This window comes from Acinonyx jubatus, chromosome A1 (assembly GCF_027475565.1).
Source record: "Acinonyx jubatus isolate Ajub_Pintada_27869175 chromosome A1, VMU_Ajub_asm_v1.0, whole genome shotgun sequence".
NCBI lineage: Eukaryota > Metazoa > Chordata > Mammalia > Carnivora > Felidae > Acinonyx > Acinonyx jubatus.
In genome coordinates, this window is record NC_069380.1 from 58,052,845 (window position 1) to 58,197,023 (window position 144,179).

A 144,179-nucleotide genomic window follows, 5' to 3' on the forward strand; every position below is an offset into this window, starting at 1 on the left:
TGTCCTCTCTCTGTTCATAAAAGTACCTCCCTTCCTGTGCCTTCTAGCTCCCCAAGTTCACTTTTCCATGTCGCATACCTGCTGAATTCTGTGGTTCAGGTTGTGCAGATTGTTGTGTTATTCCTCCAGTCAGTTTTCTAGGTGTGTAGGATGGTTTTGTGTTGGTCTGGCTGTATTTCATGGACGCGAGACACACAAAAAGCTTCCATGCTGTTCCGCCATCTTGGCTCCTCCCAGATCTAAGCTAAATACATTGTAAGGAACTAATGTACAGCATGGTGACAATAATTTGTAACAGTTTATTGTACACTTGAAATTTGCTAAGAGAGTAGAAATTAAGCATCATAAATGGTATTAACTTGCATTGTTTACCTGAAACATGCTTAATAAATTAAACAACAAACTATACATATATTCATTCTTTAAAGCACCTCTGTTGGTTTCAAATGTCCTAGAATATGGGCTAAATTCTTGTGCCCTTCCCCCCAATTTTTATATTTAAGTCCTAATCCCTAATGTGATGGTATTTGGAAATAAGGCTTTGGGGAAGTAATTAAGGCAAGATGAGGTTAAGAAGGTAGGGCTGTCTTAATGGGATTAGGACCTTATAAAAAGATCCAAACATCTTTCTTCCTCTTTCTTTCTCTGCCATGTTAGGACACAGCCAGATGGAAACATTTATAAACCAGGAAGCGGGTTCTTACCAGGCACTGACCATGCTGGTCCCCTTATCTCAGACTTTCAGCTTTCAGAATTGTGAGGAAATAAATTTCTGTTGTTTAAACTATGCAGTCTGTGGTATTTTATTTTGGAAGCCAGGGAAGAATGATGCATCCTGTATGGTCAGGAGTAGAGTAGTCATGGTTACCTTGGAAAGAGTTGTGTAGCCTTTGTATTCATACAATTACATGTATATGTATGGAAAAATGTATTCCAAGATTACTTAGTAAAATCTGCTTCTAAAACAATCTAAACCTTGTCCTTTTTGGAAGAGAAGATATTTTGATACATTTTCAATTTTCTTCCTGTTTCTTGGTTTTTGTCATCTATCACTTATGGAATGTAAATTGAATATTTACTTTTCCTTGAGAACTATTAACTTAAAGTTATTAAATAATTTATATAAAACTTTTTCAATTCTATCATGTATTTTTTCTAATTTGTTTAAATTGTTTTTATTTCAGTAACCATGTTTTTAATCGCCAAGAAATTTTTTGATGCCTTTTTAATAGATATACTATTTGCTTGAAATTCTGATGATTAGGTAATGCTTATTTGAAAGATTTCCTTTTTCTTCTACTTGTTCTGATAAATTTCCTTATGTATGCTTTCCTTAAATATATAATAATCTTTGATTCTATGTGGTAAACTTTCTGATCAACTTTGGTGGTCATGATTAGGCAGCACGCTCTTTCTTTCAGGACCTTTTTTTGCCGGAGATGTGTAAGATTCTTCTACATTGGTAGATGCAAGCTGGCTATGGAGGGAATTCTTGCTTCTTCAGGTCTCTTCTGCAAGGTTATTCTCAGTTCTCTCTGGTGTTTTACACTTGCTTGGGAACAGCCACCCACAGCTTTTTGACACAGGATCATAGCTATTGTCAGAGGAAGACAGCACAGCCTGGTGCTGTCATCACTTTCTCCCTAGTCTCAGATCCCCCTCAACTTAATGTACCTCTGCCTCCAAGCACAGAGTATCTCAGTGAGGTTCCGTCTATACCACGGTTTCCTTCTTCAATATGGCCTCATTTGTTTTTCATTTATTTATTTATTTATTGTTTTAAATTCCTGTCCAACCTGCAAAACTAATTTAAACATCACTTCTTTTGTATGAATTTGTTATTGATAAATTTAGCTAGTACTATTCATTTTTTGTCCTCTTTTGCTCTCTCATAAAAAAAAATGTGTGGCCTCTACAAAACCCTTTTTAAAGACACTTGATTAAATCTTGCAAGAATACCATGTGATCTAATTGTGTATAACATAAGGCATACTGAGTGGATTAGTCTGTGGTGTTATTTCCAGAACCCTGAAACAAATAATTTCATTGTACTGATGAAGGAATTAAGCTCAGAGAATTTAAGTGAATCATCCATTTTACATATTCTATCAATGATTGGACTACAACCTTACTCAGTAGTTTCATAATTGCATATGCTATACTTTTTATTCTTGAAGAATAAAGTGACCTATTTCTATATCTGTCACTAGGAAAGTCATCCAAATACAGCTCAATTCTTTAAGTGGATAATGGATCATTGATGTTTTTATATCTCTTCTAGTCCCGGTAGTCTGTCCCATTAGCCAAAGCACCTCCTTCTACTTATCTGTTCATATCAAATCACATACACACACACACATTTCGTTGTTCTTTCGATTACCAAATAAAATAACATTGAGTAACATAAAAATAAATTCTAATTTTAGAAACAAAAAAATACTTCACTTTAGCTACAAGCCAGGCATTTTTTGCTACCATTTACATCAACCAAGTTCTGGTTATTCTGCACAGAGTATATTAAATGAACAGCAAATCTCTGTTGACAATAACCCACAAAGAGCTAACATTATTCATGAATCCTCAAACATGGATGGGGTAACTACAATTAATGGGTCAATTCTATGGGACTTCTATAAAAATAATATTTTACATGAGATTAGTACAGTGTATTGTATATATTAGGTCAACTAAATAGTAATAGTGCTGACTTTATGGTTATTTCAATGTCTGCATATATTCACATGCATGTTAGATACAGAATATGTTTTATCTGTTAACAGATATTAACAGATTATGTCATAACTATTTATTCCCTAAGAGTTTGCTCTTGTTTTTAAACTGATTAATTTTATTAAATATATGGAACATTAAATGTTTAGTTATAAAAACATAAAGTTATTAACATAATATAATTTGGTACATTCAAATGGCCTATATGGGGGATAGAACTTAAATGTAAAACAGTACAGTTTAATCTACAACAAATTTTACACCATGATCTTCTTTGTGCATTCTTGGTTCTTTCTTGCTACTGGTCAAAAATTAAAATGGGCTAATTATGGAACCTGCTGCTACTCATAGGACTGTGATTTTTCATATATAATAAAAGAAAGGTAAAAAAGAAGGTATCTTAAGACTCCACCTCCTCTCTTCTTGACACTGAGAATTACAAGAGACAAATGGCAATGAAAGTTCATGTCTCTATGCAGTGTCACTAACTGATAATTTTTTAATGTACTGCTGAGCTATCTTCTTTATCCATCCTGACATTTGCCATGTTGTAATTAATTTGAAATAGGTTGTCATCAAAATCTATAAGTGATTGGTCAGGTCTACCCATGAAGTTCAAGATATTGTCTCAAACTCTGGTAAAGAGTTTCTGAAAAGTGCCTTTGCTTGTATGCCAGTTTTAAAATCTTACCCCCTCATATAGCAAAATTCTTTGTATTTAATACTTTAGATTTCACTTATTTTATACATAAACATTTGCTTAAAAGACCAGACTCATTGTACAATAAGTATAGAAAATAGCTACTGCCGCAGGATGTAGACAGGTCCTTTTCATGGGAATGAATTTTAAGATAGTGGAAAGAAACATTTTCTAATTTATTTTTAAACTCTTCAGTAGCATTGCCTCTCAATATAATGTATGCATTTTGCTTTATGGTGAATATAGAAATGTTTTAGGAAATTAGCAATTCTCTGGATCAATCTATTTATCAAAATCATAATCATGATCTAACATTAATCTTCCTTATTTAAAAGAGCACACTCATGTTTCTGTAGCTATTCATTCTCATTGCCAAAATAAGCAATCTTAATTGCAATATCTTAAAAACTATATTTACAAAATCCCCATATTCTTTGATACTTTTTTCTAATTATTGTAATTTTATAAAAATGTGAATTAGTCTATCAAAACTTTTTCTCCTAATGAATTATAATTCCTGAAATAGAGTGGAGCTGTTAGAAATGAATATTAAATGAATAAAACTTTAAATGTTGGATCTGTAAATATTAGACATGTATTTGACTTTAGAAATATTGTATTACCTCCTTTATTTACTTATTTTTTACTTCTTTTATTTTTAGAAGGGAGGTATCTGAGATTCAGAAAGTTCATAGAAGCTAAAACTGAGAGGCAAATTTTGTATAATGCATTATTTTTACTATATTTGCTTTTATTTTGCCTGATAACATCATTTTAAAGCATTATTGAAAAATTCCTATCTGCCTTGTCTTTTAGTTCAAATCATTAAAATCTAAATCAAAAGAAACTGAATTGGGGCACCTGGGTGGCACAGTCATTGAGCATCCGTCTTCAGCTCAGGTCATGATCTCGCAGTTTGTGGGTTCGAGCCCCACGTCGAGCTCTGTGCTGACCGGTTGCTCAGAGCCTGGAGCCTGCTTTGGATTCTGTGTCTCCTTCTCTCTCTGTCCCTCCCCCACTGTGCTCTGTCTCACTCTGTCTCTGAAAAATAAATAAATGCAAAAAAAAAAAAAAAACAAAAGAAACTGAATTAAAAAATAAAAGAATAATTTATACAGAAATATAATTTTTCCCTAAAAACATATATTTCAATTACAAGTTAATGACTCAATAAATCATATTTTTTTCTCTCAGTATTTGTGTAATAGTTTGTCCCTAATTAAAACAATTTCTGTTAAGTTGACACAAATTATGGCCTGCCTAGCTAGCTCAGTGAATATAAATGGCAAGTTCTATGATGTGATTCTCAACTGAGGGACACAAAACAATTTAGATAATTACCTCTTTTTCATGGGAAACATTGTGGAGAGTGGAAAATTATATAAAAATGTAATAAGATAAGTAGCTTTTGCTAGTATGAAATATAGGCAAAACTTGGAAATAATTTGAGAAATTGCTGAAGATTAGATGATATATATAGTCTAGATTCTCTGCAAAACTGAATTATAACACACTCAAACCGTGACTATGTCTGTCTTAAAATTTTATTTTTGATGTCATGTCAGTTTTGATTTAATTATTATATGTAGGATACGTCAAAAAGTACTTTTCAAGGTACTCTGGAAAAGTAGGATAACTTGGATGAGTGAAGTGACAGCAAAAATTTACTTCATGATGGAATAGACAAGTGAGTAAAACTACAGAGAATGTAAGATTCATGATGTTCCCAAAAAGGCACACACAATGGAACTGGATTTATAAAAGAAGCAAAATGATGAGGCCAATTGATTAGAATTTGTAGAAAATTCTTGTCTATTTCATGTCTACATTCCACATCAGGTACTTCTTTATAATTTTATGAGAATAATGGTTTCTTACATGAAGCATAACACTATTGTAATATGTGATATGTACTTATTAAAATAAACATATTTTTGAATATATAGGACATAATTAGCTTACACTGTATTCTGCATTTATTTATATGTTTACATATATATTTAAATCAAAAATATGTTTTATTATATGAGCATCCTATGTCCAGGAGCAATTAGATGCGTTCTCAGAGTGTAGAAAGTAAGACAGTATTTATATGGTGGTTAGAAGGGGAGGCTAGAGTGGTTCCAGGTTCAGTGGGTCCCCCACTGTGGAAAAGAGAACGTTGGCAGGAGGACATCTTTGGGATTGTGTATTGGTTTCAAAATGGAAAACATTTTAGTTTTGGGTCAAGATGGAACCTACCTTATGGAGCTGTAGCCACCGAGATGAACATGCATCCTAGAGAATCTGCTGGTCAAAGCTGAATCACCATAACACTGAATTTGGAATGTTTTTATGGTCTGGAAAATCCACTCCCAAATCATTGACCTTAACATTAACATTATTGTGTCATTTAGATTATGGATTTAATTTGGGGGGTTCATCTTTTAAGGTATTACAGCAATCTTTCCTGGAGGAAATTCCCTCAAGAATATTAACAGTGCAAATTAGACAGGATGTGTCATTTGACTTCTGTTTACTTGTGTATGGACTAATATCATCTTAATAATTGTACTTTGCTTATGGATAACTTTTAATAAGAGTAAGATACAGAGGAGGTGAATTAATTTAATTTTTTGATGTGCAAAAATCTGGTATATGTTGTTAAGTGATAAAGATGTAAAGATGGATAAAGTCTCTGACTTTAAAGAAATCATGTTACAACATGAGATACAGACATCTCCTAAATAATCACAATCTGAAAGATCAATTGTGCCCAATGGTGACAATATCTATGAAAGAATGAAACAAAGAGATCTTACCTAGACAAAGGGCGTTACCATTTATTGTAACAGCGAATACCCTCTCCATTCAAAATTCTTCAGTCACCCAGAGGCACCTGGGTGGCTCAGTCAGTTCAGCATCTGACTTCACCTCAGGTCATAGTCTAGTGGTTTGTGGGTTCGAGCCTCAAGTCAGGCCCTGTGCTGACAACTCAGAGCCTGGAGCCTGCTTCAGATTCTGTGCCTCTGTCTCTCTCTCTCTCTCAAAAATGAATAAACAACTAAAAAACAAATCCTTTGCCAATAAGTGTACACATATCTACCATGATTTTCAAAAATAAAAATTACAAAATCTGAAAAAAAACCTTATTTGGGGACAATACTATTTTGATCAGGCTCTTCAGTTCCAAGAAAGCACATCTACATCACATTTGTGTTATATATCTGTAAATAAGGTGTTTCTTCACATCATTAAATTGCTCTAATTAAAATCAATTTCTGGACATTGATAGCAAGAGAATTCATCACTATATTGCAAGAAGACTAAGAACAAAGCAAGTGTGTGTTTATTTATTTATTGTGTGTGTATGTGTATGTGTGTGTGTGTGAGAGAGAGAGAGCAAGAGCGCCAGTGCCAGCGTGAGCTGTGGAAGAGCAGAGACAGAGGGAGTGAGAAAATCCCAAGCAGGATCTGTGCTATCAACACAGACCCCGACATGGAACTTGATCTCAACCCATGAGATCATGACCTGGGGCAAAATCAGGAGTCAGATGCTTACTGACTGAGCCATCCAGGTGCCCCCAGAACAAAAATCTATCTAGTGTTTTCCCTGAAAGCATGTTTCAGTTTGCCTCAAATATTTCTTGGGAACTGGTATAAAAAGTTAGTTAGAAATATTGCAGAATATAAATAAAGGTGTTAATTTATCCCTGAATTCTATAATTTACAGCAGTGATGATTCAAATTCTGCTAACTTAATCATGCTATCACAAGAAAAAATGACGTATATCTTGAGGGAATAAAGAAAATGTCAAAAATCAATTATGTTGCCCAACTTCTCAAAATCCCATTCTTCACATAGTACATACCCATGTAGATGAATATCTTAGTTCTAGATTGATTCAAGTTATAATGATGAAATATTATGAAAACTCTGATTCAAATCGTGTTTTCTTCTGGGCTCCATGTGTAGATTTCACGTGTGTCACCCACAAACAGAATGTATGTTACAACAGTCCCACTTCATGTCCAGAGACATTTTTTTCTTGGAGCTTTATTTTTTCCACTATTTTTTTCCCAAAAGAAAAAAAAAAAAGATGTGAATTGGCTTCCCTAATCTTGGGAAACAAGAGTCCGTTAAAAGTATGAAGTAGGGGAGCCTGGATGACTCAGGCAGTTAAGCATCCAAGTCTTGATCTCAGTTCAAATCATGATTTCATGATTCATGAGATGGAGCCCTGCATTGAGCTCTGTGCTGCTGATTCTCTTCCTCCCTTCTTCTCTCTCTCTCTGCCCTTCCCCAACACATGCTTTCTCTCTCTCTCTCTCTCTCTGAAAATAAATAAATCAACATGAAAAAATTATTTTTTAAGTTTATTTATTTATTATTAAGAGAGAGAGAGAGAGCACAAGCTGGGGAGAGGCAGAGAGAGAGGGAGACACAGATTCTGAAACAGGCTCCAGGCTCTGAGCTGTCAGCACAGAGCCTGACATGGGGCTGGACTCACTGACCCACAGACCGTGAGATCATGACCTGAGCCGAAGTCATACACTCAATCGAGTCACTCAAGTGCCCCCATAATATTAACTTTTTATGTACTTGGTAAATACTCTTATATTGTTGAAAAGTTCAAGAAGTGAACGCACTCATCTATTTTAATGGAACTCATATTGCCAGTTTTTAATAGTGTGTAAGTTTAAAGAATCATTTGATCTATTTCTACATAGTTTTTAGTGGCTCATGTTTCCTGATACCTTCTGATTACTATTAGAAAGATATATATAAAATAAGTGTGAAAATTAGGAAAAACATTCCATTGTGCCATTGCCAAGTATTGTCACTGAACTGTAACAGATTGCAAAATATCTCCTACATAGACCTCTCGAATGTCAATAAAACAGATTTCTTGTAAGTGATTTATGGCTCATGAGAAATGATTACCCATACAGCAAAGGATATTTAAAATCTAAAATTGTGTTAAGCTGATGGTTCAAAGAATAACTATTACACAGAATCTCTCTATTCTCTCATGTATCTTTTTGTCCACTCTTCCAAACTTAGTGTCTCATTTGAATAATGATGACACTAAATTTCTAATTTGATATTTAAACCAAAAGAATACAAACATAACAAATCATAATATTACATTATTGATTTTATTATCAACGTATAGCTTTCACACCTCTTGAAATTTACAAAGTAATTTTAGAAAACTGTAGAGACTAATAATTCTTTGAAATAAATAGTGATTTCTCTAAAACCTAAGTCAGTATGAATACATGAGGAATTCGTTAACTAAAATATTTTTAAGTCTCTATCATATAATATAGTCTCTCTCTATATATAGATATATAGATAGATAGATATGCAGTAAATCCCAAATAATTGAGGATAGTCCTTACAGGTGTGGGTAATAAGGTACAAGGATATGAGGCAGAGATCTGATATAAAATTAGACAATAAACTGGAATAGACAGAGAGAGAGAGAAATAGATAAGAAACAGGCACTCAATGCATATGTGCTGAAAAAAATGATTAATTCAGAGAATGAAGAAATGTTATCACATATATATTACATTTATATACACATATATATTACATATATATACACATATATATTATATACATATATTTTAATTTATATATATTATATATACATATATTTTATATAATATAATATAATATATATACATATACATACATATAATATATATACATATAATATATATATATATTTTGACTGCCTCTGACGTATGTTTTCCATACAGAAGATTTTGGTCAAAGGTAATGATGGACACACTTAGAAGTTGACTACCAGAGTAGATCCACTCTAAATGGAATAGTATACACATAGTTTTTCAATCATCCTCTATAAGCACTGGAAAATACAGTTAACTGAGAGAACTGCAAAAATTTCCGCATTTACCTTCACTTTTAAAATATTTCCAATATCAAGGTTTGCTTTTAAAATAATTAAAATTCCAGGTTTGAATATAATAAACACTATAATTTACATCTAGTTAGTAATTTAGATTATACAAATAATTTCAATAGAAAACTTAAAAATCTATTTCAAATATATATTCAATAAATTAGTCTTGCTTACTGTTCAATATTAATCTAATTTAGTCTTGTTATTACTTACTACTAAAGTTAACTAGGTTTGTTTTTATTACTCTTTTTAAAGTTCTTATTTAACTTCCAGTTAATTAACATACACTGTAATATTAGTTTCAGGTGTACAATAGAGTGATTCAGCCCTTCCATACAACCCCTGGTGCTCACCACAAGTGCACTCCTTAATCTCCATTACCCATTTAACCCATGCCTGCACCCACCTCCCCTATGGTAACCATCAGTTTGTTCTCTATAATTAAGAGTATATCTTGGTTTGTCTCTCTCTGTCTTTATCCATTCATTCATTGATTGACACTTGCGTCACTTCCATATTTTGGCTATTGTAAATAATGCTGCATTAAACATAGGGGTTCATATGTCTTTTTAGCTAAGTGTTTTCACATTCTTTGGGTAAATACCCAAAAATCACGGGATCACAGGATAGTTCTATTTAATTTTTTGAGGAAACTCCATACTGTCTTTTACAGTAGCTGCACCAGTGTGCATTCCCACCAACAGTGCAGGAGGGTTCCCTTTCTCCACAAACTCGCCAACACATGTTGTTTCTTGTGTTTTTAATTAGAACCATTCTGGGAAGCGTGAGGTGATACCTCATTGTGGTTTTGATTTGCATTCCTTGTTGATGAGTGATATTGGACATCTTTTCATGTGTCTGTTGACCATCTATATGACTTCTTTGGAAAACTGCCTATTCATGTCTTCTGCCCATTTTTAAATTGGATTATTTGTTTTTGAGTATTGAGTTATATAAATTCTTTATATATTTTGGTATTAACCCTTCATTGGATATGTCATTTGAAAATATCTTTTGATATGGGTTAACCCTAACCGAACTATCTTTTGATGATGGGTTAACCCTAACCCAACTCTAACTTCATAGGTAATCTTTCAGTTTTATTGGTTGTTTCCTTTGCTGTGCAAAGTCTTTTTATTTTGATATAGTCCCAAAAGTTTATTTTTGCTTTTCTTTCCCTTGCCTCAGGAGACAAATCTAGAAATATATTACTACAGCTGATATGAAAGAGGTTGAAGTCTAGAATTAGACTCCAACTCTAGTTTTGTTCTTTTTCAGGATTGTTTTGGCTATTCAGGATCTTTTGTGTTTCCATGGAAATTTTAGGATTGTTTGTTCTAGTTCTGTGAAAAATATTATTGGTATTTTGATAAAGATTTCATTAAATGTGTTGATTGCTTTGGACAGTATAGACATTTTAAAAATATTTGTTCTTTCAATCCCTGAGCATGGAATATCTTCCCATTTGTTTGTGTCATGTTCAACTTCTTTCATCAATGTTTTGTAGAATACATATTATTTTTAAGAGTCTACAAAGCATTTTGAAAAATTATCCAATTACTGGCAATAGAGCAAGATCAAAATGCAAAGAATTGGAAGTTTATAGATTGCAGTCCAACTTGAAATAATAAAAAATAGAAACATTTTGAACTATATAAATGAAAATAAAGCACCTAAAATGTGTGGGATATGGGATGCAATTAAAGTCGTCTTGCTTTAATCTGTAGCTTTAATTGAATTTATTATAATTTAAAGTAATTAAAATCAGTAAGCATCCATATCAAGAATTGTGGGGAAAAACAAATTAAACACAAATATGTTAGGAAGAAGATAGAGAATAAAATTAGTAAAAAAAATGAATTTAGTATAGAGGAATAAAAAATTAATTTGTTATTTGAAAAGTATGAAAATTGACACTCACCCAGGATTCTTAAGTAAAAATGAAGGCATGAATTACAGGCACGAAAATATGGTAAACTCTAAAGATGCTAAAGAATGTTGTGATATTTAATAAGTTTATGAAGAAAAACTGTCTTAACAAAATAATGTTTTATATAGCAATTTAGAGTATCAAAACTAGAACATTTCATAATTTGAAGTGTCAGCATTGACATTTAATCATCAGATATCTTATGATTAATGGTTGGGATAAAATTGACACAATTTCTTAGAGAAACAAATCGTCTTGAACTTAATCTTGCACATGTGCTAGGATATCTCTAAAGACATTTGTTAGACATTTTTATTTTTGATAAAAAAATAAAATAAAAAGAAAACTGGAATATATATTAATAGGACAGGAATATGTGATGACACTATATATTAACTAAATAAAAAATTATGCAGAGAGAACAGTGAATGAACACCAGAATCATGTATTTATCAAGATGAGTTTTTAAAAGTCATTATTATTATATGGAGTGACAGTGGTGACACATTTTTATGTATGCTGAAGGGTAGAATTATAAGTTATAATTAAAACAAAGAAAATAAAATAATTTAAAAAAGTAAGTGTAGGGTGTGTGTGTGTGTGTGTGTGTGTGTGTGTGTGTGTGTGTGTGTTGTGTATGTCTTGCTGGGAGAAAGAGAACTAATTAGAAAGAGATTCAAAGCTGGTAAAGTTTTATTTCTTAACTTGGGCAATGAGTGTGTAGACATTTGTACTCTGTTTTCCTGACATATCACAAGTTTTTATGTATATTTCATATTAAACCTAGAGTGAACCTCATGAAAAATGGCTGGTTCTTCAGTTGTAGTCTGTGAGGTGCTGTGGCCTGCACCAGTTACACCCTATCTTGGGGTGGTCTCCATTCCATCTTCTATTGGGCACTGAGTCAGTTTGCCCCTTCTGTCCCTTCTAAGGAGAGATGAGCTTTCTCCTTAGCAGTGATCATTTAAAACATCCAAACAAAGAAGAAAATCTCTGAATTGCTTCTTCACTACAAACTCAAAAAAATGCAGAAGGAGCACTAGGAAGTGGGAATCTGATACAAGCTGTTGTGTTGGGGAAGAGAGGGGTTCCCAGCAAATGGATCACAGTTAAGTCTTGGATTTCTTCAATTAGAGTATTACAGAATTCTGTCTTGAAACTCTTCCAAAACGTGAATGTCCTTTGGCAGACAATAATATTCAAAGACAATCAAATGTTCTGCTCTAGAGTGTATTGACTGTTTGTCAACTTTGGTTCATCAGCTTGATGATTAAATTTATTTTCAATCTAATATTGGTGTACAGTTTCCCACAAATTTTGCATCTGTGGTAAGAACTATTCTAAAGTATCTTCTCAAGGTTTTTAACCCATATTTATCTGTGGTGCAACTGCAGGAGGAGACTCTGCTCAACTCTTTCTTTAAGAATTTTTTTTTCTTTGTGATTGGCATGGTTGACACCTCTTCAAGGAATTGTAATGAGAAGCTTGGATGAAAAGACAGATAAACACTTCTTCTAGAACACAGCTACACTCTTGTTTCACTTACTGCTAGACCTTTCTTATTGCTATCTGTTATAGAATAGTGGCATTACCTTTGAGAAAACAGGATAAAAAGATACACAATGTCTGTGTCTACTGCTAAAATGGTTCCAAAGGTAAGCTTCAGAGTAAGAAACTAAGAATACACCCAATTTGTGTAACCCTTCCCCCTCTTGAAATTACTCTTGATTTTAATATGTGAGGACTAATCTGTAGTTTACTGGTTGTTTTTTTTTCTTTTGCTGAAGAAAAATATCTTTTCAGGTAGTGTTAAGGAATATTAAAAATTACCACAAATTATTAATGTTTCTAAAAAATTTTCCAAAAAAATATGTCTTATTTCATTTTTGTTTTATGAATAAAAGTATTTTCAAATTTCTATAACATTTAGAACATTTGTATCACCTTGAATAAACCTTTTTTTTCAAGTTCATTTGCCAGTGTTTTATTTTTGCCAGTGTTTTATATTTATTTATTTTTAAAGGTTATTTATTTATTTTGAGAGAGAGAGGGAGAGAGGAAGGGGCAGAGAGAGAGAGAAGATCAAGAAGGCTTTGGGCAGTCAGCATGGAGCCTAACACAGGGCTCAATCCCACAAACCTCAATATCATAATCTGAGCTGAAATTGAGTTGGAGACTGAACCAACTGAGCCACCCAGGCACCCCTGCCAATGTTTTATAAATTAAAAAAAATAAATGTATATATTTTTACATCTACGACTTTTATTCAAATCATCATGCAGCATTTTTTTATGGAAGCAACTGATATTTTTTTCTAAAATGTCCTTTAAAAATTTTAAACTTTATTTGGGATTTTATTAAATACATTGATATAAATTATCTAAATTGTGTATGGATCAGAAATAATTTTGTAAGGTTTTTATGGATGATTTTGTAGGTTTTTATTTTTAAATGAAAAAAATAATGTTTATTTATTTTTGAGAGAGAGAAAGAGAGAGATCATGAGCGGGGTAGGGGCAGAGAGAGAGGGAGACACAATATGAAGCAGGCTCCAGGACTGAGCTATCAGCACAGAGCCCAACGTAAGGCTCGAACCCACAAACTGTGAGATCACGACCTGAGCAAAAGTCGGTTGCTCAACTGCCTGAGCTACCCAGGTGTCCCTTGTAGATTTTTATTTTTAAAAGCTTTATCTATTCATGTTAACACATGTAGTTTCTGGTTAAGGAAAAAAATTCTCCCCCCAAGTTATGAAAAACTAGGTCTCAAAACCACCTTTTTATATATTGGGCTTTTTGTTTTTTTAGATGTTTTGAAGGTTTGTATTGGGAATAAAGTTCTTAGTATTTTAATTAATTTGTACAGTTTATTTAAAACATTACTTCTATATTAGTTTTTTATTATGACTTGAGTGTTAGCAAAGAGTACTGTTAAAATGGATGAGCTTTATCTAAATAAATATAACTAAAGTAAACTTGAGGACACAATGAAGACCATGAAAGTGAGCAAAATTTAAAACAAACAATACTAGATATAAAAATAAAATAAATGTGTATTAATCATCAGTATATATGTCTGCTTATTAGCAAATATTTTTATTGCTCATTTTAAACATTCTAATATTAAAAGAGTAAATCTATGCATATTGGACACAAAATAAAATTAATTAAATCTGTATTGCATAGAATTTCAAAGTCATATGAGCTATATTTAAAACATATTGGTAGGTTTTCACATATATCTGATAGTGGTGAAATGAAATTGTTTACCTTTTTCAGTGTAATCTTCAGATTCCTGAATTTAATAAAAATTCCTGAAGAGGGAGATATTTACTCTCAAATGAAAATATGTTTTAATGTGAATGAATTGAATTCCATAAACCAAAGAAAAAAGCTTTATATATCATCTGCAACATATGGGAATTTAGATGGTAAATCTCTATTGTGGTTAAAATTTTATCTTACTCTATGACATATCACAGATACTTTTCCATATGTAAATTTTTATACCAATTGATTTTCCATAATTGAAATAAGTTCCCTAAAACCTTATCCTATAGTAATTTTAAATTAATCATCCATGATTTCTAAGTATACACCTATAAATAGAAATACATCAGCTTTTATTTTCTAATACATAAAACTTTCTAAAAATATATTTTAATAGTTTTGAAAATAATAATTCATAATAAGTTAAGGCAATAAATAATATTCCATTATCTTTTCTGATGTGAGGCAAGGAATGACAATAGATATAACACTACGTATTGCTATATTTAATTATAAAAATATTATCATAGCAAAGCACATTTGTCATTTACCCAGCTAACTAGCCCATGAGGCTCATTATTGGATCTTGCAGGGAGAACACAGATAAACAAAACCCTATGTTTGGTTTTTCCTTCAGTTATCTTGACATGAAATCTCTACTTCTGCATGCCCAGATTCAATTTCTTGTCTACTAGTAAGTACAAAGTATTTGAAAAGCCAGTGCTAATTTACATATCATTTGCATCAATGTATTCTTCTGCCAAATCTTTTTGCTTTCCTGAAGCAATATGGACATGTGCCCTATCTTGCACCAGCTCTATTTCAATTTCTAGAAATTACTATAAGGAGTAAGTGGGTGCCTAGTTACCAGTGATTTTTACATTGTTTGCATCAACTTTTCCCTCAGCTTCCTATTTACATAACTTCAGAACTGCAGGAAAATTATGGGCTGAAATATCAAAGTCAGAACTGTTGAAAAACAGATAAAAATATTTTTGGAGAAATAGCAAAACTAAGCTGATGGTAAACTTAACCTTTCCCTTAAAAAAAGTGTTTTAAGCACTGTAAATTATTGTCAGCAGCTGGGAAAGTGACATCTGCACCAAATTAAGTGCTAATTGTTTTCTAGAATTTAATGCTTTTGTAAAAAAAGTTTTTTAACGTTTATTTTTGAGAGAGAGAGGGAGAGAGAGAGAGAGCAGAGGAGGGGTGGAGAGAGAGGGGGACAGAGGATCCAAAGTAGGCTCTGTGCTGACAGCAGAGAGCTCAATGCAGGGCTGGAATTCATGAACCCTGAGATCATGACCTGAGCCCAGGTTAGACATTTAACCTACTGAACCACTCAGGTGCCCCTAGAAAATTTATTGTTCAGTATACAGTACTGATTTATATATGTCCCCCAAATGGATTGTCTTTGAAGAAAGTTTATGCACAGGGTAAAAAGGAATCATATGAATAAAGTTGCCAATAGGCTTATCTTAATAGTTAACTTTTGAATTGGATTGACTCAAGTCTACCTAATGACTCTGGTCTAGTGAAAATTGTGAAAAAATAGCAATTCTAAATGTTTGCCTCCATCTTCTTTTTGTGTCATTTTTTTTTTTACATTTTTATTTCACAATCTACAGAACAATGTCTTATCTTTATCCGAAATCATCTTAAATATTCTTCAGTGCTTCCTTTGTGTATTTTATTTTCTCTAATTAGTTGTTACTTTTCCAAAAAAGGTTAAGATCCCTCCTTACTACTCACTTTGTACTCAGTGTTTTCAGATGTAATCAAAGAGTAGTTTTACAGTTCCAATTTGGTATCTACATCTATTAGAGAATATGCATTAAAGAAGTATGAGGAAATAATTCTTAGAATGGAAATTCAAAAGAAGAAAGAGTTAATTGTCTTTAAAGTGAAAATATCACTCCTCTCATTAAAAAAATCATTTTAGGGCTCTCAAGTATATTCAAATTAAGTTAAAACACTTTAGAATAACAGTAAATAATTTCATCACCTTGTCACTAGCTCTTAATCTTTACTGAGTATTTCATTACTTTGACATCCATAATACTTGAAGATCCAGTTTTGCCTTATCAGTGCCTTCATGTTTCACACTCTGTCTGGCATATCACTCTGCCTTTGCAGTTGTGTTTATTGCCTGGAATTGACTGACACCAGGGATTTTTTTCTTTTTGAGGAAACATTTATTCATCATATAAAACTTCTATCTTGGGTCTTAAACTCCTGGAAGCTTTCCTTTTCTTTCTCACTCTGTCTAAATTCCCATATGGTGTTTGCAGTGCATTTTACTTATTATTATCAGAGAACTACAATGTATTTATTATATTAAGACATGTTTTCCACTAGGTTGTCAGTACATAGGGCCACTGCCTCTTTGTAGTTATTGTATTTTAAAATCTGCACATAGTGTTCACCCAATAAGTAGTTATTTATTATCTGAGCTTATGCTAAATTCCTTTGCCTCTCATGTTCTTCCAAATTAAAATAGGTACACATATGATACTTTATCATTTATATTTATTTATTCTTCAAGTGCATATTCACATTTCCCTTCATCACTGAACACTTCAAGGCACTATTCCAGTCTTCCTTGACGTTTCTCTACTATATTCTTAGATGTATCTATTTCAAACATTCTAATGCTTAGAATTTATATATTGTCTTGTGCTGCTTCGTGACTCACATTGTCCTTATTATTAGATTTAAGTTCTTTAAATCAGGGACAAAGTATTATGCTTTTTATGAGTCTCTAATGGTTTCTAGGTCAAGACTAGACTCAAAATATGTGCTCAATAAATATTGATGGCTTTATTAAAATGGTCAGAGAGAATGAATAGATGATAATACATGAATACATGCCAAGTCTTTTTTTTAGGTGCTTTTATACACTTGGGAACAAAATTTCAGCTCTTTTTTAAAAGTTGCAAATGTTGGGAGACAAAAATAGTGCCCTTGAGCATAAATGATAGACAGCTGGCTGATAATGTGATGATGAATCATTTGACATTCTTTTTAGTTTCTTTCTTCAGAACTCTTAATAAGAACGTGTACCATTAATCAGCAGCAAGGAGTCCTGCATAGTTTGTGGGTGGATCTCAGAAGAAGTAGCCAAAAAAATGTTTTCTGATTATTCAAATAATAATATTGCCAATCTACCAAAGTTTCCTGTAGAGAGTTAAGATTTTTGATACAGAGATGCAATTAAGAACAATATACTATAGTTTTCTATGTTCTCTCTATAAAATGTAATTGTATGACAGGAAGATATTTCCTACCCATTGCTTGGAATCATTTCTCCCAATGCTTCCTCACAAAATAGGCTTCTGTTTGCCTGCGGGATTTAAGCTTCAAGACCACTACATGTGTTTTCCCAGCAGTAGCTTTTCATTGCAAGCAGAGCCATCAGGTGTGAGCTGAGCTAACAACCCCATGCTGAAAGGCTTCTTCATTGCTGGGACAGCTCTCAGGATATGGATTTTTTGAAGGTTGTCAAAACAGGGTGAACTCTGAAGATATTTCTACAATACAAGAATGGGCCTGCTTACCAAAATAGAAATGCTTATATTTGTCAACTCACATTATCATTTTTATGCAAAAATATTTCATGAGGAGTATAATCTCCTGAATTCTACCCTTTGGAAATGAAAGCAGGTTTCATATAACATGCTGACTTACATAACATATTTATTCCCTATTGTAGCATGCTTATAAACTTTGTTTAAATACTAAATTAATAACTCACCCCTTTTTAACCACCCCTTTGAGCCTCTGCTTCCTTATTCAAATTTGTGAATTTATTTTTTTAATTATGATCTTTTACACTATATTATCCTAATGTAACTATATTTCATTTCATATTTCAAGTTTAGAGAATATTTTATATTTCATAATGTCTAAGAATTAAAAGCTTTTCCTGATACAAAATTCCATATAAGACATGCACATTTTGAGTTATAGATAGCAAACTTAGAAATATAACAACTGACTGAAGTATTTAGAGTGGTATATCTCTACTTTGAAATGGAGGGACATCTGTTAGGATGGGTCTCTGTCAGGATTTGTACTGTTATATGTATAGGACACCCCAGACAAAATCTCTCTGATCATAAGCAGAGCTATAATACTTACTCCAAGTGGTGCAGATATTAAATAATGTTCAGGAGTCCTGCCTAAAAATGAAGATATTTTATACAAATGGAATTAAGTGTTTGATGCAAATTAGACTGCTATGAAAATAGAACACAAAGTTCATGTTTGTAAAATTAAACTGTGATATAATTTTTACATTTTTTTGCTCTAATTAAGATAGTATATTCTGTGAATGATTTTACGTTTTTAAGAAATATTCTTAATATATGTTATTATTATGTCTTTAATTTTTTTAAGTTTATTTACTTATTTTGAGAGAGACAAAGAGCGTGCAAGAGGGGAGGGTCAGAAAAAAGGGGGAATCTCAATCCGACTCCGCGCTGTCAGTGTAGAGCCCAAACAGAGTTTGAATTTCCCAGACTGTGAGATGACCTGAGCCTAAATTAAGAGTTGGATGCTTAACCAACTGAGTCACCCAGATGCCCCTATTATTTCCTTTTTTTTAAACATGGTATGATTAATAAGCAGCAATTACATCATTGTCAAATTCCTGATTTGAAAGGAGTATAATAAGAAAATAGATTACCTTGGAATCCATTCTTTGAGTTCACTTACTATGAGTTTGTATGTCTATGTTTCAATGTCATATTAATAGATAGCTATCAAATATCTATTATAGTAGTAAAAAAATACATTAACTTTATCAGTGCAATTAAAACATTTGGAAGACTATTGAGGTAGCTCACAGTTAGGAGCAACAGTATGACTTTTTCACTAATCCAATTGAAAGATGATTGCTCTTGAATCATGAATAATAGAGATGAGTAAAATGGGCAAATGGGCATTTAAAATTAAAACTAAAGAGATGTCATAATTGATAGAGTGTAAATAATGAGAAGTAGAGTCATACACACAGAAGATTGAGCAACTGGGTAGAAGTAAATTCATTCACAGTCCTATGATACGTGCTTTGGAAGAGCAAATTTCATATCTAAGATTTGGACATCAACAGTGGAACTATTTTATGTAAACCACATTGATATAAACCATCAAGATATAAACCACAATTTATCTTAGGGGAGATAGTTGACAAGAAACTAATTAATATATGCTTTTAAAATCTTCTTGCATCTATTGTAGTAGAGATATCATCTTGACAACTTGTTAGCATAAAGATTGTAAATAAAGCCATGGGAATTAAGAAGATTGAAGGTGAGTGTATAGAAGAAAAGGAAGCTTAGGAAAAACATTAAGATTTCTAAGAGGACAGAAGAAGAGAAACTAAATGCAGAATAAAGTAATTGAAACTTCCAGATGAATGCAATGAATATATTTACACAGAAATTTGGTAGAAAATATTTCAGAAGAGGGAGATCAATGTAACACTCTCCTACAGAACAGATACGAAGACTTAAAATTATGTTTGCTAGATTTTACTGCCAAAAGTTCATTGAAATTTGAGTGGGGGGGTGTACATATGGAAGGTTGAATAGTAAATAAAAGGCACAGAATCGGGGCTTATGTGTACAGGCATTTCTTTCTGAAAGTTTGTGAAAGGGAAATATCAGAAATAACAGATGCTATAGGGAGATTAAAGTCAAAATAAGATGTTATGTAAATTGCTTAGAAGATTATGTCATTTAGATTAAATTATGGTTGTGAAAGAGATTGACTTAGGATATTCATTAGAAAGGGGAGAATAAATAAAGAACAGATCCTGAAGGGATGAAATGAGAAGTGATACCAAGCCTAGGAGAAGAGACTAAGCATAAAACTAAGAAACACCTATGTTGTTATAGAAAGGAGGAAGGAAGGGGTGGGTATCCATAGAAACTGAGATGTGTTTGATTGTAGAGACAATTAGAAGTTTAATTCTAGTGTGTATTTAGTTCCACATGAAGTAAAAGACACTGCTATCTCTTGAGAATTATTGGGTTCCTGACAAAAATCTTAGTTTTGAATATAATGAGGAATATTTGAAATAATAGTTGTATATAAATAGAAAAAAAAATTGACTGTAAGAATTATACAAGTGGAGCTATAACTTTGACAAATATCTGCTGATGCCCTGCATACTAAGTGCTACATAAGTGCCCAAAGTGATACAGTGATACACAACATAGGTGGAAAAGTCTCTGAACTTCATAACTACATAATTTGAGTCCAAAGAGGAACTTGAATGGAGAACAGGCACTGTGATCCAAGAATTTAAAAATCATTTGGTTGGAAAGAAGAAAATGGATCACTGAGTACATTGGAAAGTCTGTAACTTTGAGTGGTAGAAGATATAGGATATTTAACTAGGGGATTCTGGAAAGACAGATTGAGAGAGAGAGAGAAAGGAAGGAAGGAAGGAAGGAAGGAAGGAAGGAAGGAAGGAAGGAAGGAAGGAAGGAAAGAAGGAAGGAAGGAAGGAAAGAAGGAAGGAAGGAAGGAAGGAAAAAAAGAAAGAACAAAGAAAAGAAAGAAAGAAAAAGAAAGAAAAAGAAAAAAAGAAAAAAGAAATAAGGAAAAAGGAAGGAAGGAAGAAAAGAAATAAAGAGAGGGTGGAAGGGAGAGAGAAAGAAAGAAAGAAGACAAGGGAAGGGAAGGGAAGAGGAAAAAAGGAAAGGGAGAAAAAAAGTGTGTGAATTACTAGAGGTAAGAATAAAAGCCTGATGTCAGAATAAAAACAGAGGGAAGACAGGAGGAAACAAAACTATATGCGTATGTGCATGTGTTGGGAGACACTGTTAAGACTTACAGCTGAAGATGTAAATAAATAAATGTATTTGCAAATTGTTTTAACAGTTTGGAACAACATAAAATCAATAAGAAACCAGAATTATGGGATAATGTAGTAAGGGAAGTTATTAAATTTGATTAAATTCATCAGACTTACTTGGATGAAATGATTAAAGTACAAGGAACTAAAAGGTAAAAAGACAGATTGGCACTTTGTAGTACTCCAGGTGACAGATGATGGGAGCCTAAATTTGGGAAATGTACACATGGAAAAAATAGATTTTTGAGGTGTTTTTTAAAATGTTTTATTTATTTATTTTGAGAGAGAGAGAGAGAGAGAGAGAGAGAGAGAGAGAGAGCAGCAGAAGGGCAGAGAGAATCTCAAACAGGCTCTGCTCTGTGAACACAGAGCCTGACATGGGGGGTCAGTCCCATGAACCATGAGATCATGACCTGCGTGGAGATCAAGAGTCTGGTGCTCAAGCGGCTGAGCCATCCAGGTGCCCCACAAATTTGAGGTGGACTTGGTGATGTATTGACTGGGGAGTACATAGTAAGGTGGCACTAAGGATGAATTTAATGACTTTTTGGAAACTGAGCTAAAGCTGGGACTTCTCACTAAATCAGATAGAACATGTTTTGGAAGGACACTATGAGTCAAGTTTTGGACACATGGATATTGATGTTCCAAATGGCCCTACAAAGTTATGCTACGTGATTGGGAGTTGGAATTATTATTTTCTTTTGGTGGAATTTTTTATTATTGTATTCTTTTTTAGTTTCTTTAAATTCTTCCCAGGTTTACCTTCCTTAGGTTTTATCTTTGTTGTGGTTGTTATTCAAAATTATTGTATAGTCTATCTTTCCAATTCTGCCTATTGAGTTCAGATGACATATTGTTATTATTTTTCTATTCAAGAACATCCTTTAGTTTTATATCAATTTTTGTTCTTTTGGGCAGAAACTATTTACCTATGTGTCATCTATCATTTGTATTGTTATGTTTTATAAATTATGTTTTTAACTGGGTACAAAATCCCACATTACACTATTTTTTCTTTAGAATTTTAAATATATTATTCTATTGTATGATAAAAAGTTACCTGTCAGTCACATTAAATGGAAAGTATCTTCAGGTTAGTATGTGTTTGCCCCAGGTATTTAATTTTTGTTTTTTATTTGAGAATCTGTGATATCACTATTATAGTCAAGTTTTTTCTTTTTCATGATACTCCTTTACTCTTTCTGAAAATTTTCAATCCATTGATTTATGTATTTTTTATTTTTATTTTTTTAATTTATAAAGATGTACGTATTAAAAATCTCTAAAATACTCTTAAAAGAATTTCAAATAATGCTTCTCTGATATTTTATGCTGTTTTTCTGGAATTCTTACAAGGTATATTTTGAAATTTATCATTCTAATTTCAATATTTTATAATTTCTTTTTTTAATGTTTGTTTACTTATTTTGAGAGAGAGAGAGAGAGAGAGAGAGCACATGTATGTACAAGCAGAGGAGAGACAGGGTGAGGGAGATTGAGAATCCCAAGTAGGCTCCATTCTGGCAGCACAGAACCTGACACAGGGCTGCATCCCACAAACTTTGAGATCATGACCTGAGCCAAAATCAAGAGTCAGACACTTAAGCGACTGAGCCATCCAGGTGCCCTAATATTTTATAATTTCTTAATCACATTCCTTACCCCTTTACTTCACTGTTGCTATTCCTAGTTCTCTCTGCTGTTTGGTCTACTTAGAGTTTCATTTTTCTACTGATATCTTTATTTCAATATCACAATTATGTTTATTTACATATTTCTATTTTTCCTAGCCTCTAACAGAGTACTTTTATTGTTTTTTTTTATATTTTATTTTTAAGTTATCTCTATACCCAACATGGGGCTCGAACTTACAGTCCCAAGAACAAGAGTTGTATGTTCTATCGACTGAGCCAACCAGGCACCCCTACTCTACTATTTCTAATAATGATTTGATTGTACTTACCTTTTTAGTTTGCATACAACTTTGTTAACATTTCTTTGATCATCTTTTTTTATTATCACAATCATTTTCTCATGTATGTGAATGTATTTTCTCATGTATGATGAAATACTTTGAATTTTATAGACAGACACAAGTAGATGTGCTATGTGATTCTATTTGCTTTTGAAAACTATATGGGTTTTCTTTTTTCCACCTGTAATAGTTCTTTCAAATGTAACAAAATGGTATTTCCTCATTTTTTCCCCCTTTAGGTCACTCACTCATTTTGTAAAGAAAAAAAAAAAAAAAGAAAAGAAAATAGATACCTCCTGATCAGCCTCTTGCCTGATAACATCTTTTACCATCTAACGTATTGCTATAGATTTCTACTGTGACGTCTTGGTGTAGAGGGCTCATTAAATTATACAGACTTTGCTGATATCTAATATTATTATAAATAATGCATATAATATTCCAAATTTCAGACTATCTCATCTACACAATATCAGAAGATGGTGAACTTGCTACTTGGTGATTTTGAATTCAGAATACAACATTCAGTCCCATCCATTCACTCCATATCAAAATTGTACCTCTTGAAAGTATAATTTTAGAATGGATATACAAAAGGATATCAGTGGTAACATCTTGGATAAATTAGAAAAGTAATCAAACTTATCCATAATAGTGAAAACTTCACCCATATTTAGTTGGATATTCATAGTGGTGGGTGGATGGGCATATTATATTTTCTTCTATTATGGCTGAACTTCTTACCCAACATTTTTATGTGCATTTTATCACTTTATTATTATCAGTTTTATTATTGCTCAGATTACTGAGCAAAACCCCTTATTTCAAAAGTTGTTAAATATTGTGTTACTGTCTTTATTTTCTAAATATTTAGGTGTTGGCAGATGAACCCTGATTTGGTTTTCTAGTAATATAATTTCAAAATCATATATCATATAGTTTCTTTTGATTATGCTTGTGCCATATATAAGTTTGTTGTAATATTGTTATATATTTTTAATAGGAATCTCATTTGTAACAATAATTCCTTCTTAAAGCCCATATTGCTTATTGCCTTTCCTAGGCTGTACTATGGGAGCTGCAAAAGTGTTCTTCAGAAAATGAGATTTTGATATATCTGCAAATTACATTAGATTCATTCCTTGTAAAGGACAGCCACGAATACCTGAATAGATTATTACTTGGTTCATTTGTGTCTTCTAAACACACACACGAAAAGTTTTAATGTTCCCATTGAAGATAGATTATTTTCTCCAAAGTACCATCTTTACAATTACTATGACTTTTAGTTCTTAAACCAGGAAATTGAAGTTACCTAGCTGAACAAAATTAAGGCATTTTCTTTATAATTGTTATGCCTTACATTGTTTCAAATAGAAAAATAAAATTTAAATACAAATATTATTTAAATATACAACTAAAGAAAACATGTAATTCTACTAAATCTCTCTTTGTAGTTATTTTTAACAAACTTTATGTTATTTCACTTAAACTACAATTCCTATGGATATCCCTCAGAACATAGTGATTAGAGAAGAGATCATAGAAACATCAAGAGAACGATGCAGGTATAGAGTGAAAGATTTAGTTACAGAAGCTTTTGTGACAATCCACTAAATCTTTGTTCAAAGACTTGAGCTTCTGCTCAAGAGTTATTTTCTATTTAAAGGCTATAGTCACCAAGGGAACCCAAAATCTGGCACTAAAAGAAAGTTGTTCTATGATGTGTTTACAGCCAGACTGTTGTTAGCAGACACTTTGTCTACTAGAATAAATAGTTTCTTTCAGCTCTAAAACAGTTCCTTCCATAAGCTATATCTAATTTGTTGTTTTCTTTATCTTTTTCTTTTTTGGTAGACATACATATTTAGTACACTTTTTCTCTGTACTTCTTACTGGGATCTCCCTTCTTTATTCCAGCATCCATGCACATCAATGTGCCCAATACCCTCTTAGCACATGTTAACTAAGATTACTTTTGTTCATTCTCTTCATTTTGATTTGGTCTACTCTTATATATGGAACTGCTTGTCATCATTAGCCTTATTAATTGCCTTATTAACTTGCACAGTTCTGGTGCACATTTTTCTGAATTGATCACTCAAATCTAGGTTTAATTTTTAATTAAATTGATTACAGTCCAACTTGTTTTCAATAGTTTTATAAATACATTAACCAATGCATAGTTAGTTGCATTGTTTTATAATGTTTAATAATGTTGCATTGTTTTATAATGTATAATAGTTGCAATAGTTTTATAAATACATTAACCAATGCATAGTTAGTTAGTTAGTTAGTTAGTTAGTTAGTTAGTTAGTTGCTATTGCAAAGTATGTGGCAGTAAACATCTTTGAACTTCTTATGCACAAGTGCATTTTTTACTCTAAGGAATGGATTCATAGAAATAGAATTGTTGGAACAGAGTATAAGTATATTTTTAATTTTTGTAAAGGTTGCCAGATGGCTTTCTAAGATTTTTTTTTAACAATTTGTATTTCTACCAGCAATGTAGGAGAGTACTTTTTTGCCTTCATTCTAGCCAACAATAGATATTATCACTCATTTTAATCTTGTCAGTCCGATTTTTGTACTATGATATCTCATGTTTACTTTAACTTGCCTTTTGTCTACTAGCAATACATTTCAGCATCTTTTTGTAAGGATGCTGGTCATTTGAATTTGCTGTAACGTGACTTGTATTTTCACACTCCTGCTTATATTTCTAGTAGGGATTCTGTCCTGCTCTTGTGACACACTGTTTTTGTATTGCATATGTTTTTCTTACATTATACTTTCTGCTAATTTTATTTATTTTAGTTATTATCGTGATTTTTTCTTTAACAAAAGTAAAAGTATGCATTTTAATTTATGTCAATTATATTTTATCAGTTAAGACTGTATTTCCTCCTCCCTTAAGATTGTACAGGCATGCTCAGGATTTTTTTTTTTTTTTGCAGGCTTTTCATTGTTTTGTTTTTTAAATACCTGTAGTTTGCTTTTGTGTTCTGATAGATGTCCACGTATATATCATCAATTTTTAAAAAAAATGGCTTCACTCTCCTTGCACTGCTTGCAATTGGTATTACTTCTTCAACATTTGGTAGAATCCTTTTTTCTGAAGATAATATTTTGTGCGATATTTTTAATCACAAATTTAGTTTCCCTAATAGTTATAGGGCTTTTCCAAATAGACATTTCATACTGAGAGACTTGCAGTATTTACTTATCTTAGAACTGATGCCTTTTAACTTAATTGTCAAATTTATTATGTATATAGAATTGTTTGTAGCATTGGCTTTTTATCCTTTTCATGTCTATACAGTCTATAATGATATCCCCCATTTTATTCTTCACATGAGTAGTTTTTCTCTTTTCTTTGTTAGTTTTCTTAGATGTTTGTCAACTTTGTTGACTTTTTCAGAGGACCAACTTTCTGTTTCATTCCTTCTGGGTTTTTTTTTTTTTTTCTGTTACCAATTTCATCTATTCTTTTGTCTTTATTACATTCTTCATTCTATTTGCCTTACATCTACTTTGTTCTTTTTTCCCCTTTTCCTCAGTGGGAATTTATACTGTTGATTTAAATTTTTTCCTAATGTAAGCATTTCATGATAAAAATTTCCCTCTCAACACTGCTTTAGCTATAACCCATAGCCTTGGATATTTTTATATTTATTTCCATTCAGCTCAGTATCTTCTTTAATTTCATTTAAACTTATTCTTTGACCAATAGATTATTAAGACGTTTGCATTTTTTTTCTATTACTGATTTCTACTTGGCAGTTATAAATGAGTGCTAAAAACATTCTTGTTGAGGTTGTATACACATAAATTTTCAACTCATTTGTGTAAATACCCAGGAACATGATTTCTGGATCATATTGTGTGACTTATGCTCAGCTTTGTAAGAAAATTTCAAACTCTCTTCCAAAGTGCCTATACATTTTTTCATTCCCACCAGACATCTATCAGAGTCTTTATTGTTTTATACCCTCATCAATATTTGATGTCGCTAGTGTTTTGAAATACAGCCATTTTGATAGGTGTATACTGGTGTCTCATTTCACTTTGCAAGTCCTTAATGACATACAATATTGAACATCTTTTTCATGGGCTTATCTGGAATCTATTTATCTTTCTTGTTGTGTCATTCAGATATTTTGCCCACTTTTAAATTGGGTTGTTTCTTTTCTTACTGTAAGTTGTAAGAGTTCTTTATGTCTTTTTGAGCACCAGTATTTTATTAGACATGAGATTTCAAGTATCTTCCACCAGGCTATGTGTTTTGTTTTGTTTTGTTTTCTGGACTATGTCTGTTGGAAATAAAAATATTTTTATTTTAATGAGGTTCAACTTACTAATTTTTTCTTTCATAGATCATGTCTTTTGTGTTTTATCTAGACTCATCATCATATCTAAGGTCATCTAGATTTTCTCTGACGTTATACTCTACTGTTTTTATAGTTTTGTGCTTTTAAAATTAGTTGCAAATTTTATAAAACATACAAACTTTGCATCAGTTTTAATTTTTGCCTTTGCCCAATTGTTCCAGTACCATTTGATGAAAAGCCTGTTTTTTTTTTTTTTTCCTCCATTAGGCTGCCTTTACTCCTTTCTCAGAGATCAGTTTATTATATTTCCAATTGTCTATTTCTGACTGCCTTTTCTGTTCTATTCATCTATTTGGCTGTTTCTCTGCCCAGACTACACTGCCTACATCACTGCAGCTTGAAGTGGTGTCAGTCTTCCAATTTTGATTTTTTTTCCAGTTATCTTGCCTTTCATATGTTAAAATAAGTGTATTGTTATCTACAAAGTAACTTGCTCACATTTGGCTTACGTCTCCAGTGTCCATCCTGAGAACCTGGTATGGCACTTGGAGGTAAAACTCACAAAGCCCACCTCTGAATTTTTATCTTTCAAACTAATCTACACTGAATTTGACACCTCATCAAGTCCAGCTTCAAGTGTACCTGGAGCACCAGCACTACCTTCTGCTCCACGTAAACTGTGATTCCCTGTATCTGCCTGTCTCTCCAGTTTTTAGGGCAGCACTACCCTGTGATTTTAACTATCTGATGGATTTAAGAACAGTTGTTTATTTCCACTTTTGTGAAATTTCTTTCTTGTATTTTTTCTTGTTGTTGTAAGGATGGGACCGATGGCTTCCAAGCTCCTTACCTGTCAGAATGGAAATTGGAAGTCCCATATGACTATGTTTAGTTTATTTTATATTAAAAAGTCCTCCTATTTCATAATATATATTTTAAAATTATAGTTTGTAAATTAAATTAGTTTATGGTATAAAATACTTTATTTTTAATTTAATACCGCTCCTCAGTTCATTTTTTCTTCATTATTTTCAATATAGTTTTATTCTCTTGGAAAATGCTCAGTCACACAAATAAGTTTATGTCTTTAATCACGTATTTATTAATTTGTTTTGTAGTCCATTCCTAAATTATTGTAAAATGCTTAACGGAAACATCCTTAGTATTGCATGTCTCTAAAAGATGCATTATAAATAATTTTTAAAATGTAACCATTAGCTGTATAAAAATGTAATATATGGTATCATCTGAATCAGGAGTTTACAAGCTATAGCCCATGAAAATCAAACCTGGCCCACCTCCTGTTTCTATAAATCAAATGGTATTGAAATACAGCCACTTCATTTATTCATATATTATCTCTGGCTGCTTCCACATCATGGCATTACAGTTGAATGTTGTGACAAAGCTATATGTCCCAAAAAGCTTAAATTATTTGCTATTGTTCCTTTATAGATAAAGTTTGCTGACCCCTGATATAAATCATAATAATCACTGATCATGGAAAGTTTTCAAAAAATGAATTTGGAAAAAAAGCACATTGTTTTAAACTGAAATGTCATTTCAGATTTTGTTAGAACAACATTTCTCAAGTAGTTTTCAGTCTCCTTTAGAATGCTATTCTTGTGCACATTTGAAAAATACTATGTTAGAGCAAACTAGATACTGAAATCTCAAAGTATTACTAGTTTAAAACTAAATATTTGTGTTGCTTATTTTATTGAGATATAATTGGCATATATTATGCTTCATGTATACAACATAATGATTTAATGTTTTTATATATTGTGAAATGAACACCACATTAGAGTTAGCATCTATCACAATAAAAAGTTAGAAACATTTTTTTCTTGTGATAAGGATTTTTACACTTACTGTCTTAGTAACTTTCAAATATATAATAAAGTATTATTAACTATAATCACCATACTGTATATGATATCCCTATGACTTAATTATTGTATAACTAGAAGTTTCTACCTTTTACCAACCATAAAATAAATTTTATATAACATGAAAAAATTTATAAATATTGTTGAAATTCTCAAAATATAAATATTTTATGTAATTGTCAACTATAGTTTCTTCACTCACTTACATCTGCCAGATTGCTAAAATGACTAATCTGATGGCTTATAGTTTATATCACAGATGCTGTAATTTATTTTTTCTATGATGGCTATTTTCCCAGCTTTTTGGCACAATTGTGTTTGCAAAAGTAACTGGATTTTAGTGTGACAAATTTGCTAAGAGCATACATTTCAAGTGTTACCACACACACAATGGTAACCACCTGAAGTGGTGGACAAGTAATTAGTTTGATTGTGGTAAGAATTTCATAATGTATAGGTGTATTAAAACAAGTACACCTTGTGTACACAAGCTCACAATGCCTATGTCATTCAGCTCACTTCATCTCATCATGTATTTTATTATTTCACATCATGAAAAGAAGAACAGTGAGTATAGTACAATAAGATATTTGGAGAAAGAGAGACCATATTCATATGTGTATTACAGTGTATTGTTATAATTGTATTTTATTATTAGTTATTGTTAATCTCTTATTGTGTATAATTTATAAATTAAACATTATCATATGTATAGGAAAAAAGAATATATATGGTTTTACACTATCTGCAATATCAGGCATCCACTGGGGTCTTGGAAAGCATTCTCTGTGAATAAAAGGAGGAATACTCTATTTTCAAAACACCAAACAATTCAGTTGCTGGTTAAGATTACAGGGACCATAAAATGAGTTGGAGATGAGTCACATATAAAATTTACAGGTATGTAACCTATTACAAAATAAGAGCTGAATATACTACCAATATATGTCTTAAGCACCTGTAGATAAGAGAGTAAAATCTGCTACCAGAGATTTTAAACAGGGATAATTATTCTGATATAAAAAAATGAAGAAACTGATCGCAAAAGTGTTACTAAATTACTGGTGTTTTTAAAAGCCATTTTACTGAGGTATGATGAAATACAAAAAATACATAATTAATATAAAATACAAATATAAACATAAATGTATAAATACAAAAAACCAATATTAATATACACAACTTAATGAGTTTGGACATAACTATAAAGCCATGACACTATCACCTCAATCTAGACCTTAAACATATCACCTCCAAAAGTTTCCTCAAACCATCCTATTTTTCATTATTTTTTGTGATAACATTTTTTAAATTTATTTATTTTTTAATTTACATCCAAGTTAGATAGCATATAAGAAAGGTTGCTGGATTTTGCCTCCAGAGACATGTTGAGTGATTTCAGGAGTAGATTCCTTAATGCCCTTACCCATTTAGACCAGCCCCCCTCCCTCAACCCCCCCAAAAACCTGTTTATTCTCTATATTTAAGAGTGTCTTATGTATGTCCCCCTCCCTGTTTTTATATTACTTTTGCCTCCCTTCCCTTATGTTCATCTGTTCTGTTCTTAAAGTTCTCATATAAGTGAAGTCATATGATATTTCTCCTTCTCTGAATGACTGATTTCGCTTAGCATAATACCCTTTAGTTCCATCCACATAGTTACAAATGGCAAGTTTTCATTCTTTTTGATTGCTGAGTAACACCCCATTGTATATATATATACCACATCTTCTTTATCCATTCATCCATCGATGGACGTTTGGGCTCTTTCCATACTTTGGCTATTGTTGATAATGCTGCTTTTGAACAGCATACTTGTATGCCTTGAATGAATACCTAGTAGTAGTGCAATTGCTGGGTCATAGGGTAGTTCTGTTTTTAATTTTTTGAAGAACCTCCATACTGTCTTCCAGAGTGGCTACACCAGTTTGCACTCCCACCAACAATGCAAAAGAGATCCTCTTTCTCTGCATCCTCAGCAACATCTGTTGTTGCCTGAGTTGTTAATGTTAGCCATTCTGACAGGTGTAAGGTGGTATTTCATTGTGGTCTTGATTTCTATTTCCCTGATGATGAGTGATGTGGAGCATTTTTTCATGTGTCAGTTGGCCATCTGGATGTCTTCTTTGGAGAAGAGTCTATTCATGTTTTTTCCCCATTTCTTCACTGGATTATTTGTTTTTTGGGTGTTGAGGTTGACAAGTTCTTTATAGATTTGGGATACTAACCCTTTACCTGATATGTCATTTGCAAATATCTTCTCCCATTCCATCAGTTTCCTTTTAGTTTGGTTGATTGTTTCCTTTGCAGTGCAGAAGCTTTTTATCTTGATGAGGTCCAAATAGTTCATTTTTGCTTTTAATTCCCTTGTCTCCAGAGACGTGTTGAGTAAGAAGTTGCTGTGGCCAAGGTCAAAGACGTTTTTGCCTGCTTTCTCCTTGAGGCTTTTGATGGCTTCCTGTCTTACGTTTAGGTCTTTCATCCATTTTGAGCTTATTTTTGTGTATGGTGTAAGAAAGTGGTCCAGGTTCATTCTTCTGCATGTCGCTGTCCAGTTTTCCCAGCACCACTTGCTGAAGAGACTGTCTTTATTCCATTGGATATTCTTTCCTGCTTTGTCAAAGATTAGTTGGCCATATGTTTGTGGGTCCATTTCTGGGTTCTCTATTCTGTTCCATTGATCTGAGTGTCTGTTGTTGTGCCAGTACCATACTGTCTTGATGATTACAGCTTTGTAGTATAGCTTGAAGTCCGGGATTGTGAGGCCTCCTGCTTTGGTTTTCTTTTTCAAGATTGCTTCGGCTATTCAGGGTCTTTTCTGGTGCCGTACAAATTTTAGGATTATTTGTTCTAGCTCTGTGAAGAATGCTGGTGTTGTTTTGAATATGTAGATTGCTTTGGGTAGTATCGACATTTGAACAATATTTGTTCTTCTTATCCAGGAGCATGGAATCTTTTTCCATTGTTTTGTGTCTTTGTCAATTTCTTTCATAAGCTTTCTATAGTTTTCAGGGTATAGATTTTTCACCTCTTTGGTTTATTTATTTCTAGGTATTTTATGGGTTTTGGTGCAATTGTAAATGGGATCGATTCCTTGATTTCTCTTTTTGTCACTTCATTGTTGGCATACAGGAATGCAACCGATTTTTGTGCATTGATTTTATATCCTGCAACTTTGCTGAATTCATGAATCAGTTCTAGCAGTTTTCTGGTGGAATCTTTAGGGTTTTCCATATAGAGTATCATGTCATCTGCAAACAGTGAGAGTTTGACCTCCTCCTGGCCGATTTGGATGCCTTTTATTTCTTTGTGTTGTCTGATTGCAGAGGCTAAGACTTCTAATACTATGTTGAATAACCGTGGTGAGAGTGGACATCCCTGTCTTGTTCTTGACCTTAGGGGGAATGCTCTCAGTTTCTCCCAATTAAGGATGACATTAGTGTTGGGTCATTTATATATGGCTTTTATGACCTCGAGGAATGCTCCTTCTATCCCTATTTTCTTGAGGGTTTTTATCAAGAAAGGATGCTGTATTTTGTCAAATGCTTTCTCTACATGTATTGAGAAGATCATATGGTTCTTCTCCTTTCTTTTATTGTTTTGATGAATCACGTTAATTGTTTTGCGGATATGGAACCAGCCCTGCACCCCAGGGATAAATCCCACTTGGTCATGGTGAATACTTTTTTTAATGTATTGTTGGATCCGGTTGGCTAATATCTTGTTGAGGATTTTTGCATCCATGTTCATCAGAAATATTGGTCTATAGTTCTCCTTTTTATGGGATCTCTGTCTGGTTTGGAATCAAGGTAATTCTGGCTTCATAGACAGAGTTTGGAAGTTTTCCTTCCATTTCTATTTTGGAACACCTTCAAGAGAATAGGTGTTAACTCTTCCTTAAATGTTTGGTAGAATTCCCCTGGAAAGCCATCTGGCCCTGGACTCTGGTTTTTTGGCAGATTTTTGATTATTATTTCAATTTCCTTACTGGTTATGGGTCTGTTCAAATTTTCTATTTCTTCCTGTTTCAGTTTTGGTAGTGTATATGTTTCTAGGAAGTTGTCCATTTCTTCCAGATTGCCCATTTTATTGGCATATAATTAGTCGTAATATTCTTTTGTTATTGTTTATATTTCTGCTGTGTTGGTTGTCATCTCTCCTCTTTCATTCTTGATTTTATTTATTTGGGTCCTTTCCTTTTTCTTTTTGATAAAACTTGTTAGTGGTTTATCAATTTAGTTAATTCTTTCAAAGAACCAGCTTCTGGTTTCACATGTTCGATCTCTTTGCTGTTCTATATTTCATTTTGAATTATTTCTTCAAATCTATCTTCTATTTCACTAATTTTATCTTAAATCCCATTATTTCTGTAATTTTGTTCATTCCTCAAGTTGTAATGATTATTAAGTCACATATAAAACTTTCATTAGACCTTTTCACATTCTACTTGTTCTTTTTAAATAATATATTTTCCTAATTTGGCTATCCATTATTTTATATTTCATATAATTTGTATAGTTGACAACTCCCTCAACAGAATACTCAGGCTTCTACTTCTGGTGTGTGTGTGTGTGTGTTTAATTTATCATGACTCCATTTGTAAAACATATTTATGTAAGTTGAGCAATGTAAGATTGTGACCTCTTTAATACCAGGGTTTATTTTTGCATTTTCTAGACAACAACACACGTACTAATATGTGACTACTATGACTTCAGTTCTAAATTTCAGATAATACAGATTTTTTTTTAATTTTTTTTATATAAATTCCAGTCAGGCAACATACAGTATAATATTAGTTTCAAATGTATAATTTATGATTCATCGCTTCCATAAAACACCTGGTGGCCATCACAAGTGCATTCCTTAATCCCCATCACCTATTTAACCTAGCCCCCACCCACCCTCTCTTTGAGATAATACAGATTTTATAAACTGGGTGATGATAACTATGGAATAATAGGAGAAAATGCTGTTTCTATAATTTTGGAGGGAAATATTCTTCACTAACCAAATCTCAGGTGAGGTAAATTTCTTTTCTTCCTCTCCTGTATTCCTTTCTCTCCTTTTCTCTCTATCTTTGTGTCTCTCTGGCTGTATGTATGTACATATGTATGTATACGTACGTATGTATATATGTATATATGTATGTATTTCTTCTACATCAATCTTTTGTTAGAAGTGAAACTATCCCTCTTGTTTGGATCCAGATTTGCATCCTATTTCTCTCTTGCCATCTTCAAACCTTGTCCCAAAACTGACCATTTTCCAGGGCAGCTATAATTTCAGTTCAAGTTTCCATCATCTTCTTCCAATTCTAGATTCCATCATCTTCCTGGTCACTTGCCTACACTCATTACTACAGAAATATTAGAGGATGTTTGCTATATTTAATTCAATGTTTTAGGTGCTTTGATTGGAGAAGAGTTTTCATTTTATCCAGTAAAAGGAAATTTCCATATTTGCAAAGAAAATACACTTCTAATGTTATAATTTCAGGCATCTGAATTGTTATCAAGGGAGGTATTTTTATGCAAAACCACATTTAATGTGAAAATCTTCTATAAAGTTGAAGACTAGCAGTGCAGATTTTTTTTCATAGTTTTCTATGATAAGGAAAGAAAAATTATTTCTAACCCATTTTTTGTGCTCTGATTGGCATTATATTGCATTCTTACTCCTCTATGGAAGCCAGCTAATGTTGGTGAGACATTATTCATATGTAAAATAGCATTTCTTCCTTGTTGGCAAAGATGAATTAGATATATTACCCCTTTAAATTCTCTAGCACTTGCTTTTTAGCATTGTATAGACTGAGAAATCTGGCTAGGTTAAGTAGCTTCCACAGACTTTAAACGCAAGCATTTTAAAACCGCTGACAAGATTTCCATCACATTGTACACTCTGTCCCTTAGTTTCTTCTTCATTGGAAATTTAAAATTTATTCCACCATTTCTGCATAATAGTGGCACCTGCACCTTATAAATTAAGAAATAGAGTCAAAAAGAAGTTAATTGCCTTGCTCAGGGACACACAGTAAATCAATGGTAGAATCAGTAATAAATGGATTCCTTGGTCACAAATAACCACTCTTTCCTACAAGAACATAAAGCTAATGTAAATTAAACTTTAGTCAGTCTAAATAATAAAAAAGCTCTCAAATGCAATGTGTTTTAAAACAGCTGAGCCAAGTAGAAGAGGCTATTGCAACAAAAATATATTCTCTCTTTTATATTTTATTCCAGGAATATCTACAGCATTATTTCTTTTGAAAGCACTCCATTTCATTGTAGGAAATAGAAGGCAAGAAGCACACATATTTTACCTATTTACCAGGCCTAAAAATTAACTGGTTTTAATAATGTCTAAATAGTTTTAAAAATGTATCTTAATTTAAAAAATCCCCCCCAATCCTTCCCTCCGATTTCAAACATATGTGTGTATATATATATATATATATATATATATATATATACACATGTGTATATATACATATATATACACATTTAATTTTACACTATGATATTTAAAATAAATTTTATGTAATTACTATATAGGTATTTGTTTACCCTGGAATTATTTAAAATTTTATTATTGTGTTTCCAATAGAAATGGATGGAAAAAGTACTACAACTCCAAACTGGGGGCAGAAATACTGGGTAGATTTATGAAGTTTTTCAACAAATTACTTATTAGGGCTCCATTTTAAAAAGTCTATATGAAGTCTATTTATCTCTTTCACGGCCAATATTTGATTTTAAAACTATGTAAACAGCCTTTGTGGGTGGCATGGGTTAAGCCTTAGTGTAATTGCAATGACTCCATTTATTTCATTGAAGTAAGAACTTCATTAGGGATTTGCCAATTAATTATTTTATAAAGGGTGTATGCAGTAAGGATGATTCTCTCTGAAGTCAAAGGAGAGGTCCACCTACTTGGCAGGTGAGTTATTACCTACAGTGACCTACAGAAGTTAAGAGGGCATAGTCATTTCCAAGAAGAGAAGTCCAAACCAAACCCTTCACAGGAAAAACTTCCTCCGCATGCTGTGCTTAACTACTGTAATCTCGTTCTGGGAAGGTTTACGAATATCTGTACTATACCAAAAGATGGGTGTCAGGGGTACAGATTTCTTCTCAGCTGTTCAGACGGCTCTTAGTGGGTAGATGTCATCCCAATAAATTTTCTATAAACGTTCTATACCTAGATGGGAAGACAAAGCTGGGTTTCCAAGCAAAGCTGGAGATTTCCATGTGCCATAAGAAACAGTGGAAATGTAGCTGTCCATTTATCTCATTCGTTAATTGGTCTTTATTGTGAATAATTCATTTTCATCTTTATTCTTTTTTAAAAATATGTGGATCTTGAGAAACTTAACAGAAGACCATGGGGGAAGAGAAGCAGGAAAATATTTACACACAGAGAGGGAGGGAGGCACACCATAAGAGACTCTTAAATACAGAGAACAATCTGAGGGTTGATGGGGGGTGGGCAGAGGGGAAAATGGGTAATGGGCATTGAGGAGGACACTTCTTGGATGAGCACCAGATGTTGTATGTAAGCAATGAACCATGGGAAATCTATTCCAAAAACCAAGAGCACATTTTACACAATGTATGTTAGCCAATTTGGCAATAAATTATATTCAAATAAAAATAAAAAAAGAAATAAAGGGGTTCTTGGGTGGCTCAGTCAGTTAAGAAAAAAATTAAAAAAAAAAAAAAATATATATATATATATATATATATATATATATATATATATATATAGCTGGCTTATGCAGATGTATTACAACCATTTAGGGACGCCTGAAAATTCAGCCTTCAAAACTGGCACAAAGTTTTTAGTTAATTATTGCTACATCTCAGATTTGGGAGAAATTTAACAATTCCCTTAGATATAACATCCTGGATAAGTTATTGTATTCCTGGATCTTTCTACCTTAAACTTCATGTCAAATTCTCCATAAAGGGTCTTCTATATCACATTCTTTTAACTATCAGTATTAAGCCAGGTATTTAAAAAATCAGAACTCTAGGGGCGCCTGGGTGGCGCATTCGGTTAAGCATCCGACTTCAGCCAGGTCAGGATCTCGCGGTCCGTGAGTTCGAGCCCCGCGTCAGGCTCTGGGCTGATGGCTCAGAGCCTGGAGCCTGTTTCCGATTCTGTGTCTCCCTCTCTCTCTGCCCCTCCCCTATTCATGCTCTGTCTGTCTCTGTCCCAAAAAATAAATTAACGTTCAAATAAAGAAAATTAAAAAAAAAATCAGAACTCTAATGTTTTAGATATCTTAAGCATAATTATCTCATCTCTACACTTTTCTATTTTTCAAAAGTATTACAATAATAAGAATGATTTTCCTGACGTAGTATTTTGATTCTGTGAAGACATTTGCTTCTCTGAACTCTCTCATGGTCTTTAATTGCTCTTACATGAAATCACAACTTTTTTGTAAGGTTTTTATTTTATTTTTATTTTTGAGAGAGAGCGAGAAAGAGTACAAGCAGGGGAGGGTCAGAGAGAGAGGGAGACAGAGGATCCCAAGTGAGCCCTGCACTGAATGAGGAGAGCCCAATGGCAAAGTTGCAGGATATAAAATCAATGCACAAAAATCGGTTGCATTCCTGTATGCCAACAATGAAGTGACAAAAAGAGAAATCAAGGAATCGATCCCATTTACAATTGCACCAAAACCCATAAAATACCTAGAAATAAATAAACCAAAGAGGTGAAAAATCTATACCCTGAAAACTATAGAAAGCTTATGAAAGAAATTGACAAAGACACAAAACAATGGAAAAAGATTCCATGCTCCTGGATAAGAAGAACAAATATTGTTCAAATGTCGATACTACCCAAAGCAATCTACATATTCAATGCAATCCCTATCAAAACAACACCAGCATTCTTCACAGAGCTAGAACAAATAATCCTAAAATTTGTACGGCACCAGAAAAGACCCTGAATAGCCAAAGCAATCTTGAAAAAGAAAACCAAAGCAGGAGGCATCACAATCCCGGACTTCAAGCTATACTACAAAGCTGTAATCATCAAGACAGTATGGTACTGGCACAACAACAGACACTCAGATCAATGGAACAGAATAGAGAACCCAGAAATGGACCCACAAACATATGGCCAACTAATCTTTGACAAAGCAGGAAAGAATATCCAATGGAATAAAGACAGTCTCTTCAGCAAGTGGTGCTGGGAAAACTGGACAGCGACATGCAGAAGAATGAACCTGGACCACTTTCTTACACCATACACAAAAATAAGCTCAAAATGGATGAAAGACCTAAACGTAAGACAGGAAGCCATCAAAATCCTCGAGGAGAAAGCAGGCAAAAACGTCTTTGACCTTGGCCACAGCAACTTCTTACTCAACACGTCTCTGGAGACAAGGGAATTAAAAGCAAAAATGAACTATTTGGACCTCATCAAGATAAAAAGCTTCTGCACTGCAAAGGAAACAATCAACCAAACTAAAAGGAAACTGATGGAATGGGAGAAGATATTTGCAAATGACATATCAGGTAAAGGGTTAGTATCCCAAATCTATAAAGAACTTGTCAACCTCAACACCCAAAAAACAAATAATCCAGTGAAGAAATGGGGAAAAAACATGAATAGACTCTTCTCCAAAGAAGACATCCAGATGGCCAACTGACACATGAAAAAATGCTCCACATCACTCATCATCAGGGAAATAGAAATCAAGACCACAATGAAATACCACCTTACACCTGTCAGAATGGCTAACATTAACAACTCAGGCAACAACAGATGTTGCTGAGGATGCAGAGAAAGAGGATCTCTTTTGCATTGTTGGTGGGAGTGCAAACTGGTGTAGCCACTCTGGAAAATAGTATGGAGGTTCCTCAAAAAACTAAAAATAGAACTACTCTACAGCCCAGTAATTGCACTCCCAGGCATTTATCTACAGGATACGGGTGTGCTGTTTCAAAGGAACACATGCACCCCCATGTTTATAACAGCACTATCAACAATAGCCGAATATGGAAAGAGCCCAAACGTCCATCGATGGATGAATGGATAAAGAAAATGTGGTATATATATGCAATGGAGTATGACTCAGCAATCAAAAAGAATGAAAACTTGCCATTTGCAACTACGTGAAGTGACATTAGTCAGTCAGAGAAAGACAAAAATCATATGACTTCGCTCATATGAGGACTAAGAGACAAAACAGGTGGACATAAAGGAAGGGAAACAAAAAATATATATAAACAGGGAGGGGGACAAAACAGCAGAGACTCATAAATATGGAGAACAAACTGAGGGTTATGGGAAGGGTTGCGGGAGGGGGGATGGGCTAAATGGGTAAGGGGCACTAAGGAATCTACTCCTGAAATCATTGTTGCACTATATGCTAACTAATTTGGATGTAAATTTAAAAATTAAATAAATAAATAAAATTAAGTAGTAAAAAAAAATGAGATGGAACATGTGAATCAAAGAGCAAGATGATGGATTGTATAATATATGACTAAATGGAGCTTCAAAATTCAGAAAGAGTTTTATATTATATTATATTATATTATATTATATTATATTATATTATATTACATTATATTATATATAAAGGTCTGCAATAATCCAAAAGATTACCAAGAAAAGTATATAGATTAAAAAAAACTAAATATAGTCAAATTGTTGCAAAATACAGAATATCAAATATGAATCCATTATTTTTTTAAAAAGTGAAAAAAGAAAACTTTTCTGGAAGGAATCATTAAAATATTTGGATAATTAGTGATCAAAAAACCACAAAACAGTGAGATAAAATTTTTTAAAGGCTGAGAAAAAAATGTTTTTTCCAGACACCTACCTACCTAATGAGTGTGTGGAATGCAAACAGTTTGGTGTCCTAATTTCCATAATGAAAGAGTGCAGTGTTCACTCAGATTCAAAAGTGGCCAAAGTGAGAATAAAATGTGGACATAGAGAAGGGACTTAGTAAATAAAGTATTTGAAAGATACATTTTGGCTGGTTTAGAAATATTTCTTCTTTTGGGATGCCTGGGTGGCTCAGTCAGTTAAGCGTCCGGCTCTTGGTTTCAGCTCAGGTCATAATCTCACAGTTTGTGGGTTGGAGCCCTGTGTTGGGCTCTGTGCTGACAGCTAGGAGCCTGCTTGGGATTCTCTCCTTTCTCTCTCTGCCTTTCCACGGCAGTCTCTCTTTCCCTCTCAAAATAAATAAATAAACTTAAAAAAAAAAGGAAACATTTCTTCTTTCTAAAATAATCACTCATAATCATCATGCTGCTTGCAACACCAGAGCAGCACTGGATTGTATTTTGGTGTCTCTGAGTTGCTTTTGCTTTGTTCGTCTTGTAAGGGCTGCACGCAGGCTGCCCCAAGATGGGCCACTTTGACATAAATATTATTCTGAGCTGAAGGCAATCAAGACCATAGGGGTTCAAGAGAAACTTTTGCCCCTTCTTTAACTACATAGAAGACTCTAAATTGGGAGTTTTCCCCAGAATAAGAGTTATTCGCAAACATAAATTTTATCTGAGTACCCGTCTGTATGGTTGGGTAAATATCTAATTACCAAGCATCTTCTTATTGCCCTGATTGTACTCCTTTCCTCTAAAATCTTAACCCCTAGTTCAGGAAAACATATACGTATATACTTCATTTTGCTTATCTTCAGAATTTCCATGTCTGTGGATTCCCTATACGTACACTATCAAATTTGATTTTTTCTTGCTAATCTGTCCCATGTCAATTTGATTCCTTGTCTAACTAGAAGGACCATTGAGAGGGATAGGAATTCTTGTTCCCCAACAGTCTCAAATATTATGGTTTTATTTTCTGTTTATTGGTTTATCCCAAGTAAATAAGACAGCTTGCCTTTAAAAAAGTATGTGTTTTGTCAACTGAGAATATTGTCAGCTACTTGGATATAAAAATCATCTGAATTGTTAATTTTTGTAAAAGCTATTAAAATTATTTAAGAAACGTTCTCATCATTAGTCTGTGAAAAAAATCCATAATATGAATTTTGCCATCAGAGTTTCTTTCTTTATGAGAGAGTGAATTTAGCCAGAATATCTTAAGAAAAACTAAGGATAATATTTTCATTTGTAGATCTGAGATTTTGAAACAATGTTTTTGTTGTTGTTGTTGTTGTTGTTGTTGTTTGTTTTGGTTCTATTTGACTGTTTTTTTTTGTTTTTGTTTTTGTTTTTTTTTTTGAGAGAGAGAGGAAGCAGGGAAGGGGCAGAGAGAGATCTAAAGTAGGCTCTGCGCTGACAGCAGAGAGAGCCTGATGCAGGGCTAGAAATCACAAACTGTGAGATTATGACCTGAGCCTAAGTCAGATGTTTAACTGACTAAGTCACCCAGGCACCCAAAGCAGTTGTTTTTTAATTTAAAAACTGGGCTTTGAGTTCCAAGATTCCCTATCATTTGAAATTGCAGGATACAGGTAGAAACTCTGTGCTATTATTTTCATATATATGTTTGAAAACCAGTTGTTTATTATCTGAGGTTATCTCTGATAAAACTTATTTAAAAAAGTGAAAAATTCAACCTGTGATGAAGTTCAGAATTTCCAAAGCCTTGCTTATATGGCAATATTTTTCAATCCTGGCTATAGAGATTCTTTAGAATTTCTCTTTGGTGGAGCATAGACACTGGCATTCTTATTTTATTTACACAATTGATTATCATGCACATCCATGGTTGATACCCAATGCTTTAGAGCTCTGTGCTCAGCATTCTCAGTCAAAAATTATATAAATATTCTCTTGGGAAAAAAAATACAAAACAAAACAAAACACATCAGTTTTCCAATCTCATAGGTATGTGACATTACATCTACATTTGGTCTAGCCAAAAGGCCGAAAAGCAATGTGATATCACATCTCTGTCTTTGGTAGTATCTGCCTGATTTTGCTACAACAGTGCTCTACTTCTAGGTACCAAACTTTGTATGATCTATCTAAACTGAGGAAATAAGAAGAATCTAAAATAAAAGTCCTAAACAAATATTGTATTGAACATTTAGTACAGTGGACCTGCCATTATCAGTATATGACTTTCATTCTTAGGGACACTTTGTCTCAAGAAGAGTGAGAGAGAAGAGTCTATGCATATCTAACAAGAGTTTCACCTGTAAATGACAGACAGAAACATGTTTATAACCCCAATTAGCCAGAATTCAGATTCAGGCCCATAGGCTGCTACAAGGGAGCCTGGAAATAGTCACTAGCTAAAAGCCAGTGACTAAGTAAACAAATTGTTTCTATTAAAAGGATAATAAAAGAATGGATATTCATAATATGCCTAATTGTCTAAAATAAAAATTAGAGAATATACTGTTTTATGTAGAGGGATACTTTCATTTTAACTTTGTATATGGTAGAAAATATAATATTTTAAAAGTTATAATATCTACTAAAAATACATCGTTCTTTAAAAGAAGTACTTGAATTTGCAAGGATAATAAAAGCAATGGTGTAGAATTCCATGCAAATTAATATTATATATAATCTTACCTGATTTATGACAAATGTTCTACAATAATTCTATGGGGAAATTAATATAATATGGAACTGAAACAACTAGATATCTTTATGGCATAAGTAATTCCTAGTCTCTATATCAAGTGTACACAATTAATTTGACATAAATGATAGATGTGATAATAAGGTAAAATTATTATCTAGAAAAACGCTTAAGGAAATAACATGTAAACTTAGGGTAGGCAAAGATTTCTTAAACAGAATACAAACCACAAACTCTACTGATAAATGGTACTTCCATAAAATAAAGAACTATTCTTATGAAAGAAGTTAGATGGCAAAATGATAAGCTAGAGTTTGGGAAAAAATATACTTGCTTTTTAAATACAGATAAGACACTTATATCCAGTATATAAAATGATTTTTAAGTCAATATTTAAAAAAAAGAAAAACAAAAACAAAAAACAAAAGATGGACATTTAAGAAAGAAGATATCTAGATTATCAGTATTATTATCAGATAAATACAGTTAAAGTAATAAATTATTTATCTGAGTGACTAAAATTAAAGAAACAGAAAATAGCAGGTGTTGGCAAGGATTTGGAGGAATTATAACTCTTATACTTTGATAGTGGGAATGTGCATTGTGTTATCTATTTTGGATAATTGTCAGTTTCTACTAAAGCTAATATATGCTAATCTATTAATGTGTCCTCTGGCAACATATCCAAAAGAAACTAATGCTTATGTATATCTAAAACACATGCCAAAATGTTTATAGTGGATTACTCTCAATTGTACAAATACTGGACATTACCTAGTGCTCATTAACAGAAAAATGCAAAAATAAATGCTGATATATGTCAACAATTGAATACTATGAAGCAACAAAACTATTTTGAATACTAATACAAACAGTGGTATAAATGAATCTCAAAGTCTTTACCATAAGGAAAAGACAATAACAATATAAAACCATATTTTGTTTCCATTTATATGAAATTCAAAAACATTAAAACTGATATAGACTGATAGAGTTTTTAGTTTTCTTTACATCTTTGGGAAGGGTTTGAGTGGGAGAGAACCTGAGTATGGTGCTAAATATTCTATACCTTGACTGGTTTTGTGTCCACATGTGTACAATAATTTATTGAGTGTGTACTTAAGATTTGTACAGTTAACTTCATGTAAACAATACATCAACTAAATTATATCTTTTCATGCTTTCCAATTAATTGCCTTGTACATTTGCAAAGTTTCGATACATAGCAAATAAGTATAATTTACCTGATTCACTATTTTGTGGGATCTTACTCTAATACTGACTTTGTTTACAATGTGTTTATATGTTAAAAAATGCAAGTCTTTAAGACCATCACACAACTTATTAATTTAGAGCAACATTTTTTCTACATTTCTTCCTCTGAGTGCAATATACTAAATATGCGCTACTATGTAACTATAACTAACTTGATTCTTCTATCTATGACCAAGAAATGTATCTAAAGCAACTATTCAGTATTGTTCAGTTGATTCAGTATTGTAGTTGATAAAAATGTGTATATTTTTAATGAAATTTATACAGATTATTACAGAATGGTAGTAGTTTTTTTGTTACCCTGTGATCCCTTGAACCAATGACTCATATGCAAAGTTTCTGGTAAAGTACATTAACTAATACATACCAGAAGACAAAAAGTCACTGATATCAGGGACATCTGTCTTAACTACCTCCAATTGTTACAGAAAATAGAATCTCTTTATATTTCATCCTCAGGATCCAAATAGTACCTGGCATGTAATGTATGAAAAATAAATATGTATTAAAACCAGAAACACAGATTATTATTAAATTCATGATCAGACTTGTCAAATATATTTACACATTTTACCTAACTTACTTAGCTAACAGAATATAGTTATAGAATAACTATTAACTAATAACTATGTGTAGTTGTGTGGAATTAAAATTTTAATCAACTCTCAGTTATTTATTTATTTATTTATTTATTTATTTATTTATTATGTAAATATCTATTTACATATTTAAACACATTTTATACTATTTTATCTTATCTTTATACCACTATGAAGGGTGTCTATTCACTAATTAATTTCAATATATATTCAAAATATAATGTGGTAGATACTGCTTTATATAGGTAAGAAAAAATACAAGGTAATTATTCTGATGGTTTATTATGTAGTAAACAACACATTATAAACAAGTTAAATGTAAATATTAATACACATATTAATGATATTTCTAACACCATTAAAATTTTATGACTACATAAAGAATAAGAAAAAGAAATAAAGCTTAGAATATTTTATATATTTTCTTATTCTATCTTCTTCCAAAAATATATTTGCAATAAAAATGTATATTTATGAGTTAAAACATTTGAATGATTCTTAGTCTGCTGGTATCCTTGAGTACAATTTTGTGGAGTATACATTTAAGAAACCTTGGCATTTTTTTTTTGGTGCAATATTGATTTGGTTAATTAAATAAGTCACTTTTGACATTTGAAATCAGAATATTAACCTTTCATTTCTCCATTATTCCTCAACTTATGGGATCAAGAGAGCAAACTGAAATGGAACCTTATGGTTCTAGTGTCCTTTGAACATGCATTCACTAAATTCAAATGCACTGTACTTTTGATTTCCTTTAAGATAATTCTATTCCTCAAAATTAAATTTATAATAGATGTTCCCTTAAATTTGTCTTTGCAATCTGCAATTACCCCTTAATAGTTTAAAGATACTTTAAGAAAATAACCTATGGAGATAGAAGACCAGTGTAGACTATAAGAGAATCTGTTTGAAAGGTTATCATTTTCAAGATAACTTGCTGGTGGATAAAATATTTTGTATTATTAAAACATAAATACGTGAATTTTCCAACATTTTTTATTCAAAATATGCGAAATATTTTACGGGAAAATCTGCTAATATTAAAGCCATGTTGAGTGAGTACTGTTGATGTAGGAATCATATTTTCTTTTCTAAATTATGAAATTGAAAATGAAAACACAAATACCTGAAAAAATTACAAAAATAAATACAGTATTTAAACCAACAATCCATAGTCTTCAAGATGAAACATACCCATACTAGACAATACTTAATTTTATTTTATAGTTTATTTTGTTTTAATGTTTATGTATTTTTGAGAGAAAGAGAGAGAGAGAGAGAGAGAGAGTGCATGGGGAGAGGGTCAGAGAGGGGGGACAGAGGTTCTGAAATGAGTTCTGTGCTGAGAGGAGATAGCCCCACCCGGGGCTCAAACTCGAGAACCATAAGATCTTGACCTAAGCTTAAGTGAAATCAGACACTTAACTGACTGAGCCACCCTGGCTCCAGAAACAATATTTTAAATTTTGGCAATCTAAAACTCATTTTGGAAGATGTATTTTATTATTTATTATAATTAGTATCAATTAATGTGATCAGAAACATTAATTCCTCAATCTTTTGTGGGTTATCTTCTTACAAATAATACTAGTGTGTTCCAATCATATATTCAGTACTTGCTTGTCATTAACTTACACAATTAGAAGAAAACACTGAACTTCAAAGCTACTTAAAATATTAATTTAACCAGATAAAACCATAAAAACTTGATAAAACCTTAAATTTATTATTTGTTACTAAAATGAATGGTGGTATGATAGAATGTTTTACCAATACCACACCCTAGTGTTCTGTACAGAAAAGACTACATGGGTGACTACTACATTTACAAATATAAATCAGGGTGTTTTGATTACTTTAAAGGAAAAGACAAAGACACTCATATCAAGATAAATAAGGGTTGGCCTAATGAGATGATGCCAAAGTAAAGTAGTCCTCTCAGGTTATTTAGTAGTGAAATCAATAAAAAAAATATCTCCCAGGTCAGATGGAGGTGCAAATTAGTAAACACAAATTAAATTCCAGCAACAGCTAAATGTTATTTTCCAACGGGCTTGTACTGCAATTATCTGTAGATAAGGCCAGTTATACAATACATTTATAAATGTTTTTGGGTCTCCACATCTGCCATGTAGAGAGTGTATCTGTTGAATAGTCAGAAGACTTTTGACACTCGTATCTGGAAGGCTTAGTATAAGTGATTGACCCCTACAAGGAATAGCTTATAGATCTGAACTTTTGTAACATGTTCCATAGTTTATTTAATTTTCAAAACACAGATCAGTGGCAGTTATTTGGAATTCTCTCAAAAAGTGAAGTAACGTCCCAACAGTTTTAAAAGAAAATAATATAGTCCATCTGCAAATCAGGGTGCATTGTATTTACAGCTATATCTGCTGCCATGTAACCATGACATCTAAAAGCCTCTCCCTTTGCCATTAAGAGTCTCCACATATCTCTGCCAGTCTCAAAAATAAAAGGATGCATTTTAAACAATTTCCTTTTTTTTTTTCAGCCACAGATATTTGTCCAGAAGTCGTCAATCTGAATTATGAAGTCATCTTTGTTCTGCAAAAAGGTTTGGAATCTTTAGTAACTTCTAAGGATTTGATATGCATAAGTAAGTGTTTGCAATCCTGATAATAGTTTATCCTTGTTTAATTAGACAGACTGTCTCATTATGAGACCTAATAAGAAGATTTAAATGATGAACTCATTTGAGACAGGTTTGAGAGTTTCCTCCACTCATGGCTCAGTTCTGATTTCTTCAGGGACAGACATTCAGGCAGGTAACAGAAACTGCAGCAAAACAGAGGTTGCCATCCCACCCTCAGGACCAAGAGAGGATTTCATTTTGTAACACTGCTTACACCTCAAAACACTTCTAGCATACTCTATAGAATAATATATAAAATTCTTGTCAGAGCCGAGTCTAGATTTAAAAAAAAAAAAAGAGAAGCAAAACATTATAAAGACTACAAAAGATAAATGGGAATAGAAATACTGAGGATGAGACATCAGAATAATTATACTTGAAATTATTTGATAATTGACTTTTCCTTGCATGGGACTTTTCTAATTATAATTATTATTAAAATGATGATTTGACCTAGATAAAATAGTTTATCTCTGTGAGTCACTGGAAGCACAGTCTTCATTTCATTTTCTATCTATTCATATTACTTACAACATAAAAGAGCAAAATCGTGCACCTCATTCCAATTTTGAAACAGAAATAATAAAAATAATAGACTCCTTATCAATGACAAGAATTTGAAGAATACAGAGTGTTTATACCATTGTTTTATTATTTTTTCTTTAGGTGCAGTTATACTTATAGTGAGTCTGGATTAGCTGTAAGGCTGAGAATATCTTCCTTACTTTTTTACTCTGTCTCAAATCTAAAATGTTGGCACACATTGCATTATGTAAGACAATTGTTATCTTTTCAAGTGAGCACAGACCCCTTGCTCTGGCTTTAGGATTCATATTTCACCCCCATACAGAGAAAAGTCTGTTCCAGAGTCTGGGTGATACTATGGTTCCATCATTCAAATTCTATCAGTTCCACACAATATTTCATTGATGTATTGCACAAAATTTCACCCCATAAGGATGGAAATGTATTTTTATTAATTTTTAGTTTATTTATATTTATTTTTGTAATAGGTAAGTCATTATGCAAATAATCAAATAAGAAATGTCCTACACCAGATTTTAAAATTCATCAATCATCTTCAAAAAACAGTAAACTTGTATATGCACATATGTGTGTGCATCTGTGTGTGAAAAATAAATTGTGGCGAATCTTAATAAATTTACTACAGATTAGTTAAGTGAAGAAAAATAAGTTATTATATTGGAAATTAGTTCATGTTAAGATTTAGAAATGGCCTATGTAATTTTTTAATTTAGATGAAATGAAATCTGTGAATGTTAACACTTATAAGGATGCTGAAGATGATGATGACTATGCTAGTGATTAATATGATTGATGGATGGATTGATTGATTATAGATAGCAGATCGTCTTTGGAGTCCTTTGCCTATTATCAATTGTTTGAGCTTTAAATTGAGTGGTATTTTTGTTAAAATTTATTAGTCTTAGGAGAACTTAAGGAAGAGAGATGTGGGGCGGTTTTCCTAAAATGGTACAGCTTGTGAGTGATTCAGCTAATTCCTCAGCACAAAATGCATTAGAGTAAAAGTCGTGATTTGTAGTATTAAGCTAATGACTTACTAAAAAAGTTATGACATATCTTAAATATATTTTAACAGTATGATTTTCTCTAATAGTGATAATATGATAAAATTATGAAATGTATCATATTAAAATGTTAAGCAACCAATATATATCTATTGAAATGACAGAAAGTGACTGAATAGAACGAAAAAAATGAGGTCTAGTACTTACATTAGTTTTTATGCCATGATGTCCTATCAAATTTTTAAACTGTAATAAATGTGTTTTGTTTTATGTAACTCATATACCCTTTTGTTTGAGCAAAATATTTAGGTTGAAAAGATTGTTTCTTAGAGTCAAGGACTCAGAATTATTCTGCTAATTGTATAGGTGCCCTCCAAATGAAAACAAATATATTTTTTAAGAGAATGAAAAACATTAATGAGTCAAGTATGATTTTGTTTAGTTAAACATGTCATTCCTTAACTGAGAGGAAATAAGGCAGTAAGCCCGGCTCTTGTCCAGATATTAATTTTGGGGGGAAAATACTAAGATGATGTACTAGTTTGCTATCATTGACATAACAAAATACCACAGGCTGTGTGGGTTGAAAAACAGAAACTTATTTTCTCACAATTCTGAAGGCAAGTAGTCCAACCTCAAGTTGTTAGCAAGGTTGGGTTCTTTTTAGTCTCTCTCTGTTGCTTGGACATGGCCATCTGCCTCTTGTGTCTTCACATGATCTTCCCTTTTTCTGTGTCTGTGTAAGAGTTTCCTCTTCTCATAAGGACACCTGCCATATAGGAATTGGGGTCACCACAATGACCTCATTTAAACTTAATTATCTCTTTAAAGTCACATTCTGAAGTAGTGAAATTTAAGATTCAACATATGAATTTGGGGGGGACCACAAATTCAGCCCATAGCAGGTGGTATAGATACATTTGGAATGATTTTATGCTGTCTGAAGTCAGGAAACAAAAATTAGGCTTCTGAGGCCTGTCCTTTTTCTTTATGAATATACATAGAAGGCATATTAAATATATAAAAGTGGGATAGGTATATTATTAGCCTAATTAACAGAGTACACATATTTCTGACACTTGGAATCTGGGGGAAAAGCTAAATACAGGATTGTCTTTGAATGAGAGCTAAAATGAAAGACAACAGAAACGGGTTAACTTCTAACTAGACAGCAGGTATTTTTCGTCCCTTTCTGTGTTTGGTGCAGACACAGTTGAGTTGCAGTAGGCAATCAGGGATGTGGCTAAGATGCAGTAGCCAGAATAATAATCCCTTTAAGAAATTTATGGCCTGAGGGGCGCCTGGGTGGCTCAGTCAGTTAAGCACCCGACTTCGGCTCAGGTCATGATCTCACGGTTCATGAGTTCGAGCCCTGTGTCGGGCTCTGTGCTGACAGTGCAGAGTCTGGAGCCTGCTTCGGATTCTGTGTCTCCCTCTCTCTGCTCCTCCCCCACTCATGCTCTCTCAGTCTCTCAAAAATAAATAAAATTAAAAAAAAAAGAAATTCATGACCTTTTCTCTGGAACCTGCAAATACCTGTTGTTTACCTGGCAAAAAAGAATTAAAATTACAAATCAGCTGACTGTAAGTAGTTGCTCTGGATTACAAGAACAAGCTCACTATCTAACAAGCATTCTTAAAAGATGGAAGAGACAGTATAAGAGTGATGCAGCATGAGAAAGACTTGACTGACTTCTAATGCTGGCTTTGAAGATAGAAAGAGGCCACTGGCCAAGGAATCCAGATATATTCTACAAACTGGAAAAATTATTGAAATTGATTCTATTTAGAGCCTTCAATAGAATGCATCTCTGTCAACATTCTGGTTTTTCTAATTTTTATAGTAGCAATAAGAATACATAGGAGAACATCAAGATAAATTCAGTAAAACAAATCTGTCCCTGAGAGATGGGAAAAAAAGAATGCATGTTTATAAGAGAGATAAATCCAAATGAAGAACAGTCCCAAAGAAATGGATGTATCTTGCTAAAGAAAGACTGAGACTGAGCAAATTTCTAGGTCCTGTTCACCTTGAAACACCAAAAGACTTTGATATAATTGAGACTAAAAAGCCCTAGTAGGATTTAGAGGTAAAACAAACAACCACACAAACACAAGAACTTGTGTTTATAGTTACTTTCCTTAGTGAATAAAACTGCTAATCAGAAATTCAAAATACAAACGTCTATCCATAGTACCATGATTAGCCAATCCTCAGCCAGACTTCAAGTAAAAAAAAAAATCAGTTATTGGTGCACAGGAGCAAGAAAGCCACTCTTTTTTTTAACCTCTAGATTTTGCCTAAAAATTGCATATCATACTAAAGGATTTAAGTCAAAATGGTACCCCCTAAAAAGTGCCTTTGTTTTTTGTTCTCTTTGGGTAGTGTGCATTTGTCATAAATCAAAATAGGATGGGATGGTCCATAAGACAACTGAAGAGAAATCTGCCTGGAGGCTACTGGAAAAGCTTCTTAATAGGTTGGTTCTTACAATTATCCCAGCAGACTACATTAGTAAATTTTCCAGGCAGTTCCATAGGGAAAAAGAAAGAGACAGAGCTCAGAAGTTTCTCTGAATTGAGGGCATGGGGATGGGAAGCCAGGGAGAGCAACAAGGACTCTATTTAGAATCCACAAGGCACAATACCAGAGAGAAAACTGCAGAGAGACAGAGATCTCTGGAGATTTGCAGATAACCCCATGAGAGTCTTAAACTGATTTCCAACAAGGATATGTATATGAAGAAATTCTTCATGCTGAGAAAGGAGCCACACAAAAGAACTAGAGCAACCCCAGGAGCACATACAAGGATGGCAATATTTCTGCCCTCATCAGCAACAGTCATAGGACATCAGATATAAAAAGGTATAGGGTTTGTCTCAGTCTTTGATTGAAATATATAGTAAACATTGTTCTAGTTAAACATAGCAAATCTTAAAACCAAGAACTAAAAAGACCAATTGTTTTTAAGCAACTTAATATTATAACAGAAGAAAGCGCAAGAATATTTGTAAAAATATGAAATACACATCATCCAACAAAGTAAAATTTGTAATGTCTAGAATCAGAAAAAAAATTACCAGATATGTAAAGCAGCAGGAAAATATGCCCATAAGGGAAAGAAATAACTATATAGATAAATATATTTTCTCTTATTTGCATATTTTTAAAAGATAATTATTTGTTAAAAATTAATAACAATTTTTGTGTGGTTATAATATTTTAGTAGTAAAATATATGACAAAACTAGTACAAAGGCTGTTCAGGAAGAAATGGAAGCATCCTGCCTTAAGGTTCTTATGCTACATGCAACATAGTATAAAATCACTTAAAAGTAGATTCTAACAAGTTAAAAACATATATTGTGGAGGCTAAAGCAAGGTTTCTCTAAGTTGGCACTGTTGGTGTTTTTGGACAGATGACTCTGTTGTGGAAGGCTATCTTCTGCATTGTAGAATGTTTAGTAGTATCTCCTGCCTCCACCTGCTAGTCACATCCTTCAATGTGTCTTGATGTATCGTCAAAAGACCTCTAGGAAGAAAAACTTCCCAACCTAAACAACTGGAGGCCTAAACCAACTAATACCATATTATAATAAAGAGTAATTCCTCATAAGTCAACAAAAGAGATAAAATAGAATTATAAAAATATTAAATTAATTTAGAAGTGGACAGATGCAAGAAAGATACAGCATAAACAGAAAATAAATAACATGATGGTGTATTTAAACTCAATTATATCAATGATCACAAAATATAATTGACTCAAGTAAAAGGCAGGGGTTCTCAGATTTGAATTAAAAGACAAGGCCTGGGGTGTCTGGGTGGCTCTGTTGGTTAGGCATCCAACTCTTGATTTCAGTTCAGGTCATGATCTCAGGGTTCATGGGATCGAGACTTGCACTGGGCTCTATGCTGATAGTGTGGAGCCTGCCTGAGATTGTCTCTCTCCCTCTTTCTGCTCCTATCTTGCTCAAGCGCAAGTGCACGCATGCACTCTCTTCCTAGCTCTCTCTCTCAAATAAATAAAATTTTTAAAATTTGAAAAAAACAAGGCCCAATTGTATGCTTCCTACAAGTTGTGCATTTTAAACATAAAGATGCAAATACTTAAAATTTCAAAGAATGGATATATTTTATCATGCTAACACTAACAAGGAGAAAGGTGGGGTGGCTATATTTAAATTAGACAAATAAGATTATAGAGCAAAGCATATAACCAAGGGTAAACAAGGTCATTTTATTATCATAAAGAGAAAAATTCATCAAAAGAACACAAAAAATCTATTTATGCATCTATCTAATAAGAGTTTTTCAAAGTACATGAAGCAAAAACAGAACAATTGGGATAAAGAGACAAATCTGCAATTATAAATGGAGATTCCATCACTTTTTCATTAATTTTAATAAAAAGAAAAAGAAAATCAGTAAGAATGTAGAATATTTGAATTACACTTTTGAAAATGTGACCTAATTGACATTCACAGAATTTGCCATCCAACAACAGAACACGTTGTTTTCCACGAAAGAAGAAGCAAGACTGTGATTGATCGCATAGTGGAGTTTATGCCAGGACTTGGAAATGGTGACACCCACCTCTATCCACCTATTTATCAGAACTCCAGACTCATAAGGTTATCTGCAAATTATTCAACTTACCCTCAGAGAAGATGATTGGGATGATAAGGAGAATAGGTAACAAAACCTTGTAGAATTAGTTAATAGTTATATAGTAAAGTGAGTTCTATCACTGGATAGATAAATTAGAAAATTCCAGGTAGGATTTTTTTTCTTCATACCATGTACACTGTGGCTTTTCAACAGAAGAATGTTTCTATTTATCCCTAAAATACAAATACTACCTGAGGTATTCCGACTATCTACCCAGTAATAAGGGGAACTCCTTTTTCTGGCCTGTTATTCATGAATTTAATCATGTTTTGGTTTTAGATTTGGAAGAAGAATGAAGCTACAGTAAATTTCTAGTACATAGCTATTCAAGTGAAAGCAATTAATTTTGACTATGTTTAGTAACTGGGGCACTAAAGAAAGCTCACTGTAAAGCTGTTACACTAAAAATGTCTTCAGAGTTACCCAAGCTGATTTTTGTTAGACATTGTTGTGGAGCAGTTGCTAATTCCTTACAGAATTTGGACACATTTATATCCTTCATTATTAGATTTTGAGAAGGTAAAATAGATGAATTACAGGGCCTGGTAAAAGAACTATTAATTCTTTTTTTTCTCTCAAATTGGCTATAATTGGCCTAAGATCAGTATTAAGAAAATATTGAGGAAATTTGATAAACAGTTTTGATATAACAATCTGGACTCTGTGCTCCAAATTTTCTAATTATGTACAAGGAATCTTTTGCTCATAGATTCTTAGATGACAGCTAATTTTTATTATTTATTAAATTATTTTTCAGGTAGGAATATTAATGCACAGGTCAGTTGTAATTTTATTATGCATGTAGAAGAGTTTTATGACATATGTGAACCTAGAGTTTATGTAATTTTGTATTTCTACTTGAAAATACTATTTCTCCCTATTTGATTTTTAGAGAATGTGCCACAAAGAATAAAGGAATACTCTAATGATAATGGTGCCAATGCAACAGTTAAGAGTTTGGGGAATGGGAAAGGACTTACCAATTGTTAGAAATTTCCACTACTACGTCTTTTAGTACTCCAAGGGGTCTCTTGTTATATGCTGGAGGGACAGATGATAGTAATAGAAAGCTGTTTTGTTATTCATTTAAATCTATAGAAAATGACCCTTGGGAGGAGTACAAGTTATCAGGGAGTATTATTAGCTCTTCTTACAGCAGCATAGTTTGATTTATTTTTAGTACTGGTCCTCTTGTTTCTTAGCCAATATGAGCTGGTTATTCTTCTAATGGAGATTTTGCTTCAATGTTATAAAGATCCCTTTTAACAAGTTCACAATTCATTGATAAGAGAGAACCTCTCTGTATTCTGTTATATGGGCACCAATTATTTTATCTGGTGAGCCACAAAATTATGTCCAGCTTGTTTAATTTCTACTGCTCTTGAAAAATACTCAGCCATATATTGATTTTCAGCCATATGTTTGGAATGTCAAATTCCCAATTCCTTTCCTTTTCCTTGCAAAATACCTATTTCAAATTGAGATACTAGGCAAAATGGGGAGAAACTTCCAATAAGCTTCCCATTAGCTTATTTCCTCAGAATATTTTGGAAATTTTTCTCTAAATTTTTAAAACTGTTTATTGATTCATCTTCATTTCATTTGTAATTTGGAATCTCTGCTCAGTCTACTCTTAATGGAAAGGTTTCTGAAATAGTGTTATGTGGTACATATCACACTTTCAAACACATTTATTTGAATTATGAACAGCTCTGCTATTTAAATTTTGTGCCAGCTTTTTGTACTCCGCTGCTTTTAACATTTCCCTCTAACATGTTAACAATTAAGTGAACTGTTGGATTAAATAAGTATCAACAAAATCCTTAATTCAGATGCAAATTCTACCTGTCTTCCTGATTTAAGAAAATCTCTAGTTATTGACCTTGTCTTGGCTGTAGATCAGGGTTTAAATGCAACTTGTATAGATCCAACATTTGGTCCAGAAATCTGGATTGCTCTTCCTCTTAGAACAAAAAGTAATGGAAGAGTCACTAATTTACAGAAACCAGAAGCAGCAGGAAAAAGAAGAATTTTAAGTGGATGGTAGAATAAAAATATGTATATATAGAGAGGCAGGTTTTAAGAAGTGTTAAGTTTAAATTATTTGTGAATTATTTTCCTTCACTTTTGTTAGTTTTTAAAATAGGATAGCACTAAAGAGTACTGAAGAGGGGCGCCTGGATGGCTCAGTCGGTTGAGCGTCCGACTTCAGCTCAGGTGAGGGTCTCGCGGTCCGTGAGTTCGAGCCCCGCGTCGGGCCTGGGCTGATGGCTCAGAGCCTGGAGCCTGCTTCCGATTCTGTGTCTCCCTCTCTCTCTCTGCCCCTCCCCCGTTCATGCTCTGTCTCTCTCTGTCTCAAAAATAAATAAACGTTAAAAAAAATTAAAAAAAAGAGTACTGAAGAGAGGATATCTTTAATTTTGAGGCCTCATGATGCAAATCAAAGAAAGTAAAGTATTGATTTGGTTTTCTCCCTCTTGTAGAAATTTTAATGATTTTTTTTTAAATATGGCAAATTTGTTATTCTATATATCTTTTTTTAGAAGGGACTTTTTTTAGTTCCAGTATAGTTAATATACAGTATTATATTAGTTTAAGGTGTACAATATAGTGATTCAACAATTTTATACATTACTCATTGCTCATCATGATAAGTGCACTCTTTAATCCCTTTCACCTATTTCAGCCATCCCCCCACCCACCTCCCCTCTGGTAACCATTAGTTTGGTTTCTATAGTGAAGAGTCTGTTTCTTGATCAGTCTCTCTCTCTCTCTCTCTCTCTCTCTTCCCCTGTCTGTCTCTCTCTCTCATTTTTCCTTTGCTTGATTTTTTTTGTTTCTGAAATTCCACATATGAGTGAAATCGTATGATATTTATCTTTCTTTGATTGACTTATTTCACTTAGCATTACATTCTGTAGCTCCATCCATGTCACTGCAGATAGCAAGATTTCCTTCTTTTTAATGGCTGAATAATATTCTACTTATTTTAATTAAGTTTTGCCATTTATATTAAGGTAAATAAAGAAGTTAGGCTTTTATTGAGAGTATATTTAGCAAAACATTTTTCCCCCAGGAGAAGACTGCAACTTTCTTGTAGAATCATATAAGAATGAAGCCACTACAATTCTAACATGTATACTTCTAAAAAGAGGTACTACTTCCCAACTAGGCAGAGGCAAAAACTGATATTAGAATTTATGTCTCTACTACTGATCTCAGAAACAGACTGTGCAAAATGACCCTGTTTTGTACTTTTTCATGTTAGAAAATGTTCCAAAGTTTCTACTGAGTGGTGCAAGGCAAAGTTTGAGCAATTGTCTTTGTATGAATTAGCCATCAGATGAATGCAGTTAAAATATTATTCTTTTGTGACAGCTCAGATTTGAGACTTGTTAGAACTATGCCTTCATCCGTTCCTTATGGCACACTCCCTCACAAACTCAACAGAGACAGAACAATCAAATGAGATGAGATTTTGTACTAGACAAACAAAAACCAAGCACCAACTGTCACAGCCACAAATGGCCTAAGATTACATAGGGACTATATTTCAGATGGGATCTTAGAACAGAAGATTAGTATTAGGTAAAAACCAAGGACATTTGAGTAAATTATGGACTTAGTTAATAATAATAACATGTCATTATAGGTGACAAATGTGCAATACTAAATTGAAGATGGGAAAATTAAATGTGGAGTATATGGAAACTCTCCATCCTATCTTTGCATTTTTCTGTGAATCTAAAACTATTATAAAATTCATTTTAAAAAAGGAAGAATAGGAAATCACTAAAAGAATAAGATTAATGTCAAGAAAATATGCAAATAGTGTTTCTTCCGAGTCAAAGATCTAATTAATTTAAACAAAGACCTAATTGCTTACAAATTCTGGGATAACTAAGTAAATTAAGAAAATCTCAGTGAAACAAATTGGAGTTCAGACTGTTGAAAGACTCATCAGACAGCAAATCTGAAGGACTATCAAGACACAAAGACACTAATGGGCACCTTTTTTCCCCTGAGAGGAAAATCACAAAAAGATAGTCTTCAAAACAAAAAACAAACAAAATATCATTGAAGGCTTCAGTTGTCAGTGCTATAGCCTCTGAAACAAAAGTAAAATGCATGTCTTGTTTATGAAGTTTGCTTGTAAGTCACAGCCTCTTTGAGCAGAGCAAAAGGTGTTGATCTTATATAGGATTTGAAGAAGTATGAATGAAGTTCGGGAATTGGCAGACTTTCAGAAATGGGAGTGTTTAGCAATGTTTGACCTTTATCTGTAGAAGTATATTTAATGGATTGTTGCTGTTGCTTATTGGCTGACTTCCAGAAGCATTCACTGAAGTGAATTGTCATTGATTTATGAAATGAATATAAACAAGTTCTAATGGTTATGCTTTATCTTGGCTAGGAAAAAAAACGAGGAATTTTTATTATCACATCAAATAGGCTATAGTATATTGTTGTTCAACATTTTTTATTTGATAACAAATTCACTAGTTTCTATAATGATATCTGACAAATGTTACATCTTGTATACTATCTGTGGGGACCAAAGCAATTTCAGTGTTATAGACCCAATGAGAGGATGTAGGAAGAACTGTATAATAATTGTGCTTCCTTCTCATTTTTATTGGGTTTTCTTCTATTTCAAGAAAAGAGATCTACCAAGAGTGTCTTAGATAATCATGATTCACAAGTGAAATAAATTTGCATTTACTACCATTCTATTATAACTTTAGGTTTTGACAAAGCAATTAGTGGAGTTTGCAAACTTCTGCCTTTGATAAATGCTCCTCATTACATTTAAAGGCACTATGGTGTGATAGTAAGATTATACAATTTTATTTATAGTGGTCATATTTTGAGTTTATGTTTCAAGTTATATAGTCACTTTACTACATCACAATTGATCATTACAATAATCCCATGAGATAATAGAAAATGTAATAATATAACTGGCAAATCCTACCTTTAAAAGTCCTATTGAATTGGAAATATGATTCTTATTTAAGAGTTTTAATTAACATGAAATTGTGAGACAAATAATTTTTACTTAAATGCTCTTAATATTTAATTTTTTAATTGAAATGTAGTTGACATACAATATTATATTAGTTTCGGTATACAACATAGTCATTCAGCATTTGTATACATTATGAAATGCTCACCACAATTAGTCGTTATCATTGGTTACCATAGGAAGTTATTACAATACTATTAAGAATATTCCCTATGCTATACTTTACATCCCATGACATTTTGGTATAACTTGAAATATGTACCTGTTAATCTCCTTCACCTATTTTGCCTATTCACTCCTCCTCCTCTCCCTGGCAATCCCGTTTATTCTCTGTATTTATAAATCTTTTTCTGTTTTGTTTGTTCATTTGTTTTGTTTTGTGTATTCCACCTATAATTGAAATCATATGGTATTTGTCTTTCTCTGACTTTTTTTTTTTACTTATCATAATACACTCAGCCCATCCATGTTGTCACAAATGGCAAGATTTCACTCTTTTTTTATGGCTGAATAATACTGCATTTTAAATATGGTAAGCATTTATTCTTTTTAAATGTTTATTTATGTATTTGAGAGAGAAAGAGAGCAAGGGAGGGGCAGAGAGAATATCCCCAGCAGGCTCCATGTTTCCAGACACAGCTGGATGTGGGGTTGATCTCAAGACCCTGAGATCATGAACTGCACCAAAATCAAAAGTCAGATGCTTAACCAGCTGAGCCACCCAGGTGGCCCTAATGTGGTGAGCATTTAATGCTCTTTAATTAATACAGTTTCTTCAATATTTATAATAAGATGAGAAATATAGACATAATAAGATGAAAAATTATAACCCACATCATGAAGCCAATAATCATTACATTTATTCATCTGGATGATAGGTTACAAATATGATTAAATTTGAAGGAGTTCTGTATGTGGCAATAGATAGGTAATTTTTTAGACCAAGATTCCCACAGAGAACTCAAAAAGTTAGACAAAATATAGATCTCTTCCTTTTTACGGTTTCAGAAAGATAGAGGGCAGTAAGGAATTGTGTGGCCTGGATTTATTTGGAAGAAGAAAGTTAAAAGAACATACTCTGGCATGGAGGGCTGCTTTTCCCTCAGGGCAATTGCCTATTCAGAAGAAAAGGTATAAACTGAAAAAATGATTAGAGCTTTCATCTGTATCATTCATTTGGAGAGCTCTGGTAAATAATTCAGGCTTTTGGAATTCAAGAATCGCACCTTATAAAGTAATAGAGAATGAAAAATAGACCCTCATACAACAATTGAAACCCAGTGTCAAATTGTCTTAATACCTGAGCCTATTAAGGATATCTGCATTTATTCTAGCTAGCTTCTAGAAGTAAAAGCAAATTCACTTGGGAAAATTAGTCTAATCTAGAACTTCATATTACTTTGAATCTTTCATTCACATTGTCTGGATTTCTATTTTTAAAAAAGAAAGAATATAAGAAGTAAGAATTAATTTTTAAAGAGAAAAAAACAAAATAAAACAAATGCATAAGAGCTCCAAATATTGAAGTTGTCAATCAAGGAAGTTAAAAGAAGTATGATTAATATGATAAAATATTAAATGAAAAAATAGACAACTTCAGCAGAGAGCTGAAAACTATATCATGGAAACAAATGGAAATTATGTAACTGAAATTACAAATATTTAACAACTAAACAAATGGCAATAGTGACAGACAAAGCACAGTTGAACAGCTAACTGGTGAAAGCATATATTTCAAAAGGAAGAATATAGGGATGAGTGGAAAAGGGCAAAATATACAAAATAAAGAAAATTTTAAAGAAAGCATGTAAAACACAGTGAAACATATGACACACTTGTGATTTAACTCCTAGAAGGAGAGTAGAAATAAGGAGGCAGAAAACACTTTGGAGGAGAAAGTGTGGATAATATTCTAAAATGAGAAACCATAATAAGTTATAGTTTTAAGATCCACTCAAAACTGAAAAGCAAAAAATAAAAAAAGAAGAGAAACATGACTAAGCACAAACTAGAAAATATGTGAAAAACTAATGACAAAAATGAACTCAAGTACAAGTAAAAATATATATATTGCTTTCAATTACTCTCACCACTGAGACTCAGCATTCATACTTCAAAAGAGTAAAATGAAATCCAGAAGATAATGAAGTCATATCTCCTATAACGACCAACCTAGACTACTATATTAAATAAATCTCACTTTAAAAATAAGGGTGAGGGGGCTCCTGAGTGGCTCAGTTGGTTAAGCATCTGACTCTTGATTTGGGCTCAGGTCATGATCTTATGGCTTGTGATTTTGAGCCCCACATCAGGTTCTGTGCTAACAGTACAGAACCTGCTTGGGATTCTCCCTCCCCTCTCTCTCTCTCTGCCTCTACTCCACTTGCACGCTCTCTCTCTCAAAATGAATAAACTTAAAAAAATTGGAGGGGCACCTGGGTGGCTCAGTCAGTTAAGCATCTGACTTTGATTCAGGTCATGATCTCATAGTTATGAGTTCAAGCCCTGTGTCGGGCTCTGTGCTGACAGCTCAGAGCCTGGAGCCTGCTTCACATTCTCTGTCTCCCTCTTTCTCTGCTCCTCCCCAGCTTGCGCGCTCTCTCTCTCTCTCTCTCTCAAAAATAAATATAGATTAAAGATTTAAAGTTTTTTTAAATAAATGTTAAATAGTAGTGAAATAAAACAACAACAAACAAAAAAAACCCCACAAAACCTTGAGACAATTAGACAACAGCAAGCACAACCCAGGAGATAACAAAGGTAATTCTTCAGTGAGAAGGAAAAGTGAAGCTTGGAGATGAAGGGGGAAATGAAGAGCAATGGTAAATACATAGGAAATTCTATTTGAATTTTACTTGAAAAATTACATTGTTGGCATTAAAAAGTATAATTATATATCAAAAAAATAGGACCAAATCTAATAGATGTGTAATTAGTGTGACAATGTTCAGTTGTTTCTTTCAGACAATAGTCTGGGTAGGTGTTCCTCCAGGAATCCAAGGTAGGGTCCAATCAAAGGCAAGCATCAGGTGGACAATAGGTGCTATTCTATATTTTCCCAAAGGTAGGGCTGTTGATGCCAGTGTCAGCCAAGATTTGTTGGAAGCTAATGTCCTGGAGCATGGCTCCTCTTAGGTATTATCAGGTGTTCAGGGTCTAGGAAAAAACCAGAGAACTGTCTTGCTTCCCCCTTGAAGTGGGAACATACCTTCTTTGGCTTATTCAGAGACAAAATAAGGAACATAGTAGATTGGGCCTTGCAGAAAAATAGCAGAGACTGAACTGTCTAAAATGGTGTCCCTTCAGCTTCCCTATTTCTGAAGGTTTCCCTGGAGTAAATTTTTGGAAAGATTATTTTGACAATGTTAGTGGTCTGACATGCTTTTGTTTTTTTTAACTTGACCAAGTTTACTACATATGGTGTTTGTTCTAGTCTATTGTATTTAAAGAGCCAAGTTTACTGCATATAGGTGAAGTTTATCCCAAGTATATTAAAATTAGTAATATTTTTATTCTTATGACAAATGAACTCCATTTATTTAGTGATATTCTTCCATTATCTCAAAATCAGTAAGGCATTTAATCAGGATATGATAAAGGTAATATTTCATCTGTGTTTTAAAATCTACAAAATTCCTTTTCTTTTTTTTTAATGTTTATTTAATTTTGAGAGACAAAGAGACAGAGTGTGAGTGGGGGAGGGCAGAGAGAGAGGGAGACACAGAATCCGAAGCAGGCTCCAGGCTATGAGCTGTCAGCACAGAGTCCAACGTGGGGCTCCAACTCAGGAACGGTGAGATCATGACCTGAGCCGAAGTCGGACACTTAACCGACTGAGCCACCCAGACGCCCCTCCTTTTTCTATCTTAAAATAATTTTTCCCCTAAACTGAACAAGTGACTTATTATAATATATGTGCTGGATTTGAAAAGTTTACCTCAAGCTATGTTAATGGATTTAGAAAATAGTCAATTTATATGTACTGTTTTCTTCAATTTCAAATTTGTAAAATAAAGAAAGAAAGAAAGAAAAAATTGTGAACGTATAAAAAGCCCAGTGGTGTAGATATAATTGAAAGACAAAAAACTTGTCCATAATGTACATTTTTCGAAGACTTAATTTATATTATTTTCTAAATATTTATGAAAATTATTACCCTAAGTGTGTGTTACTATATTTGCATGTTTGCACCTTTATGACTAGCATTATACCAAATAATTCACTATCTACATGTGGACAATCAAATGAAAATATAGTAGATGTTATATTTTTTAAAGTTCCTCCCTACTTTGAATACTCATAAGCAGTTTGGAAATGCTCATGCTAATCCCTAGAGTTGCTGCCTAAAGTGTTACTTCCCAAAGGCAGGTAATGGCAGGTGTTTCCCATGCAGGTGTTTTTCTATGGAAAACCGCTGCCAGTCAGTGCAAGTCACAGCAGCTCTTCCAGCAACAGAAAATAACCCAAAGGATTTTTTTCCAGTCAAATGTAAACTATAGCATACCCACAATAAAAATGCAAATTATATACTGAGTTTTCAAATTGGAAACCAGAAATGCCAACCGATTCCCTTGTGTATACAAACAAAAGATGCTGGTTTGTAAAAATTGAGCAAAAAGCAATATTTTGTGGAGTGATACTATGGGGATCTACAAGAAGAATGTCTTTTGATAAAAATGAAAAGGAAATAAAATACTGTGGGATTTTTTTAAAACCTGTACAATGCTGGGGCACCTGCATGGCTCAGTCGGTTAAACATTGGACTCTTGATTTAGGCTCAGGTCATGATCTCAGTTTGTGAGTTGGAGCCCCACATCAGGCTCTGTGCTAACAGTGCAGATACTGCCTGGGATTCCCCATCTTCCTCTCTCTCTCTGCCTCTCTCTCTCTCTCAAAAAATAAATAAAAATGTAAAAATGAAAAATAAATAAAAAATAAAAACTGTATAATGCTGTCATGTATGCCTACTACTATTGTAAAACTGAAATTCTGGACTGTACGTTTTTCCTTCTCATCTTGCTTTTGTCTGCTTTGTTCTGGTTTTAAATACAAAAACCCATATCAGGGGCATATGTACACTTTAATCATGACAGTACCCAGATATTTATTATGAGACGTCATTTAAAGAGGAGAAAGTGTGTCACTAGGATTGGGGAAGTGGAAGAAAGTATTGATTGACTCTGGGAACAGTCATGAAATAATTCAGAAAATATCGGTACATTGTGTTGAGTAATTGGATTTAATGAGTAAAATTCTCCAACCAGAGTTTGGAGAGCTGTATGAGTAACATTCCAGAAAGTAACCCACAAAGTGATGGCAGCTACTGCATTTTTGCACTCCCAGATTCAAATCACCATCTACATACTATTGAGTCACAAATTTATATCTAGTAGAATAACACAAGAAAAGGACTTTGCAAGACATTTTGGTCAAATTCTCATTTGAAAGAAGAAAATATTTCTGTGCATACCTTTCGAAGCTTAATTAAGCTGGGGGTGAGAGGACAGAACTGAACTTCCATGCCCTGGCAATAAATTTCTCCCTATTATGTAATGATGCAAACATGAGTGTCTTTGCATTTCAATGTCTGCTGATAATAGACCTCCATGTTTGACTTCTAATTCAAGAAGTCTAATTGTTTGGAATGGAATTTAAAAATAAGAGATAACAAGAATGAGGTACCAAAGGGGACATGTTCTCTCCAGCGTAGAAATAAAAATAAGAGGAATCACCTATTAACATTTAAATCATTGTTTTGTTTATATTTAGGAACAAGATATTTGAATTGTTCTTATATTTATTATATAAAATAATTATAAATTTCTATATTTGTGGCATCTATCATCAAAAATTTATATATAGGTTTTAAAGATAATTGTTTTCTCATCAATTACCTGACTTTATTATTTTTTTTAATTTTTTAATGTTTTATTTATTTTTGAGAGAGAGAGAGAGAGAGTGAGCAGGGTAGGGGCAGAGAGAGAGGGAGACACAAAATCTCAAGTAGGCTCCTAGCTCTGAGCAGTCAGCACAGAGTCCAATGCAAGACTTGAACCCATGAATCATGAGATCATGACCTGGGCTGAAGTCAGATGCTTAACAGACTGAGCCACCCAGGAGCCCCTATCTGACTTTATATTAATAGATGACAGTTACCTAATTCAAAGACTTATTTGAAATTCTGTGAAAAATGAAGTCAATCCCCTTAAGTGACTAGAAGTTGCAAACTTTTAAGAACTTTGTATTACCTCATTCTGACTTCTTGCTTTACCACATGGTCAAATCAATTTCTGTTATACTTCCCTACTGGCTAAAATAATGTATTTAAAATAACCATCTGCACATTATAGGGCAATTCATTAATGGTATGGCATGAACAATCTGCTTATGGCTTTACAATAACTAATATAATGTAAATTTGAGTTTAAAATTTAAAGTAATTTTTACTGTTTAAAAAAATCATGTTTAAAAATTCATTTTTAATTTAAAATAAGCTATTTATTTGATTTTAAAAATTAGCAAGACCCATAATCAACTGGATATGTAAATTAAAATTTTATGACACACAGGACTCAAAAATAATTATTTTGTAGGCTATAAAAATTCAACATGTATAAAATATTGCTTCTACTCTGTAGTGACAAGGGAATAATTCACAGAGGACTCTGATGACAGATGCCATTCCCCACTGTATTTATCTTAAATTCTTTATGTGTACCACAAAGACAAAATATTTTATAAATTGCTGTAACCTTGATTTTAAGTGTAGAATCAATTACTACTATCAGAAACCTGCAACATAGTGATAATAATATTATTTTAGTGAAAATGAGTTTGACACTCTAATATTCCTAATGAGATGTTCATTTTTCGACTTTCCTACAGAAAAGTTACTGCTTTCAGTTAATCATTAAAAGTAGCTCTCTGTTCTAACTGATTTAGTTACATATGCCTTAGAAATAAAAATGTTTAAAATTCTTTTAAACTGTGAATATGGTAAATTCTGAAACATGAAATAAATTTAACTAGAGATTATACTCTCTTGACTTTTAACCCCCATTTAAACCATTTCTTCTGAAAAAAATGCTCTTTTTATTTTAATATTATTTATCTTTGATTGTTAGGAGGAAATTTTATCTATCAATATTTTATCATTATATATGCCTTTGAACAGTTTAAACTTCACATATATTTTCACTTTTCAAAATCATTGCTAGCTGTACACTTTTTTATATACTGTTAACAGGGCATTAGCTGAAAACAATGAAAGACTCCTATATTTCCTTTCTTATGATTTATAGGAAAGTCACTGTTGGTAGATTGAAAAAATCAAAACACAAGAACTCAATGACTTACGATTAAACTGTAATTCTTGCATAGGAGAATATTTTGCCTCATTTGGTGTATATTGAAAAATCAGTTGTGAAATATAATAAGCATATATTTAAATGATAGATTTAAAGATATATTTAAACAATTTCCAAACCTCCTGATTTCACCAACCTAATATTTTAAATCTTTTTGAACTTAGGAATACAAGACATAAATAAATTTTGGTTAAGAATGAGACAATGGAGCAGTGTCTGGGTGGCTTAGTTGGTTGAGTAGCCGACTTCGGCTCAGGTCATGATCTCAGTTCATGGGTTTGAGCCCTGCATTGGGCTCTGTGCTGACAGCTCAGAGCCTAGAGCCTGCTTCAGATTCTGTGTCTCCCTCTCTCTCTGCCCCTCCCCAACTCATGCTCTGTCTCTCTGTCTCTCTGTCTCTCAAAATTAATAAACATCTTTAAAAAATTAAAAAAAAGAATGAGACAACAGAGAGCTATCCAATGGGCAATGACTAATTCGTTCATATGTACTTATTCATGTGTTTATAACCATTTGATTTGCTATCCTGCAAAAATTCTTCTAAGCAAAAGACTCAACATTAAATCCATGAATACATTCTCATCTTTAAGTCTTCATATAATTTTATAAGAAGGATTTGTTCAGCATTTGGCCTAAGTTGCTGGCATTCTAAAAATATCATTGTGTTCTTTGTGGTCTGAATTTGAAGATTATTTTTCCAGCAGTGATTTTAAGTTTTCATTTGCTTCTGTCCAAATTACTAAGTAACAAACAAACCCCCAAAAACCACAGGCCGATCTTTTTTTGCCCCAAACCTGTGTGAGAAGCAGATTAGTTTTTAGGAATTGATAAATTAATAATAATAATAATAATAATAAATAATAATGATATCTTCTCCTCAATGCAAAGGCCAATACAGGCAAGCGTGTTTTCACAAGTTGTAACTAAAGATAGTATTCTATTGACTGGGGCTGCCAATGATTGATATCTATTGTCACGTCAGTTTCTTTTCAATCCTTTTTTTTTCCCAGATCTAATATAATTGGAATGTTGGGCATATATATAAATGTACAGAAAAGTTGCAAATCCACTACAGAGAGTTTCCAGATACTCTTCATTCAGTTTCTCTTGCTGTTAAAATGTTACATTATTGCGGTGCATCTGTTAAATGATTAAATTGATGGTATTAGTACAATATTACTAAATAAAGCCCAGACTTTGTGTGTTTCAACAGATTTTCCATTAATATCTTCTTTTTATTCTAACATGCAATCCAGACTACCACATTGCATTTAGTCACCATATTTCTTCCAGTCCTTTCTGGTCTGTGACAGCAACCTGGTCTTTCTTTTTCATCATCGTGCCAGTCCTGAAAAGCAAGGGTCAGATATTCTGCAGAATGACTGTTTTTCTCATGATTCGACTGCAATTATACAAAAGAAGTGAAGTGCTCTGCTTGTCACATCATATCGGGAGGCACATGACATTATTGGTTGTATTGATCTTTATCACTCAGTTCAGGTAGTGTTTGCCACTTTTATCAACTGTGTATTTTCTATTTTTTTCTTTCCCTATTCTACTCTTAGAAAGTGATTGACTAAAACAAACTCACTGCCAAGGGGATGAGGGCCAGAAATTAAGCTCCACCCCCTGGAGGGCGAAATATCTACAAATATTGTTTGGAATTCTTCTGTAAGAAAGATTTGTCTTGGAGTGCCTGGGTAGCTCAGTCGGTGGAGTGTCCAACTATTGATTTCAGCCCAAATCATGATCCCAAGATCATGGGATCCAGCCCTGCATTGGTCTCCACACTGAGCTTGGAGCCTGCTTGAGATCTCTCTCTCTCCTTCTGCCCTTCTCCCCTGTTTGTGTTCCGTCTCTCTCTCTCTCTTTCTTTCTCTCTCTCTTTAAAATAAATTTTAAAAAAAGAAAAATGTATCTTATCCGCTACACGTATTTGATTTATTCACTTATTTATATTACTATGGGCTAATGTATGTGTATCTTATAAATTTCATTATAGTCCAATACTATGTTATTTATTTTGTTGTTCAAATTTCTTGTTTTGGAAACTCTCTCAGTTTGGCCTCTGTGTTCCCTTGGCATGCTACCATTTAGGATTTTTTGAGCATTTCATTACTTTCTGGTACTTCAAGATATCCTAGACTCATCTTGTACTTCTCCCTTACCTGGTCACAGAATCAACCAATTTTACCAAGGAACTCTAGTTTATTTTATTGGAGAATGGTATTTGGAAACAGATCTCTAAGCTGGATGTTCTCATTTCTCCTAGAGCTTCAAACCTTCTAGGCATTCTCAGTCAACAGAAATTGGAAATTGTGTGTATATACTAACCACATACATATACATTTATAACAGTTTCTGTATCTATCCATGTTATGTGTATATTAAGTTACATATGAGTTTATGTTGTCTCCAGCTCTAATTTGGTACCATTTGATTTATTCTAGCTTTCCTTTCTTGTTTATTGGTAACATCCCTCTCTGACAGCAGGAAACATGGCTCCCTTCCCTTTGTATGACATTTCACTTATTTTTTTTATCCATATGCAAAGCAGGTTCAGGACAGTTTACCTATATGGCCATATGAGAAACATTTACCACAGGAGTGCAGTGTTTATATACAGTTTCATTTGTCTGTAAACACTGGGCACTTTTATAGTAAATCTAAGTGATCATTATTGTTTATCATGCTCTGCACTTGAAGAAAAGAGTATATACTTTAAAGCTGGGATTTTAGTTCCTTCTTCAATGCTACAAATGTTTTACTGCTATTTTATCTGAAACTGCTTCTCCAGGATGCCCACCCCTTCTTTCTTCTGATACTCACATTAGATGTAAGTAGGAAATTCACAATATAAGCTTGATGACTCTTATTTCATTTTGAATTCTATTCTTTATATAGAGTCTTAAAGAATTCTTTAATATATATTTCAGTTCACTATTTTTCTCTCTAAAGGCTTATATGATATTTTTCATTTTCAAAATTTATAACTGATGTCATATCCATATTATTTGATCAATATTTCTTTACACTGTATTTATCATTGTTTTCTATTCCATAATTTCTTATTTTATGAATAGTAGTATATCATTTTGCTTCGTAAACATCTTTAACATGCTTATTTTCAAAGTCAATTTTATATTGATCTAATATTTCCATTTCCTGCTAGGATAAATCATCATGAACATGCTGTTCTTTAGAGCTATCTTGCTTAGTACTTGTCTTTCTATGTGTTTTGAAATTTTAGAGTGTGAATTGTAGATTTTTCTCCCTTGCATTTAGTATACCATATATAATAATTTTTAGGTGAGTTCCATGTATTCTTTACAAAATATGTACATGCCAGAGTCTGGTATTTGTGCTAAGACTCCTTCCCAGTGATTTGACATTGCAGATGTAGTCATTGAGTCAGTGAGGGATTTAGTCCAAGTCCTGTCTGGGTAGTGTTTGCAACTCCTTCCTGCTATAGCAGAGACTGATGTTTAATATTTATATTAGTCATTTGCAAGATAAAAAAAAATCCTGGCTTTTTTTCCTTTTAATATGTCAAGAGTACTTCTCCAGGTTGTGGATATTGGATATGGCTTGCCACATTTCTTATACTTATTTTTCTTACAGCACTAAGATTTAGCCTCACCTACTGCTGTGCGTTTATGCTCAGTGTGTGTCCTGTAAATGTATTTGTTTTGCTTGGAAACTTTTGTGACTTCAAAAAGCTCATCTTTACTCTGGTGCAAAGAGGGAAGCAAAAAGGAACTTCTTGGTTGGAGGCTGATGTTTCTGTCCTAATATTCAAAAATATCACTTCATTCATTAGCAATTCTTGGTCCGTTTATAATGGCCTATTTTTTTAGAACTCTATTTAGAGACTAGTTTCGGTTTTTATCTCATGCTGAAACCTGCTATTGTAGGTTTTTCTGTATAGGTAAGGTCAGGTAACCAACTGGCCCAGCTGCTATGAACACATTCCTCCAATTAATAAGAGTCAAATTATACAGTGCTGCTCCTGTTCTTTTTATTGACTCAAAGATTTCAGCTTGGTTTATGTCCCTCCAGTGTCTCCGTCCAGTATATTAGGTGTCTACCAATTCCCACCACTATCCTTATAAGACATTCTCTGTTGTTGCACATTTATATGACATTGCAACTCTACACATTTGCAAAGAGGCCTTAGATTGTTTTTCAACTATATCTCCCTTGTGATTACAATAGGTAAGAGATTTCTTTTACAATTTTCTGATTTTCCCCCCATGCCTTCAGTTGGGTATTTAAAGCCATCAATTATTTGCTTTTCTACCCACTCTAGCCAGCCTATGTCATAATGTTTATTATCACAATTGTTCTGGTGACAAAGTATAGTATTTTCACAATATTTCACCAACTTGTGCTCTGTTTGCTCATTATCACATGCCAGTATTGGGTAATTGTTACTCGAATGACTATTAACATCTCATATTCTCCTCAGAAAGAATATTTTAATCGTTTTTATAAAAATTGTGAGCTATGCTATTCCAATTAAATTCAATTTGAGATCTGTTTTTCATAGGGCAAATTGCACTTTAAGTCAAATTGACAGCCTTCTCCCTCCCCCCAAAGAGGTGACATATACAGAATGGATCACTGTATTTAATGTAAGGGATTTTTGAAAAGATATAGACAAAAGGACCATTAAGGAGTGGTAAAGTGCTACAAGATCAAGAAGAGTAGGAAGCCATTATCTCTCTGTTTAAGGGACAATGGTGGGGGTGATGCTGAATTGTTATTGGAAGTCAAGTAGCTGGAGGTAAGTAGTCCCATCGCACTTGTGGCCTCTAGTGGAGGAAGAGAGCCAGTACCTAAACCATGAACCCTTAAGAAATGAACCCTAGAGTAAATCATTTATTCTTCTACTGGTTCATCCTTTAAAGTAGTTCAACTTGAAACTAATGGACAAAGGAACCTGTGTTCCTGAGTTGAAGCAGTCTTTAGAGATCACTCTTCAGGGACACATAGCATGGTGAAAAGAATAGAGTGGGTTTCAGGCGCATACAGAGAATATTCACTGTATGAGCACACAACCATTGAATTATTATTAAGCATAAGCATTCAGATTTTTCTTATATGCTAGAAAATGATATATTTTACTAAGTTGTATAATATTCATTAAATATTTAGAAAGTATTACCAGAACTTTTGTCATAACTATTTTTTCATTTCCTCTGTTTATATATTTATCTTATTGCTTGACATGTTGTATTTTTTTAACTGCCCACTAAATGACCTCCTCAGGAGAAAGGAAAACCTTTATAAATTTTATTCTTTGAGAGCCTAGTCAATAATTGAATCCCTGGTAGAAATTCTCAATATATATTTTTAAGCTGAACTATAAAGATTTTTGTCTCAATTCCTTAATTATTAAAACAGATTAATTGTATGTATTTTATGAATCTAAAGTGACCAATATAATATTGAGAAGAGACATTGCTAAGTATTGAAAATTGTAAAACATGCTGTTCACCAATTACCCTTATCTAAATTCTATTTTATTTTCATTTACTGACTGTATTTTTCTTTTTCTTTTTTAAAATATTTATTTTTTTAACTTTATTTTTTATTTTTTAAAATTTACATCCAAATTAGTTAGCATATAGTGAAGCAATGATTTCAGGAGTAGATTCTTTAATGACCCTTACCCATTTAGCCCATACCCCCTCCACAACCCCTTTAACAACCCTCAGTTCTCCATATTTATGAGTCTCTTCTGTTTTGTCCCCCTCCCTGTTTTTATATTATTTTTGTTTCCCTTCCCTTATGTTTATCTATTTTGTTTCTTAAAGTCCTTATATGAGTGAAGTCCTATGATATTTGTCTTTCTCTGACTAATTTCACTTAGCATAATACCCTCCAGGTCCATCCACGTGGTTGCAAATGGCAAGATTTCATTCTTTTTGATTGCCGAGTAATACTCCATTGAATATATATATACCATATCTTCTTTATCCATTCATCCATCAATGGACATTTGGACTCTTTCCATACTTTGGCGATTGTTGATAGTGCTGCTAGAAACATACGGGTACATGTGTCCCTTCGAAACAGCATACCTGTATCCCTTGGATAAATACCTAGTAGTGCAATTTCTGGGTGGTAGGGTAGTTCTATTTTTAGTTTTTTGAGGAAACTCCATGCTGTTTTCCACAGTGGCTGCCCCAGCTTGCATTGCCACCAACAGTGCAAAAGAGATCCTCTTTCTCCGCATCCTCTCCAACATCTGTTGTTGCCTGAGTTGTTAATGTTAGCCATTCTGACAGGTGTAAGATGGCATTTCATTGTGGTTCTGATTTATATTTCCCTGATGATGAGTAATGTTGAGCATTTTTTCATGTGTTGGTTGGCCATCTGGATGTCTTCTTTGGAGAAGTGTCTATTCATGTTTTTTGCCCATTTCTTCACTGGATTATTTAGTTTTTGGAGGTTGAGTTTGATAAGTTCTTTGTAGATTTTGGATACTAACCCTTTATCTGCTATGTAATTTGCAAATATCTTCTCCCATATTGTCGGTTGCCTTTTAGTTCTGCTGATTGTTTCCTTGGCTGTGCAGAAGCTTTTTATTTTGATGAGGTCTGAGTAGTTCATTTTTGCTTTTGTTTCCCTTGCCTCCGGAACATGTTGAGTAAGGAGTTGCTGCGGCGGAGATCAAAAAGGTTTTTGCCTGCTTTCTCCTGGAGCATTTTGATGGCTTTCTGTCTTACATTGAGGTCTTTCATCCACTTTGAGTTTACTTTTGTGTATGGTGTAAGAAAGTGGTCCAGGTTCATTCTTCTGCATGTCGCTGTCCAGTTTTCCCAGCACCACTTGCTGAAGAGACTGTCCTTATTCCATTGGATATTCTTTCCTGCTTTGTCAAAGATTAGTTGACCATACATTTGTGGGTCCATTTCTGTGTTCTCTATTCTATTCCATTGATCTGAGTGTCTGTTGTGCCAGTACCATACTGTCTTGATGATTACAGCTTTGTAGTATAGCTTGAAGTCTGGGATTGTGATGCCTCCTGCTTTGGTTTTCTTTTTCAAGATTGCTTTGAATATTCGGTGTCTTTTCTGGTTCCGTACAAATTTTAGGATTATTTGTTCTAGCTCTGTGAAGAATGCTGGTGTTACTTTGATAGGGATTGCATTGAATATGTAGATTGCTTTGGGTAGTATCAACATTTGAACAGTATTTGTTCTTCCTATCCAGGAGCATGGAATCTTTTTCCATTGTTTTGTGCCTTCGTCAATTTCTTTCATAAGCTTTCTATAGTTCTCAGTGTATAGATTTTTCACCTCTTTGGTTTATGGTTTATGGTTTTGGTTTATGGTTTTGGTTTGTGGTTTCACCTCTAGGTATTTTATGGTTTTTGGTGAAACTGTAAATGGGATTGATTCCTTGAATTCTCTTTCTGTTGCTTCATTGTTGGTGTATACAAATGCCACTGTTATTCAACATAATATTGGAAGTCTTAACCTGTGCAGTCAGACAACACCAAGAAATAAAAGGCATCCAAATTGGCCAGGTGGAGGTCAAACTTTCACTCTTCGCAGATGACATGATACTCTATATGGAAAACCCAAAAAATTCCACCAAAAAACTGCTAGAACTGATTCATGAATTCTGACTATAGTTTTCAAATCTGGTTTGTGTATAATGAATTATATAGAAATTACTATTTTTTTTTGTTGATCTATGCTTCACAATTCAGTCATTTCACCTATTTCATTTACTTGAATTTGTATCAATATATTTAAATGTATCAATAAGTATAATATAAATATATATTTATAGATGTAAATAATATGTGTAGTTTTTAGTTAAATATGAAGGAATTAAAGTACACTTTACTTCTGATAGCTTTAAGAAGTAGTAAAATGAGGGGTGCCTGGGTGGCTTAGTCGATTAAGTGTCCAACTTCAGCTCAGGTCATGATTGCATGGCTTGTGAGTTCAAGTCCCATGTTGGGCTCTGTGCTGACAGCTCAGAGCCTGGAGCCTGCTTCAAATCCTGTGTCTCCCCCTCTCTCTCTGTTCCTCCCCCACTCACACTCTGTCCCTCTGTCTCTCAAAAATGAATAAAAACGTTAAAAAAATAAAACAGAGAAGTAGCAAAATGAAAACACAGGGATGCGTGGAATGACAAAATAATATGAACAGTAAAAAAAAAAACACAAATAAGTGCAAGAAGAGACAACAGGCACAAAAAACATAACCTCAGGAACAAAGGGAGAAGTGCCAATTGATTAAGTTTGATAGAGAAGACTGAAATGTGCCCCTATTGAGGGGAACCCAAGACAAGTTATATTACACAAATCCTAAAATTGTAAAAAATTGGAGCACAAGACATCCCTCAAAAAGAAAATAGAGAAACACATAAAATCGAATTATTGGTTATAATTTATACATATGAGAAGCAGTTAGAACTCTCAGATTTTTCTTCCATCCTGAGAGGCAGGCACAGCAATACCCACCCCATTCCAGCAGAAGAATGAAGATTTACTTTCAGGAATGCTTTCATTAGAGTTAGTGGGTATACAAAACTAGAAATCAAAGGACTGAATAGTAAAAGACTAAATACTAATAGTCCCCACCCACCCCCTAACAGGCACTCTGTTTAGTGACAGCATCGCTAATTTCCCTGGGGACAGTTTCTTTCAGGGGTAAGGGATTATAAAACATAGACACTGATGTTGTGAATTTCTCCTTAATGAAAGCTCCACCTTCATGACCTAATTGCTACCCAAAGTCCCCTCCTAATACTATCACAGGGGCATTAGCTTTCAACATATGAATTTGGGGGGCCACAAATATTCATAGCACATATATTCATTTAAAACATGGAAGTATATAAAAATGTGCAAGAATTAAGAATTAGTGATCAACAAGGGAGGAAAACTTGTTTTACTTTTGAATCTTTTAAAACAATTTTATAGGGGCACCTGGTTGGCCTCCAACTGTTGGTTTCAGCTCAGATCATAATCTCATGGTTCATGAGTGAGTTTGAGCCCTATATTGGGCTCCACACTGACAGTGCAGAACCTGCTTGGGATTCTTTCTCCCTCTCTTTCTGTCCCTCTCCCACTCGCTCATGTGCACATGTTAAAAATATAACATATGCAATTGCACATAATATTTTAATAAAAATAAATTTTCCTCATTCCTTTACCTACTGAAAAGTAAAATGACTTTTCCAAAGGCAAGCTCTTATTAGATTTTTCCATTTACTCAAAAATTATCTATTTGTATATGAAAACATTCGTATACAGTATTCTCCACTCACTTTTCTTTTATTAAAACATTTTAACGTCTTTTCAGTTTGTGTTTATGCTATTTTATTCTTTTAATGTTTATTTATTTATTTTGAGAGACAGAGAGACAGAGACAGAAAAAAAAGTATGTGTGGGGGAGGGGCTTGAGAGAGGGAGAGAGAGAGAGAATCCCAAGCAGGCTCCATCCTGAGCATGGAGTCTGTCCCGGGGTTCGATCTCACGACTGTAAGATTATGAATTGAGCAAAAATGAAGAGCCAGATGCTTAACTGAAGCTAAGTGTCTCTTATAATAATATAATGATAGTCTTTCTGGTATAATTGATAAGTTTTTTTGTTTATAAATAGTACATAAAATAATAATGCAATTTACAATAGTGTCTTAGATGAAATAAAATTTTTAGTCAGACCTTATTGGTGTACATTTAGTTTATTTCCTAAACTTGGAAAGTAAGGACAATATTACAATGTTGCAATACACATGTTAGAATTCATTGTTTGGTGGGGTGGGGAGCCTAAGTGGAAGTGTGTCAATAGGATTAAAACCAGAGAATGGAACTTCTGATTGAAGTGCATGTTCATTTTTACTTTAGAAAAATATTACGGGATCAGCCTGTAAAGAAGATACAGCAATTATCCACAATGAGTCTTTCAAAGTATCTCATCTCTCCTGAAAAACTCTTTTTGTTTTAAAACACTATCACTGCCAAGTGGATAGGTTGAAAATTAATCTTGTATTATTGTTTTTATTCATGTTTATTTAGTAATAAGAAAGTGAGATATATGTTTAAGTTGTTAATTATAATTTCACTCAATGTGAACTATTCTTCATATTCTTTTCATATTTCCTAGTGTTATTGGTCTAAAAAATGTATAACTCTTTAAATATTAAGTAGTATTATTATTTCAAAATATTCTTTGTAAGTATGGTTTAACAAATATGTAATTATCCTAATATTTTAAATATGGTACATTTACTATATTCTATTTCAGGCTAATGATCCATCCTAAAACCATAATTATGTCATTTGTTTTTGCTTTGGTTGGCCCAAAGTTCATTTGGGAGAATTACTATTTCATTAAAGAATTTATGGAAGTGGGTGGGGGGTGCAGAATAATGGGAATTTAAAATATTATAGTTTCATAGTTTAGAAAATAATCATTGTTTTCTGTACTTCAGCCCAGATAATTCAAAACTATATTAAGGAAATAAAATCATATGTGCCTTTCAAAAATTTCAGACTGTAAAACATTTTAAGTGTTTTACAAGGCATTTATATTATAAACATTGTTACATAAATATCTTTCACATTAAGATAAATCTGCAGTTATCTACATTTTCTCCCATGGGTAAAATATTTTTCTGATTATCGTGAATGATACAAATTTGTGATCGGACTGGCAATACACTAGTAAATATTGAAATTGTTCCAATTTGCATCAGAGTGGCCAGTCTAACTTCACCTAGACAGTGAACATACCCTTATTGTATTTTCAGCTATTTTTTTCTCTTGGAGATACAATCACTGTGACACACAAATATAAAAATAGGAAATTAAACTAGATAAGAAAGTAGCAATGACAGGCAAAGACAGTGTAAAAGAGATATGCTGTATCTACATCTACCAGAATCAATTGGAGCTGGCCGCACCAGGGAGAGCGGAGCAACCCTGTACCGCCACTGATATCCCAGCCATGGCATTCAGGAACTGTCACAATGAAGCCTTAACTGATCCTAATTTCCAGGATGATATATAGCAGCAGACAGTGCCTCTGTGAAACCTTGTTTACTTACAACTTTAATAACCTAGGTTACTAAGATGGGAAAAGTCTATAAACTGCTTTCAAAAGACATTTTATTAACCTTCACAACAACCTCATCTCAATTTTTAGCATATGAATTATAATTTGAAACCATGTGGCAAATGTTCCTGAGCTGGATTGGTTATGTCTTTATCAGCCGTCAGAAGAAAATTCACTGTGACATTACAGCCATTTATGTTTCACATTTCTCATAGTATATTTTATTCGGCAATTTATTGATCACAAAATGTGAATAAAGTACCATTGTGCTAACTATTGGTAAGACAGAAAGAAAACAAGGCAAGGATATCATTCTACAAAGTTTCAAAGTATAATCTGAACTAGTAATTCTAGTAAATTTCATTTGACATATTTGGAGAGTCCATATTTTTTCTCCACCTATCACTTGGCACATTATAGATTTTACAAAGAATAGTCTTCCTAAGTGTGATGGATTACTGTATTAGGTTTAGATGCCACTGAAAATTTTTCATAGCTAGACAAGCTTTTGTAATTACAATTAAGGAAATATAATAAGATTTTCCTATGTATACAAGGCCTTCAACTAGAAATTTTATTTTTTATTATTTTTTAAATATTTATTTATTATGAGAGAGAGAGAGGGAGAGAGAGAGAGAATGAAGAAGGAGGGGCAGAGAGAAAGGGAGAGAGAGAATCCCAAGCAGGGGCTTGATCTCATGAACCCTGAGATCATGACCTGAGCCAAACTCAAGAGTCAGATGCTTCACCAACTGAACCACCCAGGTTCCCTTAGAAATTTTAAATTGTATATCATACACAACACATATTAAACGTGACAATTACGTAAATGTGATTTTTTCTGAAGTCTTTGGTGTTGAAGGGGAAAATGCAAAAATAATCACCTTGGCATTTTTCCGGCACTACCTGTGACATTGTCTTGAAAAATTCATTGAAGAATACTTAATAAAGCAAATTGGACTTTGCTATAAATTTATTTCCTTAACTTGAAAGTCAGGAAACAACATGAAAACTAGGTAATGTCTTCTGGGAAAAGAGAAAGTTACTGGATGCCAACTCCCACAGACTCTGAATCAAATCTAGTCAGTGTAGACCTGAAGAAACCTGAGATCAAAATAGTATCTGATCTTTTAGATGACCCCTGGAGGTCAGTTATACAACTGCTTTTCTTAAATTTTTATCATTTAATACATATTTATTGAGAGCTATCCATGGGTTAGGTGTCATGCAGGGTCATAGGGATACAAAACTTGAGTGATAGCAATATGCTTTCAAAAGCTTTTCAGTTTTTGGAATACCCAGGCAATAAATGTACAATCCTAGAACAGATTGAGAAAGAAGAGGTTTTTCAAATGGGCAGTATACCCAACAAGAAGGCATTTGGAGATGGTTTGGTTGACACAATAATTGTGTATTGGCATTTATTGGGAAGAAGCCAGACATATTAGATGTCCTATAATATAATAATAGCTTCAGATAACAAAGACTTATTCAGCATCTCTTATGACTCAAATATCCTGTGGAACCTGTTTTTCAATTGACTTAGAATCTTCTTCAATTTGACATGCAAGTATAAATTAATTTTTGATCAATTTAAATATGCTCTTCCTTTTTGTACCTTTAAAATGTTGTATCTATCTATCTATCTATCTATCTATCTATCTATCTATCTATCTATCTATAGAGAGAGAGAGAGAGAAGGGGAAAGGCAGAGAGAGAGAGAATCCCAAGCAGTTTCCACTCTGTCAATGCAGAGCCTGTTGTGGGGCTCAGGCTCACCAACCGTGAGATCATGACCTGAGCTACAATCAAGAGTGGGACGCTTAACCAACTGAGCCACTAAGGTGCCCCAACATTTTTTAACTTGAGTATATTTGACACATGTTACATTAGTTTCAGGTGTACAACTTAGTGATTGACAAGTTTACACTTTACGCTGTGTTGACTGCAAGTGTAGCTACCATCTGTCCTGTTACATCACCATTACAATATCACGGAGTGTACTTCTTATGTCTTTTATTGCCTTGACTTATTCGTTCTATAACTGGAAGCCTGTATCTCCTTCTCCACTTCACCCATATTGTCTAAGCATCAATCATCATCTCCCTCTAACAACTCTCAGTTTGTTCTCTGTATTTATAGGTCTGATTCTGCTTTTTGCTTGTTTATTCATTTGTTTGTTTTTAGATTCCACTTATGAGTGGAATCCTATGGTATTTGTTTTTCCCAATCTGACTTATTTAACTTAGCATAATACCCACTAGTTCCATCCATGTTGTCTCAAATGGCATGATCTCATCCTTTTTTATGACTGCACAATATTCCATTGTACATTTGGGTGTATGTGTACATCCTTATCTATTATTCATCTGTTGTTGGTCACTTAGGTTGCTTCCATATCTTGGCTATTGTAAATAATGCTGCAGTAAACAGGGGTGCAACATCTTTTCAAATTAGTGTTTTCATTGTCTTTGTGTAAATACCAAATAGTGGAATTATTGGATCATATTGTATTTCTGTTTTTAATTTTTGAGGGAAACTTCATATTATTTTCCACAGTGGTTATCCCAGTTTACATTCCCACCAACAGTGCATAAGGATTCCCTTTTTTTCCATATCCTCACCAACACTTGTTACTTCTTGTCTTTTTGATATCAGTCATTCTGACAGGTGTGAGGTGATATCTCATTGTGGTTTTGATTTTCATTTCCCTGATGATGAGTGATGTTGAGCATCTTTTCATGTATCCGCCAGCCATCTGTATGTCTTCTTAGAAAAATATCTATTCAAGTTCTCTGCCCATTTTTAATCATATTTTTTTTTGGTTTTGAGTTGTATAAGTTCTTTACATATTTAACATATTAACCCCTTATTGGATATATCATTTGCAAGTATTTTCTATTCAGTAGGTTGCCTTTTAATTTTGTTGATGTTTTTCTTCACCGTACAAAACCTTTTCATTTTGGTCTAGTCCCAACAGTTTGTTTTTTCTTTTGTTTCTCTTGCCTCAGGAGAAATATCAAGAAAAACGTTGAGTCCTTAGTTATTAATGTTCAGTAGGAAACTGTGTTCAAACATTTTTAAAATATTTTTTAGTATTTCCTTTTCCTGGTATATGTTTACCTAAGTAGCTATAGGCCACTTTGTGGGAAGAATGGAGAAATCATTATTATATATGCTTGCTATAGTGTTCCAGCATCTCTCCTTATAGAGAGCCAGGTTTTCCCTCAGTCAAGAAATCTCTTGGCTAAGAACTGGTTCAAATTTGAAAACAGGTTGAGGGATTAGGCCAATTTATCAGTGATACTGCCTGCTGCCTCCTAATCATCCATCCTGGATTTACTTTGTGTGTTATATAAGGAATATCCTTTTTGACTGACCATGACTCTTAGCCCTGAGAGGTCCATGTGCTATAAAATGTTTTCATTGCTCTCCATGGGTCAAGCCTTCCTAACACCCAGTTTTAGATCTTGGCTCATTACAATAATTGGATTCACCTGGCTTCATTTGATTAAGTACCACCACCTGGCCTCCATTATTTTATTAGATCTTATCATGCTTATTACTATCAGGGAACCCAGTTCTGTAACAGCATCTCTTCTCATCAACCCTTGCTTACAAAAGATAGTCACCACAGAGCAATTTAATGATGCTGGTTCTTCTCTCACCAGTGCATTCCTGTGTCTTCACCTGTCTGTTCTCTGTGAGAGCCAGATGGGTCAAGGCAGATGATGGTGTTTATCATAAACACAACAAGGTCTTGTCCTTACTGCTCTACTCTGTAAGATGTGTTGTCTTCACTGGAACAAATCAATGAACATTATATGCAGCTATTGATTCTATGAATGTATTCTTTTAAATACTCAGCAGGGAGAATCAAAGCAGTTTATCTTCCAGTGGAATAAAAAAGACAGGAGTGCATCACTGTCTCTCTAGATTATAGAACTACCTCACTATCTGCCATATTACCTTGCACAGCAATTTTGATTGTATTGACATACCAAATAGCAATGTACTGGACCTCTAAATTATAACGGGTTCTGGTGGTGCACCTGGGTGGCCCAGTTGGTTAAGTGTCTGACTCTTGATTTCCGCTCAGGTCATGATATTACAGTTATAACCTCAAGCATCGCGACAGTCTCCACATTGAACATGGAATCTGTTTGGGATTCTGTCTCTATTCTTCTCTCCCTGCCCTTCCCTCCTGCGCGTGCTCTTTCTGTCTCTCTCTGTCAAAATAAATAAATAGTGCTTTAAAAAGGCACTAAAAAAAAAACCCACAACTGGTTCTAGTGAAAAAGATTTGTTGCTACCCAGTTGCCTATTAGATATCCTGGATAATCTACAAAGATAAATTCAAGTCAGGGAGTGAAAATAAACTTCATAAATATTCAGAGAAATTTCAATATACTCACATTTTTATTGGTCCATTGTCTTGGTCATACTGGGAGATCACTTTTAAGTAGGATGACAATACCAACCCTTCTGTGCTGGACAGACCCTTTACTTTCAGAATGGATGATAATCTACTTCCATGCTAAAAAGACAAATTGTTGCAAACTGTCACCATTCTCACACAAATATTTAAATATTGGGACAGATAATCACAAAGTCCCCTCAGAGTATGGCATTCCAATTTTTAAAAGACCTCATTTGCAAGCTAAGAGCTGAGTCATATCAGCAAGCTAGGAGCCCAAACCCCAAAGGATGCCTGGGAGGAGGTTGCCTTTGTTTTTCAGAAGTTCAGCAGGGTACCTGGGTGACTCAGTCCTTTAGGCTCAGGTCATGACCTCACTGTTCTTGGGTTCAAGCCCTGCATTAGGCTCTGTGCTGACAGTGGGGAGCCTGGAACCTTCTTGTGAGTCTGTCTTTCTCTCTGTCTGCCCCTCCCCCACTTGTACTCTGTCTCTCTCTCTGTCAAAAATAAATAAAAAATTAAAATAAAATAAAAAATATAATTGCCCCAGCACTTATGGGATGAAGAATTACAACTATATAGCATATCAGTTACTATACATTCTCATGTAGAAGAAACAATAGAACTGAATTAGTCCAAAGGGTGTTAAATGCAAGGTCATCATCCTTATATTTGTTCTTCTGTGTGTAATGAGTCTTTTTACTCTGGTTGCTTTTATGATTTTCTCTTTATCATTGATTGTGAGTGTTATGATGTGACTTTGTGTTAGCTATTTTCATATTTCTTGTTCTTGGATGTTGTTGAGACTTCGGATGTATGGGTCATGAGATTTTGCTTCCTGGCTAGTAAACAGGCAGCACACCCAGACCTAAATGGGTCTTGGAAATGGTATTTCTAATTAATTTGGGGGGTTCTTCCCTAGACTCAAGTAATTTTCTCACAGGTATGTTCTGATTGGTACTCTAATGAATAACAAAAGAAGACTCTCTGAAGGTGGTTGGTGGGTGGTGCAGATTCCCTGCATCTCTCTTTTCTCCGTTATTCTGTCCTATCCAGATTACCATTTCCATCTCCTCTACTCAAGATATCCACTAGGCTTTACTTGAATTTTCTTCCCTGATCTGCATTCAGTAAATTCTCTCAGGGCAGTAAGTTTGAGTGAGTATAGGTCTCATCTTGTTTGCTTCCTGTGTCTTTAAGATCACTGATCTTCTCAGTTATTTTTGGTCGTTATGCAAGGCAGAGTAAATGTGGGTTCTGTTACTCCATCTTGGCAGGGAGCAGAAGTGTGTGGGTTCATAAGTGAAACACTGTTGCATTTCAGAGTCCTGCCATTTTTCCATATCCCAAATCCAAGACTGCTGGAATATTTGCTAAGCTTCTTATTTTTCCAGTGTGTTGTAAGGGTTAATTCCACCTGGCCTAGATTAAGGCTGAGCTGTTTTATTGAAATGTGATATGTATCTCTGTGCCACTGACCCTTGGAGAAGACATACAATTTTCTGATTAATAGTGTGTTTTGTAACCATGGGTCTGAAGATATATGGAGTGGTTTATACCAGCTTGTCAGTATTTTTATGGATAACAGTGAGATTGATGATTTGCACCTGTCCTCAGTGAGAACTCCATAGGGCTCTGCCATTGAAGCTTCATTACATAGCAAAAATATACCTTTTAAACTAGCAGGATATTAGGAATTCTGGATGAAACTCTATTTTGGACTCTGTGGTTCTAAGTTGTTCCATCAGTATCAGTTCTCCATCCAAGAGAGAAAACTCTTTCAGCATGGTTTGTGCAAAGGAAGAAATGGGATTTGCACCTGGATTTTGCTTACCTTTTTAGTTGGAGGCCAACTTTGGCTGTTTTGCATATGCTTGCTATTTGTATCATTTTTCAGTAATAAACTATACATGAACATTTTTATTTTGAGTATAGGAGTTTTCTTTTTGCTTTTGTTTTGTTTTCTTTGACATAGATTTATTGATTTCTGGGAGATTCATACTCGTTATACTTTAATTAATATTTGGAAAAGCCTTGAGAGAAAATGGCATTCAGTATTTTAGGGTACCACCATAAGACACTTTCTCCTCTTTAAATCCAAGTCTCCATGGAAACCGGGAACCCCTTATTCTGTATCCTCAGCTCATAAAGAATGCTACAAACTCCCTGCTGCTCTTTTTTGGCTCCTTCTACATTTCCTTTATCCATGAAACAACAAATGAACCAAAAAAGAAAAAAGAAGAAGAGGAAGAAGAAGAAAAGAAAAAGAAGAACAGGAAGTAAACGCACTGCTCTCGTTTGTGTGCCCTCTTATCTCAGGTATTTTGGATCTTCAACCTGCCTATCCTAGTTGTTCTTCAATGAATTCTAACAGCTGTTTCATGTAATTTTTTTTTAAATATATCTTTGTGGTTTTTCCTAGTGTAAGGATTGGTCTGATATGGTGCTTAATCTAACTAATTACTGCAATTGAAGACCTGAGTTACATTTTGACATCATGCATATTGGACTGAAGTTACAAAGCATACCTACCACTTTATTTTAATGTGCGTTTCTAGTTCTGCACTATGTGGTATGGTGTCCATTAACCAATAGGTGGATTTAAATTTAAATCTGAAGTAATTAAAATTAACTTTAATTCCTCCATTAAATTAAATTTCTTAAATTAAATTTGATTCCTCAATTGCATTCACTACCTGCGGCAAGTGGTTACTTATTGGATAGTGCGAAACACTTCCATCACCACTGAAAGTTCAATTTGACAGTTCTGGACAATCTACATCAGACTTGTCAAAATTACAGCGTCAAAATTTTTTTCTAACTTTGGTAATCACATTCAGTCTAACAATTCATTCAGAAGTAAAATAATGTAGAGAGAGAGAAAGTACTCAGAATGCTGTGAACACACTATTCCAGACCCACCTCTTTAAACCAAATGAGGAGGACTTAAAAACATTATCTCATTATCCATGGAACCTCTATTAGCTACATGGCCCCAAAGCTCAAAGCTAAATTACATGATGTTCATGTAGATTTGCTACCTATGGTAATCTACACCTCTAGGGGCAATTGCAGCATGTACCTTAACTCCACACTAACTCTGTTCCCTTGAGGCCTGAAGCTTTCCACAATCTAGAAACTCAAACATTTCCAGCAATTCTTGTGGCCAATCAGGTGGAGGTGGATCCTTAACTGAAGGTGGATTAAAGACCATGAGACTTCCAATTAATGAGCCTACTCAGGTTCCTCTTCTCACATAAAATATATTTAGAGAAACTTATTATCTATCTTTCATTGCCTGAGCTACAGTCCAAAAGTCATTTTATGCATCATTTCCACTTTTCATTTATAGCTACACACACACACACACACACACAGCACACACACACACACACACACCTATATATATACATACATATGTGTACATAACATATATACATACATATATATAACATATACATATGTGTGTGTATCATAGCAATATATGTACATATATATGTGTACATAATATATATAACACAACAGCAATATATCATAGAAAAATAGATATTAGATTTAACTCCACAATATATCTTTTAAAAATTAATTTTATCTACCTTAAATTTCCCTGCTTTTGGTCTAGAGCAAAGTTAATCAAGTCTTATTTACTGTACATTTTCACTATCAAAAGCATGATGATTCTGAACCATTGGCATACAATGGCATAAATTATTCAACTATTTTATCTTTCTTTTCGAGATTTTCTCCCTTGCCCTACTATCATTTTCTAGGAGTCTTCCTATTTCTGAACTTTTGGTGCATAATTAAATGATTTCCTGATACTGGGTTTCCATATTTTGTAGGTTCAACCTGTTTGTATTTCTGTGATCTCTCTTGATGCTTGGCTGTGAATTAGATTTGTTATCTGTTTAATGTTTAAACCCCTCCTGAAGGCTATTTGAGTGGGTGCGGTAGGCTACAGAAAGAACAGTTACAATCTTGAAATTTTATCATATATTTTGCACTGAGGTATTTCCTTCTTATACTTTGACAATTATAGCTGGCTTTGGATTTTAAAAATATTATTCTTTGTATCTTCTGTATAAATTACTATGTTGTTTGTTCCATATCATAAACCATATTTAATTAATGGAGTTATTCATTCACTGCCTTAAACCAACAATCGAACATAAAATATTCATATTTTTCACATTAAAAATTTGTCATTTTATTCCCTTTCATTTTAATTGCTTCTTGTTCACAATATAATGTTATTACCTATATTGAACATAAACATAAATAACTAACGTATTTTCTATTTGAGGCATGCAGTTCTCTTTGCTTCCAAAACAGAGTGGTTTCTCCTTTTCCTCCTTCTCCTCCTCCTACTCCTTATCTTCATGTCAGTCTCCTCTCTATCTGTTTCTCTCTCTTTCCTTTTTATTGGCTTAGTTTTGTTTTACAGTGTGGGATAACACTAGGAATCCAGGATAGTGTCTAAACAACATTATGATATCTATGTTATACTTTATTTTTTATTTGTAAAATGAAATACTTTTACTATTTGTGTAATTGTTTTTTATTTATCAAGCTAAGTTATTATTATTGTCATTTCTCTTTGAGTGCAACTGTTCTCATCATTCATGTTCATTTTTCAACACACATATTTTTATGTGCCATCACACCCAATGTTGTGGAATTATTTTTAGGAAATACACTTCATTCTGATAGATTCTTTTTTTGAAATGAACAAATGAAAAAGTTAAGCACATGAGTTATAAGTCAAGAAGTATTCCCAAGAGGACAATACATAGCCTTTATGAATATGAAATCTATGTTTTCAAACAAAATTATATTATTGACTTAAATATTTTTCACATTGATTGTCTAGTCTACCATATATTTTTATATCTGCTGTGCTTTGAATATTTGTATCCATCCCCACCCCCCTCCCATCAGTTTATTGAAATTCTAATGCCTAATGTGCTAGTATTGAGAGGTGGGGTCTTGGGAGGTACTTAGGTCATGAATGTCAGTCAAGCTCTCACGAATGAATGAGATTAGCTTTCTTAAAAGAGAGGCCCCACAGAGATCCCTGGATCATCTATTATGTAAGGATACAGGGAGAAAGTACAGTCTATGGACCAGAAAGAAGGCCTTTACCAGAATCTGATAATCATACAAGCCATTTTGGACTTTCCAGTCTCCATCAATGTGAGAAATAAATTTCTGTTGTTCTTAAGCCTCTCAGTCTGTGGTAGTTTCTTATAGCAGTCTGAACAAAGACAAATATCTGATCACATATCAGAATATTATTGTTGATATACTTTTGTCATTGTGTAAAATTACAGATATATTTCCTGATATGTTTATCTCTAGGTAGGTAAATAGAAAAGTTATTTTCTTCAGGCTCAGCGATGAATCTTTATAAAATAATTGCTTCAATGGTCAATGTTAACACAAAATAAGTTTCATTTTTAGAAATTAATGGTTAGATTTGAGAACACTGAAATTATTCAGTTATTATGGAAATTTTAAAAAAGCAGCTTATATATGATCTCTTGCACATTTTGATCATGATAGTCTTGGTTGTAAAAATCTTTCAGAAATTATTCTTAATGAGTAAGAAAACTAGCCAACAATTAAACTGTGACTTAATGGCTGCCATAAAGATGGACAGATGCTACATTAATTTGTCATCTGTGCATTAGTAGAATCATTTAATTACCAATGAATGTTAAGATTTTGCACTGCACAATTCTGAGAATGAGTGATACTTGACTAGAAAATTGTGTGGCAAGTATTATGGAATAAAATGCTTAAGGTTCACACATTAAAAAAAAAAGTGAAGTCTGAGCAGAATAATGTTTTCTATCATCACATGCTTGGTCAAACAAAAGTTAAAGAGCAAAAATTTTATTTTCAGATACATTGGTAAGTAGCACTTCTTTGCAGAAACAGTTTCTAAGTATAGATTTCTATAACAATAACAGTTCTCTATGCTTTTTGTTAAATTATCCAATTTCTGTCTAAATGAATAGCATTTATAAAGGGTTCAGAAATAAAATAAACTTTAAAAATACTAATAACTTGACCTTATATATTTAAATTTAGTTGTTTTATAATGGACTTTTAAAGAAATTGTTAGTTCTAATATTTAAATGTATGTGTGTGTGTGTGTGTGTCCCCCAAATCTCTAACCACTATGCAGTGGAATCATTAGTTCATATCACTGAATCTGATTGACCTGATGGTAAGTATGTTTATTAGTGGCTTCTGCACAAAGTCTTTGTATTATGGTAGACAATAACATTGACCTCTACCAAAAAATGATTTTGGTTGCTGTAATTTGCACCCACTTTTGACCTTCTTGACTTGTGAGATAAGGAAAGGTAGATTTCTCCTCCATGATAGCAAAGACTGTAGCCAATAATGGAAAAATTCTGCCTAGGAGAGTGTATTAATCAAAACTGCTGGATTTTTCCACCTACAATTAGTATAGAGTTCTTACAATTAAATACCACATGTAATTCTGAAAATTAACAGATTAGATAAAGACCTAATCGGAGTTCTTTTTCAGGTCAATATTAAATATCAGGCATCAGGATACATATTGTAATAAATTCTATGTTCTAATTGTATTCTATGGTTACTATAACTTATTAGAAAAGGAATTTCACTCTTAATTTAATGCATTATTTTAGCGCATGATAGTTTACCAGTTTATCCATTCATCTCTGAGTATTAAAAATCGCAAAAACTAAGGAACATGCATTCAAAGAATGCAAACCTGTAATAATGAATTAAACGATATTACTGATGGCTTTTTCTTTACCTTCCAGTAACTGAAGAGATATCTTTGCTCTTTAAATCTTAAAATTTGCTACTATTGATATATATATTAACATACTAGAATTTTATTTGAAATCAATCTTATGATAAAGATTATTTTGAGTCATAAAGGATTCTGGTGAACAAACCAAATACTATGTTTTTTCATAAGAGATAAAACAACTATTATTCTTTAAAATATTTTTTAATGTTTATTTCTTTGTGTGTGTGAGAAAGAGAGAGAGAGACAGAGCGTGAACAGGGGAGGGCCAGAGAGAGAGGGAGACACAATCCAAAGTATGCTCCAGGATCTAAGCTGTCAACACAGAGCCTGACATCAGGCTTGAACTCATGAGCCGTGAGATCATGACCTGAGCTGAAGTCAAACACTCAACCGACTGAGCCACCCAGTTGCCCCTAAACTACTTATTATTAAACTGAGGTTTTCAGATATATAGATGATCATTGAAATCATGAAATAAAATTATTTTTAAATTCAAAATATTTCTTTATAATATATATTTTTGAGTTCTAAGTACTAGGAAATGTTTCCAGTAACAAATGCTCAACTTTATGCCTGTTTCTTAAAATTCCTACTTGTTTTATCCACATTATTCACCTTATTATTAGTCAATCAATATAACTAGAATTTTATTAGAAATAATCATTTAAAGTGTAAATTTCCATTACAGGGATATATTGAAAACAAACACAATTGGGAATAATTAGAAAAAAATATATTACATGATAATTAATAATCTCTTTAAATGTTATTAGATCAGCTAGCATATTGTGCCAGGATGAATGTAAAAATCTCATTTCCCCAACCTCATATAAGATTTATCTTTGCCTTTCATCTGACATTTATCAATTAAGATTTTCCATGTAAGCTGAAAAGTGGGAAAAATAAAATACTCTCACTCTTTTCAAACTCAGTAACTCAAATTCTGAAACTAGACAGCCAATTTTACTTCTCAATAGCCTATTGATGACTTAACTGCTGGCTGAAAAATAAAGTCACCCAAAGTTCTATCATCCACTGAGAAATTTGATTACTTGAAAGTAGGAAATAATCACAGATTATTGCAAAATTCAATATCTAAACCCATATATCAATGCACTGCTCACATGCTATTTCTATAAAACATTCTTACAATGTGATTGTGAGATATCCCAACCTGAATTATGCTTTGCATTAAAGAATGAAATCTGGGGGAGTCAATGGATTTCTGACTTGGGACAAGATTTTTGTTCATAAATAGGAATGGAAGTTTCATTCAATATTAGCAAAATTTTAAAGTTTTGGGGTTTTAAAATAAGCCTAATTTATTCTTTTTTTATAATTAAAATTCTTACTGTGCCCTTGGCATATAATATTAGCATATAAAATATTTATGCTCACTTAAGAATTGACAGTTACTGGGGTGCCTGGGTGGCTTAGCTGGTTAAGCATCTGATTTTTGATTTTGGCTCACGTCGTCATCTCACAGTTCCTGAGATGGAGCCCTGTGTATGGGTCTGCACTAACAGTGAGGAGTCTGCTTGGGATTCTTTCTCTCCCTCTCTCTCTTCCCCTCCCCCACTTGTGCAAGCTCTCTGTCTCTGTCTGTCTCTCTCTCTCAAAATAAATAAACATTAAAAAATAAAATATATAAAAAAATGACAGATACTATCTTGAGCTTTTCACACATTAGAGAAACTGATGAACTTGTTCCGGTTTTAAGTGTTGTATGACATGATTGAATAAACATTGACTATGAGTTTTGTTTACTTGAATTTGTGGTCTATCTTCACTACATATACTTTGTCCTAGAAAATTACCAATTAACATTGACAAGTTTGAAATTTCATTCATTATGTATATTTACTGTCCTTAGCTCATAAAGTTTTAATTACAAACTTTTTATTGCCAAATATGCTAACATATTAGAAATGAATTTGCAAACTATATGGTTTTTCAGTTTCCAACTCACACTTTTCCTTTGCCAAATGGCTTCTTGTAGTCTTTGTCATTAGGAGTTGCTAGAAGCAGACTAGAAAGCTGGACTAGAAGAAGGAAATTTATTCTATTTACTGTCTTTTCTTGCTAATGTTATTTCATCTCAAGTTCTTTATCCAGTAGCGGCAGTGGGTTCCAGCTGGCAGACTCTCTACCTTAATGGAACCGCTCTTCAGTGTCCTCTCCTCATGGCCCTTAATCCTAGCCCCGCAGGGCCTGATCTCTGAGCTCTGAATAAACATCTTGAGGGCTCCAGAGATCTGAACCACAGCAGTCGACCCTCCTTAGAAGTCTGGGTTGTACTTCCATAGAGACACTATTTCAAGTTCTTTGTGTATTTGCTAAATAATATCTCTTCCTGAGGTAGCTGGGTGTCTCAGTTGGTTAAGCCTTCGACTCTTGGTTTTGGCTCAGGTCATGATCTCACAGCTCCGTGGGTTAAAGCCCGCATCAGGCTCTGTGCCGGCAGTGTGGATCCTGCTTGGAATTCTCTCTCTCACCCTGTAACTCTCTGACCCTCTCTGACTTGCACTGTCTCTGTCTTTCTGTCTCAAAACAAACAAACAAACAAACAAACAAACAAACCTTAAAAAATATTAGTAATATATCTTCCTCAAAAGTCTGATTATCATCTGAATAGAGACTTTCTTCCAAAATCAACTTTTAGAAATCCAGTCTGTTCCCAATATTATGCCAGCCTTAGTGATATCTATTTTCTGCAATCACTCCTCTCTGATCTGTCAGTACTTCCTATTTTGACATACATTTCTCTAATATTCTGTTGAAATAATTGTTTGTTTCCTGACTAGAGGTGATTAATACAGTAATAACTACCAGGATGAGGATATAGTCATTAAGATTATCATTTGTGTCTAAGCATAATATTAACAATAAAACTATGATGTTGAATATTGAACAATATCTTATAAGATTATTATGTATAATATATATTATATAGAGAATAATAATGCATTGGTTTATGTTCAAGTAATGTAATTACTTGAACAATATTTACGTCTCTATATTTTTTGTGACCTTCATTTCAAACATCTGGTAAAAGAGGTTTATTTGTTTTACTATGATTCCTGCATTCAACAGTAACTAATCCTTGACAATATAGATTTATAAACATTTGCCATTCAAAGCAAAAGTCAAATAGAATAGCCTTAGTTTTTTTTAATGCCTAGATTGTATTTTATTGTATGGCTTGTATGATTATATATGTAGTTTTACTAGTAGGCATAGAGGGCTTTAAAGTTGTTTCATGTAAATTATTAATTTTTCCATTCTTCTAATATCCTCTGTGATTGAGCAATTGACATTCTCGTTACATCTAAAGATTAAAATAATGAATACTTAAGAATAAAATTTTATAATTTTATGTATGTCATATAATTAAATTATTTTAAACAATATATGCATTGAAATATGTGCTTGGAAAAATATATCAGATGCTGAGGCTATTTAGTAATTTTTGAAGGAATTAGGGGTTATTTGTTCATATATTATTCTACATTTTAAAGTTTATTTATTTATTTTGAGAATTGAGAAAGAGAGAAGGCACACATGTGCCAGTGAGTGGGGAGGGGCAGAAAGAGAGGGAGAGAGAGAATGTCAAGCAGTGCAGAGCCTGACAAAGGGCTTTATCTCACCAACCATGAGATCATGACCTGAGTCAAAATCAAAAGTCAGATGCTTAAACAACTGAACCACTTAAGTGCCCATATGTTTTGTGATATTCCATAACAAATCTATGATTTTAATCATTATATATTTGCTGGATTAATTAACAAAAAATAACTATAGCTTTATAATACACAAATGATTTTTGGTTTTAGAAATTGCTAGAATGTCTCTCCTTGTAGTTTCTTTTTTCTCAGCCTACATTTTTTTTTGCCTAATACTTGCCTTTTATGATTTATTGTTACCACCTAGGGCTTTCTTCTCATTATCACTCCATTCTTAAAGAACTGGAATTTTTTAAGGGGCTTTCGGGAACTTTGACTCCCATCACTGAACTGTCATATATTTCGCAGAGTAGGAGTAAGAGATTTGGGGCTGTGAAAAAGAACTTGAGGCAAGAATAAAATGGCTTATTCTAACCTACTAGTGTAAACTTCCCAGCTAAATTTTCCATTTATATTTATTCTTATGTGCCTTAAAAGATCGACTAAATGTAAATTTTAGATAGTATACTGTGTAGAAAATGTTGAAAGCAACCAGATATTTATCTGCACCTCTTATATCTGAGGATCAATTTATTACTCACTGTGGTATCCTTAGGGTTTCCATAGACGTTGACTCTTCTCCAGGCATATGGTGGGACTATATTTTTGCATTGATTTGAAATTTGTGGTCATATTTTTTTTATTTCTTGTGCTTTTTTGTATTTATGTGAATGAATTGTCAGCAAAAATGACAGTGTCATTTCTAGGTTTAAGAGTAATATTGTTAAAAAAAAAGTAACATTGTAATTCACCATGATATCTTTCCAGTCCCTGCTATCAGGATCACTGTGACCCCTGATAGTGGCCAGCAGCTAATAGACTGTGTTAATTATACTAGAGCCCTCTGCCAACTCACAATGGACATGCACACATGTATGGAATGGAAGCAGTACATGTATGTTCAGGATGTCTTTTAACAGAGTCAAGTTTAGCTTCCATGACTGAAATAACCTCTAAGGTCCACTCAAATAAGCACAGCCTATGATCCCAGCATCTATCTTTCACGTTTTGTTGTGAGCTATCAACAAGAATTACAAGCTTCTCTTACTACTTCCAAATAGTTTAATGAGGGAGTAATTTGTAGCTTGTATTTGGTTAGTGTTAGGAAAGCTTTCTTTTCAATGAAAGCCTAAATCATCCTCTTTTTTGTTTTCTAAGACATAAAAAAAAAGGAGTGTGAAAGAAAAAATTTTAATTTCAGATTTCACTATATCACATACTGTTACCCTCAAGCTGTGGCATTTTAGCACCATGGGAAATTCTAATGTAGAATTTTTGATGTTTCTTTTTTTCCCTCTTGTTAAATTTAATAGCCCCTAAATATTCATAGGTTACATTTTATTCTCCTTATATATTTCTTTTCAAGAAATCTCAGTCTTTTGGTTTCATTAAGAGGCAGTGCAGAATGAAAGATTACATGAAGCTATTAACAGTACAACAAATATCTGTGTCCCCAACCTTCAGGTGAAGATATACAATTACAACAGGGCAACTGGCATTTTCTGTGAGTACTACTCTCTAGTCACCTTCTCACCTTTGGTCCCTACTTCACGTGAAGAATTCCATCCTGCATTTGGTTTTGACAATATCCAAACATCCCCTTATACTTTTTACCACATTTGTGTATATTATCAAAAGTAAGATTTTGCTGGGGCGCCTGTGTGGCTCAATCAGTTAAGCCTCTGACTCTTGATTTCGGCTCAGATCATGATCTCACAGTTTGTAAGACTGAGCCGCACATCGGGCTCCTCACTGACAACATGGAGCCTGCTTGGGATTCTCTCTTTCCCTTCCTCTCTGTCTCTCCCCTGATCATGCTCGCTCTCTCTCTCTCTCTCAAAAATAAATAAACTGAATTTTTCAAAACAGTATAATTTTGCTTACATGTTTTTCACTTTAATTTTGCTTTTATAAATAATAGTTATATAAACCTTTTGACACATATCTTCTCATGTGGATGTGGGAGAATTCCTCTTTTCCTTAGGAATGAAATCATTGTATGATGACATATACTAACCTTCATTAATACATATTACCAAATTGCTTTGCAAATCAGTTGTACCAGTTTTCATTTCCTTCAACAGTGCAAAGTAGTTCTCATTAATTTACACCCTCGTTACCTCTTCGAATATTGTCAGGATGTTAAAATTTCCTAGACTGGTGAGGGAATCATTTTCCCTTTGGTTTTAATTTGCATATACGTGATTGTAAGTACACATAGGAGTTTTTAATAAATTCCAGACTTTTGTGCAATTATTGATGCTCTTTAATTTATCTGTTATTTCCATTTTTTAGCTCCAAACCATGAATTTTAATCAGTACTTAGTTATTATTTTATTCTTCTTCTATTCTAGATATTTCCATTGTCATTACTCACTTAATCCAAGTTGCTTAAAAATACATGTGGTGTTTGCATGGGTATTTAATGTGGATTAAGGTCCCCTAACAACAGCTAACATCCACCGGGTGTACAATCAGTACTAAGCACTATTAGTACTGTTAGATTTTATATATATTATTGCATAATACATCATATCTGTAAGATAAATATTACTCATATACCCATTTGAATGTCAGGAAAATTGAATTAGAGAAAAATTAAATGACATGCCCTGATGTGTCAATGAATGCATCATGTGATCTCAGGAAGTTTGATTTCAGAATTCACCATTTAGAAAACTTTAGGATAAATTATCTCTCACAATAACTTTGTCCAACTAGTCATAAAATTATTTATACCAAGGAAGCTCCATTCTCAAGTGAATCTTAGACATATGGTACCAAATCCAAACCAGAATAAACATAGAAAATACTAGGATGTTTAGGAAACTCATTTCCCTGTGTGTCTAATTGTTTGACACTGTTCAGCCTTCAACCCACACCTCAAGAAATGGGAACTTCTCTGTGAGCAATGGGCCCAAGAATGGAAAATTCAGAACCTAAGTTATGGATCACAAGCCCCAAAAGTGGCCTGCTGCTATCATACGGGCACACTCATAGATCACCTTGGAAAACAGCTCAGGAGGGAAATCATAATGTTACAGTTTGTGCGGTAGGTATTATTCACTTGCCTGGAAAGAAAATGTTCCTCACACAGAATCAGCACAACTTATGATCAGTCATAGATGGGGTCTCCTGGCTGTTTTATGATTTAGAAAAGAAGGAAGAATCAATGACAGATGAATGGAAGGTTGGGAAGTGTTTTGTGACTGGCTTTCTCAAAATATGTCCAGAGTGAAAGTGCTCACCGTTACAACCTTCAGACCTACTGGATGACTTTCTGTTTATTGTACTTCTCTATTGGAATGGGAGAAAGACGAATGCTTTCATTTTCTCAACCAATTTGAACTTCTCTTGATGAAATCTGACCTGTGAAATACCATGTCACTATTCAATTAAACCATCAATACGCCATCTTGAAACTCCCTTTATTGCATACATCATAAAAAGCCTTACCACATACACTATACACACATATATACACAAATACTTCTGTGCATACATACTATCAGTATTATACACATGGGTATATGATGCATACATTTATCCAAAATTGTTTTGGCACATGTGCTATATAACAGACTATGTGAAACAATGAAAAGAGTGGAGAGACAGATCTGCTCCTTACCTTCATTGGGCTTACAGCTCAAGAGCAAACAGAGGTATTTGATAGCCTCAGCTTTTGTTTAGTAATCATGGACTCCAATTATGTCTTTAGTTATTAAATACTAGGCCGGAAAAATTAATTTAAGAACAATGAGTATAGTGTCACTCTTTTCCAGGTTACTACCTTCAGGATGGGAAAACGTTTAAAGCGACCAAGAGAATATGAGCATCTTCAAGCAATGCTTGCCAAAAACTATTATTTTTTGTGTCTTCAACTGTTTTCTCAACCTTTCCTTCCTTTGAATTTTCCTTGTTATTCTCTCTACATCAGGCTTTCATTTTGATAACCCTATATATTCTTGATTCAAACTGCTTGAATTCAATCCCGGGTCAACTCTCACTAAACTGAGTGTTTTTAGAGAAATTACTTAATTCTATTTATCTACTTCCTGATATATAAAATAGGAATAATGCTATACTGTAATTACTAGCAATACTATTCTGAAACTTAAATAAGATAACCTATGCACATATGAAAACAATACTTAAAACTTTGTAAGTAATCAATACCTCTAAATTTCATTATTACTATGACTTAAATTTTGAAATACCCTTCTAAATTCTAATGCCTAGTACACACCACACATATTTTCCCCAGAATATGTTTACTTATTCCATTTCTCTTCTCCAAAAGTAAAAGAGATCCCCTTGCTTTCATTAAATAAAATCCCTGCCCTTAATATTAAAAAGAATAGTTTCCCTATCTGATCTCAATTATCTTTCTTATTGCAGTGTTCCTAACTTCTGTCTTCATTCCAATGTAACCATTATCAAATTAGTATAACTTGGATATTCCTGTCTTTAATCCTTTACTCATCCTCTTTCTTTTGCCAGAATCTTTTGCTATATATATATATCTAGATAGATAGATAGATATAGATAGATATAGATATAGATATATATGCTCAGAGATATCCGAGGCAGTTTTATCCTCAACCTCATATCCACCTTTCTAATAAAACATAATTAGATTAATTAATAATAATTAACTTACCTTAGATAGATAAATACAAAATTCATCAGTCCAATATATTTTGATACCTTGAAGTCATTATATTTTATTTTTGTAATACCTTTATGTAAATGTCTTGTATCTTACTAAATCATGAATTTCTTATTCGGAGGAACTCCAGGCTCAAATGATTAAAGAGGGGATTTTAACTGGTCCTCCCTACTCTCAAATTTTAACAGAATGATTTACACGTAACTTGAATTTAAAATTGTAAAACATTGGACTCAGTGATGTCTCTACTATGTATTTGTCAGACTTTAATAATGGTTTATTAACATGATTTTAATAATTTTTTTGTTTATTTATTTATTTTGAGAGAGAGAGAGAATGAGAGAGGGGAAGAGAGAGGGAGAGAGAGAGAATCACAAGCAAGCTTGTACCAGCCACCAGTGCAGAGCTTGATGCGGGGCTCGAACCCACACACTGTGAGATCATGATCTGAGCTAAAACCAAAAGTCAGATACTTAAGTGACTGAACCACCCAGGCACTCCAACATGATTTTATAACTGCTATCTTCAGCTCTTCCTACTACCAAAAATTATCCATCAGCTACAATTTTTTTTGAGTCTGAAAAAAATAATTTTAAATAAGTTATAAAGGTAATTTTTTTAATTTATGGAATTAATCTCAAATAATCGTATTAGATTTTTATTAAAATGAAATAAAATATATTTAGCATTAATTAATTTTTGAAATTAATTTTTCAAGATGATGACTTTTAAATACAAAGACGTATTTGAAATTCTTCATCAATAAAATACATTATAAAAAGTTGAACAATCTTACATTGAACAACTTTTACATTTCTAGTAAAAAGATGTTTTTGGGGGCATCTGGGGGGCTCTGTCACTTAAGCGTCCAACACTTGATTTTGGTTTAGATCACGATCTCACACTTCATGAGCTCAAGGCCCACACTGACAGCGCAGAGCCTGCTTGGGATGTGCTCGCTGCTCCTTCTTTCTCTGCCTCTCCCTTTTCACACTCTCACTCTGTCTCAAATAAACTTAAAAAAAATGTTTTTTCATGAACAACGATCGTGGGGCCCAATATTTCAGACTAAACACACACACATACACAGACACACACACACACACACACACACACACACACACACCTATATACAAGCTATGGTAAATTTTTGAAAGTAAGCAACAGCAACCAACCAAAGTGTGGTAGTAAGGAAATATTAGATGATTTTATACATTAATAGAATTACTAAGAATTGTCCTTAAATCTAATTCTGTTCCATATACTGAAAAAAATCTCTAAAATGAGGCTAAGAAATTGATTACATATTGTTTACATATTAAATAACATTGATTACATATTGATACATATTGATTACATATTGATTACATATTAAATAACACAGTGTTAAAATTTCCTGTTTCTTTAAATGTCAGTAAAAGAGATCACATATTACAGTGACATGGGATTTTCTTCTCTTGTTTTTCAAGTGCAAAACTAACGCGTAGATCCAATTTTTCCTGTTATATTAACATTTCCGCATGTTAGCTATTTGTGTTTCATGACATAGAAGTTAATCAGGCTTTATTATTTTGCAAGTATGTTAAAATTCATATAATATGTCTTTATTTGTTATATTCCACTCAAAGAGCATCTGAATCTTTTGCTATCATAGTACCTTTCACAAGGAAAATTATGTTTTACAGCCAAGCAAGCTTAAAAAAATATTCAATACTGATAGAAAAGTACTTACCAGCCAGGTAATATTCCAGATAGACCGTAAGGGAAAAATAAGGCAAAGCCTGCAATGTTTGCTCTGTTTATGACATGAGAAACCAACTGTAAATTAGAAGGTCATTACATCATTATTCCAGTTCAGTTTGCCAGAAGTTCTAAAATTAAAGTTCAAATTACATTAAGTAATAATGTTTGATACAGGAATTGAAATTATATTCAAAGTGAAGATTGCATTTAGATGATTATTGATAGAAATTTAAGGAATATTCTGTAAGTTACAAAAATAAACACTTTTTTGTTTGAAGACAGAAGCTGAATAAAAAAATATTCATGGCAAGAAAGTATAATAATTTACAGTTTGAAACATAATAATATACACAATGAATGTAACTGTGTAAAGGTAGGGATGGATTTTATGAATCTATGAATTAAAATTTGTCAAGAAGATTAAGAGTTTTATGTAAATTTTCTGAGGAGACTTCCTAGTTATGACAGCAAGTTGCCAGCAACTTACACATAATTTTGTCAAAACAACAATTTTCTTTAGGAAAATGACATTTTTATTAAATAAATCACAATGTATTTGTTACAAAAATAAAAATTATTCATAGCAAAAAGGAAATAAAATGTGCGTGGCTTTCAGGTAATGAGGTGCTAAATGGCTTTATTTAATTTTATAAAACTAGGTAGTTAATGGAGAGTGATTTAAAATCTTTGCATTGTGCCTAATATTTATGATATACTTTTTTTTTCTTGAAAATTTTACCTTTAGGAAACATTTATTTATATAACACCATGCATGCATATCTTCTTTTTCCCAGGTAAAAGAAAATCCCAACCATAAATGACAGCAACATAATTACTTATTATAATAAATAATACATTCATATTGCCAATATTAGAATAATATTTCCAAGACTGCCACAAAAATATGCCTATTCTAAACAGTTTAATATTATTTTTACAGTTCATTTTGTTCCTAGGACATATTTAATTAGGTGTATAAAATCAAATTACAATGTTTTAAGAAATCTTGGAAGAGTTTTTTGTGTGTGTGTGATTATCTCCCCAACTGGAAATACAAGTAGGGTAACATTTTGCATTCAATTTTTCATCATTTTACTTTAAACATAATTTAGTATTAAACTTGTATCAAATGTTAATGGATCCAGCCATTTTAAAACAAACTATAAAGAAGCCTAGCGTCTATCATAGTATCCTGCTCCCAGTCCACTTCATTTATTTCATGATTTATCTTCCTATTTGTATTTTTAGCCTTTCTTAGATTACTGATAGCTCACTACAAAATTTTCTTTGTTTTTTTTCTCGTAATTTAATGGAAACGATTGGTGCTTCTTCCTTAATAGTGTATCTGAGTATTTTTTCTTGTTTTATGTCTGTATTCTATAGTGAGGAGTACCTCACAGGCATCTGACCCATCCTCTAGTGGAGTTCATTTGGGATAGTACTGTTCTTTAACTGTTATTACAACTAGAGTCAATGCTAATAAACATATGAATATGCGTTTAACAATTTTGTCATTCTATCTTTGAAGTAGATTCTCTAGAAGTGAGATTGCTAAGTCAACGTGTTTAAACATGAATAAATTTGCTGGATATTGGCAGATTTCCTTTCATAAGATTTAAATGATTATTTTCTCAGCAGCAATGTATAAATATTCTTATTCCCCATAGTTCATCAAGTGTTGTTGTCAAACTTGGATTTTTGCCATGGTTATAGGTAAGAAATAGTATCTCATATTGTTTTAGTTTTCATTATTTGTTATTATAAGTGAGAAAAAGCATATTATGCATTGAAGAACCATTTTCATTTATTTTTCCCTGAGCTGTCTGAGAGCCCTAATTTTTTGTTGTAATAAGATGCTCTCTTTTAAGTACGTTATTTCTTACATAAGAGTTGGTTAAGGGGCCCTGGGTGGTTCAGTCAGTTAAGCATCTGACTCTTGATTTTGGCTCAGGTCATGATGTCACAGTTCTTGAGTTTGAACCCTGCATTGGGTTCTGAGCTGACAGTGCAGAGTTGGCTTGGGTTTGGGATTCTCTCACTCTCTCACTTTCTCTTTTCCTTTCTCTCTCTCTCTCTGCCCCACACCCACTGACTCTCTATCTCAAAATAAATAAGTAAACCTAAAAAAGTTGGTTAAAAAGGTGTTCTGTCTGTAAAAATTGTCATAGAGTTCAAGAGTGATTTTAAAATTGGCAAGTAAGTTATTCTTAAAACAATTATCATTTAATTCCCCTATGATAGTCACTCTTTTAGGTACTAACAATAGGGTGATATACTAAAAGCCTTGCTCTCATGAACTATGATCTGGTGGAGGAAACAGCCTATAAATAAGGAAACAAGGTATACAGAATAATCTAACCTATTGTTAAGTACCAGTACGAAACAAAGAAGAGGCTGGTGGAGGTGGGATGCTATTTTATAAAGAGTTATCACTGAAGGGGCACCTGAGTGGCTTAGTCAGTTAAGCGTCCAACTTCAGCTCAGGTTATGATCTCACGTTTCATGAGTTCGAGCCCCATGTCTGTCTCTGTACTGACAGCTCGGAGCCTGGAGCCTGCTTCAGATTCTGTGTCTCCCTCTCTCTCTGCTCTTCCCCCCACTTGCACTCTGTCTCTCTCTCTCTCTCTCTCAAAAATAAAATATACATTAAAAACACTTAAAAAAAAGAGTTATCACTGAAGATCTCTTTGAAGAAGTAATACTGAGATTTTGACATACGTGACATAAAAGTGAGTCATTTGGTTCCAAAAGAAGGAGGGAAGATAAAATAAGTGAAAAGGTCCTAAGTCAGTTAAGGAACAGGCAAGTTTGTTTACCACAAGATGGCCTGTGTGACTAGAAGTGCCACAAGCATTAGGGTGGCATAGATCAAATCTCAGGGGAGATTGATGCCAGATCATTGAGGGGTATAATGAAGATATTAAATTCAGTTCTAGGTTTATAAGAGGCTATTGAAGATTCTTAATGAAAGGAGAGATATGATTTGTGATAACTCTGGCTACAAATGTGAGGAATACATTGGACTGGACAATAAGAATGTAAATATATATGCCAGTGTAGGAGAGGAAAAATAATTTTCCCCCTACCCTTCTGAGTTCTTAGCTAAGACTCCTGTAATAAATGACAGATTAACAAGAGAAAAGCAAACAGAAATTTATTAACATGTGTTCCTGATGTATATATGGGAGGTACCCAGGAAAAAATGAGTAACTACCAAACGCTGGCTTAAAATTCAGAATTAATCACTATCTTAATAAAGAAAGAAGAGAGGGATGTAGGCCTCACAGTAGAGAGTAACTAAATTTTAGGAAATATGAATGGGCACTTAGAACACATTGGAAGTATAATTACTTGTGATAAAGTTTGTCTATGATATATACTTCTAGTCTTCTTGCCTGTGGTGAGAGTCAATCTTCCCTGGGTGACAAAACTCCCAGGGAAGGGATCTATGACAATTGAACTCCTTTTAGAGGATCTGTCTTTCCCTAGACAAGGGAGTTCAGAAAAAAAAAAATTCTCCTCATATTTGCTCTTTTCCAAGTGCCTACAGCTCAAAATAATCGATAAACCACAGTGGCATATTTAAAGTGACATATTCTGCTACCCTTCACCAATCACTGTTCCAAGTGTTTTACACAAATTGATGAATTTAAGCCATACAATTTTGTAAGTAGATAATCGTTTCACAGATGAAGTAATTGAACTCCAGCAAGGTTAACAAAATTGCCCCAAGTCATACATCTGGAAGCAGTGAAGATCTGAAACCAGATTGTCTGTTTCCACTCTGGCCTGGAATTTTGTTGATGTTATATGGACAAACACTTGGATCTTAAAAAAGTAGGCAATATTGAAATTCATAGTCCCTTTTTAAAATTACTCTAAGAGAGGCGCCTGGGTAGCTCAGTTGGTTAAGTGTCTGACTTCAGCTCAGGTCATGATCTCACAGTTCATGGGTTCAATCCCTGTGTCAGACTATATGCTGACAGCTCAGAGCCTGGAACCTGCTTCAGATTCTGTATCTCCCTCTCTCTCTCTCTGCCCCTCCCCCAACTCATGCTCTGTTTCTCTCTGTCTCAAAAATAAATAAACATAGAAAATTTTTTGAAAATAAAAATTACTCTAAGAATATAGTTAAAGTTCTAAGTGTATTAACTCACTTCAATAATGCTTTCTCTCTGTTATTAGCCACCTGAAGTTGGAAATTTTTGTTAGATTGAAGTCATGAGAGATATGCCTTAGGAATCTCTAAATGAACACAAACTAGCACACTTTTTAAAAATTGATTTTATGATTGTAATTCATAGCACTGATGTAAAAATCAAATCTAAACCTCTCTGTATTAAGCAAAAAAATAAACATTAAGTTCTGTTTTTCAATGTTAACTTTAAAATTATATTCACCAAAAAATGCTTTTTAATGTAGATTTGAAAAAAAAAAGTTTGGAGGAAAGGATGATGGTAGCAAGGGGTAGTTTAACAGGACAGCTGTGTTTTCTGCTGCTGCTTATTTAAAGCCAAAAATAAGCATGTTAAACATTGGCCTGTGGTACTACACTGGTGATAAAGGGAGCTGAGGCATGTAAGACCTTATGCACATTCCCTTTTGAATACAGCATCTCTCACCAACATATATCACAACCATCTTGAGAAAAGCTTTAAGTTGTAATATCTCAAATGTTAATAGTCATTGTGAAATACTTAGTATGTGAAATCTGTAAAAACAAAACCTGTATAATTATAAGTTATAATTCATAATAAATGACAAAGATTCTTAAGATAAAAGAGAATTAATTACCTTTACACATTTTCTGATGAGTCACCGTTGAAACCATATTTATTTCCTCCCCAGGGATAATTGTATCCTGAAAATCCACTTAGCATGATTATTTTCACTTTAAGGCCATTATCCTTTTCAGAGGACCACGTGGTGTTCAAAACTAAATACTGAGTAGAAAACACAATGAGATATCACTTAATACCCACTAGGATGGCTATCATCAAAACAATGAAAAAAGCAATTGTTGGTGAAGGTGTAGAGAAACTGGAACCCTCACACGTTGCTGGTGGTGATATATAATGGTCCAGGTGCTGCAGAAAGTGCTTTTGTGTTTACTTAAAAATTTGCCTTATGACCTGGCAATCCCACTTCTAGATACATACCCCAAAGCATTGAAAACCAGGTATTCAAACAAATGCTTGTTTATGAATGTCTATGTCCGTTTCCTTGTAAACACTGCACTTGATAATAAGCACAGTACAGATGCTTCCCTACTTACTATGGTTCCACTTATGATTTTTTGACTTTACAATGGTATGAAAACGATACATATTTGGCACAAAATGTACATGGAGATTTCAATTTGGATCTTTTCTAGGGCTAGCAATACAGAACCTGATACTCTCTTCTCTCTCAATACTTTCTCTCCCCATGTTGGGGAGCAGTAGGAAACCAGAGCCCTGGGTAGCCACACAATCACAAAGGTAAACAACTGGTGTACTTACAGCCAGTCTGTCTCCATGCAGACACTTTCTGTTTTTCACATTTAGTACACTATTCACTAAATTACATGAGGTATTCAACACTTTGCTATAAAATAGGCCTTGTGTCAGATGATTTTGCACAACTGTATGCTAATGTAAGTGTCCTGAGCACGTTTAAGGTAGGCTAGGCTAAACCATGGTGCTCATTAAGTTCGGTGTATTAAATTTATTTTTGAATCAATGATATTTCAACTTATGATAGGTTTATTAGGTTGTAACTCCTTCATAAGCTGAGGAACATCTGTAAGGTTGATTTCAAAAATCCAACAAATGAATTCAGTGCTGTGCTATGCCCTCTGGGAGATTAAATCTATCACCGATATAAATTAATACAACCTGCTAAGGAACCTAAAGAGTTTTGTGTTACAATTTTTAGTGCACATGATTAAGTAGAAAGAATAAAAAGAGATACTTCTATACATATAGTTGGAGAAAACTGATTCTACTTCTAGTAATTAAAAAACTAGGGGTGTGTGAGTGGCTCAGTCAGTTAAGCATTTGACTTCAACTCAGGTCATGATCTCACGGTTCTTCGGTTCGAGTCCTGCGTGGGGCTTTGTGCTGATAACTCAGAGCCTGGAGCCTGCTTCGGATTCTGTGTCTTCCTCTCTCTTTCTGTCCCTCCCCCCACTCAAGCTCTGTGTCTTTCTCTGCCTCAAAAATAAATAAACATTAAAAAAAGACTAGAAAAAGTTCTTCAGAAAATAAAATAATTACTTTATAATGAACTTTTAAAGAAACAAAATCAGTACCTAACATACACCTTTAAGAAAGGTATCCGTATTATCCTAGTTTACAGATGAAGAAACAGGCACAAAGAGATAAAATATATTGTCTAAAGAAACATATTGGCAAAAGAAGGAAAAACAATTTGTACTTAGTATGGTTCCAGAATCAATATTCAATTTGGTTGCCTCTTACAAAGATTATAACAATATATTTGTAGAGTAATTATTAATATTTTGGCCAACATCAAGGAAAACAATGCCTGTTGACAGTTTATGTAGACATACAAAGATACTGATACACATATTGAAATTTGAAAAATTAAGAGAAAAATTCATCAATGAAGACAAAATAATTTTATTTAAGTAAATTGGTCCTTTGTTAATAAATTTTGAATATTCTGTTCTGAAATAGAAATGTAGACATTGCAATTGATTCAGTGGCAGCATGAGGGCATCCTAAGATCATGGATATATAGTCATTTAACCATCTATAGTTATCTTTGAATACAGTTTGCAGACATATTTCTTTTACTAATACAGTATTGCTTTTAGAACAATATGTCTTTTTGCTGAGAGATAATTGAAACTCTTACTTCAAAATACCTATTTGTTTTTTTATAGAATACATCTGATCATATAGATTTTTTGCTCTTCTACTTCTTCTCCTAATTTGCCCTGCATTAGACTACTATTAATGCAATAGACACTACTGGAGTATCTCTTTAACCTTTCTATAAGGATGCTTGATTCAACTATAGGGGTGCTTGCCTGGCATCTGTGTTTCCTCTCTGTCTCTTCTTTTTACTTCTGAGAAAGTAGAGAGACACTTGATCTATGCTTGTGACTCAGGATTTCTGAACTCATAATTTAAACTGAGAAGCACAGAGACTAGGAGTTACAGATTTAGGTGCCTTAAAGACTCTTTCTGCCTCCTACATTACAAAGATGAAAATATTCTTGGAATTTGTTTAATATCCTAGAAGATTACTTTCTTCCTTTTTTAGCATATGCTGAATGATTTGTTTTCTATTTATTAATTTAAAATAAATTTTGATTAATATGGCATGAAATCAGAGAACTTAGCGTATGTAAAAAGAAAAATAGCAACAACAGGGACATCTGGTTCAAAGCCTTCTACGGTCTAACATTCCAAGTGTGGATCTATTTGGAGGTGAGGGTAAAAAATTGAGTATTGAGATACTGAGACACTGAGTATTGAGTACGGAGATAGTAAAATTTGAGTATTTTTTTTGTACAAGAAATTGTGTTCATTGTTGAAAAGTAAAGTACAGACAAATCCCCTGAGATATAATCTCCCATTCAAAGTCATCATTGTCAACTTTATGGTGTTAATATTATCAGATTTTGTGAAATACATATAATATTTATTTGTACAACAACACATTTCTTTTTTAAAAATAAGATCATGTATTTTTTATAATTCTCACTTAACCATTACTGTAACATATTAACGTATTGTTAATGGGTACTTTCCAGAGAGCTTTGGTCCTCTCGGCGACAGTTTTCTGTGACAGAAAACCCCTTGTGTGAGGTCATTTATGAAGCACTGAGCCTATACTCCTGACAAAAATGTGACCCATGGGAGAAAGAGAAACTGATCCAAGAGAATGTAAATAATTCTTATGGTCAGCCCTTCACCCTAAAACACTTACTTTCCTTGTGTGTTATACCAGATGAAAATTTAACAGAGGTTTTCAGGACAATGTGGCAACAAATGACCCAGAGTAAGGTGGAGTCCTCAAAGATATTACTGTGTGATCCAATCCCAAGTCACCCAAAGGGCACAAACCTCAAACCCTGGTGATAAAACAATATATTATAGCTGTTCACTCAAGGGATTCCCAAAACTGATACAACTTTGTCAGTTATCTTGTTACCTCATATAAAGTTTTCCATAGACAGAAAGCATCTAAAGTTGATTTGGTTGAGCAGTGAGCAGCCCGGTAGCACTGGCTTCACATGAAAAAATGGCTATCCCTTTGGGGAAAACTTTATACTACAGAAAGCAAAGCTGTTTAATCAAAGGAGCCATTGATTCTCAGAAGTTCCCTAAATGCCTCTGTCTGATGCACTGCTAGTTTGCTTAAATTGAAACCTGATTTTGTCCACTAGGCTGCTGTGGATATTAACCTCAGGGGCCAGTTCTGTGGAATATGAAATGAATATGATCACTCTCGTCAGTGGACAGAACTGAAATCCATTTTCATAGCTTAAAACATTACTCCCTTGAAAAACTTGTTATCTTTTTACTGTTATCTTTTATCTTTTTACTTTTGGCTTGTAGATACTTTTTTAACTGTTTGGTCTGCCTCTTGGAAACCTACAGATTGCCTGGCAGATTAAAGTCACTTATGTTTGGGACCACAAACTGGAAAGAAATTGTGGCTGCTAATATAACCATCTGTGTTACTCTTATACATTCCCCAAACAAGAACCCATTCTCTGATAGCATTAGTCAGAAGCTAAAGATTGAACCTATATTACTTAAATATCTACATTACTGTTTCAATCCACCATTGTATGAGACATAGAAACAGATCTACCATCATAGCTTGGACACACAAGAAAAGACTGCTTTTAACTAAGGATCTACCATCACATTCAAGAACTGGAACTCCTGCCAGTTGACTTGTTTAAGAACTACATCTTCATCTGGTGCATTTGCTGCTACATTGTTATGATAATACCTAATTTTATATCTGGTTAAATGTTTCTTAAGTTTTTCAACGTGTAGGGCTGACTGTAAGAGTTATTGAGATAATGCTAAATAATTTTCTCATTTTTCTGTGGGTCACCATTTTTCAGAAGTATAGACAAATTCAGGAGACCATATGGCATGGGGTGTGGCCTCTGTCCACTATGGCAGATAAACTTCATCAGAACTTGACCCCTTTTTGAAGATTATTGATGTAGAACAATTTTTGTTGTTGTTGTTGTTGTTATTTTATTTTAATTCCACTATGATTAACATCAGTGTTATGTTAGTTTCGGGTGTACAATATAGTGATTCAACACTACTATACATTACTCAGTGTTCTTCAAGATAAGTGCACTCCAAATCCCCTTCACCTATTCCACTCATTCCCCTTTGGTAACCATCAGTTTCTTCTTTATAGTTGAGTCTATTTTTCGGTTTGTCTCAATTTTTCTTTGTTTGTTTTGCCCTTCAAATTCCAAATACTAGTGAAATCATATTTGTCTTTCTCTGACTTCTTTTATTTAACATTATGCTCTGTATATCTGTCCATATTGTTGCAAATGGCAAAATTTCTTTCTTTTCTATGGTTGAGTGATATTTAAATATACGTATATACCACTCTTTTATCCATTCAGCTATTGATGGACACTTAGCCTGCTTCCATAATTTGAATATTGTAAATAATGCTGCAGTAAACATAGGGGTGTATATATCATTTTGAATTAGTGTTTTCTTTCATATTCTTTGGATAAATGCCTAGTAGTGGAAATTCTGGATCAAGAGTAATCCTATTTTTAATTTTTTGAGAAGCCTTCATACTGTTTTACACAGTGGCTTCATCAGTTGGTATTCCCACCAAAGGTGAATGAGAATTTTCTTTTTCTCCACATCCTCGCCAACACTTGTTTCTTGTGTTTTTGATTTCAGTCTTCTGACAAGTGTGAGATAATATCTCATTATAGTTTTAATTTGCATTTCCCTGATGATGAATGTTGTTGAACATCTGTTCATGTAACTGTTGGCCATCTCTATATATTCTTTGGAGAAATGTCTATTCACATCTCATTTTTGTTGGAGTATGTATGTGTGTGTGTGTGTGTGTGTGTGTGTGTGTGTGTGTTGAGTTGCATAAATTCCTTATATATTTTGGATACTAACCTTTATTAGATATGTCATTTGCAAATATCTTCTTCTATTCAGTAGGTTGTCTTTTAGTTTTATTGTTTCCTTTGCTGTGCAGAAGATTTTTATTTTGATGTAATCCCAAAAGTTTACTTTTACTTTTACTTTTATTTCTCTTGCCTTTGGAGGCATATCAAGAAAAAAATGTTGCTATGGCCAAAGTCAGAGAAGTTGCTCTCTTCTAGGATTTTTATTTTTTGAAGTCTCACATTTGAAGTTTGTTTTTGTGTGTGGTATAAAAAAGTGATCTAGTACCATTCTTTTGCATATACTTGTCCAATTTTCCCAACACCATTTATTGAAGAGACTTTTTCCCATTCCATATTCTTGACTCTTTGGTTGAAGATTAATTGAGCATATAATAGTATATTTCTGGGCTTTCTATTCTGTCACATTGATCTATGTGTCTATTTTTGTGCCAGTACCATGCTGTTGTGATTACTACAACTTTGTAGTATGTCGTTAAATCCTGGATTGCAACACCTCCACTTTTGTTCTTTTTCAAGATTAATTTGCCTATTTGGGGTCTTTTGTGTATCTGTACAAATTTTATGATTATTTTCTCTAGTTCTTTCAAAGATGCTGTTTTGGTAAATAATCCAGTGAAGAAATGAGTGATAGACATGAATAGACACTTCTCCAAAGAAGATATCCAGATGGCCAACCGACACATGAAAAATGCTCAACATCACTCATCATCAGGGAAATACAAATCAAAACCACAATGAGATACCACCTCACACCTGTCAGAATGGCTAACATTAACAACTCAGGCAACAACAGATGTTGGAGAGGATGCGGAGAAAGAGGATCTCTTTTGCATTGTTGGTAGGAATGCAAGCTGGTGCAGCCACTCTGGAAAACAGTGTGGAGTTTCCTCAAAAAACTAAAAATAGAACTACCCTATGACCCAGTAATTGCACTACTAGGCACTTAACCACAGGATATGGGTGTGCTGTTTCGAAGGAACACACGCACCCCTATGTTTGTAGCAGCACTATCAACAATCACCAAAGTATGGGAAGAGCCCAAATTTCCATCGATGGATGAATGGATAAAGAAGATATGGTATATATATACAATGGAGTGTGACTAAGCAATCAAAAAGAATGAAATCTTGCCATTTGCAACTATGTGGATGGAACTGGAGGGTATTATGCTAAGTGAAATTAATCAGTCAGAGAAAGACAAAAATCATATGACTTCATTCATATGAGGACTTTAAGAAACAAAACAGATGAACGTAAGGGAAGGGAAACAAAAATAATATAAAAACAGGGAGGGGGACAAAACAGAAGAGACTCATAAATATCAAGAACAAACTGAGGGTTGCCGGAGGGGATGTGGGAGGGGGATGGGCTAAATGGGTAAGGGGCATTAGGGAATCTACTCATGAAATCATTGTTTCATTATATGCTAACTAATTTGGATGTAAATTTTAAAAAATCAAAAATTAAAAAAATTTTGGGGCACCTGGGTGGCTCAGTCGGTTAAGCGTCCAACTTCAACTCAGGTCACGATCTCACGGTCTGTGAGTTCGAGCCCTGCGTGGGGCTCTGGGCTGATGGCTCAGAGCCTGGAGCCTGTTTCCGATTCTGTGTCTCCCTCTCTCTCTGCCCCTCCCCCGTTCATGCTCTGTCTCTCTCTCTCAAAAATAAATAAACGTTAAAAAAAATTAAAAAAAATAAAAATAAAAAAATTTTTAAAAGATGCTGTTTTGGTAGGGATTTTGTATTTTGATAGGGATTGCATTAAATCTCTAGACTGTGTTGGATACTATGGATATTTTAGCAATATTTGTTCTTCTAACCCATGAGCATGGAATATCTTTCCATTTGTTTGTATCATCTTCCATTTCTATCTCAATGTTTTATCATTTTTAGAGTCCAGATCTTTCACATCCATGGCTAAATTTATTCCTGGGTATTTTATTATTTTTGATGCAGTTGTAAATGATGTTGTTTTTTAAATTTCTCTTTCTGTGACTGTTGTTAGTGTATAGAACCACCACAGATTTCTGGGTATTAATTTTGTATCCTGTGACTTTACTGAATTCATTTATCAGTTCTAGTAGTTTTTTTTTTTTGGTGGAGTTATTAGGGTTTTCTCTCTAAGGTGTCATGTCATCTGCGAATAGTGAAAGTTTTACTTATTTACCAATTTGGATGCCTTTTATTTATTTCACTTGTTTAATTGCTGCAGCTAGGACTTCTAGTGCTATTTTAAATAAAAGTGGTGAGAGTAGACATCCTTGTCTTTTCTTGATCTGTGGGGAAAATTTCTCAGTTTTTAAGCATTGAGGATGATGATATTAGCTGTATGTTTTTCATATGTGGTCTTTACAATGTTGAAGTATGTTCCTTCTAAACCTATTTCGTTGAGGGTTTTTATCATGAATGGATGTTATACTTTGTCAAATACTTTTTCTGCATCTATTGAAATTATCATAGGGTTTTTATCCTTTCTGTTGCTTTTAAAAATTTTTTTTAATTTAAAAGTTTTTTAATGTTTTATTTTTATTTTTATTTTTATTTTTGAGAGAGAGAGAGAGAGGGAGAGAGCACGAGTGGGGGAGACAAAGACAGAATCTGAAGCAGGCTCCAGTCTCCAGGCTGTCAGCACAGAGCCCGACACTCGGCTCAAACCCACCAACCATGAGATCATGACCTGAGCCAAAGTCAGCTGCTCAACCAACTGAGCCACCCAGGTGCCCCTATTTTTTTTTTTTTTAGTTGAGAGAGAGAGAGAACACACGAGGTGGGGAAAGGGCTAGAGGGAGAGAGAGAGAACGAATTTTAAGCAGCCTCCATGCTCAGTGTGGATCCTCATGCAGGACTTGATCCCATGACCCCAGGATTATGATCTGCGCTGAAATCAAGAGACAAATATTCAACCAACTGAGTCACCCAGGCGCCCCTATCTTTTCTCCTGTTGACATGATGTATCATGCTAATTTATTTGTGGATATTGAATGACACTTGTATCCCAGGAATAAATCCCACTTGATCATAATGAATTTTTTTAATGTATTGTCAGATTTTGTTTGCTAATATTTTGTTGAGGATTTTTGCATCTATGTGTATCAGAGATATTGGCCTATAGGTCTCTTATTTTTTAGTGTTTTTATCCGGTTTTGGTATCAAAGTAATGCTAGCCTCATAGAATGAATTTGGAAGATTTCTTTTATCTTCTACTTTTTGGAAAACTTTGAGAAGAATAGGTATTAACTCTTTTTTAAATGTCTGGTAGAATTTATCTGTGAAACTCTTTGATCCTGGATTTTCGTTTCTTGGTAGCTTTTGGATTACTGATTCAATTTCATTGCTGGTTATAAGTCTGTTTAAATTTCTATTTCTTCCTGCTTCAGTTTTGTGAGGTTATATGTTTTTAGAAATTTATGCATTTATTCTATTGTTACCATATAATTTTTCATAATATTCTTATAATCTTTTGAATTTCTGTGGTGTTGCTTATTATTTCTCCTCTTTCATTTCTGATTTTGTTTGAATCTTCTCTCTCTCTCTCTCTTTCCCTCTTTTGATGAGTCTGGCTAAAAGTTTATCGATTTTGTTGATCTTTTCAAAGAACAAGCTCCTGGTTCTATTGATCTATTCTATTGCTTTTGTGTGTGTGTGTGTTTGTTTCTATTTTGTTTATTTCTACTCTAGTCTTTATTATTTCTTTCCTTCTACTGGTTTGAGGTTTTGTTTGTTCTTTTTTACTAGTTCTTTGAGGTGTAAGATTAGGTTGTTTATTTGGGATTTTTTTTTTTGTTTCTTGACATTGGCTTGTATTGCTATCAAATTCCTTCTTAGAACAGCTTTTGCTGCATCCCAGAGATTTTGGACCATTGTGTGTTCATTTTCATTGGTCTCCATGTATTTTTTTAATTCATCTTTGATTTTATGGTTGACACATTCATTGTTTATTACTGTGTTATTTAACTTTCATGCATTTGTGTTCTTCCCAGAATTTTTTGTTGTGGTTGATTTCTAGTTTCATAGCATTGTGATTGGAAAAGATGTATGATGTGACTTCAATTTTTTTTAATTTATTAATATTTGTTTTGTGACCATAACTTGATTTATTCTGGAGAATGTTCCATGTGCACTTGAAACTAATGTTTATTCTGCTGTTTTAGGATTGAATGTTCTGAATATGTCAGATCCATCTCATCCAATGTGTCATTCAAGGCAACGCTTTCTTTGTTGACTTTATGTTTGGATGCTCTATCCATTCATGTAAATACAGTATTATTGTATTACTGTTGATTACATCCTTTATGTCTGTTATTAGCTGTTTTATGTATCTGGATGCTTTCATTTTGGGTTCATAGATATTACAATTACTATATCTTCTTGTTGGATTGTTCCACATATGATTATATAACATCCTTGTTTGTCTCTTTTTTAGTCTTTGTTTTCAAGTCTGTTTTGTTTAATATAGGTTTTGCTACCCCAGCTTTATTTTCACTTCCATTTGCATGATAGATTCTTTTATATCCCTTCGCTTTCAATCTGCATGTCTTCAAGTCTGAAATGAGTCTCTTGTAAGCAGTATATAGAAGGGTCCTGCTTTTTTATCCATTCTGACACTCTAAGTCTTTTGTTTGGAGCACTTAGTTGATTTACATTAAAAGTAATTATTGGTAGTTTACTTGTTTTATGGATTTTTTTTAGTTCATCTCTGTTCTTTTTTTCTCTTTCTCTCTTCTCTCACAGTTTTCTGGCTTTCTTTAATGATATGCTTTGATTCATTTTTCTTCATTTTTTGCATATCTATTAGTATTTTTGATTTATGGTTGCCATTAAATATATAAAGCTTTATATAAAACATCTTATGCATATAGCAGTCTATATTAAGTGATGGTTACTTATGTTTTAATCCATTCTTTACTGCTCTCCTGCCCACATTTTAGGTATATGGTGTCATACTACATCTTTTAATTTGTGAATTCCATGACTGATTATTTCAGAAATACTTATTTTTGCTGCTTTTGTACTTTCTACTTTTCTTACTCCTACTTATGGTCTTTCCTTTCCACACGGAGAGTCCCCTTTAACATTTCTTGTAGGACCAGTTTAATTATCATAAATTCCTTTAACTTTTGTTTTTCTGGGAAACCCTTTTTTTAAAAGTTTTTAATTATTTTGGGGGGGGGAAGTGTGATCAGGGGAGGGGCAGAAAGAGAGAGAAACAGAAAATTCCAAGCAGTCTCCACACTGTCAGCATGGAGACTGGCGTGGGACTTGAACCCACAAACCATGATATCATAACCTGAGCTGAAATCAAGAGTCAGACGCTCAACTGACTGAATCACCCAGGCACCTGGTCTGGGAAACTCTTTATCTCTCCTATTCTGAATGATAGCCTTGTATATAGAGTATTCCTGACTGCAGAATTTTTTTTCCTTTTAGCACTTTGAATATATCATGGCTATATGAGGCCTGCAAAGTTTCTGCTGAAAAATCAACTGATAATCTCATGGAGTTTTCCTTGTATAAAACTGTATTTCTTTCTTTCCTTCTCTTGCTGCTTTTAAAATTTTCTCTTTATCACTACTTTTTGCCATTTTAATTACAATGTGTCTTGGTGTGACCTCTTGGGGTTGATTTTGTTACGGGCTCTTTATGTCTTCTGGATCTCCTTCTCCAGATTTAGGAAGTTTCAGCTATTATTTCTTTAAATAAGTTTTCTTCCCTCTTTTCTCTCTTTTCTCCTTCTGGGATCTCTATAGTGTGAATGTTATTACACTTGATTGTGTCCCAAAGTACACTAAGTTTATTTTCATTTTTTTATTGTTTTTTCTCTCTCCCATTCATGTTGATTGCTTTTCATTACTCTGTCCTCCAGGTCACTGATCTAGTTATCTGATTCCTCTACTCTACTATTATTACATCTAAAGTATTTTATATTTAATTATTGTTCTTTAACTCTGGCTCTTTTTCATGTTTGCTGTCTCTTTGTTGAGCGTCTCACTGAGGTCGTACACTCTTTTCTCAAGTCTGATGTGTATCTTTATGACCATTGCTTTAAATTCTCTATCAGGCCTATTATCTCCATTTCATTTAGCTCTCTTGTGATTTTGTTCTGCTCTTTCATTTGGAACATACCCCTCTGTATCCTCATTTCGTGAGGACTTGCTGTGTCTGTTTCTATGTGTTAGAAAAATCAGCTATTCCTGCTCTTGAAAGTAGTGGTCTTATGAAGTAGTGGTCCTGTGGTGCCTTACAGTGCAGTGTCCCCCATTCATCACAAATTTGTGTTTCAGGGATGTCTCCTATTTGTGTTATGCACACCCTATTGTTGTGGCTGAGCTGCTTTTGTTTTCAGTCCAGTCATCTGCAATAATTCTCTTCACTTGTTGTGGTCAGGGTTTGGTCTCTGTGTGGTTAGTGGGTCAGTCTAGGGCCACCTTGGGCTTCAGTAAAGTCAGACGAGATGTTTCCCAGAGATGCAGTAGCACAGAACTGTAGGACACTTTTCCTGAGAGGTTTTTGTTAATAGGTGAGGCCTGCTGTTAGACCATATGACTGCCACTGGTGTGTGTGGTTATCTTCCCCTCTCCCTGGGATAGGAGTTACTCTGGAGTGGTTCTGGTCCCTTTTGGGGCCACTCTCACATTGCCAGGCTTGTGGCATAGCTTTGGATAGGTTCCAGCGAAGGCATATCGAAGGAGGCATGTCTGCAGGAGAATTTAGGGGTGGTGTTAGCAAGGTTTGCTCAAGTCTGCTGTGGGAGGGGACCTAAAGCTGCATTAGAAAACTCTTGTAGCAGTGCTGGAGGGAATCAGTCTGCAGGAGAATGCAAAGGTGGGACACATGGTTCCATCAAGGTCCATGTAGGTTTGCTACTAAAGAATACCTGGAACTGAGGCTTGGCTGGAGGAGTCATGTCCATAGGAGAACATGGGGGCGAAGCTCACTGTTGGCAAATTAGGTAGCTCATGTTGTGTTTGTTCCAGCAGGTGTTAGTGTGTCTAGGCTGGGGATTGGGGAAGATAAATGGTGCCCACCAGCTCTTTTATTATTGCAGACATCTCCCCATGATTCCTGCCGCTCCAACACAGGCTCTGAGATTAGTAAAGAAATCTTCCTCCGGTATATCCCAGGTGTTTTTCAAACTACTGCTTCTATGCTGTATCTCCATGGGACTGTTTGTTGTGCTGTTTCCTTAAGGGCAGGGACTCAGTTTCTTATCATCCTCCTGATTCTCCCAGACCAGGGCCACTGAATTTTAAAGTGCCAGGTGTTAAGCCCCACTGACTATAAGAACTCATGAAATTTGGCCCCTCTGCTTTTCAAAATCAGATATTATGTGGATTTATCTTCCCTCTGCAGGTTCCCTGTGCCTGAGGTGCTTGATGTGAGGGTCTGTTTCTCTCCCCTCTGCACATGGTATCCCTTCCTCCTGAGGACAGTCCTGCATGTTCACTTAACTCTGAACTGCTTCTCTAACCTTTCTACCCTCTTCAATATGGCCTCTTTTCTATATTTTTCTGAGGATAGTCTGTTTTGCCAGTTTTGGGGATATTTTCTAGTTTATTTACACTGATGTGGATGTCCTCTAGTTGTATCCCTGTGTCAAGGTAATCTTAGTATCTTCCTATTCTGCCATCATCCCCTGATGTAGACCTATTTTCAAGTTATAATGTTACAGTTCCAGTCTGAACAGCCAGCTCCAGCATATCATTATAGTTCTTGAAACAAATGAGTCATGTTTTCAGCAATTACTGCCATTTTCAGTCTGACAAGGATATGGTTTTCATTGCAAAATCTACCCAACTATGGACTTATAGTCAAGGTTTTCAAGGAAGCTTTCATGCTTTTTACACTCTTAAGTCATCTTGAACTCCTTTACCTCTCTCCTGGTCCACATATCCAACCAAGGCTGTTTAGCTCTTTAATTTAGAAGTGGACAGATAAATAATTTCTAGACCTCTTTCCAATATAATGATCAAAACAAGAGTGGTGATGAGTCAAGTAAATCAGTTTTGAAAATGTGGGATTTCACCATGGTCAATCCAGAGCATGATTTATCTTTCCCTTAACACTAACCCCAAACTTGTGTGGATGCTGCATCCTGGCCAAAAAGGTCCCTGCAAGGGACCTTATTTTACTCCTTGATTGTTTTATTAGAGTGACATTGTTGTAGGTCATAAAGACAACATTTTGTTTGAATGTACTTCTCATATCCTTTTCCTACACTGATCATAATGGATATCTATAGTTTCATAAAAATTTCCTTCCAAATAATTGCAATTAGTCCATCCAGAGCAAAGGCCTACATGCAAGTAAGGAAGATTGGAGAAAAAAAATAATGTGTTAGCTACCTGAATGAGACAAAACAATTTCATGATTGTAGAGTGAGAACAACATCTTGTCAGTGAGAAAGTAATCCCTCAGAACCTGGAAGATACAAGGAAGAGAGGACTGTTGTGTTCTTTGTATTTCAGTGTTGCCCTTCCTCATTAAGGAAAACATAATGGAGCAATTTCTCCAATATACTTCCTGAACCTTACATTTCAATGACCACTAAGTTTCCCATCATTTGCAGGACAACTCTGATCAGGACTTGATCACTGTTCCAGTAAGCTTCCCAAGAAGACTTTGACAAACAAGAAATGATGACCTCAGTTCCTACTCCTCTTCACAAATATTTGTAAAATCAATCTTCTGTATGTCATCCCATTGGACAAACAAGTATCACCTGGGTAAGTATGTGGAAAAATAGGACAGGTTGTACATTCCCTCTAAAACCAAGAATTAGACTCAATTATTAAAACTAAACTGGGAACCCTAAAACCTACCATTTTTCTAGAAGGTTTCTTTGGATGATCTGTGACCACTGAATGATAAGGTGCCCCTTTGGGGGTTCTCAAAATTGAGAGCAACTCTGTCATTTCAGGGGTAGCATGAATACTGCTGGGCCTGTGTTTCTTGTATGAAACCAGGCATAACTTCTTTCCTTCCTGAAATCCTGAAACCTGCACCTTTGGAGAAATACCTTAAATGTTGAAGGAAACATCACAGGTAGAATCCCAGATGAATATGGAGAGCTATCCAAAATGGTACTACTTTTAGTTACTCTAGGAAGCTTCCTGGAATGATAACTGGCTTTTTTTTTAATGTGCATTCTGCTGGCAGTTATTCCTACCATGGGAGTGATTTCTATTAAAATATGTGGTAAGAAATGCGTTCCTTTCTTTGGCTGAAGTGATTAATGATCTCACCTTGACCATGGAAGTCATTCAGGTTAATCTCAATTCTCTGTTCATGATTGTAATGGGTGATAGAATTTCCCTAGATTTCTTTTTGATCCAAGGAAAAGCCCATACATTACTAATATATCCTTTTGTACCTGGATTAATGCCCTAGGCCAAGGTAAAGATCAATACAAAACTTAAAAAGAAAGCCATTTGGATTTCTAAGGGAGACCCAGATGGTGTGTAATTTGTTCAGTTAGTTTGGTTTGGAGACTCTGAAGGGTAAACTAGGTAGATAAAATACAGGACACTCATTTAAATTTTGAGTATCAGGTAAACGACAAATAATGTTTTCACAGAGGTGTGCTCTATGTAATGTGTAGGACATGCTTATATTAAACAACTGTTTATGTCAAATTCAAATTAGCTGGGTATACTGTATTTTTATTTGCTAAATTTAGCAACTCTACGTGAAGGATACAGTTGAAGTAAATATTGCAGGGTGGCCTCATCCTAGTTCTTGTAGTCCTATTGATATTTCCCTTAATTTAATATTGCATGAGCAAATTGAATGGATTTGATCTCAGCTTCTTTGGACACATTACTCAGAATAGCATATTCATGGATAATTTACCTGAAGCCAAGACATTGTAGGAACAATGGATGGATATTTTTGAGAGACAATTTTCCATTGCATGAAAGTGCATTTTTTAATATAGCTATTTCAAACAGTTCGTTTTGTATACATCTATTTTTGTCTGTGTTATGTACTTTACATTTAAATTCCATAGGAGTCAAGGATAATTTGTTTTTTGTACCCAGGTTGTAGAGAATGTTTGTAATATTATAGCTGTCTAATAAATATTTTAGAATAAATTTATAAATATATGAATGAAACAAAATAAATGAATAAATTACTATGCAAATATAATTACTATCACATACATAGGATTTATATTTTTTCCATCAGGATAATTTATTCACAACTAAAACATCTACACATAAATATGTTTGTTGATTATCATCTAAATATTTTGAAATATGACACTGATGGTTCATTCAAGCATGATGGTTAAAAATGAAATTCAATATAATCTGGATTAATGTGGTGTCATACCTAAGTGGGATTAGTTAGAAGGCTCAAGAAACAATTTCTAATGTATTATTGCAATTTGACCTATAATTGATTAATATAAAGGGAGTAAGCATTACTGAGTATCTGCTCAAATGTTCTTTGAGAATGCCTGATCAAAATAGGCTTGGTTTCTTGGCAACTAAGATTTTACCATATACTTATTATATAGCAGTTGTTAAAATATATTATATTTTTCTGTTTTCTATGTAGGCTTTTCTCTTTTCTATGTTGGCTGTTGGGTTGTAGAGATAGATAGAGTAAGTGCTCTAATCTGATATGATCATTATTGACAAACTCTAGCCTTGGGTGATTGCACTTCACTCCAAACAAAGCGATTATTGACTTATAAACTCCATTTAAATCATGTGACTCCATACATTAATTGTAAATCAGTTTTCTGTTTTAGCTATAGTGATTTCAAAAGTTCTTTTCAAAAATTTTAGTCAAGGTTCCAAGTACAATCATTCTGATCTCTTCATATGCCACATTTATGGATCCTTAGCAACACAGTGTATACATCACTGCAAAGATTTAATGTGTAAAATTAACACAAACTATTGAGTTAAAATCTATCTCAGTCATTGGGCTCAAGTCTAAAATTTTACATAAATCACTTTCTGCATTGCCCAAGTCCATAATCCTTTTGTACTCTATCCTAAACTGTCCCTGTGACTCCACTCCCCACCTTGCCTTAATTATTCTGACTTCATAACTTGATTTTTACATATTACTCTGCTTCCAACTGAAATTCCATCTCAGTCATGATCCTGCTATGCACAGGAAAGAATTCTCAATCATAGCCAGGAGATACTTCAGACTCTTCTTAATCTGACAAGTAAGCCAATTAAAACAAGTAAAATTGGTGTGTTCTAGGTGAACATGAGGATATGAGGGCACAATATCTAAGGGATGGGTTTTATATTTCCATCTTTTTAAAAATTTTTTTGGTTGTGCTTAATCAATTTAAAAGAGACAATGTATAGTACCTTTCCCTAACCCAAAGAGAGTTCTGTCTCCCATCACTTCTTTTTCTAAAAGTGAGATTCCACCCTAGTAATCATCTTTATTTTTATAGACAGAATAAATATTATATCTATACAATAGATAAAAATAGATAGGATAAAAATCTCTACTCTAAAGGAGTAGAAAAGATATAAGATGTTAACCCAGAAGTGCAAATGAAACTACAGACTTGAATGGAATATTTAAGATTAAGAAGAAAAAAAATTTGAATTAGGAAATGGGAGCAATAAATGTCCTTTGGATATTTGCCATGTTTTGTCCCTACTAATATATCATGTGGCTTCACCAATTTGTGCATAAATATCACCCAAAAGATATAAATTTCAACTTATTAGGAAGTTCCTTTTTGGGACCTACATAAGTGACATTCTCTCTGCAGGTTTATTTTCAAACTTGTTTTGCGTTATTTGCAGCTCGTAATGGGGGGTCCCTTATACCATTGCAAGAAATGACTGACAGAAGGCATTGTTTCATACTCTCTTTGATGCAGTTGGCGTGAGACTTGGAGTTTAAAAGAGCCCTTTGTAAGTAAAAGGTTGAATAGTATGAAAGACGGTCTATACAGCCTCTAAGTATTCCTAAGGGGATTTGTTCCTGCTTTTCAAAATCTGCCCTTTTGACAAACGAAAATGATTTCAAAAGAAAATGATTACCAACATGGTACTTTTCACTATAGATGAACAGTGAGCTATACATTGAGATAAAGGTCAACTGTGGTTAGTGGTTAACTCTGCAGGAGCCAGCAAATCAAAAAAAAAAAAAAAATCACTGTTGAAGAAAGAAATGTGTTTCTCACCAAATCCTTTGTCTCCCTCTAATAAGAAAGAATTCAAGCCTATTAGCTTTAATAGTAATTACTAGTAACATTCCATTAGTTATCTTTTAATTGAAATAGTGAATAAGTTTGAGTAGCACTATACTTTGACTCTAGCAAATTCTTCTGTACTCTATCCCAAGAGCTCTCTTGCACTATAGTGGATTTTAGAAGTAATTTAGAACTAAAGCTTGGGAATGTCCTTTCCTTATAGAGGAATGTCCTTTGACATTTTATTTACAGAGAATTGTGTCATCAGAACTGGGTAAATATCATATCTACAATGTATTCCAGAAACTTAAAATAGGTAGAGTTTCCAGTTTTCTCAATATTTCTTTTACATTTTAGTGACTTCAAGTCTTTATTGGACCAATTATTATTATTATTATTATTATTATTATTATTATTATTTGTGTTCCTACAGTGGGGTTTGACTCTTAATTGTATATATTTAGATCAGTGATGAAAATATCATGTCACTTAAAGTTTAGAAATTTGAAACATTCTTACATTATTGTTGGAAGTTTGAATTAATTAATCACCTTTTCGAAATGCTTTCATGAAATATATGTGAAGATACTTAAAAAATCGACTCCAGATATTTTGTCAGGAAGAAACTGATGAAACAAGCAAAAATTTTGTCCATCTACAGCTCAGTTTCTGAGAACACAACCTCGAACCAATCCAAGATTGAAAAAATGGTCAAGCCAAATTTGGGAAACCATGAAAGAGTCAACTTGAACTCTTTTGCACCGAGAGGCCTTCCATTACTACTTTGTCTAAAATTTGTCTCCACCCTTCCATATACTGTGTTTCTTACATATCTTCTGGGACTTTGCCTGTGTTCACTCAGTAACAGTTCTATCCATCTCCTGCTCTGCACAATATCTCAGGATGAATAGCCTCCTCCCATTTCACAGGGCATCTGGCAGCATTTGGTCAATGGGAAGCAAGTGTGAGAAGTTGGGGGGCGGGGTATGAGGAAAGAAGGAGACCATAATTTCACTCCTCCTTCTTTACCTTTGGTTGCATCTCTAGTAGTGGCTGTATAGTTACGTTGCTGCAGTTTGTCTGTGTTGGCTCCTCAATAACAAAACTACCATAGACAGGTTGCTTTCGACAACAGTTATTTCTCACAGTTCTGAAGGCTTGCAAGCTTGAGATCAAGGCATGAGCACACTTGGTGCTTAGTGAGAGTCCACCTCCTGGTTCATAGATGGCTATGTTCTCATTGTGTTCTCACATAAGGCAAAAGTAGTGAGGAAGCTCCCTGAGTTCTCTTTTGTAAAGGCACTAACCCCATTCATGAGGGCTCCACTCTCATGACCTAATAATCTCCCAAATACCCCACTTCCAAAAAGTACTACATTGGGGATTAAGCTTCAACATACAAGTAGAGGTAGGGGCATAAACATTCAGTGTGTAGCATAGTTCCTGACAGACCTGTCATGACTCCAGCTGCTTCAAGCGACTCTGGTCTCTGCGTTCCTATAACACTGCATCTTCCATTTGTCCCTCCACCCTATGAGTAAAATAAGCATACTACCACTAGGCTCTCGATTGATTCAAACACTGATTCAACAAACCAACCTACCACATCAATAACCAATGCACTACATTTCCTCTCCTTTAAATACTCAGAGAGGTTTTTCCCTGACTCAACTGTAACTAAAAAATCAGTGTTTATCTAAAATTGTCTTGCAAATATCCTTTTATAATTTATTGTTATGTAAGCATTATAATTATTTCATGGGAACGCTACCACTAGACCTCAGAGTTTCTGTAAGTAAGTTCCATTTCCAATTTTCAAAGAGCTTTTGGGAAGTTTCTACTTCCTAATTTACGATCCTTCACCACTGTTGTCTAAATCATGTTAAAGCTGTGGTAGTACTTTAAGCACTTCTGAGAGACTGCATTAACCACCTTATGAGAAAATATTGTCTCAATAAGTTGGTTTCTTTTTCTTGTCCCTTAGTTGGTTTCCTTTTCTTAGTCTGTTAGTATTTCAATTTATTTTTCAGTTCTCATATTATAAAGTATGTGTATTCATATGTGTCCTCTAATTCAAATTTATATTTAAAGTAAAATATCAGTAACCATAGGGATGATGTAGTGGGCATTTTTACTTTAATTTGATTTAAATTAGGAGACTGACCTGATATTTGTCTAAAATATTTTCTCTCAAGGATTTTTATAATCATGGAGTTATAAGAAAAAAAAGTGAATTGAGGACTACTTGAAATCATTACTCAAATAATACTTGACATTATTCAAAAACTCATTTTGTCCATTACCTATCTTTAATAAACTAAATTAGTACAAATTAAGTTGAGGTATTTTTACGTTATACAGAAGAACCATCTAAAATTGGTTTTTATTATCTATGTGTTTATTTATGTTTATAATAATATTATTTATGTATTTATTTATTTTGAGCCACAGAACACATGAAGGCAATTTCCTGATGACATATAAATTTCCTTCAAATGGCATGATAAATAACAATGATAATGGAGTTAATAGTGCTATTTATATATTCACTAGAGTCAGTGGACACCTGAAATGTTTAGAAACATATACTGTGGAGTAACTAATTAATGTAGTTTACTAATAATTATTTAAATTTAATGCAAAAAATAAACCAAAGCGACTTGTAATATTCACTGCTAACTTTAATTTAACATAGTTTATATGTACTCAGAAATCTGCCTTAAAATGGGTTTTCCTCCACACCAGGAAGGCATTTCACTGTCACACATTAATGACATGATGCTACATTTGTACTTTGTTTGATATACACACCATTTTGTTTTGCTTGAAAAAAATGGTAGGCCATTGTTGTAAGTAGCCAATTTATGTTTGAAGCATCCAGAAACAATGGTTCCACAAATCAAGCTTAAGGAGTCTTGGCTCAGACTGCTACTCTCCTCCAGCCCATTCCAATTGAGGAACACCACCTGTGGCACTCCTAATTCACAGCAGCAGGCAATAATTTCCCTTGGATACCCATTACCAGTAATTATTCCCAAGATAGGCTATTAGATATGGCTTGTGAATATCTCAGCTGTAAACTTGAAAAAATTAATTCTAATATTTCCTTTGAGATTCATTTGTAGCTTAGTGACAACATAAATTAGTGAAATTCTCTTTTAAAAAAGTAACAAATGTATAGGCTTATTTTTAGAAAAAGTGATAAAATTATAATAATATATTTGCATATTTTGCAGGGTTCTTATGTGATTATCTTAAAATACAGAAACAGTTGGAAATCTTGTAGATAAGGTAACATGAAGCAGTTGATAGTTAATTGTTTTGGTTTTTTCCTTCCATATTAGAGATTTCCAAAAATTTGGCTTAGTGTGTGACAATTATATGTGGCTTTGCAAAAACATCATTGCAAAAAGGGAAAGAAAAAAAACATAAAACAAAGCATTAAACACAGTTTACACCCTAATTGCCTTTGGAAACTTACATTAACTGAATTTAAAGACATGATGCTAAATTTGCAAAAATTTTAAGCGGTTGCTTTGAATATTCCTTTATTAAATAATAAATTGTAAAACAATGCAATATATAATTGCACGTAAGCACCATCTGTTTGCAAACTTTTTAAATATTTTTTTAAATGATACACTTCTGGTCTCTTATTTTTACAGAGTACATATATTTGGGTCTTTTTATGTCCTTGCTCTACTTTGGCAGTTAGAGCAGTTGTAGTAAATGGTACACATATTTCACACAAAAACTTGTGAAATGTGTATTCATAAGTTCTTCTAGTCTGCCACAAAATGCTGACAAAATGTATGACAGTTCACAAGTATCCATTCCTTAGTGTTCTCCACGAAAGAGAAGTTACTGTGGTTAAGTTATAACCAATATGTATGAACTGGCTAGTGGTTTATCAATTTTGTTAATTCTTTCAAAGAACCAGCTTCTGGTTTCATTGATCTGTTCTACTGTTTTTTTGGTTTCAATAGCATTAATTTCTGCTCTAATCTTTATTATTTCCTGTCTTCTGCTGGTTTTGGGTTTTATTTGCTGTTCTTTTCCCAGCTCTTTAAGGTGTAAGGCTAGGTGGTGTATCTGAGAACTTTCTTCCTTCTTTAGAAGGCCTGGATTGCTATATACTTTCCCCTTATGACTGCCTTTGCTGTGTCCCAGAGGTTTGGGGTTGTGGTGTTATCATTTTCATTGGCTTCCATATACTTTTTAATTTCCTCTTTAACTTTTTGGTTAGCCCATTCATTCTTTAGTAGGATGTTCTTAAGTCTCCAAGTATGTGCTATCTTTCCATATTTTTTCTTATGGTTGATTTCGAGTTTCATAGTGATGTGGTCTGAAAAAATGCACGGTATGATCTTGATCTTTTAGTACTTGCTGAGGGCTGATTTGTGTCCCAGTATGTGGTCTATTCTGGAGAATGTTCCATGTGCACTGGAGAAGAATGTATATTCCAGTGCTTTAGGATGAAATGTTTTGAATATATCTGTTAAATCCATCTGGTCTAGTATGTCATTCAAAGCCGTTGTTTCCTTGTTGATTTTTGATTAGATGATTTGTCCATTGCTGTGAGTGGGGTGTTGAAGTCTCCTACTATTAAGGTATTACTATCAATGAGTTTCTTTATGGTTGTGATTAAGTGATTTATATATTTGGGTGCTCTCACATATGGCGCGTGAATGTTTACAATTGTTAGGTCTTCTTGGTGGATAGACCCCTCAGTTATGATATAATGCCCTTTTTCATCTATTGATACAGTGTTTATTTTAAAGTCTAGATTGTCTGATGTAAGTATGGCTACTCCGGCTTTCTTTCGTTGACCATTAGCATCATAGATGGTTCTCCATCTCCTGACTTTCAATCTGAAGGTATCTTTAGGTCTAAATTGGGTCTCTTGTAAATAGCTTATAACTGGATCTTGTTTTCTTATCCATTCTGTTACTCTATGCCTTTTGATTGGAGCATTGAGTCCACTGACGTTTAGAGTGAATACTGATAGATAAGAATTTATTACCATTATGATGGTTGTAGAGTTGGAGTTTCTGGTGGTGTTCTCTGGTCCTTTCTAGTCTGTGTTGCTTTTGGCATTTATTTATTTATTTATTTATTTATTTATTTATTTATTCATTGATTTGTTTATTCATTCATTCATCTTTTCTCCCCTCAGAGAGTCCCCCTTAAAATTTCTTGCAGGGCTGGTCACAGACTCCTTTAATTTTTGTTTGGGAAACTTTTTATCTCTCCTTCTATTTTGAATGACAGCCTTGATGGATAAAGAGTTCTTGGCTGCATATTTTTCCCATTCAGTACATTGAATATATCCTGAATATACTCCTTTCTGGCCTGCCAAGTTTCTGTGGATAGGTCTGCTGCAAACCTGATCTGTCTTCCCTTGTAGGTTAGGGACTTTTCTCTCCTTGCCTGAGTATTTTGTTGATTTGACTATGATATGCCTTGTTGATGGTTGGTTTTTGTTGAATCTAATGGGAGTCCTCTGTGCCTCCTGGATTTTGATGTCTGTGTCTTTCCCCAGGTTAAGAAAGTTTTCTGCTACGATTTGCTTGCATAACCCTTCTACCCCTATTTCTCTCTCTTCCTCTTCTGGGACCCCTATGAATCTGATATTGTTCCTTTTTAATGAGTCACTTATTTCTCTAATTCTTAAATTGTGCTCTTTTGCCTTAATCTCCCTCTTTTTTTTCTGCTTCATTATTCCCCATAAGTTTGTCCTCTATATAGCTAATTCTCTGTTCTGCCTCATCCATCCTTGCCGCCGTGGCAATCATTCGAGATTGCAGCTCACTTATAGCATTTTTTATTTCATCCTGACTAGATTTTACTTCTTTTATCTCCACAGAAAGGGATTCTAATCCATTTTCGACTCCAGCTAGTATTCTTATTATCATGATTCTAAATTCTGGTTCAGACATCTTGCTTGCATCTGTGTTGGTTAAGTCCCTGACTGTCGTTTTTCCTGCTCTTTCTTTTGGGGTGAATTCCTTCGTTTCATCATTTTGACGGGAGTAAAGGAATTAATGAGGTAGAAAAAATTAAAAATAAAAAATATTAACATTTAAAAAATATTAAAATTAAAAACAAACATAGACATAAAAAAATCGAATAAATGATGCTAGATCCTAGGTGTGTTTTGGTCTGGGTGTTGAAAGTGGCTTGATAGATTAGAGAAAAAAGGGGGAGAAAAGGATATCATTTGACAATTTGAAAAAATGAATACACTGAAGTAGACTAAAATGAGATGATGGAAGTAAAATAAAATTTGTAAAAATTCGCACAAAAGTAAAAAATATAGTAGAAAAAAGTTATAGAAAAATATTTTTAATAAGAATTTAAAATAAAAATGAATTTTTTCTCTTTCTGTATTCAAGAGAAGGAAAAGAAACCAAGAGAAGAAAAAAAAAGAAAGAAAGAAGATTGAATAGATGGACCAGTTAACAGACTAAAATATGACTGAAATTACTTTGTTTTCACCTAGAAGTCAAACTATGAAGCACTTTATAATCCATAAACTAAGCAAGTGGTGAGACTTGTGTTCTTGAAGAGTGAAATTGGCCCAATTGAACGGGGTTTAATGTAATGGCTCTGTTCTCCACTAGGTAGCGCTGCTAGCCTACTGGGGTGGATTGTGGTGGTGCTTTTAGGTGTGTATTCACATGCACAGGAGCGGTGAAAATGGTGTCACCCAGCTACCCAGTCTGTAGTATCGGAACTGTATTCTCCCCCTCAGCAATTGTGCACCTGTCCTTTGTTTTCAGCTTCCATCCACTCCCTGCTTTTACACTGTCCGTGACCAAGCCCCATGCAGTACCTCCCTCCCAAGTTTTGTCTCAGATGTGGCTGTTTTCCATGACCCCTTACTTCTGAAGGACTGCAGCTTTGACCCCTTCTGCCCCTCTGTGAAGGGTCTTACAGAGCAATGGCCGGGTGCTGGCCACACCCAGGAGCGTTTGCGGGATGGTGCTACTGCCGATACTCAGAGACTGCGACCAGGTGCCAGCCCACTCCAGAAAAAGTTCATGAGATAGTAGCAGCAGCATTTCAGGGATTATGGAAAATCACAACACACATCTGTCACCAGGCTTCACCCTTAATGACCTTGTTCCAACACCAGCGAATGTGGCCGTTCTCTGGGGTCTGCTGGGACCAGGTTGCCTCACAGCCTCTACCAAATGTCCTTCCAGCCCCGGAACTGCCTCTCCCTGTGTGGCCTAAGAACCTCCTGGACCCCACTCTGCTCCAGGCTATTGACCTTCCTACCAGAGCACCACCAGGTATAGAGCTGCAGAGTTGCAGACTCTGTGCTCCCCGTGTTTACAGTCTTAATGGAATTTAATCCCTCTCCTTTCTCCCTTTTTAGTTCAGTCCCTGTGGCTCTTTCCAATTTTCCACTTTCTCTCCAGCTGCTTTTGGGGAGGGGTGCTTTTCCCATATTCTTCCCCCTCCCGCCGTCTCTGTCCTCTCTCAGCATGCAAAAGTGGTTCCTCTCTCCCCATGTTCACCTGTCCATGCCATGTACCTGCTGAATTCTGTGGTTCAGGTTGTGCAGATTGTTGTGTTAATCCACAGATTAGTTTTCTACATGTGCAGGATGGATTAGTGTTGGTCTGGATGTATGTCATGGATGTGAGACACACAAACAACTTCCATGCTGTTCCGCCATCTTGGTTCCTCCCCTCAATAATAACCTTAATTTAAATTTATTTATTTATTTATTTATTTATTTATTTATTTATTTTGAGAGAGAGAGAGCAGAGAAAGAGGGATACAGATAATCCCAAGCAACCTCTGTGCTGTCAGCACAGAGCCCCATATGGGGCTCGAACCCATGAAGTGTAAGATCACAACCTGAGATGAAATCAACAGTCATATGGTTAAACAAATGAGCTTCCCAGGTGCCCCAATATCCTTAATTTTTGAGGAGTTTTAAATGTATAGAAAAATTGAGCAGAGTTCCTCCTATATACCCTCGACTCTACACAATTTCCTCTATTACTAAAATTTTACATTTTACATTTACATCGCTTTTTGGCCTTTTGGCTAAGATCAAGTGTACATTATCATGGCACATTTGTTGTAATTAATGAACCTATATTGATACATTATTATTAACTAAAGTCCATACTTTATTCAAATTTCCTTAGTTTTTACCTAATTTCCTTTTTCTGTTCCAGGATCCTATATGTATAGGAAACCACATCACACTTAGTCTTTTGCTTTTGGGTTTTTGTTTGTTTGTTTGTTTTTATTTGAATTGTAGTTAGTTAACATACAGTATAATATTAATTTCTGGTTTACAATATAGTGATTCAACACTTCCATACATCATCCGGTGCTCATCACAACAAGTGCACTTTTTAATCCCCATCACCTATTTAACTCATGCCCCCACTCACCTCACTTCTGGTACCTATTGGTTTATTCTCTACAGTTAAAAGTCTGTTTCTTGGTCTGCCTCTCTTTTTTCTCCCTTTGCTCATTTCTTTTGTTTCTAAAGTTCTACATGTGAGTAAAATCATATGGTATTTTTCTTTCTCTGACTGACTTATTATGCTTGGCATAATACTTTCTAGCTCCATCCATGTCCTTGCAAATGGCAAGAATTCATTCTTTTTTTAAGGCTGAGTAATATTTCATTATAATGAAATATATATATATATACACACATATGTGTGTGTATATATATATATAATGAAATATATATATATATACATATATGTGTGTGTATATATATATGCGTGTGTGTGTATATGTGTGTGTGTGTGTGTGTGTGTGTGTGTATACACACCACATTTTCTTTATGCATTCATCAGTCAGTGGATGCTTTGGCAATTTCCATAATTTGGATATTGTAAATAATGCTGCTATAAACCTAGGGGTGCATATATCACTTTGAATTATTATTTTTGTATTTTTTGCCTAAATACCAAGTAGTGTGATTACTGGATCATAGGGTAGTTCCATTTTTAACTTTTTGAGGATCCTCAATACTGTTTTCTAGAGTGGCTGCAGCAGTTTGCATTCCCACCAACAGTGTAGAAGGGTTCCCATCTCCACATACTCACCAACACTTGTTGTTTCTTGTGGAAAGGAGCATGAGTTTTTTTTGTTTCTGTTTTGGGTTTTTTTGGTTTTTTTTTTTTGAGTTTTGTGTTTTTGTGGTTTTGGGTTTTATGAAAGGAACATTTTGTATGCAAAGTACACAGGATGTGAATCTGTTAAGGAAAAGAGAGTAGTTTTGCCTTAAGGAGAAATGATTGGTTGTCCTAGAATGAGAGGAAAATGCGAGACAACACCTGAGTGGATATATGAAGTAGTAGAAAATTCATGGAAATGGAATTTTATTTTTCCTGGTCAAAGCTGTTTAGGATTTGATGGATTTATTTATAAGACTGTCAAAAACAAAAGGTTTTCTTTACCTTCTGACTAACCTACATAAGAGGCAAAGATTCTATGTCCTATCAGTATAATTTTCTGTGTTTATATTGACTTTACCATGTTCTTGATTATTTAATAGAACAAGACATTACACTTTAGAAAGTTAACTTTCTTTACAATCCTGTTGTTTGCTATATTGACTTTTTAATTTTTTTTGTTTCTTTAGTTTAATAGACTGTCAAGTATTTTTTTCTTAGTAAGCCAGAATATTATTAACCTAGTATTTAAACCTCCTGACAAATATTAATATTTTGCTTTTTAAATCACATCCTAAATGATATCTTTTGAACAAAAACCTGTTTTTAAGCTTTCCCAGAGGGCTCCAGAAACATCGGAAAGGATTTTTTTTCACTTTGAATAAAGAGAGATGCTAGAAATAGTTTTCTTTGACATGCTACTATTGGTAGATTTCTTGAAAAGCCTCATGAATTCAGATCTGCTGCTCAGTCTTTCTTAGATTAAGTGTGTATGAGTAAGATGTTATTGACATAAATATTTCAGAAATCTTATGCTGTAGGGGAAGTTCCTAGAGTTATGTCAATTTCCTCATTTGCCACGATATATGTGTTTCTACTTATCAGGATCCTGCTCTGCCTTGCCTTATGTTACAAAACAACACTATAAAGTCATCAACTATAAAATCAGTTATTTTTTTTAAACATTAACCTGATCACAACTTTACTTCTTTGAGTTTAGATTTTAAGCCAGTAGTTTTCAGTTGTGGATTCACACCACTTACGTGGGAAGTTTTATTAATATACAGGCATCTGTGTAAGACCTACTTCAGACATACTGAATCTTCCTACTTGATAATGACATATTGGTAGATTCTAACCATATCATATATTCATGGTACAGAATGTGTCAGGATTACTATATCTTACATTTAAGAATTTTTTTTCTCTGTACGGATTATGTTTATCCATTTTCCAAAATTAGACATAATGTCCAATCTTTGAAAATGTTTTATCATTTTTATAGATATTTTGTCTAAACCTTTTCAGATTGATTTTCTTGTGTGCCACTGAAAGAATCAAATTTCATTTTTAGTTGCATTATTCTTGTCGTGAGTTCTGATCAGATCATTTACTTTTAAAAGTCACCAGTAATAATTTAATCACAACCATTTTAAGTCTTTTTTATCTATTTCCAGATATGTTTTTGCTTGTTTTGTTTTTGTTTTTGTTTTGTTTTATACTGATAGGTCCTGGTAAATACATGTAAATCAGCCTCATTCCAGAGTACTTCTTCAACAAAGAAGGACTGTATCAGAGTCCTGTGGAATAGGAGTATGCCAGGTAGTTCTGGGTACAGCTTCTTATGTCATTACTTAAATAATTTGGAGAACATACTAGTGGACTGAGGATATCCAGAACATTAACTGAGATGGGACTATAAGAATTATAACCCAAGATCATGTGGAACAAGAGTTAATTACAAAGGAATAAATGAATAGATGGAGCATGATTGCAGCTTTTTAAAAACTATTGTTAATACCTTAAAATTTTATTTTCTCGATACCTGTGGCTTTTCTCATAAACTATCCACAACTCATATTAGTAGTAGACTACAAATAGAAATGAAACATTTATTTTTTTTCTTTCTGCCTGAACCCCCTCCAGAATTCAGGAACCTCTTGTTGATTATTATTATTTCTATGCTAACATGGTTATTTGTATCAGTTTAATAAGAATCTGTGCTCTTTTTAAATAGTTTATAGTTGAAATAATTTAGTAAGCAGCAAAGCCATTCCTAGGATGCCATATTTGAAAAGACACTTATTTGACCAGTATTACCAGAATTTAGAAAGTTAAGGCACAGCCACTGTTGGCACCTGAGGCTGACAGGCAATGGACACAGGCTTATGTTTGGTCCACAACGATGGGCTTTTGAAATACCCAGATGGCCAGACACTAGGGCCCTTCTCAGTTTCCTACCCAAATATAATCCACAGCTTCTGTAATATTACACATCATGGCAAAATAAATCTTAAATGTCCTCACAAATATCAGCCCTCATATCAAGCAGCTAACCTCAACCTGCCCCATCTAAACAAGTCCTGGTAAAATGTAACAGTAAGGCAAGGAAAAGTGCCATAACCTTCTGGTCCCTTGTTTCATTGGCAGATAGATCTCAATCAACTCCCAAATTCTCATGAGTCTGAATATGTTTTGGCCAACATGGCTTGAATATTTGTTTCCATTAGTTTGGCTAAACAATGGGTAAGTTTCTTCTTGACTTTAGTACTCTGAACTCTAATTTCCTAAAGGATTTACTTTAGAAAGCCTCCAAGTGTACATTTTTTTCTGCCTCCTTTGAGGTATAAAATATCTCCCAGCCCTTGCCAGTTTTATAACCTGGGAATGTATTTTTTGAGGGATAGGGTGCCATCTCTTTGAAATGTAATTGTCACTGAAGAATCATCAAGAAAAACAACACCCGTGTCTCCCAGTTTCTATCAGTGAGGAGGCTAACTCTGAAAAGCAAACATGACGTCCAATCACATTAACCCACTTTCCCTCTTACATCCTCCAGTATTTCTTTAAGTGGTGTTTCTAGAATTTGTCTATCAGGTTTTAATTAAGACCACCTTCAAATGACACTATATGGTTTCTTATATAGTGCAGGATCCATATTTTAAAGTATGTTTAATTCCTCTTTCTTATTTTTTATGGTATTGCTGTTGTTAATTTCACTTAGCTATATGCTATATACACCAAATGTATCAGTAAATATTTTTTCATCCTAAAATTTCAAAAAATAATTTTATTTTAACTTCATATATTCCTTCTCCAGTATTCTTGCTTGCTTTATGGACTCTCCAGTTTTTGACCTATAACATTTTACTTCTCCCTTGAGACCTAACTTTTTTTTGAAGGGCAGTTTTGTGAATGATAAATTTCCTTAGTTTCTGCTTGTCTGCAAAGTCTTTATCTCTCCTTAACCTTTGGAGGATTTTTTTCTGAATATAGAATACAATGTGTGTGTGTGTGTGTGTGTGTGTGTGTGTGTGTGTTTACCATTCCTTGTTTCTACCTCCTAAATCCTTCAAGAAAACCACATCATCTTCTTATTTACTGCTCATTCTTCTTAGATACAGATTCATCTAATTTAATGAAGTTATTATGTTTAATTAAGATCCAATTTTTTTGCAGTAAGAGGCTCCCAACCAACTTCCACTACATTTTGGTCTGGCATATTGCCTAAAGTAAATTTCCAATTGTGCTATTTCAATATTAGATAACACATATTTTAGACTTCATGTCATGTCTTTACTAAATCTTTTGCTCAATAACCAGGTAAAGTTCATAGAGTAAGTTTAGGGATCTATACCATCATCCATTCTCTTTCCAAGAATAGAATCTGAGATGGTTTGTGAATTAGCAGTGACTCTTTGTCTTATTCTTATGTTAGATAACTGTTAATTGAAATTAAATTGTTAAATTGTTTGAACATTGAATTGTACACTTCTTAAAATTCTCTGTGAAGTAATTAAATCTTGAGAAATAAATTCTAACAAAGATTGTTAAAAATATGTTGGAATTTTTCTCAACTTAAATGTATAGTATTTAGATGTGAACTATGTTTTTGCTTTAGTATATAACTATGATGACTTTACTCAGTTTTCTGTACAAGATTAATTTTCATCCTCTTCAGACTTTTTTGATTACTAGCAGGCTGACCTTTGGATATTTTGTCCATTGGTTGTAGTATGGGTGAAAAGATAGGGTGAGATAGACAACTTAGTATATATTCCACCTGCTTTATCCATGTGGGGCCACTGTTTTGTCAATGGCTACGTTTTCTATAACCACAGTGACATTTGGGTGGCCCCACGTCCATGGCTGTAACTCTTACTAACCTCAGATAAAAGTGGTCTCTTCTATGCAAAGCTAAGTATAGTAATAGCTTCTAGTTACTGCTAGTCCTTGGAGGTTTCACTATTCATTCTAGTTCCTCTCTACATGTACCACGATGGACAGCAAATTCATTGTTAACTTTAAATACACTTTTATTGTGTCATCTATTTCCTTTTAGACCTGACAAGATAAAAACATAGATTAGATAAATTTTTAGCAAGACTAAATCAGACTAGTGTAATATTTTATTAATTGTATGTTGTTAAGTGATAGGAAGGAGTTGAGTAAATCATTATTAATATTTTCTTTCTACTCGGAATATTTTCAGGAAATTTGACAATGACAGTCATCCTACTCTTATCTTTCCTTTCTCCTAAGCTATTTCAAAACTAGCTAAAATTGAAGAAATGAAGGTATGGTATTCTGAACCTAGAAACATGTATGGACTGCTGTAGTGGGCTTTACATTGATTACACTAGTATGGAATTGGAAACAAAGGAACTTAGGGGCACCTGGGTGGCTCAGTTGGTTAAGCGCCAGACTTTGGCTCAGGTCATGATCTCACAGTTTGTGGGTTCGAGCCCCACGTCAGCCTGCTTACGATTCTGTGTCTCCCTCTCTCTCTGCCCCTCCCCTGACTGTGCACTCTCTCTCTCTCTCAAAAATAAATAAACATTAAAAATTAAAAAAAAAGAAAGAAACATAGACTCTATCTAATTAAGACATATGGGGTTCTGGCACAGCTGAGATAGTCCATAGAGGGCTTGTAATAAACAACTATTTCAGTATAAGTCACATCTTTCCTGTGAAGAATTCTCAATCTATGAGAATCTTCTACTATAAAGGTGTGCGTCAAGAAGTAGAAAACAAGGACGTGATTACCATTTGTTATTTGTTTTTTTGTAAACACATATAATACAATTTTTCTCTTTCTTTTAAAGCACTAAATTACATTGTTCAATGAATCTGAAGAATAAAAAGTTTAAATGCTGTAGATATATGAAGTTACCTAGCAAGTGTGTCTAAAGTTTAATGCATGAAACAATGGCTATGATTCATTATAGTGATGAGATATTTGAAATATATTGTACATTTTCTTCACATAGAACAATTATTTAAAACCTCAGAAAGAGAATTAAGTTTTGTTGATTCCCAGTGCTTTATTTCATCACAGCATCAAAATAATAGCACTTAGTCTCTGACATAAATCAATAAAAAGAAATTAGTCATTGACCCCAATTGGTAATGCATGATTCTAATGGACTGTGCAATAATTTGGCAAATTAGAAAAGTTATAGTGGCATTAAAGCTTAAAGAATTAATTACCAAAACTATAATTTATAAAAATACATATAGTGTTAATCTCTATTTACTTAATGTGACTAAATTATCATATAAAAATATAATTTTCTATAGGGCCTCTGTATTTGCAGGTTTATAATGTGTTTTCATTTTCAGATATTTTCAGTACACCCTGAGCCAATCTTCTCTTGTTTCCTATGTAGGTGATGGCATTTCTTAATATGATCTTTTACTTTTACATTTAGTAGGTTAAATGTCATAGTCATAGATGTGTGTTGTCACTTTCTCTAAATGAAATTCAGCAACAGCAGTTATTTCCAAATGGCATTGACCAAATGCCAGAAATTCATGAAAGAGAAGAGGTAAATGAAGAAATAAAAATAGGACAAGGGGAATTGATAAGGGAGCATGTCATACCCATCTTATGATTTTTGGCAAATGTAGATGTCACACTCGATCTCTGCCCATGGAAAATTGAAGTTTCTTTTCTTAACAAAATTCTAATCTTTCTATTTTCTCACTTTTGCATTTTTTCCTTTTAATTCTCTCTTTCTCTTTTACTAATAAAATGTCTTCAAAACCTTCAACCCACTCCTCCAAAAAACTGCCACTTTCTAAGGCATTATTCTGCTAACTGTGCTCAATGTTCTCCCTGATATTTCTGTCCCACAGAGAATTCTCCAGGGACTCCAGTTGAGACTCATACTCCCATATTTGAAAACTTGTTCCACTTGTATGGAGCTTAAAAACTTTCACAGCATAATTCTCTTTCTTAGAACTTTCTTTTTCTACAACTTTGTTTTTATGGCACTTCATTATTATTGCCTTTCTCTCCGATTTCCTTTCTGTGAAATCACTTAACAGTTGTTTCTGCTTTAATTTAAAGTGCAATATATTTCTTTAGAGTCACTTTTGTTTTACACATCATTGAATGAAAGCCACAATAAATAAGATAGCCATACTAGAGACTTTAAGTTTGAACATGTGGAAAATACCATGTATTTTAGTTCTTAATTCAATACCTCAACTAGAATGAAGCAGCTTATGCAATGGGTTTTCCATTCTACTTTGGGGATATTTATATAATGCCAGACTATGGGATCCGAAATAAGAGCCTTCAGACTATTCAGAGTAGCTGATGACTGAATGTATTCTCCAGGAATTACTAAAGACTCATCCTATGTGGTTTTGTTTAAGAAACAAATTACATTTCTTCTTCAAAAACGGAATGTGAGAATGTATCTAAAAAATGTCTGGGATGCCTGGGTGACTCAGTCAGTTAAGTGTAGGACTCTTGATTTTGGCTCAGGTCATGAACTCATGGTCACGGCTTCAAGCCCTACATCAGGCTCTGCATTCTCTCTGCCCCTCCCATGCTCTCTCTCTCTCTCTCTCTCTCTCTCTGTCTTTCTCTTTCTCTCTCTCTCTCAAAAAAACAAAACAAAACAAAACAATACCTAGACTAAAAAAAACTGGCTATATTATGAAAGATACTTTTACTTATGCTTTCATGAATATGCATAAAATTACATGTAACCAACAATTAATTCCACAAATACTTGTGTCTCATAGATTAGTAATAAATGTTCCATAATCAACAATATTAAGTAGTGTTCTTTCCACATAAGGAAAGATGAAAAATAAAGAAGACATGATATAAGATTTTAGTTATTTAAATTGCCAGAGCTTCTTTTGGTGAAATTTTTTTTTCCACAAAAACATTAGCCTTTGGTCACACACATATGCTTCTACTTTGATGTTGGAGAATGCCTAATAAGTCACACTGTTATGGGTGTTGTGAGTGTTGGTCACAGTGAGGTGAAGTGACACAGTTTTCCTGCATTAGATTTAAGTCCTACGTAAAAGGTCAGTCATATGTTTCTAAATAGAAGAGCCTAGAACTGGAGAGGGAGAGTAAGATTGGGGCGGGGTCAAGAGAAATAATGTTAAACTCATTCTGTATTCCCTGAGTATCTCTTGGTGGGACTAGGCTTGTTAATAATCTGTTGACCACATGACCTAAGTATTGCTTCAAATCTCTAGGCATTAATTGTGGGCATGTACCCAACTTCTTAGATTTGCTGTAACTCTAGAACAATAGGAATTCAGCAGTTAGCATGGAGTTAAGGGTATATCTGTTACTATATCATCATGACAAATCCTGATGATATTTATTTGTCCTTGAAAAACTACATTAATGATTAATGTCATGCCATTTATTTATTCATCTTCTATGTTATTTTGTAAATGTGCTAAACTCAATTTTGCTTGTTCCCAAATTCATTCACCACCTTGAAGAAGATATTTGTCTGTCTTTGTTTGTGTTAACACAATTAAGTTATTTTTAATAAGTTCAGAGTTTTAAAAGTATAAAACAATAAATAAGGTATGAAGCACAGAAATCAATAAATAAGGTCAAACCAAGGTCACCAGTGATATCATTCTACAAATAACATTCAAGAAACTCATATAAATAAAGAGAGGCAAAGAAAGAGAGGGGAAAATGGTGAAGGGAAGGTTTCTAAAGAATGAAATAATGACACATGTGTATTTAAAGGTTTATATATTGAATATATTTGTATTTAGGAAGAGATAAACAGAAAGATTTCCAAAATTTATGCAAATGTTCCTTCATTTTATAGTATCAGTTACTTAAGATAATTTCTACTGAGGTTATAAAAATCACTGGAAGCACTGATGTTTTAGAGTTTTAACATCTTTATTTTAATCTGTGTCTCTATATTAGACATTGACAAATGGTTCTGAATTATATTTTAGAGAGCAGTAGTTGATTCCAAGGTCTTTGTATTATTTTTTTCTTTCATATGGATGAGAACAAGTATATACAAATTTTGTTTTAGCAAAGTCCCTAGTTTTTGATAACTTTTTGTTTGAAATAGATTCAGTGTTCACTGACAATTTTGTTATGACAGTGTAGTAATTGTATCCTCCAGATATTAATTTACAGAGGTGACTGAATGATGACATGGAGAGGATGGTGCCTTTGAAAGGAGATTTATCTTAGTTACATTTCCCAAAATGAGGGAGCACATTATGCCATGTGGGGACACATGGGGAACCGTGAAGTTTGGGCAAGAAGTAGAAAGGAGGAGTGAGGGGAAGCTGAAGCCAGAGTTTTTACTTGAGTTTCTGCAGGAATGGCAAGGGAAGGTATGAGAAAAAGGTCAGGATTGTGTAGTTTGAATAATATATGTGAGCTCTGTGCCATAGATGTGGTGTCTAGTTGTCTAGTAGATGATCCCGGGTGATTTAGGACAGGAGAAACCTTGGTTTGAAATGTGAAAGTTAGGTAAGAGGGTGGTTCAGATTATGGGCTCTGATTGTTAGGTAAGATGCTCATCCCTATGGCTGTTGGTTTGGCCCTGTTATTAGTGAATACCAAATAGAAAAATTCAGAATTTAAGAAAGCAGAACAAATTGTTCTGAATAACGGAGTGTTTTATTTCAATTTACTTTGTCTTTATAATACTTTTGATTCATATTTTCAATAAGGATTCAGTTATGAAGTGATTCATGAATATTTCCTGTATAACTGACAATGAATAATTTGTTTATGCATTTGGTCTTTAAAAGTTGGATGAAAGTCTGAGGTGGACAAATAGTTAAATTATAATGGGTTAGATACAGGCATTTATCTTTTCCGTCAGAGAAAGCTACTGCAATACCAGTTGGAGTAAAAGGTCAAGAACATGCAAAGACAAGTAGGTGAGTAGAAGGTAGCAGAAGAGGTGTCATGAGAATCTTAGAAGCTACAAAGTAAATATGCAAAGTTATCTGACATCAGACAAAATACAATCTAAGCTGACAAGATTTGGGAAGGAAGCCACTGGAAGTAAGGCAGTTTGCCCAAGCAGTTTGCCCATGCTTTTTCCTTCCCTCCAGTGCTCAGAAATAGAAGGTGCCAAGTCCTTAATTTATAAAGATTGAATTCAAATTTGGAATGAACTGAAACATGTTGATTTTGTTTTTAATACAAATTACCTAAGTTCTTTTTTGTTTGTGTGCTTTTGTATTTTTGGGTTTGTTTTTATTTTAATTTCAGTGTAGTTAACATACAGTGCCGTACTAATTTCAGGTGTACACTACAGTGATTCAACAGTTCCATAGAGTACTCAGTGCTCATCAAGACAGATACACCCCTAATTCCCTCCATTTAGTTCATACATTGCCCGCACTCATCTCCTCTCTGGTAAACATCTCTTTGTTCTCTACAAAGTGCCTGTTTTTTAAGTGCCTGTTTTTTGGTTTCTCTCTCTCTCTCTTTCATTCTCTCTTTTTTTAATCATTATTATTTGTTTCATTTCTTTTTTAAATTGTTTTTTAACATTTGTTTATTCTTGAGACAGAGAGAGATAGAGCATGAGCCAAGGAGGGACAGAGAGAGAGGAATACACAGAATCCAAAGCAGGCTCCAGGCTCTGAGCTCTCAGCACACAGCCCAACACGGTGCTCGGATTCACAGACTGTGAGATCATGACCTGAGCTGAAGCCAGGTGCTCAACCGACTGAGCCACGCTGGTGCCCCAAATTGTTTCATTTCTCAAATTCCACTTATGATTAGAATCATATGGTATTTGTCTTTCTTTGACAGGCTTATTTCACTTAGCATTATACTTTCTAGATCAATCCATGTTTTTGCAGATGGCAAGATTTCATTCTTTTTTATGGCTGAATATTTCCGTGTGTGTGTGTGTGTCTGTGTGTGTGTGTGTGTGTGTGTGTGTGTGTGTGTGTGTGTGTATACCACCTCTTCTTTTTCCATTCATCTATTGATTGACACTTGGGCTTCTTCCATAGTTTGGCTATTGTATATAATGCTACATTAAACATAGGGGTGCATGTATCTTTTTGAATTAATGTTTTTTTGTGTTCTCTGGGTAAATACCCAGAAGTATTTTACTAGTTGTGATTACTGGATTATAAGGTAGTGCTATTTTTAAGTTTTTGAGGATCCCCCATACTGTTTTCCATAGTGGCTATACCAGTTTGCATTTCCAACAACAGTGCAAGAATGTTCCTTGTTTTCTCCACATCCTTACCAACATTTGTTGTTTATTGGGTTTTTGATTTTAGCCATTCTGACAGGTGTGAGGTGATATCTCACTGTAGTTTTGATTTGCATTTCCTTGAAGATCAGTGATGTTGAGCACATTTTCATGTGTCTTTTGGCCATCTTTATGTTTTCTTTAGAGAATTGTCTGTTCATGTTTTCTGCCTGTTACTTAATTGGAGTATTTTGGCGGGGGGGAGTGTTGAGTTGTTTAAGTTATTTATACATTATTGTATATGTCATTTGCAAAAATCTTCTCCTATTCAGTAGATTGTCCTTTAGTTTTGTTGGTTGTTTCCTTTACTGTGCAGAAGCTTTTCATCACAATTTCAGGATTCAAGTTATATTAGAAAACTGTAGTGATAGAAACAGTATGGTACTGGTTCAAAAATAGACACATCGATCAATGGAACAGAATAGAAAACTCAAAAATAAACCCATAACTATATGCTCAATTAATCTTCTTCAAGGAGGCAAGGATATGCAATTGAAAAAATACCTTCTCTACAACAAATGGTGTTGGAAAAACTGGACAGCTGCATACAAAAGAATGAAACTGGACCACTTTCTTACACTATACACAAAAATAAATTCAAAATGGATTAAAGAACTAAATGTGAGACCTGACACCATAAAAATCCTAGGGGAGAACACAGGCAGTAATTTTTCTGATATTGGGTGTACCATCATCCTGTTAAATGTTTTTTTTTAATGTTTTATTTTACTTTTGAGGCAGAAAATGACAGAGCATGAGCAGGGGAGAGGCAGAGAGAGAGAGGAAGACACAGAATCTGAAGCAGGCTCCAGGCTCTGAGCTGTCAGCACAGAGCTGGACGCCAGGCTCAAACTCACAAACCGCGAGATCATGACCTGAGCCGAAGTCAGATGCTTAACCGATTGAGCCACCCAGGCGCCCCTATTAAATGTTTAATGTGTTTTTTGGCTTAGTGAATATTTTTAAATTGCTTACTATTATTCTGTTGACAGAGAAAAATTACTTTTTATAAAATGATGTGCAAAATGAGACCACATGGACAATATAAGGCAGTGATATTGTTAGCAGTAATTTATCTCCTCTGTAGCTTACAAATGAAGTTAGACCAGTCAAAGAGGCAGAACACTCTCAAAATAACACATTATTTTGAAAACATATATCTAGATATTTATCTTTATTTATTTAATAATTTTCGAAAAAATAGCTATATCATTTTTGTTTCAGTCATGAACTAAGGCAATTTCTTCTTCATTTGTTCCTGCAGTTATAAAGGCATAGTAATCTGTAGTTGTAACTATTGCTATTTTGAAAAGCAGTGATTGCACATCGCACCTGTACATGACACAGGATAAGGCATTAACATATAAATTGAAGAACCTGAAAATCAACAATAAAAATTAGAGGAAAATGCCCAGTGTGATTTTGAGGGGAATTTTGAGAATACTTTAACCAATCTCTTCCATTATATCATAGTCAAAATTTGTCATTTTTGTTCAGATGTAGTCAATGTTTTGATAGTTATAGGTTATATGAGTGACATGCTCAAATATGCCAATGAGTTGCTGTCTAAAATAGTCTACTATCACTTTACAAAGGAAAAGAAAAAGAAAAAATCATTTTTGAAAACTCCAAATATCTAACTTGCTTAACAAGAGATAACATGTTTTACACACAGAGAATAATAATTTTAATACCTCAAAATTTATTCATGGTCTTTAAAAATGTTATGATTTATGTGCTTTCTGAGCTATTTCCTATATACTTTCAATACTTAAGATTGTTCTTGAGACTAAATTAAATCATGAATATATTTATCTTTTTGCTCAGTTTTTCAAAATATAAAATACATAAAATCATATCTACAGCTATGCATACTGATGTAATTAAGATATTAGTAAAATATTTCTGTGTTCTTACCTGTATTTATCTATGAGGCTTCTTGAAGACAACATTAAGTATTTGCATCAATTGTATTTCCATACTATACTGAGTAAAAATTTTCTCATTTAAAAAATTTTGGATTATTATCTTATGTTCAGCAATGCTTTAGCTTTGGAAAACATGTGTTGTGTTAATATTAATGAATTCAGAGAGGGATTAACTACTTGTTTTTCAAATGTTGATGGGTACAGGCATATATTGGGCAGTTTTAATGAAGTCATGACCAAAAATTCGTGCACCATAGAAATAATTTAAATTTAAATAATAAATCTATCAAGTATAAACAAACAGGTTAGAAAAGAAGAATAGTAGTGTTTTTATGTATAAATAGGATTACATCTACATGGTAAATTCCAAAGAATCTACTGAAAAAAGGAACTCTGATCATTATACCATTTATATTTGACTCTGAATGAATTTTAAAAATAAATGTAAAAGGCAAAACTATAAGGGCTTCCAATAAAATGTGGGAGAAAACCTTTGAGGCATTATGTTCAGAGTTATTTATTATATAGAAAATAAATAGCACAGATAACAAAATAAAAAATGATAAATTATACTTACCGACATTTAAGAATTCTGCTTTCTGAAGATACTCAAGATAATTTAAAGACTATCCAAAGACTTGGAGAAAACATTTTCAAAAGCCATATTTATTAAAATAATGGTATCTAAAATATATAAGAATGTATAAAGATAAATATCTAATTAACAAATATGCAGACTATTTTAACAGATACTTTTATATGGAAACACAAAGAATAAAATGGTACTCACATCATTAGTCATTAGGATAATTCAAATTAAAATCCTAATTAAATGCCATTGCATACTCTATATAAGGACTTTTATTAAAAAGTCTGACCATCAAGTACCTGTGACCATGAAGAGAAATTGGGATTCTCATATAATGCTAGGGGAACTGCAAAATAGTATGGTGACTTTGGAAAAATGCTTGGTAGTTTTCAAAACTACGAGTTTAACAAATGATTCATAAGTCCCATTCCTATACTATATATAAAAATATATTCACCCAATGTACTATACATAATACTCTTGTTATTTCTGATATTATTGTTGTCTACCCTTTCTCTTTTTTTTTCTTAATTAGCCCACCTACAGGCTTATCAATTTGATGACCTTTTGAAAGAACTAGCTTTTGGTTTAGTTTGTTTTCTGTATTGATTTCATGTTTTCAGTGTTAGCAAATTCTTTTCTAAGCTATATTATTTAGTTACTTGTTTACTTCACACTTAATTTATTATTCTTTTTTTGAATTTTTTTAATGTTCATTTTTGAGAGAGAGAGAGAGAGAGAGAGAGAGAGAGAGAGAGAGATCAAGAGAGGAGAGCATGAGCAGGGGAGAGGCAGAGAGAGAGGGAGACAGAGAATCTGAAACAGGCTCCAGGCTTTAAGCTGTCAGCACAGAGCCCGATGTGGGGCTCAAACTCGTGCCACCAATGATG